Source organism: Clytia hemisphaerica, unplaced genomic scaffold (genome assembly GCF_902728285.1).
Source record: "Clytia hemisphaerica strain Z4C2 unplaced genomic scaffold, Clytia hemisphaerica genome assembly, whole genome shotgun sequence".
Classification (NCBI taxonomy): Eukaryota; Metazoa; Cnidaria; class Hydrozoa; order Leptothecata; family Clytiidae; genus Clytia; species Clytia hemisphaerica.
In genome coordinates, this window is record NW_027103537.1 from 263,187 (window position 1) to 374,646 (window position 111,460).

Genomic DNA, 111,460 nt, shown 5'->3' on the forward strand with positions numbered 1-111,460 from the left:
GGAGATTCCCATACTCCGCAACAAAAAAATCATTTTTCCTCTCTATTAGACCTTTTCGCCTTTGCGTCCGCCATATTGAATTGTATGCAAAAATACAGGAACGAAAATGCCGTGGTTGGATTTAGTTGGAATGTATGCAAAACATATGCAAGTTTACACAAAGATTAAAAAGACAACAAAGCATCTTATAAATAAATATTATAATCATTAGAACAATAAAAGATGGAATTTCTTAATCCAAAAGGAAATATTTACAGAACAACAAAAGCCTTTTAGGAATTTGTTCTTAAAGACATTGCATATTCTGTTTTCATGCCATTAAGAAATTCCACGAAGACGGAGTACACACATCAAACTTTCAAAACACGCAAACTGCGAAAGCAGTAATTATGACGTCACACTTTATCAATGTTTTGATTTGATCATTTGGCGGCTCTATTCCCAGGAGAATAATTTGCCGTCAGCCGAATAAGGATTGTTTTTTACCTTCGCGGGTGATTTTTCAGTTTGAGATTCTGTCTAATGTTATGGTCTTTTGAAGTGCTTGTTCTAAGAGATGAGTGAATATAATTGTTTTTAGTTTTCAAGAGAAGCAAATTTAATCTTTCTTCTACAAGATTACACTTTAATATAATGCCAATTATGCATGTAAGTTTTTATTTAATACTTTCTTTTTGCATATGTTTTGCATACTTTCTAAGGGAATTTCACCACGGCAATTCGGCAACCATAATTTTTGCATACAATTCAATATGGCGGACGCAAAGGCGAAAAGGTCTATGTAATCTATCTAAAAGATGAGATAGCAATTAAGTCGTTGCATTTCTTACTCCCCATATCAACTTAGTACTAAAGTCTGTCTCGAAATAATTTGCAGCTGGAGAATAAAATGGCTGTAACTTTTGATAGAATTCGAATCAAGTTGCGGTTTTGTGCTCGTTCAAAAGATATTCCTGAGTGGAATATTATCAAGTAAAAAAATTGAGAAAAAAAAGGAAAATGAAAATGAAAAATGAAGAAGAAAAAAATCAACTTCTTGTAGAAATGTGGTATAATTATCATTTTCACAGGAGTGATTTTTCAATCTTAGATCATTATCACTGTCAAAAAATTTTTCAAAAATATTCATTCAATCAAAAGATATCAAACAAAATTTATTGCTGGTTGACTCTATAAAGTAGTAAAAAACGAAAAAAAAAACGAAAAAAACTGCCTTTTGTCGATCAACCAGCAATACACTTTGTGTATGCCTAAACTTAACTGTTTCAAAGGGTTGACTTTTCAAAAAAAGAATAAAAGAATGAATAAAAGAAAAATTGGAAAAATCCAATTGACAATTTCTATCATTTTATTCTTAATCGCTTTCTTTCTTTTTAAGACACAAGTATCTACTCAATATCTTATTCAATCGATAACAATATTCGAATAAGCGCCCCTCCCTGGAGGGGGCGCTTATTCAAAGGGGGGGCTCTTATTCGAGCGGGGCGCTTAAAATATTATTTTAACTAAAAGGGGGGGGGGCGCTTATTCGAGGATTTACGGTACATTAAAAAAAACGCCCATCCGGGGGGGGGGCACTCGATTCAAAAACGACCGTACGTGCAGCCCACTTTTGAAATCGGAACTTTACAGTGCAGGGAAAATTTAGGCAAATCTGTGTAAATTTGGTCGAAAATCGACCCTGACAATGCATTTAAAAAATTTGACCATTTTTAGCCAAAATATGGTCAGATTTTCCAAATTCTACACCCTTACAGTGCACCTTTTCTTATTTTTGCTCATTTCGACCTTTACAGTGCACTTTGGAGAGTTTAGAAAAGGGACCCTTAAGGGCCGCACGTACGGTCTGTCGTTTACCTTTTACCACCCGTTTAACCCCCCCCCTTCCACGAGTGCCCATCAATGCAACGTTTATCTCGCGCCCATGGCATGTACAGTGTGTCCCAAAAAAAAACGGACAAAAACTTTATCTATATTGTGCTTAGAATAATTGAAGTAAGATTAAAATTCGCTGTTCAATATCAATAAATATTATATTCTCAAGTTGAATAGGCTTTTGAGATTGAAATCCGAGTAAACAATGAAATTTGGCATAAAGGATGTTGTTGGCAAGACGGAGATGTGGACTGATTTCTGTCTACAGATAGAAATATTGTAACACTAATCGAAGAAGAAACGACACTGGTTCATATAACGGATCATGGCAAATAAATCAGTTAGTATCTATTTTTCATTTTTGAAGAAAGATGTCAGCTACACGTTTTTTATAAGAACAAACTATTTAAGAACATAAGGCACTTCGCTTGCCAAAATGTTAAGAGCAAGTTAAGAACATTTTAAGGCTTCATGGACTTTAAAACACCCGTTTTCTTAGGAAAATTGGCAAAAACACTCACAAAAAGGTTAAATTAAGAACATGTTAAGAAATTTTTAGGCTTAAAACTCAAAAACTTAAGAACATCCGAGAGCTTCAAAAAATTTGGATGTTCTTATAAAAAATACGTGTATACCCTCATGATGACAATGTTTATATAATATAACAAGAACTTATGCAAATACTATACTCGAATTCACCTCAGCTCGTGTTCGTCAACTGTCTCAAATGCAAAGGATAAACATGCAAAAAGTTGTTGTTGTTTTGAACAAACTCGTTAAGGTACACAATATAGGGTCTCACTTAACTAAAAGACGGAGAGATGAGTATTATATGGGACAAATTGAAAGTTACTTACTGGAAAGAAATTGTAGAAATGAGTGGATTTATTGATTGGAACAAAATTATGCTTTTTTTAATAGAATTACTTGGATCTAATATGCCCGAACGATAAGAGCGAATTACATCGGGGATATGAAAATAAAACAAGAACAATTTGCTAGGATGATATCCTCATCTTATGAAATATACACAACTGTGTTTTTAATGTTCACCTCACGAGATAGATAGGACTTATTAGGTTTTTTAACATTGAATTTTATTTACAGATAGAAAAATCTAATTTATCACAGAAACAACTCCCCCAAACGAATAGATATATTGAAAGATCTGAAATCTGAGAACACTAGACGACCAAGGAATCAAACAAGACGACACAACAAGCTGACACATCCTCAAATTAAAGATGGCAATGAACGGCACCTCGTCAACAGAAACGGAGCAAATCATTATTGGAATCTCATCCTCTATCTCCATCGTCTGTTCATTTCTCATTCTGACCACATTCGCATGTCTACGGGAAGTACAAACACTGACACGTCAAATCATCATTTGCATGACCATAGCTGACTTACTGACAGCTCTGGCAAACCTGATTGGTGCAATGGTCATCCATGGTCAGTTCCACACTGTCTCAAGTAAAACCGTGATTGAAGACGATGGGTTTCTTTCCTGGTGCACTATCCAGAGCTTTGTATCTTCTACGTCTTCACTCTGGTCCTTTTTATGGACAATGGTGTTATCTATAGCACTACATTACGTCATAGTGAAAGAGAAAGTGGATCGAATAATAAAAGTCTTACCGTGGTTGCACGTGCTTTGTTGGTTGTTGCCATTGGTGGTCAATGTGGTGGCACTATGGAAAGGCAAACTTGGTTATTCAAAAGATGCAGTTACTGGTGGATGGTGCTGGATATGTAGGTTTGATTTCCCTTTTTCATTCGTTACCTTAAACCTGGGAATAAACAAAAATGAGTGGAATTTGATTGAACCTGAGAAGAAGTATAAATCCGGGGGGGGGGGACTCGCTTTAAAAACGAACATACGCGCGGCCGAAAATAAGGCCTTTGAAAACGGACCCTTAGAATGCAATTTTTCTCATCTTTGCTGAGAAACCTTACAGTGCACTTTGAGAAGAGCTTGGAAAATATGCCCTTAAGGGCCACATGTATGGTAGGTCATTTAACTTGCGGTATAAATTGACCTTATGAAAAGGAAGTATTCTGGTTAAATATGACACACTTTGCCTATACTTTATTTACATTTTTTCAAGGGTAGATCCATTTAGAGGTTATTCTGCAAGAATTAAGGCGTAAAACCATAAACCATCAAAACAAGGGGAAGATAATTTCATGAATTTTTATCGTTTTGGAATCTATTTTTTCGAACGACAAATTCAACTATCCTTTTTATTTGGACATCTTTGATTCATTGACATCATTGTGTTAATGGATTAATTTCTATCCACACATTAACTCATTAAGCTTGAGGAGACTGGGTTGAAGTCTACCAGGAAAGAATCGCGTCAAAATGTGTCAAAACTCAAAATATCTGAAGTTTTGTGACCTATATATATTATGATAATTATTTTAACTAAACACAAAAGAAGATAGATATATACAATTAAATTTTCCTGGGTCGTTACCCAAACTGTTTTGTTCTATTAATAATTTTATCTTACTATACTAATTGAGTTATTAGTAGCTTACTATTATTATTTAAATTTCATCTTGAGGGAGTCGCACTCTACCTCTTGATCCACGAATGCATCTCACCGTCGATCTTAAAAGTGAGAAATATCTGAAGTTTTTGCGTGTTGCTGATTCTCTCATAGCGAAAAGTTTTGACGTCAATTTTTCTTGGGAAAACTCGAACCCGGACTCTTCACGTCTCAAGGGCTGATTGACGTATTCTTTCTCTCCTTCAGCGACGGACGTACACAATGAAGCCGTTATTTGGATGACATTAGACGGAAAATTTATCGAAATTTTGACTTATTTTGTCATCTTCTACTATTTCGTACTTATCAAAAAACATCTCAAGAAAAAGGTAAAAGAAGTATTGTCAATTTAAAACTTTAAGAAATATTTTTGTTAAATCCCTGGAAACGTTATACAGTTTCCATCGAGAAAAGTAACATAATCAAGCCCGGGTTACGCTTAAACGCTTGTTAGAATGTTTTTAGAAATTGACCTTTCCCTTAGAATCAGGCCAAAAATATTAGTTTCAATATTCTTTTTCGACGCATTTATTTAGTGTATACTTTTCATCATTTCTAGCTTCGTAAGATTTCGCGATCTTCAGCTTCATCGCTCACAAAGAACAGTAACAGCATTGTTGATGCAATTAGATTATTGGAGAAGAAACTCATCTTTCTACCCATATTGTTGATTCTGTTGAGAATCTGGGGCACAATTAGATATTTATTCGTTGTATTCAAACTGAACACAGCTAACCATAAAGGAGTCGAAACAGCTGACAGAGTACTCAGCTATCTGCAGGTATCATGTTTTGAGAATTCCTCACTTTTTTTCTATGTTAAAGAGTTCTCTATAGACGCCCTAATCTCCAAGCAGGTTCTGATACTCAGTGCATGGCCGTCTTCACTCTAAAGGCCATTACTCCGTCATATTCACCATATCTCTCTAGAGCAGAGCGTGTTATAGGCAGAATTGAATACAAATTTGTTCGCACTAAGGAAATTTCGAGATATGGAGTAAGGTTTATAAAGCATTGTTAACTGAATGGACCATAAAACCTGTTCGAGTTAAGGAATTTCTAGTTATGGAGTAAGGTTTATAAGGCATTGTTAACTGAAGGGACCATAAAACCTGTTCGAGTTAAGGAATTTCTAGTAATGGAGTAAGGTTGATAAGGAATTGTAAACTGAAGGGACCATAAAACCTGTTCGAGTTAAGGAGACATTCGAGTAATAGATGTTCGATTTATGGAGACTCCACTGTATCATACACACGACCTTACTTCTTATGATACTGGATTGTATATGTTGTATGTATACCCAAGTCGGGTATGTCAAACATAACATTAATACTGATCATAAAGTGATTCTTTAAAAAAATCACGTCGAAATTAAGACCAAGTTTAACTTGATTCTTAAAATCAAATCAGAGAAACACAAATATTTACATATCTCTTCATTGAATTCAGGGCGTTGGAGATTCATCACAGGCAACTCTCAACTTCATCATATTCTGCGCATGCACACCCAAAATTCGTAAGCAGATATTCAATTGGATTCATTCAGGAAAATGTCATCAAAACTCAGCAGCAAAGACAGACAGTGAAGAAGGGGAGAGGAAAACACTCATCACTAAACCATGAGAAAATCATGTCCAGCTGACACACAGCATTGTTTTATCGTTCATCTAACATTATATGGACGTTGTCTATATTAGATAAACGTTGAAACAACATTTTCTTGTGCCAACTGGAATGCGAGACTTGAAAACATTCATCACCAAACCATATGAGAAAAACATGGGAAACTTGAAAATCAGGAGGTCTCGTAGACATGGTTTTGGGCCTGTTAAACCGAAACGCCTATGTCTCGTGATTTGGGACAGAAGAAGGCTTTAATAAGTATTTAACGATCTAAATCTATCATTGAACCGATGGGATGAGATATTATTTGTTTCAAACGCAATTCTTCTGCCGACATTTTACACCCTACTACTATTAGATTAGGGGCCCGAATACCTTGAGTATCACAGCCTATACACTGTAACGACAAATCCCGATTCTATTCCTGCGCACTCAGCGAAAATAAAAGTAACGATTGCAATCATCAAGGATCCTAAATAATCATCCAGCATCTTGGATAAAGCCGTAGAAAAGAAACGTAGAAAACATTCAATGGCAGAGAACCAACTCAAAGCATAAGTTACAAAATATTATACTCCAGTTTTTGTCCCCACCGAAAATAATCAAATAAACCAATCCTCACTGCAAAATATTATGCTATTTTTCCTATTCCCATTGAATTTTCTGACTTGTTGAAAACAAAATAATTTAAATCCCCGGTCATAAAAAATATAGGAATACCAATCCCCATCGAGTTTCAGTCCTTTTTTTACCCCCAATCACTGAAAAATTCAACCGGGCTGTGAGAAGGGGGTGTAGAAAGCTAAATTGTGGTGCCCACGGTACGACAACGAGACGGTGATACACGAATGTAGTTTAAACATGCATTAACATAATTGATTTCAAAGCCTCGAAGGAGCTAGATCCGAGACTCCTGGATGGGAAATGAAACCACTTATTACCTACCCATCCAGAACACATGACCCGTGTGTATTTTCAAACAAAATTTCTAAATGCGGTGCGAACTTAAGGTTTCACTTTTTCTTTCTTGAGAAAGGTTGAAGGTTCCTCTCTAGCTCCTTCGGGGCTTTAAACTCAATGATCAACTTTTTCCATTACCCCAAATTGAAGTATTGAATTTAAGATAGGGAACTGTATATTAAGATTAATAGTACAATTAAGTAGTAGAAATTTTATCATACTTGTAAATTCTGATAATACTGAATATATCTATCTATGACTAAAGTAGCGTTGTCATTGAAGGTCTCAAAAGTTCTACTTCATTCTCCATGAACTATCCTCAGCCATGAAGACTTTCTGTAAGTGCCGATGACTTGGTACACTCGCTTTGGCCAATTTCCATAATGGCGGAGGTCTGGTTCGAAAATATTCGATCATACGTAGTGAATCTTCAATCTGATTGGTTGATTGTTGGGTCAAATTACGCATGCATGAAAAATTAATCACTTTATGATAAACAATTGATTTTGAAATATATTCACAGTTAGAAGGTTTGTTATAGAACCAAAATTGATAACGGTGCGCCGGTTCGTACAAAATGATATTTCTCACTTTGGCGCGCTGTATGAGCATTCCAACATAAACATCATCAATTTTGTACGGATTGGCCCAGTCATAATACGGTATCATCTTTTCAACGATAGTACGGGATAAAGCAAACCCACCGCCACTGCAATACGGGGGATACGTCTCAACGGGCCATTCGTCATACGTCACCACGTATTTACTACGCGAATCACGGTTGACTTCCGCGTTCTTGTTCATGTCACCGGCGTACAGACCGAAGGAATCTTTAAATGTGTTATTCGATAAGAAAGAAAACAGGTTTGGAATATTGACGAAGATGTCATCATCTATCTTAAAGAGATATTGAAATTGACAATTGGTGACAGACCATTCAAAAGCAATCATCAACCTTCGTGTCAAATCATAAAAGTCTTCTTGACGATCGACAATGAGTAAATCACCGAACACACGTGACTCGTTCTTAGTCCTCTCAATGGATTCACGGTCCTTCCCAGTTCCTACATTAAAGTAAACGTCATAAGTCAGGTTGTAGCGTTTGTTAAATTTTTGAAAAAATTTGTCTTGATTGCCCCAGTTTTGTCGTATCATTTTCCGTCGGTCATAATTGGATAAGTGAGACGTGACAAGAAACAATATGAACGGGTCCTTGCATTGACGCACATCCTGTAAATTTGTGATGTGAGCTTTTTCTTCGCGTCCTTTTAAAGATGTTTTCATTTGTTTTGAAAGAAGATCCACTTTAGAAGACAAATTTTGAACCATTTTAACCAGACCTTGTACATCATCAGTTTTAGCACTCTTAATTTTTCTGTCTTTCATCTTCGTCATTTCAAGTTCTCTTTTCAACTGTTTCTCCTTTTCTTTCAACAAAACAACTTGCTTTCTTGATTCCATAAAATCAGCGATTGCCTCTTGGCTACCACTGCCCTCGAATTCCGCCAATAAAGTTTTCACATCTTTATACAAGTATCTCTCACGCCTTTTAGTGTTATCCTGGTAACGGTACCGCCCATCACCGCCATCAGAATGCAACTGACGGGGTGCCAAAATGAACATAAATGTGGTAAATAGTAGCCCAACGGCAAAAACGAGTAAATATTTTCTCATGACATGAGTTGAAGCCAAAGGGCGTTTTGTCAACATTTCCTCTTGAGAACGCAATAAAACCTTTTTGTATAGTGACAACACTTTCCTCCTATGCCAAAATACCATTAAGCTCTGCGATCAAAATCAACATTCAAATTGGCGAAACCTCTCCGATACTAGCAGCTTTCTCCTTCTGACTTTCAGATTAGCAGATTCACCAATGAACTTAGATTTCAAAACCTTGGCATCATTGAGTCAGTTTGTTTCTTAATTTTTTTTAAAGTAATTGCTAATTTCCGTTTTATGTAATACATCGTTTCCAGCTAATAACATTCATGATGATGATACACACTTACTTATACTGTAGAAATCAGAACGATATATTCTTGTACGAAACACTATGCATCACAGCGAAGATTTTTACCGGTGACGCGTACGGGAGGAGAAAAAACAGGGCACGGAGACATAAGTTCGATTAACATTCACATTGTTAAACATCGTCAACCTTTTTGGATATTTGAATCATACAAAAGAACCTTCCGAGTTTACATAGCTTGTATCTTTACGATTCTTATAATCGTGCTAATGATTCTTATAATTATAGATAAAAAGTTTGAGGTAGTCGAAGAAGAAGTTTTCGAGAGTAAAGTACTTCCTTCTGATCTGGAAAATAAGAGAGGGAGGGAGAAACGCAATGTGATGGAGAACACCTCGAATCCTTATTTGGGCATAATTCCTGATGAATTAAAACCCTCCTACGTTGATATTATAATAATTCTAATAACCATAATTGGAAAAGGCGACGGTGTAGATTTAATTCCGCCTGAGAACCTTATTGCCACGAATCGAAACTTTCATTTAGTAAATCGACCGGGATGTGTTCTATCAATTAAATCCTCTCTAATTCGATCTTTAGGGGACAGAAGATTTTTATCGCATTATAGAAGGATTCGAATTAAGGAAAGTATTCTACGGCTTTCCAGCTGAGGGAACAAACGTTGTTGTTCGAATTACATAAAGATTCAAAGGATAGAAGTTCAATTAGAGAGAGTTGAAATGAGAGAGTTCAGAGACAGAGAGTTCACGTGAAAAAAGGAAAGGGGTAGGGGTCATTGCCCTATCTTATGTCACCGCAAAATTGGTGTTAAAAGCGATGCAAAATATCCGTGGTGATTTAAAAAAAAATTCAAATTAACCAAACTTGCATTGCTATTAGAATTTTCGTTTCTTCATTTTACTTTGAGACTGTCAAAGTCATATTGAAAATGTCATTGAATTCTTAAGGAGGCTAAGGTAACATTGAAGAACTTGGAGGTCTTGAATGGACTTTTTTAGGAAAAATGTAAAGCCGACGTTAATTGTTGATCTCTTTTCAATCTTTTGATTGACTTTTTTGGTTATTCTTCTCACTTTTCTCTCATTTGGGGTAAGATATCAATTACGTGTACGTAATGGGGTATATCTAAACTCCACTGTTTTTTTTGACTGAAAAAATCCAAAAGGATGGTTTAAAGGGACTAATTTTTAAGACTTTTCGTGCGAAAAGGGGACAGGTCACACCGGGGCTTTGACATAGACCTGTCTCGATACATGGAAAGGGGTTTTCAACAAGAAAAGATTTCTACAGCATATTACACTGCCAGGCCGAGGTTTTCATGCGGAATATTATAACAATTAAACCACTGTTAACTGATAGTAATGCCCGGGAAGGGGGTACTAGGGTTGGCGGATGAGGGGCATGTTCGGATGGGGGCTCAAAAAACCGACCCTTAGAGAGACTGATTTTTGATGAAAAGGCGACCCTTAGAGAGAATTCTTTTTGCAAATTCTTCACAGAAAGATTTCCTAAAAACCGTGAATTTTCCGACCCTTAGAGAGACTAATTTAAATTTTTCTGATTTTGCGACCCTTAGAGAAACTTTGAAAGGTGGAAAAACCCTTATCATCCGCACATACCCAGCACCCATTTTTGCCTAAGTACCCCTCGGGTATTAATGAGATGATTCCCCGGGTAGTAATGAGACGATTTTTAAAGCAGTTTCGTGATTTTCTTATCAAAAAAAATATACGTTATCATTGTGTTATTTACAAATAAAATTTCGAGTATCAGTTTTCTTTAATCAACAAGGACCTTGGCTGATGATGGTCACTCCATTGCCAACGTTAGCTTCGAAGAAGTAACAGATATTTTGGTAGGTTTTCCCATCTGATCCGCAAATCTCTGAAATACCATGAACACTGCAGTCTGACGCTGAAAACGAGAAAAAAACTTTTGAAATAAAGAATTTTGAAGGGCTATTATTTTTTAATTCTTTATCTGAGTTAAAATCACCTGTTAAAAATTTCAAACAGTCACAGTTTCTGAAGCCTCAAGTTTGCAAAAAAAATAATTTCTTTCAAATGCAGTTGACGCACTCTTATTCGACGCTTTTCATTATTCATAATTGACCTCAAACTTCCTTAAGAAACTTCATAAGCAAAATTAAAAATTAAAAATTTTAAGAACAACGAGGTTCATTTTGGTTTAGGTAATTCTTGTCAATCTCGTAATTCAATCCAACCACGATAAAAAAATTGCACCGTGTCTCAGTGGAACCCCCTACCCGCAGGAAAATGTGGCTAAAATTTTGTCCCCGGTAGGAAAAATACCCAACAATTTCAGTCCCACTGGAAAACTTTTCCTCCTCATTTGAAATTCAATTAAAAAAAAAACACTCCAAAATCATCCTCACTGGATTTTTTGACCTTGAAACAATAGAATTTCTATTCCCATTGGGATTTCAAAAGAAATGTTCACCCCCCCACTGTGGGAAAAGTTCCACCGAGACTGTGACACAGGGGTGTAAAATTGGTTAAAAAAATTTGTACCCAATTCCCAAAAGATGGGCTAAATGTACAAGAAAAAAAATTCCTACAGACAAATACACTGGACCTACCATAAGCCAGCGAGAGTACTGCCAAGAAAAAAGCTGCAATCAAAATTATGGCGTGTCCTTTCATTTTGGAGATATTTTTTCTCCTCTCAGTCTTGATTCAAAGAAGAGTTTCTTCGCGTGATAATATCGTCTTTGAAGAATATGTTTCATTATGGAAAGCACACATATTTATATACTCTCACAAATATCAAATGTCCAGGAAAACGAAACTCCTTGGGGAAGAGCAACGTTCAGATTCGACGTTCGGTAAAAAATATAGAGAACGCCAAAGACTTCAAAAAAACTCTGTATTCATTGCCATAATTCAGAAGTCTTGTAGCGTATTAAACGATGGAAGTCTTTTCCTGAACCTTTCTATCATTCCATTTAAGTTCACTATGCGTAACTACGCTTTGCCATGATAAGGATAGATGTATTTTAAGTTAAATGAAAAAAAACTTGCCGTCAAAAAAGTACATGTTCTTAAAAGGAGTAGGATTACGTAATCTCTCCACCTTAGGGGATTGTATGCCAAAGGGATGATAATTATAGAAAATATGAAAAGCTGGTTCAACATTCAACGTGTAGGTCTTTTTTATATTTACATTGTAACGTCACTTCTTTGGCAAGACCCCTTAATGAAATTGCACGTTTTAGCAAACTTTCACTGTAAGAATATTCAATCCTGAGAAGGATTTTTTTAAGAGCCACAAAGCGGTGTAAATTGGGTGTAAAGTATAAAATTTATCAGGAGGGATCATTTTTCACTGCAAAGTCTTGAAAGTATACTCTAAAGTATTCGAATGGGGAAAATACTTCAAACTCAATGAATGAAGTTTTCCAAGGATATTTCTTGATCCTCAAGTTCATTTCGGTTGTTCTAATAACTAATTCAACATCTTAAAAATCGATTAAGAAATCTTTAGCCTGGAAGCAAAAAGGACCCGGTAACCTTTAACTTTCATTAGGAAGTCTGGCGGTGCTTCTTATCCAAACTTTAAGCTAAATCGCACAGTTGTATGTTGTTCTGATTATTTTTGCGTTTCAATGAAAATTACATGGCGATGAGTACTAGAATTTTTCAATCTATTTCAAATATTTGCACAATTGATGACGTCATTAAAGACATCAAAACGCCTCAAAAATCCGATCCAAATTACTTAAGTACTCATAAAAATTTAAATATGACAGCGCTGTGATTGAAGAATGGTAATACTACTTTAATTATCTACAAGGGGGAACGGTTCATGTGTGAATTGTAGACTTTACAAAACCAAAGATCTTATTAGGAGTAGTGGATTTCATCGGTTTTTCCAAAAAGAATGTGTTATGCTTTCCATTTAATCATACCATGGAGCTTATTACTAACCAGGTCTGTATTAACCTAGTCTCAAAATCGAGGGGTACTCTTCGGTGGCTAATAAACGGCCTTTCCGCTAGTTATTTAAAAAAAAAATTTCCCACGCCCAGGACCTTATCAGTACCCCATGTTTATTAAACTTTGAAAATATTTTCAGCTGTCAAGAGAAGATTCCTTATTTTGCTCTAAATAGTCAGTTTTTTTTTTTTTGGGGGGGGGGGTATTTAGAGGTATAATTTCCAACCCCCTGGTAATTAGGTCCCCCTCTCGTTTATTAAGGACTTCAGAGTAAATCACTCAAAATTTGATGTACAAGATTTTTTTGATATTTTCTTGATTATGAAGCAAAAGTGTACGAGATTTATTTTTCGTTATTTACCCTTCGCTTCAAATGGTCAAAATTTACTGAACCTAACTCAAGAAGTTACGAGCCAAAATGACGAGGTTATCATACCAACAATTCCGTAATATATGACCAATAACCATCACATTGAAAAAGTCAAACCTTCAGACGTGAAACTACGAATTCACATATCCCATGAGTTGCCCAAAAAGCATATCATCCCATTGTCCCATGGCTGTTGACACTCACTAACGAATTCGTGTTCCTATATCCTTCTATATGCTTTTGTAAAGGTCTGTGATTTGACAACATGGTCCCTTGAAAGAAATCGATTCCCTTTGTATTACCTCGAAAAAAGTTCTCAATTCAGTAAATACTCTCTTACCAATCTTTTAGTTTCTTAAAAATTGACTCAAACGAATTTTCTTATCCCTTTCTTAGCAAAATGTAACGTTCTATATTCAATATTATAGGGGGGGGCGTACGGGTTTGACGGTGTGACGGTATCAACCCTTATTTCTATCGGTGTTTCGGTGTTTGAAGAAAAAAGTGACGGTATTTCGGTGTCAAACATGCCATGCGGTGACAAAATTAAGGATTTTACCAAATTTTACTGTCGGTGTTGACGGTAATCCAAGAAATATGCGTCGGTATTTCGGTGTCTGCGACCCCCGTACGCCCCCTCTATTATAGAATCTACATGCACTTTGAACCCTCCCATCTTTTGAATTAAAGGCGGTCCTGATATTAACGCTTAGACCACGAGGGACGCGTATATGCGTCCAAAACAAGCCAAAATATCGAGTCTCAGACTTGAGGCCAGAGCTCCTGACCCCCGGGGGGGGGGGGGCACTCATATGATCTGGTCTACGTCATGTGCCGCGCTTAAGGATGGGGTTTTTCAGCATCCCAAAATGCACTGTAAGGGTGTGTTTCTGTGAGATTGAACAGCAAGGGTCGAATTTTAAAACAAATTCAAAATAATTGTTAAAAAGAAAGGTTTTTACTTCTCGTTTGTTTAAAAAAGTTTCTATTGCCTGATAATTACAGCTGACAAGAATAATTTTCTCAGTTTTTCTTTGAAACAGAAAATTTCCCAAGCTTCTTCGTTCACGCAGATTTACAGCTGAGAAATATAGTGCACTGTAAGGGTTTGGTAAATCAAGAGAAAATGTACTGAAAGGGTACCTTTTCAGCCATACTGAACTGCACTGTAAGGGTACGATTTTGAAAAACACATTTTGCGCGGCACATACCGTCGTTTCGAAATCGAGTGCCCCCCGGGTCCTGACCAATTGATTTAATAGGGGCATGACCCGAATGCTTTTAGAAAGAGTATAAAAATAGCTTTCCAACCAAAACTTCTAAATGAAAAGCTACAAGCTTTTATATGGCGCGCCAAAAGGCTTTTTAATACTAACTTTTTTTTATAATATCAACTTTCTTTTATAATACTAAATTTTTTTTATAATACCAACTTTCACTTTTATAATACCAACTTTCATTTTTATAGTATCAACTTTTTTTTATAATACCAACTTTTTATTATAATACAAACTTTCATTTTTATAATATCAGATTTTTTTTTTAAATAGCAACTTTTTTTTATAATACCAACTTTTTTTATAATATCAACTTTTTTTTATAACACTAATTTTCATTTTTATAATATCAATTTTTTTGGTCTCGCTTAGTCAATTTTCTTTTTTCACCATGTAGACGGGCCTTTACAGTTCTTCACTGGAAAATCTACATGAGGCACATGGTCATGGATGTCCTGTCCTTGACTTGGCTGTTGGCTGCTTGGGTAAAGGTCCAAAGACTGCTGGTAGTTCAGCGTTAGACTCTCGTCTAACATTTCGATGGCTGGCTGGCGTATTGGCGGCCGCCCACGAGCTTCATCGAGCCTAGTGTAATCTAGACTAGTCTACTTTCGTACTTTTGGCTTAACTTTGCATTTTGTTGATTTCAATGACGCTGAATCTTTAAATTTTTTCAAAACTTTGGACCAATAATAAGTCGTCATCAGCGTGCAGTGGCCCTGATTACCCATTACGCTTTGCGACTGTGAAATGGCATCATCCAGTCTATCAAAAAACCTTAAGTGGTCTCCAGGCTAGGTGTAATCGCGCTAAGACTCTTTCTACACTTGATCGATTATACACGCATAGTAAGCGAGACAAAAATTGGTGTTATGAAAACTAAAAAAAAAGTTGGTATTATAATAAAAAAAGTTGGTAATATAAAAAAAAGTTGGTATTATAAAAAAAAAGTTGGTATTATAAAAAAAAGTTGGTATTATAAAAAAAAGTTGGTATTATAAAAAAAAGTTAGTATTAAAAAGCCTTTTGGCGCGCCATACTTTTATGGCACTTGTCTTGAGTTTAAAAAAAATTAGAATTTTTTTAACTTTTTCAAAAAAAAAGAAGAAGCGTACACAAAGTGCTAAGATCCGGTGTCTCACTCTACAGTACCAGTAGCTTGGTGTTGAGATAGTTTGAGTTTCGGCAAGTGTAAGGCTTATGTTTTGCATTATTTTGATTCACAAGACGCAAAACTAAAATCTAATTTTCGACTGGAAATCACGATACGGTGGTTAAAGCAAAGTCTTTTGTCTTAAGGCCAAAATGGATTTTCAACATCAGATTAGGCAAAATTCTTCCAATTTGTAGAATTTTATTGAATTTTGAGACTGAAAGGCCTCTTTTTGAACCTCGCCTGTTAGAAAATTGTTGGGGCCAATCGCCTTCCATCTCAGGTGATAGGCCTCGAAAAGTGTCTAACAGGGGAAATAACTTTTCTCCCTCCCTATGAGAAATCACGTGAAAATATTTTTAGATTGGTAAGAAAAACAAAATTATTAATAATCAATCATTGAACGCTGATCCATGAGAAAGTCTTTGATGTTTTGATTCTACCAGGCGCCGAAAAGGTTATTCAAATAGTTTTGATAGAAATGGCATGTCGTTGCGACAAAACAGTTCAACATTTCACGATTATCTTATAATGAAGGGTCGAAAATTCCATATAAAAAAGGTTACAAGTTGTAGATAAATCTTTTGGAATTGAAATACATTTGTCGCGCGAGAACTAATTCTCTCAATTGCTCAAAGAATCCCACGCGGTATCGCGTCACAAAGATAAAATACAAATTAAGTACAAATTTCAATATTTCTTCATAACGCAAAAACAAGACAAATTCATTATTTTTCATTTTTGGTGACAAGTTAACTAGTAGACTGGGTAGAATTACAATTCATTTAGCAATGAAATGATTTTGAATGTAAAATTTTTGTTTTGTTTTCGCAGACAAGCAAACAAACCGATACGTCACTTCAACGATAAGGAGAGTCAAAAGAATGCTTCGAGAATTCCATAAATGGATGATAAAGCTCTCCATCAAAGAGATGAACACCTTTAAACAAAATGGTCTATAAAAAGGTAGAAATCTAAGTATGGGACTTAAAAAAATAGTGTAACTTAGAAACAACAATACTCAAATCAAAGATGAAGTTTTCATTAGCAATAATCGCTATCTGTTTTCTCGCCAGCCAATATTCAACCGTCGTGCAAGGTTAGTTGTCCTCGCTTGTACCTAACTTTTTGAGTTTCAAGCCTAATAATTTTCTTTACAATATTCGTAAATTGACCATTTTGATAGTATTTTTTCTTAAGAAATCGAGTGAAAAGAGTCCACAAAGCCTTACAATGTTCTTGACTTGTTCTTAATATTTTGACCATCAAAGCCTTGTTCTTATGTAGTTTTTTTTCCTTAAAAAGACGTGTACTGAACAAAACAACACCCGGGGGGAGGGGAACTTGAGCAAAAAGGGGAACGGGGATGTACCACTGATCAGAGTACGGGTCACTTTTTGAAAAAACGAGTGCCACATAGGGTTTATTTTTCGAACTTCAGCCGCACATCCCCGTCGGTCGGCAAGAATAGTACCCCCACCGGGAAAAAATGGCCACTAACAAAATAAACTGTCCCATTAATTCAATTTTCAATTTCAAGGTAAGCCAGTGGATTGCAGTCAAATGGCAACGTTCGTGGTATGTGATTCAAATGGCAACAAACATCTAAACTTTTGTTATTTTGATCAAGTACTGAAAACCGCTGGTAACGAAAAACTAACTATCGTGCATTTGGGTGATTGTGTATCGTAAAAGATTGATTCGAATCCTGCAGACGGAGTTACTTTGATTTTCAGTTAACATTATCTCAATTATTGAAAGCTGAAAGCTGAAACTGTCTAAATTTCAAGACATTGTATTGAGTTATATCTTTTTTTTTCAAGATATTATATTGAGCTATATCTTTTTACCTCTAACTTTTCGAAAACTTACCCTCTTTAACGCTAAGATGAAGGTTATAAGGACAGCAGGTTCTCTCTAATTCGATGTTCTTCTATTCATACGCTCTGTTCATTACTTAATAATATTCAAAGTCACCGTCAACAAGAAACTCTACTAACCGACGCTCTACGATTCGATATGCCTCCCTTATTCGACGAAAACAACTGTAGTATTTTCTCAACTGAAGAAAACCAGCAATAATTTTCTTTCGTAGAAAAATACACTTTTCTTTGCATTCCCAAGCCGTGAAACATTACACCAAAATATGGGACCTTTGAGAGAAATTCCTTCGAACAAAGCTCAACGAAATTATATTGTTTAGTACCCCTTCAAGCTTCATTTGTATTGATAATTTATAAATATTTACGTTAAGAAACATAAATTGTGATTTCGTACTTAACCCTGTGTCTTAAAACCAGCAGGATCAGGGGGAGAGAGCTGGCAGTTTAAATTTTATTTATTGTTTTTAGGTCACCCCGGGACGATTGCGGCCGGCCGTATATATGACCCTTAAGGACGCAATAAGGCTTTTATAGCTTTTAAAAAACTCATTGTTCAGACGTCACCGAAACCATAGCACCTAGTAACCTATCTTGGTTAACTCAAACATCATCTCATGTACCTTTGGGTGGTATATTCTCACCTCTTTACATTTATAAATACTCAAGTTATTACCCCAGATTTAATTGGGGTAAAAAAATATATTATGGGGGTTGGAGGATGTAACATTTTTTGAAAATTTAGCCCCGGACATTGTGAATTTTGCCCCCCGGACAACAGATCTCCCCCCTGACAAGCATCAGTTTACCCCCCGGACATTCAAAATCATCCCTAATCAGAGCAAGTTTGCCCCCAAAACAAGGCAAATTTTGTACAAAAATTTTTCAAAGGGCCCATTGGTCACCCTCGGGTTATTTACTCACAGGTGCCTAATAAACGGAGTGATCGGAATATACGGGGGTTGGAAAAATAGTCAAGTCAAATTTTAATAAACTGCGGGGCCTAATTACCGGACGGGTGCTGAAAATCTCTAAATATCTCAAAAATAAGGCAATTAAACACTAAAACCCGACTATTTAAGAGCAAAATAAGGAAATTTTCTTTGGACAGCTGAAGGGCGTTGGTTGGTTATGGTCTCTGGGCCTGAGAAAATGTTGTTCATCAGATGCCATCTTTTACACGAGCTAGCAAGCCCCTAGTATGAATAGCAACATTGCTAATTATAATGACTTAAGGTTGTCATAGGTTGTCATAGCAGAGAAATGTTATTACAGAAAACCTCGTGATGTCATTTTTGAGGTTTTGGAGCAAAGGTAGAGAAGAGATAATTATAATCCGAAACTTGATCTCTGCTACTTATGCTTATGCTTTAAACACAAAATACATCTTATTTACTTACATTGTTCTTACACTGTAAATGCTAGTTAAACAAGTGCAGTGCAAAATTTTCTTATCGATGTTGTTATAATGTAGAGATTTTGTTTGGAAAATCAACCCCGGAGATTCGAGTTGTTATACTAGAGATAACTCTATTTATTGATAAACTGGATGGTTGAACGTGTAGGCATGGCTTCGAATGCAGATCTTATCATTGCGAGATGATATATTAACATGAGATAATTATAACAAAATGTAACACCAAAACAAAAGTCTTATCTTATTATGTTAAAAATTTGAGTCAAGACTTTCTGATAAAATGATACTGTAATTCAAAACGAATGAACTCTTTTGTCTGTTGAAATTTTTTGTTGAAACTGGCATTACAAAATAAGAGCAAGGAGTGGGTTGTGCAGTATGTATTTGTTGAAATATAGAGATGGAAAATCATCACTTACAAGTTTGGTCGCTTTTTCATCTTTTGGTTAAACTTTGGTAATATTCAATCTTGTTTGGTCTGCCAGTTATGTTCGTCTAGGAAGATAAAAAAAATTTAACATTTTTCCTCAATCGAATCTTAGAATTTTGCGAATAATGAAAATAGACTACACATTCTTTACAGTAGAACCTTTAATTAGCAGACACTGTCGGGGGATAAGGGTGCTTGTCCGCTAATTAGAAGTGTCTGCCTTTTAGAGTGTTAATTGGACGTTCCGTTGTATTAATGAAAATAGTCAACAGGATTTTCCTGGGTACTACCCATTTAGATAGAATAACACCTAACATCGACCGGAGAAAAAGTGGCAAAAGCTTTTGAAAACTCGTCGCCTGGTTAGAAAGAAGGTTTTTTATTCAGACAGTGATTCTACAAGGCGCAGGTCTATATTCTGAGACAGGGGTGTAAAATGGAATATATAATAATAACACCCCTTTCTCCAGGGGGGGGTAGGTACTAAAATCCAAGACATATATGAGTACTAAAAGGATTTTCGCTAATTTTTGACATACCCCCACCTATTTTTTGAAAATGTTATTTTAGTACACATGTACTAAAATTATTTTGAGCAATTTAACATAGATACCACCCATTTTTTGCCCTTTTACGGGTTTAAATTTACCAAAATGGGGTCATTGTTACAAACCTAGTCGAATTTAGCGCATCAATCTGCAAAATAATATAATTTTATTACTAAACTGTGCTAAACTGTACATAAAAGTATTTTTTTTTAATATTTAAAAAATTGAAAAAAATTTGGAAAGATTTCTGAAGATTTTTTCGAAAATTCCCGAAAAAAAAATCAAATTTTTTCCAAAATTGTTAAAAAAATGCTCCATTTTGGCTGATTTTAGAACAAAATACTAAGATTTTTCAAATATTTCTTTAAGGGACCACCCTTTTTGGTATTTTAGTACACATGGTACTAAAATCATTTTTGAGCTTTTTTGCAGTACCACCACGTCACTAAATGTCATGATGTCTGAGATTTTAGTACCGACCCCCCCTGCTTTCTCACAACCCCGGTGGAACCTTTTTCCTCAGTGGGGATAAAAATTTCTATTGAAATCCCAATGGGGATAGAAATTCTATTGTTCCAAGGTTAAAAAACCCAGTAGGGATGGTTTTGGAGTGCAATTTTAAACATGGAATTTCGAGTGGGGATGAATTCAAAGTCAATTTCCCAGTGGGACTGAAATTCAAGGGTATTTTCCCATCAGGGACAAAGTTTTTGCTCAATTCTCCAGTGGGGCTGGGGCCCCAACGGGTCTGTGACACAGGAGTGTATAATATAATTTGTTTTGCATTCAAAAGTCTAAATAAAAACGATAGTATAGATAAATAACAAAATAATGACATGTGACGAAGGAGAGCCATCATGGTAAAAGACAGTTATCAGAACATAGCAAACGGTCTAACCAATGATGTACTTTTGGCGATATCAGCAGGACTTTCCATCCTAGGATGTACACTAATACTCACCACGTACATGTGCTACAAAGAAATCAGAACTGTGTCCAGACATATAGTGGTTTGTATAAGCATCTCAGATATCATCACAACTGCATCCAATTTGTCAGCAATCTTCATTTCACCAGAAATAGATTCTGAAACAGATGAAATTGACAATATATCCTGTACTGTACAAAGCTTTGTAGGAACCTCAGCTGTTTTATGGTCTTTTCTATGGACTATGGTACTGGCTATGTATTTGTATCTTGATTTGGTGAAAGAGAATAAGACTCTTGGGAAACGTTTAATTTGGCCCTGGTCTCATTTAATTTGCTGGATCGCACCGTTAGGGATCAACATGGTAGCTTTGTTTTTACATAAACTTGGGAATTCAGGTGATCGTAATACTGCTGGTTGGTGCTGGATCAGCGTCTTTGGTAAAACAACATTTCTTTTTGTTTTTATTCAAGAATGTGACGAATATAATTCTAGTTGAGGAGCTATTTTTAAAATGCAAGATCAAGCGTGCCTATCCACCCTTAATCTTAAAAACTAGACCAACAGACATTTCTGTCATAGAGATTTAGGCTCTATACAGAGTCTTTCTCATAGTTTAAATCAGATCAATAAATCTTATTTTTCCCTAGTGTTTACTTTATAGAACGTCCCTGGTTTAAAGCTATCTTCTGAAGTCGGTTTTGACTAACATAAATATCATTATAACAATGTTGTGGCGATTATTCCCGCTAAGTTTGTTTCTCGACTATGGTGTTATGATCGTACAGGAAAAAGAGGGCAACGTCTATGTAGAAAAATGGAAAGAAAAATTTAGGCAGAAAAGATCTGTAGAGCTCATTGTAAGAGTGCTGGCCCAAGCTTGTAGGTTTTGTTTCCGGTAAAAGCTAGAACAAGGTGCGAACTCAAATTGTGTCAAGACTTAATTTTTTGTAACGACAATAGAGGAAAAATCTATCAATATTTTTGACAGCTCAGATTTTTTTTATTGCTTCTACAAACACTGAAATGCTAAAAAGGTCATAAGATGACAATAGGGAAAGCTTGTGTGTGTGAGGTTGAATTACAGGATTTGTTTTTCATTTGCATGGTCTTTGAATCTCTTGAGAGGCTAAGAGGAAAACAAGCAAAGGATAAGATATGGTATGGCTGTGATAAACGGTTCTGCAGATAAGAAGTGGGCTTTGTGCAGGCAGTGTAGATGAACTTGTATAGGATAGAACAGCCAGAACTTCAAAATAGGTTTATATATATATGTGAAGAAATAAGAATTTCTGTCCAACTATATTCACTCAGGAGATTTGGGTGGCAGAGCAGCATATATATTAACTTGGAAACGGTTGGTTAAATATCAATTTTAAGATCAGCAGCTTTTGAAAAAAATTACATTTTGATATAATTTACGAAAATACAATAAGGCGAGGGCTGAGAAAATACCGTCACATTTTCTTATTCTAGTGGACAACTATGGCGACGCCAAGCTGTGGATGTTGGTGGATGGTAAAGGAATCGAACTGTTGACCTACGTTGTGATCGTCATTTTGTACTCACGGATGAAATTATGGTCCATCAGACAGATTAAGGTATGACAAGATTTAATCAGAGTTTATCCAAGTCAAACCGAGTTAGGTCAAGTAGATCATAATGCCATAACTCGTTTACTTTGTTAATTTGATATGAATTACACTAATTTTTTTTTATCTTTTTATTGTGAATTCAAACTGATTATGTCGAGTTGATCCGAGTTAACCCTAAACATAATATCCACGCATCTAACAATAGATACCAAAACAAAATGAAGGTTCGCACTTATTACAACGTAATTCACTGGATGCTGCAAGATACACGGATAAGAAGATTATATTGATTCCAATCTTGTTCGTTTTATTGAGGATATGGGGAACGATCAGGTTCTTCATGTTGTTGAGGACTGAAACATTAGCCTTCAAAGGGGATATCACAGTATTTGAGACTGCATTGCTCTACTTACAGGTAAGTTATAATCATTGATAGAACAATTTTCATTGCTGTAATGTTTGCTCCTACTATAGTACTATTTTAATTTTCTGATTTATAAGCTTTCTTGCTCTTCTATTACAATTCATAATAGCATACCGCAGTGAATCTAAAAATAGACATTGATTTTTCTGTTTGACCGAAATTCAATCCCATCACCCTTCGCGTTAACTACGCCTGCATGCAAATTACACTCAACTACAAAGAAAAAGTAATGACTTTCACGACTTTTTAATTAAGACGAAAAGGATTGTGGGATTGATTTTCGGTCAAGTGTTAAAAGTAATAATTATGACGTTTGCATAACGGTGTGCTATTCACATCAGAATATTTTGAGACTCATTTGGATTTTTCAATTCCTAAATGCTGAGTATACTATCAAGGTAACAGCTTTGAAATTGTAGCAAAGGTACCATTGTCTAGGCTGCGCGCATCCCCAGAATTTATTTTGATATATTATATCAAATCATATCAGAGTGGATATATGCAGCCTAACCATTGTCCAGAAAGTAAAGACACAAAGCAATGGACAAACTTAGTTGCGTCGAACATGAAAAAATCTTACTAAAATCTTTCTGGCCACTGATTAGAACAAGCCAAAACCGTATTCCTTTCTGCATTTCCTTTTTTTACGGGCAGAAGTTTCCCATTTTATTTCAGACAATTGGTGATAATTTACAAGGAGCCATCAATTGTATTTTATTTTGTTGCATGACACCGGTTGTCCGAAAACGAATCAACAAATCAGTCACGAGCATGCGCAGACAGAGATTTCATTTGTATGATCATTTGGACAGTACCTCGGATACTTCTTCCAGAATATATCAACCAATTGATTGAGGAACGGGTAAATCACCGATAATCTGTAATTTCAGCTTCATACAATTTTCTAGGTTCCCAAATTACAAAAGCAGTGAGTTTATGCATTTCCCATTTTAACAACTTCTGTCTCTAAAATTTGAGACAGTAAAAGTGCCGATTAACAGTTTTTTTTTCCCGGACTGGATGTAAATTAATCAAAAACTAACAGTCGTTAGTAATCATGGGACTAATATAGGTAAGGCTGTTGGTAGCTGTCGGTGTAAATGAGAATCATTGTAATGTCTTTCAAATATACACTACAGTAGACTCCCGGTTATTCGAAGCTCCAAGGGGGACCGGAAGCTCGAATAGCTGAAAAAATTGTTTCCTGCCTGATTTTTAACTTAACCTTAAATGGGATGGCATTTTCTGAATTAAGGCATTTTGGGTTCAGGAAAGTTTGCCAAGATGACTTTTTACTTTCTGAAAAGTTTCGGTGTTTGAAGAAAAAAAGTAATGGTATTTCGGTATCAAACATGCCTTGGATCTTAAGCATTTTTCCTGTCGATGTTGAATGTGATCCATGAAAAATGCATCGGTATTTTCGGTGCTCGCAGCCCCCTTTACGTATGTCCATATTTAGGTTTATCTATTTTCAGATGATCGTAAGCGATTATTAGTTAACAATTATGCGGATTTAGTAATAACGAGTAGAATTTTAAGCATGTATTATCAGTAATTTATTATTTCCAAGTAATTATTAAGGAATAAGTGTAAAGAGATTTTAATGAGAATTTAATAAGAATCATTTGTAAATTTTGAAATAGACATTTTTTAGAAGAATAAAGATGCCATATATGATAAAGTTATGATTTCTTGAATAGGGTTTCCAATGATAAAAGGTTTTGTTTCTAAATAAGAGTGATATCGTTTGCTTACTCATCAATTTTAATTCACAAGCTTTTTCAGCTTCTTTTTTTTTTGGATTGACACGCATGTGGAGCAAGATTGGTCAGAAAGGGGAAAAGAAAATTTCTTTCGCTTATATCAGCATAATATAACAATAGCAAGACACTGCCCTGATTTGAAATATGTGTCTGATAAGAAACGGGAACATGTATAAAAATATGTAAAAATAAAACTTTTAAGTATAATTCAAAGTTAAACACAGTAATCCAACAACCAGCTCCGTATGTTTTTTATATCATCCTGATACAAATTCATTTCTTTCAGTAAAACGAAAAAGAAAAAAAGAAAGAAAAACGAAAATGGACATTCCTGCCAACCATAACACCACAACAAATGACATATTCACAGACACCGCAAACAATGCAATCAACACTATTTTGCTGATGTCAGCATCTTTACTCTCCACTCTTGGTACATTGGTCACTATAACAACGTATTTCTTTATCAAGGACATCAAGACAATGTCCCGTCATATTATTGTGTGTATCAGTGTGGCAGACCTTTTGACTTGTTTAGCCAACTTAAGTGGATTATTGATGTCACCAACAAAACACAATACTTCTCCAGTCGGATGTCAGGTAATATTTCAATTACGATTTCCAAGGCGCAAATTTTTTTGAAAAATGCGGAAATTTTCACCTTTTCGACTGTAGACGCCAATTGCCGCGCAGGCATTTTTTTGTCCCTTTTACCACCCTAAAACCGTCTCAGTCTTTTTTCGCACCTACAGACAATAGAAAAAGGTTTAAAGAGGTTTAAAGAGAGGATTTGATCAAGTTTAGGGGGATAATTAAATAATAAAGTGGCACGCGCCTGACCGCGCAACTACGGTCGAAAAGGTGTATTGCATGGAATAGTTTTTTTTCAAGCTGGCAGAAAAGCTGGAGAGTTAGACAAAGGTTTTTGATACAATGAGAAAGGTATTTTTATACTTTTTCAAACAGTGTTCTGTTTATGCACTTTTAGATAAGGTGGTCAGGAGTTACAGCCTTAAGTCAGGACTCGGTATATTGTCAAGTTTTAAAACGCGTCACTCGGGTTTGAAGGGTTAAGTCTCTATTCGAAACAGTTCTAGTGAAACACGGTAACACAAACAACCAACTACTGATAGAACCTATAAAGGGATAGAATATGACAAAAAAGTGTAAACAATACAAAACTTCTGAAAGGGTTCTGAAAATAACGTACATGATTGTTAGACCAAAACTTGCGTAGAAATCCACTTCAGCACAACTGATGAAAAGGTAAAAGGTTTTTCACATGATGATCGTAAACACAAGAAATAAGAGATTCTTGCTGCGACACTTTTCATTATTCAAACATTTACAGGTGCAGAGTTTCTTGGGTACAACAGCTATCCTTTCCTCATTTCTTTGGACACTGATGTTAGCTGTCTACCTCCATATGATCATTGTAGAGGAGAGAATTGATCAAGCAAAACGATTGATCATTCCTTGGTCACACGTAATATGTTGGCCCGTTCCGCTAATTATCAATGTGGTTGCCTTGACAACCGGTGCACTTGGTAACGATGGTGATCAAACGTCAGCTGGATGGTGTTGGATTAAAGTCACTGGTGCAGGTAAATTAATTTGTTTTTCCCCGAAACAGAAAAAAAAAGAAAATTCTACACCAAGTACATCTGCCAAACTCAAATGTTTGAATTATCATGGCTGAAAAATGTATGAAATTGAAAACTGTAGATATGGACCTACCTTGTACCATAACGTAACTCACTGTTATCGTTTTGTAGTACACTCTGTGCGTCTTGTCTGTTTGATAAAAAAAATTCCCATATACAAAAACCTCTGCGATGAAGTATGATTTATAAATAGTCACACTTCTCTCGTCGTCTCCCGTCATCTCCCGTCTCTCTCCCGCACTCCGCATCTCAAATCAAAAAAGACATGAAAACAGACCCTCTACGGCAATGAATTTTGAAATTAGCCGTAGATATCGGGTCGGGTGTACAGAATAATGTGGACCGAACAACGAATTAACAAACATTCAAAATGAGAATATTCAATATTCTTTGTTACATAGCTTATATACGGGTCCATATACGGGTCCATATATAAGCTCTGTTTGCTACTTTGAAGTGTTAAGGATCAAGTTAACTCAGAAAAAACTTTCACTTTCTTTTCATCACGATAGAACATTCGACAGTTGTTCTTTGGATGTTGGTGGATGGCAAAGGCCTGGAAATTCTGACCTACATTGTGATTGTCACTCTTGTCATCAAAATGAAATTACATTTGAAAATAAAGGTAAGCGTTTGGTGTTTTTAATAAGAAATTAATATACCATGTTTTCGTTCCAATAAGTTTTTTTCCTATTTTCTTATTATGGAAGCAAACGTTCGATATGCGTAAGGGATCGCCTCTACAGATTCGAAAGTTTACTTCTATAAAAATGGAAATTACGTAAACAAAACATGATATAGCTCTTTTGAAGATTATATACATCACTAAAGAGGGGCTAGGTTTACGAGGAACACTAGGTATGCTAATGGATGGATATGCCTGGGAAAAAATCGCAAATCAAAACAAAAAATTTTTGTCTCGTTTAAATCTGCAAATCGTTGTGTTGCTGTAGAAAACATTACGTCATGAAAATCAGGAATAATCAAATTTCATCCAAAGCATGGCTAAACTTTAAAGAAATCGTGACTTTTTTGAGGGGCAGAAGATTAATGATTACGAAAATACTTCTTGCTTTTGCCCGACATGAATAATTTTTTCTAGATTCGAAATTATTCAAGAACGGAGAGTCCATATGGAACATTTCTCACTCGCAAAACAATGATGGTAGCAAAACAAGCGGATCGAAAGTTGATTTTTATCCCCATCATATTAATCATACTGAGGATATGGGGAACCATCAGATTTTTCATTTATCTCTTTAATACTGGCTGTACGAAAGATCGGTTGTGGCTGTGTCAAGGTCTACTTTATCTGCATGTAAGTATAGAACAGTAGAACAGTTGTGACTGAAAAAAATATTTATTCTCAGTTTTTATATATCAGGGTTTAAAGGTTTTATTTTTACATGAGTCTGTTCCCGTTTCATATCGCCTATTGTTATATTATGCTGATATAAACAAAAAAAAATATTTTCCTTTTTCTGACCAATCTTGCTCCACACCCGTGTCAATTCAATAGGAAAAAGCTTGCAAAGTAAAATTGACCAGAAAGCAAACGAAATCAGTCTTATTTAAAAACAAAACCTTTATTATTACAGTGATAAAGACACTTTTTTATAGTTTAGTTTTTTTTTCTAACGCCTAGTTGGGAAGATTATCCGTAGTGGAAATGGGCCATTCCATTTTATATCTATGCAGGGGGGTGGACGAACATTTCCAGGTAGTAATCCGAGAAAAGTTTCCAGGGGGTGTTTTTTCATTTTTCCAAGGGGGTAAAAAGTCATTGTTACAGGGTATTTTTGCAAATTTTGCCATTTTCCAAGGGCTATTCACACATTTTCAATAATCTTTTTTGACTTGAAAAGGTTATTCGTCCACCCCCCCCTGTATGGTTTTTTAATGGAACAGCCCAATGCATTGATAGTACTGTATTTAACAAATATTGGCAACATTAGCAGACCCAAGTCCTTTATAGAGCAGACTTAAAGGCGGTGCCTTAGCTCTAACCACGTCCTTTTATGCAGGCAGTGAACTTAGTTTTCTTTCTCACTTTACAGACACTTGGCGACAACCTTCAGGGTGCAATGAACTGTATACTGTACTGTTTCTTCACACCTAAAGTTTACAACAGTATCGTTCAGTTATTATGCAACGTTTGTTGTCGCAACACGTGTTGTAAATGTTGCACGATTGGATCACGTGGCGGGACGTACGAAAGCTTCGAGACGTATACGGATGACGATGAAGAAGATCGGAATCTTTTAACGTAATACGACTTTTCTTCGTAACACGTGTGTTGGAAATGTGTAGCGATCGGGTCACGGTTGACGTATTACGTCTCTTTTGGTAATGTGTTTTGTTGTTAATGTGTTGCAATGGGATCACGGATGACATATCATGATAGCGAAGGATAAATAGTTCCCAAAATCAATGCGTCTTAGAGGAAAAACGACACCATCAATGTACACTTTACATATTCTACACGGACATAATGTCGGTTTCCAATACTAAAATCTACGAAGTGGTCTAAATAATATTCCCATATACACTTATGAAGTAAACATTTAATTATACCCATGCATTTGCTTGGTACATTTTTCTCCTTTCTGTTGGACCTGTTTTGTTGAAATATAAAACGACCACTTTTTTCAGTGAACAATTATCTGAACTTCTTAACATACTAGTAGGGTCTCAGGTCCCGTGGCAATTTTTATAGGACTAAACGAAACCTGTTCCATTTCAAAATTTAGTATATAATTAGAATTTTTTGAGAAGAGTCAAATTTTTAAGGCCCGGGAAAATCTTTTGTGACCAAAATAGTGACGCCATAGGCAAAACTGCAAGGGAAAATAAGGGGTAGAGAAATAGCTTAAAAGTCAAAACAAACGATAATGATTGGTACCATCTGATAGAGTATGAAGTTCTGAGCAAAAAATTGTATTACAACAACTCTCTGACTAAAACACACAAAGAAATAGAACTGCTTTAAGACCAACTAACTGTCAGCTCTACTGTGATTTTGACGTCAAATCTTGTCTTGATTGTACTGGCGTCGGTATGTTTTTGAACTTCAAGCGGCTCCCCCCTACTGCCCCCTAACTATACGCTTCTTGATTCAGAGGCTTTCACTCAATTGGAATTAAGCATTAAACAGCGTAGACGAAAAATTTAAGTTCCATATTCTCTCCAACTCTGGTAAAAAGTTTTTTCTGAAATTGTTAGCATTCTGTAAATAGTTTATTTTTAACATTCTTAAAAACTGACATGCAAACACTTCTTTCAAAATACTGAAATTCGAGAAAACCGTTTTGAATAGGGGTAGACATGAATATATATTAATTTCGATGATTTAATAAATGCCCTGGATATTAAACTACTGCAGGTTAGTCGTGATGTTTCGAAACGAAGATTCTAAATATTTTAAAAAAGATTCAAGCGAAATAAAAAATAAATTTCATTGGCTACTCCAAAATTATTTCTTACAATATATTTTAAAGGTAAAGGTTTTTAAAAATAAAACATGATATAAGCTTAACCCTCTAAATAGAATTAGGGAACCCATATGCTAAAAATTTGACGGGCAAAAATAAAAATATCAATTTTAAATTAGTTTTTACAAGCTGTGTATTAGGACGAATTGGTCCCTTTGATCCTTGTTATTTCTTTACATCAGGAAGCTTCGTTAAGATGGCCCAAAAATGTAGAGGAAGATATAAAATTAGATCTCTGGTTTTCTGAATCCTTTACTAGGAAACTGAATCATCACAAAAAGTCTATTGTGCTCAAGATGGCATTTTCAAGAAAACACAAAAAAAATTTTTACGAGGAATAACTACGAGTGAGACACAAGATGATTGAAAACAAGAAAGTTCCAAAATAATGAAGAGAAGAAGAGAAGATTTGATGGGAGTTGATGATTGTTGACGGTTGAATCAAATAAACACAAATCACAAATCACTATGTTCCAACATTGCAACCACGTAAAAATCCTTATTTTCATCATTTTTATTACTTCTACATTTGGTGAGCAGTGGCAAGAACCTACTACAAAAGCACCAGTTCCCAAGGCGCAAGAACATGTCGGCCATCCTGGACACGAAATCCCACGTGACCCTACTACAAAAGCACCGATCATTTCAACGACACCAAAAGTTGATGATCCAGTTATCACAAATCTAGCAGTTATGGAAGCTAAAACCACAACAGCACAAGTAACAACCCAAAGCCGTGCACTAAAAGAGAGCACGAAGACACAAGGGCCATCAGTTTCTACAAGTATTAAAATCAACCCAGACCCAACAGGAACAAAACTACTCCCAGAGGACTTAAATCATGGCGGTAGGAGACACATTCATACAGAGTACGGGACTGTATACGCTACTGCTGGACCCATACCAACCAAAACCCTTCCCACGACAAAAGAACAAGCGTCCCCTACAACAGTCTCACCAAAGGTGTCAACTGCAGATTTCTTTCAGACTTTACCGACTTCAACAACAACTGTTAAAACAAAACGCCCCATCAAATTTGCAAAGCAAGAACATGTTCGGATGAGCAAGGCAGATGTGAAGCAGTTTATGAGACGAAGTAATCGAGAGAAGGAACAAGAATTAATTCTATGTGGTATTAACGATCGAAAGTATCTTGAAGCAATCAAAGAACACATAGGGAAAGAGGAAGTTGTCAAATACAACAGTCTTTGTGGGGCTAATATCACAGTAGCATTTTCCGAACTCCCTCCTCTTGTTTACACCAATGAAACTGATCGAACAGTCCATGGTATTTTACCAGGTGAGTGTATTTTCTCGTACATAAAATCCTTGATTTTCCCGACCTCGCTTAGCAGGGGGACTTGGCAGGGCGTTAGAACATACTTGAATAGGGTTATTTTTTGTGTTGAAATGTTAATGATAATGACCGAAAATCGATCATTTAAACTATAATACAGGTTTCCAAATAGATCATTCGTATAAAAAGACACGAAAATCTAAAGAATTAAGATCAACTGTGATTGACTAAAACTTGCATACAAAGTAGACTAACAGAGCTGGATGGCTGGATGTCGATTTTTAACTTCTCTTCTCCAGAAACTAACTCACTTAAAGTTCTTTACACCTTTTTAGAACTGTTAAAAGAGGGTCTGATTGATCGCTGTTGCCTGGGTTACAACAATCTACACTTCATCAGAAAGACATATAGTGATAAATTTGTGGATCAATTTCGCCCATTGAATGAATCACAAATTGTCCTCCCTGTGGAAAATAACAAAGACGAAGGGCTTATTCTGGGCTTCAAATACAGCCCTCTGATTCATTTCAAGTCAATCAAATTCTTTTCAAAGAAACAAGAGAAAGGCCACGTGGAGATTTTGAGGAATTTGGCGCAAAGCACCCTGGAAACATGGCCGTTGTTTGTGGTTGCTATGGCATTGACATTGTTAGCTGGTACCATTATTTGGATTATGGTGAGTCGGAGGATGGGGATGAAAAAGTTAGGATAAAATAGTTTTAACTTTTTATCATGATAGGTCTATGCAGATTCAGCTGATTATTTCCAGTACTGAAGGAATGGGCACATTCTGAAGCTCTACCTTTTCAATTTGTTAGCTAAAAATGAAGAATATGAAACTGTATCTTAATTCAAAAATTTACGCGTAATAAACATTGGAACCATCGTATTGTAACCTCCACCTTCTCCTTATTCGCAGGAAAATATGACAAACAGTAAAGAATTTCCAAAGCGATTTCCACATGGTATTTTCGACGGTTTTTGGTGGGCTTTCATCTCAATGACAACTGTTGGGTAAGTGCGCTTTATTGAAACTTGTTCCCAAGAGAGCTTTTTATCAAGAGTTACCCTCTAAAGTAGATTTTTAGGGGAAATAGTGATTCTTCGTGATGAGACATAACTGGCTTTTCCAGAAAAAGAAGTTTGCAGCCTTAAATATTCTTCTTTAATGCGCATGGTTGACAGAGAACCATTTTATTGTCTGTGATAGGCCTACACCCTTCTGGGAAACACAACTGGATTTCAAATTATTGTACCTTCCTCTTTTTAAATATAGCATGACGAACTCTTGTAAAGTATGGCGGATTTACAATTGAAATAGACCTATTGCGTTAATTCCCAAATATAACATAAAAATTAACCACATTTCGATCGCACATCAAAGATTGGTCAGAGTATTAAGTTATCGCGATTCCGATCACAAGTACCATACTAATAAAGAAATCAACTCTTTATTATCTTATTTCAGCTATGGAGACAAATCACCGTTGACGTTCTTAGGCCGAACATTTGCTGTGTTTTGGATAGTGATCGGTATCACCATCACCAGCCTCTATGTGGCCACATTGACGTCAGTACTAACCATGGAATTATCCGGAGAACGACCTCTCATCATTAGTGGCAAAAATGTACGTTACATCGTTATGCAAATGTGTTGTTTTATGACCCTTTTTGTACCAGTATTTTTTTGACGAGGCTTGACTGCTCTTATCTTTTTTGAGCTTTCAGTTTAAAATTGTTCTTACTCTAAGGACCCGAATAGTAGGGTATCCACCCTAATAAAAACGGGGGGGGGGGGGCAAAAATTTTCGAAAATAAATAACCGAGTGGGAACATTTATTTGGAACCTTGGAGTATACTGCTCTGAATTTTAGGCAAAATTGAAGTTTTTTTAGGGCTTACAATTTTTGTTTATAACTTTGACCCTCGATTTTCTTAATATTTAGTGATCGCTGATCAACATTGATATAACAAATGTAAATTTCGTATTTCTAGCGTTTTTGAGCTTTATCAACATTCTTAAGCTAAGGCTACACTGATAGTTTTTTCAGGCGGCTGCAATGCAATTGTTGCATTGCAGCCGCCTGAAAATTGTTGCTGTCTAGCCATCTAAAAAAAGGAACCAGGAAAAACGTCAAAAAAACATTCGAATTACAAAACATTCGAATTATAAAACATTCGATTTTATCAAAAACATTCGATTTTATCAAAAACATTCGATTTTATCAAAAACATTCGATTTTATCAAAAACATTCGATTTTCGAAGGTCCAACGTTCGAATGACGTAATAAGATTGGAATGTCAGATACAACGTCAAAAAAATTGCAGACACTTGCAATTTGTTCTGCAATATTTTTATTGCGTTGCAGAGCAATTGCAGAAAAAATTGACGTGCTACATTTTACAATTTCTTGCGCGCTTGCAACGCAACGCTAATTGCATTGCAGCCGCTTGAAAAAACTATCAGTGTAGCCTTAGCTTTATATAAACTGTTGTTTAAAAAATCCGGATTGTAAAAAACACGATAAGGAAAATCTTCATACCTTTTTTTACCACAATGATAGGTTGGAGTTTTGTCAAATCCCGTACACACCATGAGAGCAGTCAAATTGCATCGTGGAATACCTATTCGTAAGTAAATAAGATTTCTAAAGTACATTTGTTTTAAGTGTGCACTCTTCTTTGCTACTATGTGGAAAACGCTATTTGTTTTATAAGAATACTCTTTATTAGAATGTCCATGATGAAAATGGCCTAAAAATTAAGAATAATGCTAAGAATATCACCATCATGAAATTTTTCTACTCGGGTTAAGAATGTCATTTTTAGAGCATTAATTACAATTACCCCCAAGTAAGGCTTATCCTTTCACAAAAATGCCATTTTATGCTTGAGACGTATGTACTAAATGTTAAATCTAGTCTGAATTAGGATCCTAACCTAAGAATGCTGTAAGAATATTTTAGGACGATTTTCCCAAAAAAATTAAGAATATCCATGATGAAATGGAATTACACTATTCTTATAAAAAAACGTGTACTAATTCCATATGGTAGCAGAAGAGAAGGGAAAGGACTCTTTAATCGTCTAAAGATAGATAGATTCTTTTACTAATACAACCAAGTTAAACAGTATCGAAAAAGAATAGTTTTCAAGATTCATTGATGAACTGGTAATTGGGCTTTTCCAGAAATAATTTGAATATGGGGGATGAGGATAACCATTTTCAATGATTTACCCCCCGGACAAAGTGACTTTTGGCCCCCCCGGACAACGGGTTTTTAATTCCCGGACAGGCATCAGTTACGCCCCCCCCCCCCCGGACAGGGCAAATTTTGATGATTTTTCGCTACTCCCCGGACAATATATCCTCTACCCCCATGTACTGACATTTTCTGGAAGAGCCCATTGATGAATTCGAATCATCAAGGGTAGAAAAGATTTCTCTATTCCACAAGAAAATAGGATTTTTTCCTCTATCTACCAGAAGAGATAAAATTCTGAATATTGATCATGCCAATGCAAGTTTTTAATTTTGGTTATCAAATAATACACGTTTTTTTTATAAGAACAAACTATATAAGAACATATAAAGGCTTCGAGGGCCAAAATGTTAAGAACAAGTTAAGAACATTTTAAGGCTTTGTAGACACTAAAACACCTATTTTCTTAGGAAAATGACAAATATACTCACAAAATAGTGAAAATAAAAACAGGCTTGGGACATGTTAAGCTTAAAACTCAAAAAGTTAAGAACATCTAAAAGCTTCAAAATTTTGGATGTTCTTATAACAAAATGTGTATGCATAGTAAAGTACCTCCGAGAAGACATCTGTCATCCTTGTTGATTAACGATCTATTCTTTCATCTCTTTTGATTTAAGGATACGCCTCGTTTGAAGATATGATGAGAGCCCTGAAAAAAGGAAATATTGAAGGTAAATAATTATTCTACTCAAAAAGCCCTAACCAAAGAAAATACTTAAATACTCTGTTTTATAAGAACAATGAGGCTCAAAGTAAGGTAACAATTTTATGAACAATGCTGAGCCTAAAATTCCTCAATTTTTAGCAATTAAGAGGTCGAAGTAGTAAAAATTAGGTATAAAACCTAAAATACCTCTATTTCACCTTGTAATAAGAACATAATAAGAAGAATTTGAGGCTCAAAGTGCAAAAAAATAAGAACAGTAGAGTCTGATAAAAAATCTATTGGTTTTTATGAAACAAAGAGAGTATACTACCTTCAAAGTGAGGTAATTAGAAAGAGCTCCAATTACAGAACCGTATTTCCTCAGATAAGTTCCACAGCGATCTTTAAGTTTTCAACATTCAGCACTCGTTGAAGATAGGTTGATTGATTGATCAACATCTATTTTCAAAATGATACTTATCTTAAAATTGGACTTTACATCTTCATTGCAGGGATAAGTAAGTGTGTCCTTATAGTCTATTTTGAGAGAACTAATTTTAGCGGGAACTAATTTTCGCGGTTTTTGACAAAAGCGCGAAAATTAGATCCTCGAATCATAAAATTTGGCTATTTTTCATTTAAAAAATTGAAAGATCCCTAGGTAGGGACCGCGAAAGACGGGGGTAAAATGGTTGGAATCGACCAAAATGTTGTTTTTAGGTTTTAGACCACCTATAACCATGGGATAAGTTTTAGAAGCATTCTTATCATTAAATAAATGTCCTGTAAAAGTTTGGTGACCATAACTTTATTTTTTATGAAAATATGAGCAATTTTGTAAAATTTTGAATGGCAGACGACCTACCAACAGAAAATTGGATTTAGACAGGTGAGCGCGTCCTCAAACCTGCATGATGTTATACATTTTTGGAACTGGAAGAGATCAGCGCTGTTTGTTTTTTTTGTCTCATTGACCCAATCAAATCCTACAAAAAATTATTCAGTTTTTTCTGGGAAAAAGCCACTTTTGAGGGCTTTAGCTGTCCTCCCCGGCATTAAGATAAAGATAATATGAAATTTCAACCTTTTTTACATATTCTTTGTTAATAAAAATTAACATTTTCAACCGTCAACCGCGCTCTGCTGTCTTTTTTGGCTCAAAGTTTATTGGTATTCGAGAAATTCTACAAAATTGTCGAGCGCGTGTTTGTTTACAATTCGAAAGTTCAAAGTCCACGGAGAGTGACAATCTGCCAGCTCTCCGGCATACAGGATATTTTCGATTCATTCGTACGGCAAACGAGAATTTTGAAAAAAAAAATTGATAAAAAATTAAAACTTTGTCTTGAGAACCTTCGTGCCAAGTTTCAATGTTATAGCATTAATAGAAGTAAAGTTATTGCAAAAAATGTATTTTTCGACATAACCCCCGGATTTTCACTTTTAAACCTATTTAACTATGATTTTTACAAAAATCCTCGAAAATCGTTCCATAAAAAGGGTCATTTTCAGGAGATAGAAAATTTCATATCTCGAGAACGGCTTGGCCGATTTTGATGAATGACCCCTCATTTTTTTTCTTTTTTGATGCTCTTTCCAATGAGCATGGTTTCAATGCGCTAAAAACAATTTGAAAAAATCATTGCGGTCCCTACCCTAGGAAAAGGAAAGAAATGTGTCCAAAATAAGGCAAAACCTCGAAAATTAATTCCGGAGAAATGCGATTTTTTGGAATTTTTTTTCGATCGCGAAAACTAGTTCCCGCTAAAATTAGTTTCCTTAAGGTATAACTTACGATTAATGTATTTCAGCTTTTGCGATTGATGATATGACGTATAAAATCAAAGCAGATGATATCAGTCGGTTAGGAAATGACGTCAAAGTTGGTATCGAGCATAAATTTGATTCCCAATCGATTGGGTTTACAGCCATCAATGAAACTTTGATTATGATGAATAAGGCTTTCTTGGAGGCTTACATGGATGCTCCAAATATTGAAATTGTGAGTTCGGGATCGAAATTTCTGATTTTGCTTATGCTTCCTTTTTTTCTCAAAAACTTATTTATTTCTTCATTTTTAATTGAGCTGAAAAACTAGAACGTATGAAAAGAAAATTGAAGAAGAATGAAGACTTTTGTGAAAAAGAAGATTTTGAAAACTTTATTTTCAGCGAAAAAAAAGTTATCGCCTTTAATTTAAGTTACATATCCTTCGACAGAGCCTTCAAAAATGAGAACAAGCCGAATATAATCCAAAATTCTAATAAAAAAGGTTTCTTTTGCTTCCTTAGAACAAAGAACTTATCGACAGTGGAATGCTAGAGAAAAAGCCAGTGCAACTGTTCAGTGCTAATGACAAAAGATTTATCAAAATCATCATTGTTGCTTTCCCTGCAATCTTTTTGTTCGGTATAGTTGGTTTGCTTCTTATTAAAATCAAAGATTGCACTTTTGGATCAGGTACAAGTCATCTTGAACGTATTATAATGGAGAGCAAAGAACCAGGAGAGAAATTAAAATATAGATAAGAAAACCATGGGATATTTTCATCACGGACAAAGGACTTGCGTGGACTTTCAAGAATGATGAAAACTTCAGAAGACGAAACGAGGCTGCCAAGACTTTCGGATAACCAGAATGGGTTTTATGGAAATGATACCGTCGTCCACATGACTAAAGGTTCAATCTCAAAATCAGTGTCTTGGAAAATTGGAAATCTTGCAATTTTTTTCTGCTTTTGAGATTGGCCTTTTTGTCATATGAAAACGATTGACTATTCCTCTACATGAAAAAGGGCAATCTCAATCTCAAAGATGACCACCACAGTAAAACTTTAAATTTTGTGAGGTACTAATTTTGAGATTTAACCTTTAGTCATGTGAACAACGAATGGAAATTACGGACCTGAGTTTCGGCTATTTTTAACTGGCGATAACAGCTGGTTACTAGAGGACAAAGGCAGTTTAACTATGGTAGTAGTCGTACTTCAAAAATAGTCAAAAATATTTTTTAAATAAATACCTAGGATTGTAAAATAAAAGAATTTCACGAATTCTCTAGTAAAATTATCAATAAAGAATAATTATAACTGATTATAAAACTGTTGTTAAAAAAACCCTAAATAAATTGCAACAAATGTATTGACTAAAGCTCATCCTTTGCTAGGAGACTATCTGACACTTTCATGATGATTTTACCGCTATTGAGGTTGGCATCCATTCTTCTATGGGCATCGGCAACTCCATCGAGTGTCGTGATACTGTCGATGATGGGCTTATATTCACCAGAAACGAATTTTTCCAATGCATGATTTTCAAATGAGTCCACCAAATCTTTTTTGTACTTAAAAGGTGAAGTTCGGATGAAGGATTATTATCTCATATTCTCAGTAAGCCAGTTGGAGATTTTTCAAGGGGGGGGGGAGGGGGAGAGATAAAATAAAGAAAATAAATTTGTCATTCCATATAATATCCATCCCCCCGAGTAAACATTTCACAGGGGGGGGGGAGGAAACATTTCACAGGGGGGGGGGGTGTGGTGGGGGGTAATCCGACAATCCCCCCCAATTTCCAGGATTTCAAGAATTTTTGAAAGAAGGTTCGTCCACTCCCCAAATACCTATGAGTATTAAATGGAATAGCCAGATGCTATTTAGAATGGAAAATACCATGTTTAGTGAATGTGATTATGAAAAGCTACTATTTTAGAATAGTAAGTAAATGAATTGCGAGGAATTCACAAAGCATCATAGTCAAACAGTTCAAAAGTTAAGCTTAAGGTGATGTATTATTTGATTTTAAAAAAAACAACAGCTCACTTTTTGCTCATTTTCGCACAAAATTGTATACCGACCTTTATGATAAAAGATACAGTGGTCAAAGCAGTTTTTTTCTGTGAGACGGAAAATTTGTTGATAGAGATATTTCGGTATACAGTGACACCCACAGGCCCCACCATGGTTGAGGCCGAAGGACAGAAAATTTTCTGACTTTTTACCCCCTAGATTGGCTAGAAAGGCACTAAAATTTGTTAATTAAAGCAACTCTAAATGTAAAATCAGCCATAAACACAGTTTTAATACGAGATTTCTTTCTGATGGAATTATTCTAGTGAATAAAATTACTTTTTCTTGCTAAATAACCATTTCTAACTGAGACGGAAAACTTTGAAAAAAATTCTGTGAGGAAGAACTTTGATCACTGAAGATATACTCACATCGAGCGACCTCGCTCTTAAAGTAGAACTAAGTAACTGGACACGTTTGCGGAGCATCAGAGCAAAAAATTTGTCATTCGATGCTTTAGGACCACCCATCAGTCCATACAAAACCCAACGACCATCCATAGCAATGCTGGCAAGGTTCTGATCAACGTTTGAACCTCCAACAGGGTCAAGAATGATGTCAACACCTTGCTCTACAAGAAAAGATATAAATATCAAATATAATTCTAATTTTGACAAGTTTACCTCACCACAAAAGTCACATTGACACCATTTTCGATGTTTGGAAGAGATTTGACTGCTAAATTCTATCTCCCTAAATTAACAACAGGAGAAAACAAGTTGGAGTAAGATATTTCATTTTTAGTCGTTTAGAAAAAATATAAATTAGAATTGGAACCTAAAATTCTTGCAAGGATATTTCCAACATTTGAAATGTACGTAAAATCAGAGAAAAAAGGATCATAATAAGTTACTGTTTGTTGCATCCATGACTCTTTCAGAGAATTTCTCTTCTTTGTAATTCACTAAGACATCTGCTCCCAACGATTTCGCTTTCTCCAGTTTTGCTGCACTACCTGAAATGCATTGTGAAGAACGTTTTACAATTCTATTTATGACGAACACTTTAAGAAGCAGTGTGAGAGAATGGCAAAATCAAATATGGGTAAACCCAGCTGGCACACAACGTTCTTTTAACGTTTATCTAACGTTTACAACGTCCATATAACGTTATTTGAACGTTAAAACAACGTTATGTGACAGCTGGGTAAAGTAACAGTGGTCGAAGCAAGGCTTTTTGAAATGTTCATTATTTTGCTGAATTTTGAGACGGAGAAGCAGGCTGGAAGTAAATTTGTACATCTTCATCGAGGTAAGTATATTCATCTGATGGCTGTCTTAGGAGCCAGGAGTGAGAGAAAATAGCACTTTTCTATTCGCGCTATACCTGAATGATCGAATGAATACTGAGATGTGACACACCTACTATAAGCTCCCAGTTACTTACATAATCTTAAGCTTCGTACTCATTCGCTGAGTTGGCGTTAGCCGGGGATCGAATTCACAAGCCTTGGATTACTAGGTAAATGCTCTACAGTCGGTAGCTACCCGGTCACGTAATTGCGATAAGTTATTGAAAGTAATTACCTTATTGGAACTAATTTTCGCGGAAACTTATTCGCGGTCGAAAAAAAAAAATCGGAAATATTGCATTTCACGGGTTTTAATTTTCGCGGTTTTGTACTTTTTTGGACAAATTTCATAAATTTTTTTAGAGATTTTTCAAATTTCTCGATAAATTTGGAAAAAAAATATATTTCGCGGGTTCAGAAAACGCTGAAATAAATTCCCATGAAAATTAGTTCCAATAAGGTAAATCAATATTTTCCTACTTAAAAATAATAATCCTTAATCTAAAGAAATTAGCTGTTGACAGAAACGAAATGCGAAGTTTATCGCTACCTGCTGTAGCAATGACTTGAGTTCCTGGTAATCCTTTAATAAGCTGTATAGCAGCCGTTCCCACTCCACTTCCTGCTGCGTGCACCAAAACCCGCTCATTGGGTTGAATAGCACTGACTTTGTGAAGGAGTTGATATGCGGTTAGCCAGACTTCCGGTATGGCAGCAGCACTGATGTAATCCATTCCTTTGGGAATATGGATGAGTTGTTGATAGGGTACGGATACATATTCGGCATAGCCACCACCAGATCGTGAAAAAAGGTTAGTAAATAAATATTTTAAAGGTTTATGCATTTGCTACCAGTAGACGTAAAAGATTGAATAAAATGGACTTCTATGTTCTAGTAGAAGAAAATAAACGAATACAGACAAACTGAGAGACATAAGCAAATGCATAAACCTTTACAGATATGTCACAAAGATCACAGCACAAAAAATTTGGAAACGACATTTTTAAAAGTATAAAAAGGGCTATTTTATGGGCGAAAATACCTGCTAATAAAGCCATTACACGATCACCTTCCCTACAAAAGAGAAATCAGAAGATGATAAGGAAAAACTATTTCTTCTGAGAATTGTCCAAGAGTTTTAAGGTTTTGTTTTAAGAATGAAAGGTCTGATGATGCTGATGTAGTAAAAACAAGTGCGACAAGATTAGAAAAAGGTTTAAAAAAATGAAAATACATTGAGCAAAAAAACATTCCTCAAATAAAGGGACCTTTACTGATACTCTTTCGAATGTTTTTTATGTTTATAACAAGTAGAACGTTTTCCATCTTATGATCAAAATATTCGATTGTAAATTTGCTCGAAATCAACTTTGCTATTTTTTTGTTTACAAAAATAATAGAATGTGAGGTCACATCTCGAAACAACTTTCGATCTTTCACTTGTTTGCAGGATATTGTTGCGTAAAAAAGTAGCTTTACTTTATCTGACTCAGCATGAAGACACTGCCTAAAACAAGCTCCCTTTATTCCCGTAGAAAGCATTTAAAGAAATTTCGAGTTATGGATATTGGTTTATAAGGCATTGTTACCAAAAGGGACAAAAAACATTTTCGAGTTAAAGAGTCTCATTCGAGTTATAGAGGCTCGAATTACGGAGACTTCGCTGTACATATCTTAAAACTACGTGTTTATGAACGAGGGCAATGTTTATTTATTCTCACTTGAATCCTTGGACATTAGATCCAATCTTCTCAATAACACCACTAGCTTCCAAGCCAAGAATATCTGAAGCACCCTTTGGAGGATTATATCCGCCTTTTCGTTGAAGGGTGTCCGCCCTGTTGAGAGCAGTGGCGGCTACATGTAGCAAAACATCATGATTTGAAGCCAACTGTGGTATCGGTTCTTGATCTTCAATGTAGAGTTGTGATGGATCGCCAAAAGATTTGATGCGGACCGCTCTCATGTGTGCAGCCATGGCCGTGGTGGAGGTGGAATAAGCGAGATTGCGTACAACCAATGTACCGTATAACTGTAAGAATGTTTTTAGCATGATTTTTTACATTTTTATGTTTACCTGAAAATGGGAAGATTTAAAGAGTTGTGATTTGAATGGAATTGATCGGAAACACAATCGTTGATGTATCAAAATACTTTGTAATTCATTAAAAAGAGACTAGCCAGTCAGCAATTAAATAGTCTGCTGTCACGATGTAAATCTCTACAACAATAGAAGATTAACATACATAGTGCGGAAAGGGGTCCAATCCCCCCCCCTTCTTAAATGATTCTCCCTTCTTTACATATCTACAACCTTTAAAAATGCCTATCCCCCAAGGGGTTTGGACAAAAATAGCTAACAAATATATGGTGAAATATCTTTAGAGAGAGAAAGCGAAATAATAAACTTCTTTCATCTTTTTGACTCAGACTACTTTAACAGAAAACTTCCTTTCATGAAGACCAAATTTCATAATAGTGCTTGAAAATAATCTACAATATATATGTAAGCCCCCCTTCTTAAACTATCCCCCCTTCCTTGCTACTGCTCCCTTTTTCATGAAAATTTCTGATTCCCCCTTCTTCATTTCTTCGGAAGACGTGTCATCCCCTCCCCTTAAGAAAAGGGGGGGAGGTCGAACTATTAATATAAGGTAAAATTAATACATAAAAATAAATTTCATTGTTCAATTTGGATAAAAAAAGTACAAAAAGCCTACGAAAATTTCTTAAAATGAAGGTGTAATGTATCCACGCAGCGTCTTTGAATTCATACTCTACCATACCTCGTTTTAAAACTTCTCAAAAATTCATCATTTTTGGAGCACAAAAATTGTTAGTACTGTGTGTGGTAGTGATGGTTCTTTAATCTTGTGCCAAAGGTATAAAAAGAATCAATACCGTTTTCAACTCCATTTTCCATCTCTTTTTTTATACATCCGAAAAAAACCGATCTTTTCCGAAAAAATCTTCACTAAAATCCAACGGTTCTATCAAAACGTGTTAAAGTTGTTACAGGGAAAGAACTACCTTGGAAATCCCATTCTTGAGTTGGTTGTAATAAAGCGAGGCTCAATATAATGTTTACATCAAAACCCAACATATTGGTCGTTCCAAACTAGCCCTTACAGCATCAATCAAATGAGGATAAAAGGACCACTCCAGAAAATAGAAATCTCAAGTGATAGCAAGGACTAATAAGTCATCTTGTTCACGAAGCTCAGTACCAAACGGATGACACGCTTTTCTCATTCGTTGGACAATGACCTCAAAATCTTCATCTTCTTGACTGAGCCTTATGAAAGAAACAATAGCGAGATTATGTATCTGGAATTCTCTACGGCTACGGTTAAAGTGGCGAGTAAGGCAAGTAATGGCGGGTGAAAGCAAGTTCGATATTTGACGTTAATAACAAATGATAGTTGTACATATCCATTTATAAGCGAGGTTAAATATCGATAGATAAATCATGACGACGGACAAATGTTCTTTAGCCTTCGTCGTTCACACTACGTAACTTTTCTACAGACTAACCTAAAAGCAAGGCAGACTTTCCTCTCAAAAAAATCAACTATGCTTCCAGAAAAATTTTCCAATCGATTTTTCGTTCTAGAAGCAAAGCGGGTAAACTACGCGGAATAAGTCTAGCTTGCTTTCCGCTTAGCATGTAGGAAAGTTCCGTTAATAAGTGAGATCGGAAAAGTATTCAGATTTACAACATTGATAGGCTGAAATTATGACCAGTGTGCCTCGAATTTCATTGCTAACACTAATATCAACAGATGGTATTGATGAACATACCTGGTGACTGCGCAATGTTCAATCTTTATTGGAAGTAAATCAAGTCTTTTCAAATAAGCAGCAGTCTGGTTCGAGACATTTTTCTCGATATGAAGTTTATAAGCAAATGATAAGTCGCTTCGAAATCGGCGAAAATTCCTTCCAAGGCTTGCCTGATGAAAAGGAGACAAAATTATTCTAGTAAATGGCAATTACTATTAAAAAATAATAGACAAAGAAATTATAGCCTTACACCATCAACTCAAGTCAGCCTCGTTCCAAGTGTTTTTTCGATCATGCGAAGAACGTATTGCAAGGAAATCCTCCCCATCCTCCTTTATTTCTCAGAGGGCAAACCCGCTCCCGACAACACCAGGATGTTTATTGAGTGACCTAATATAAATTGATATACGCAGGTATGGATGCAACTGTTAATGATACTATATCTCGGGGAAATATTTAGAACTCTGTACAAGGTACACCGAAACTGTGGAGAGTCTACTAGGGTTGCCGGAAATTTCTCTTACAAAGAAGTGATCGTGTCTACTTACGTTGACAGATTGCAATAAGTCTTCATAAACGTCATAATCGTTTATAAATTCACCACAGCCATACAAAATCAATTTACCATTGTAAATTTCTATACCTTGCTATAAAATAAAGAAATATGCCATGTACTTTACAGAAGAAGCTCCATAAACTCGAACACACAAAGAGTCATTGAACTCGTTCAAGTAATGGAAATTTTGAGTTATAAAGTCTCTCTTAGAATGGTCACTTGTAAGGACCAAGAACTTGAGTTAACAAGAGAGATTCGAGCTTGAGTTGACTCGAGTTAATTAGAAATTGATAAAAAATTTGATTTAATATAAAACGAAATCCAGAAGGAGAGTTAATCCCAAATGCTATGGTATGGCCACAATGTGTTAGTGTCAGAGGTTCATAAATGATTAAAAACAAATTTTATGTTTACAAGTCTCATACGATAAAATCTCCGAGCAGATTCTGATTACTCCACGCTGGCACGTATTCATTCTAAAGGCATCGGCTTCGTCAGAGAATCTGCCCAGGTTGGTGCAACGCTTTCATCTTTTTCATCCAGTTTTGGGATGAATATCAAATGATCTTTTAAGCGCAGTGTTCAAGGTATTGCAACACATATATCTTAAATATAAAACACTAGAAAGGGCTATTGTCTTTGCCAAGCTTTCCCAAGCCAAGCCATGGCGGTTGAAGCGAAATCTGTCATCATTCAATTGAATTACAAATTTAAGAACTCTTTTCCATTGTAATTTTACTTTTGAAAAACTTTTAATGGGGTTTTCCAGAAAAAAAATGAATATGGGGGGGGGGTGGAGGATTTTGAAATTTACTCCCCGGACAGTAGGTTTAGCCCCCGGACAAGTATTAGTTGACCCCATGGACAATCAAAATCACCCTTATACAGAGCAAAATTACCCCCAAACAAAGCAAGTTTACCCCCGGCAAATTTTGTACAATTTTCACTACCCCCGGACACTATATCCTCCACCTCCCATGTACGGATATTTTCTGGAATGAACCCAATCTTAATTCGCAGAAGAGTGCTCAACAATAAAAAATTGATTACTTATAAAAACACGAATCCTATTTTATGGGCTAATTATACTTCCTTAAAGCTACTGTTTCAAACAAACGTCTCTCGTTTATTCGAAGAGGGGAGTTCATTTGAGAAGGGGGGCGTTTTGAAAGATTTTCCTCAAAGGAGGTGCGTTTATTCGAAAGGTCGCTTATTCGAAGTAATACGATATATGCCACCCGGAAAGTTTTGATTCCTGCGTAGAGCTGAGACCCTATGTATTGCCCGGATTTCTTGTAACTAGTAGTTTCATAAAGGCTTTTCAGGAGAATGCTAACACTGCATGCAAAGGAATACGAAGAGTGTTGAGTAAACTTTATGATAGGCATACGTTTCTTAAAGAGTTTGGTGCTGACTCAAAAGCATTTATTGTATGTTAGGAGAGACAAATTTTATTTATTGTTTTACGGGAAGACCTTCAGAAAAATATGGATCGGCTGGTCGGTGTAAGAAATATAAATTTTTTTAAATCTAAGGTCAAAGTCTAAAAAGAATTTGTGAGGTTTTGAAGCAGTAAAACTTTTTCTTCTTTATTGATGAGTAACTTTCGTGCCATTTCCATTGTGATATTCTAAATTCATCTAAAAGTTTTGGGATAAATTTATTCTTTTCAACTTGATCAGTTATAAATATCTGCAAAAAACTTATCATCAAGTCCACACAGGTCCACCAAAGTGGTCATCAGCAGCAATTGACCTTGCTTTCTTCTTGTTAAATAAATCAGTCTACAAAAAGTGTCGAAACTGAGCGACTGATCCTTACAATATTGGTATCGGATTTGCCATTGTATTGGATTTGCCTTTTATACTTTGTATGTCGGATAGAAATTAATTTATTTAGGTGCGTGGCCATCATTTGATTGGTAAACTATTGGTTTTCTCGTCTTCTTTTTTGGTTGGATTGTTTTTGCTCATGACGTTCTAAATCTAGATTTTTTGCTAGTTTTTTGGGCCGAGTTGTCCTTTGGAAAAGTGGAGTTTGGTCTTCATCAACAGATTTGTATTATGCTTTTTCCATATCTATTTGGTTCGGGGTAGTTTATTACGGTGTACAGTAGAGGTTCTGTGAATAATTGCAATGTACAACCAAAGGTAATTAGGGAATTTTAATTACTTTTAGAAAAGAAGAAAACAAAAACTGTAGACTTTTATTACTTCATCGAGCCGCAAAAGTTTTTCTGTCGAACACAATAAAATTTCCCTCCATTTCTCAAAGTAACTTAACCCTATTCGGACCAAGCATTTTTTGAGATTTTAAATATTTCGGGGGGGGGGGGGGCAAAACAAAACATTCCCTTTTCTATAAATTCTTTAAAAATTGGCAGGATTTTCCTGTCCATGTAAGTGTAAGTATGTGTTTCTACAAAAAAAGGATTGATACTCTTCATATTTTGATGACGTCAGCACTTTTTAAAAGAAATTCATGGAAAATAGCAAAAATCATTTTGAAATGACTGTTTTTGCTTTTGATCTAAATAAGATTTTTTAAATTCTGTTATAATTAAATTCTCTTTCGACGATTATATCAAATCAGAATTTCGAAACTCAGGTTAGTTAAATGTCCAAAATTTATTAGGCGTGACACCCACCGAATCCCATCGTTTTTAGAAAGTCGTGTATAGCTGAGAAGAAGCGTTTTGGAAAATGAATGTAAATGAAAGTTATGAAAATTTATGAAAATACAATTCAATAGATCTATACTGAAAAGGGGAAGAACAAAGTTTTTGTCATGAGGGCGGGTCCAAATAGGGTTAAGCGAATAGAGCAAAGGTTAAATCCAATTGAGTCGTAATATATTGAACATTTTCAGGGAGTTTCTAAACGTCGACCAGAAATGACGACCACGACCGGCGACCACGACCAGTGACCAGATAAATTTGGGTTATCGAGTTTTTTCTCTTTCTCCAACGTAGAGTGTCTCTCCTAATCATTTGAATATATTTAATATTGAAGAGTAAGCTCACCCCTGTCTCATCTAATTAAAGCTACGTGTCAAATACGTAAAACAACCATTTCGACCCTCTTGGAGCTTGATTATGGTGTCAATTTCTATCCTTTTGTATTATCAGCATCACAATAATTAGTGGCACAAAATTTTTTGAAAATGGTTTGAGAAGCTTTGTATTTCTGTCGAAATTAGTCATTTTGTCAGCATAAAGACAATAGAATAAATTGATTAGATCCATATCTCTAAAACTGGCCTTCCCAATTTTTTCGTACTGACAAGTTCTAGCTATTCATACTAAAGGCATCTTATTCAGCATAATTAAAATATTTAGTTTAACAAAGCTTACTAACATCATACTTAATGACCCTGTCAATATTTTTGTCAAATAGTGTCACTTTGTCAAGAAAATGACTGGTTACTTCAAAGGCCACTTTTTAGTATTCTGAGGACTTGATTTAATCATTCTCTACGGTGGAGAGAGCAGATAAACTTGATAATCCAAATTTATCTTGTCGCCGGTCGTGGTCGCTGGTCGTGGTCGCCATTTCTAGTCGATGTTAAGAAACTCACACATTTTCAGCTGTGTTCAATTTTTTTTTTACCAAAATAAATGAAAGCCTGTACCATAATACTTTTTGTTTATTTGAACAAAGATCCGATCAAGTAATTATCGGCCATGTTTCCTAACCTAAAACCATTACAAAAAAATAATAAATTTACAAAAGATTTTTTAAGTAATTTTATAAATCAAACGATAAGGCAATTCATGATATTCATGATGTAATGTTTTCTACGGAAAAAACCCCGATTTTAGCCAGTAGTGCCAAATTTAAATTAGACAAAAGTTGTATGAAATTTGCCACTACTGGCAAAAAACCGGGATCTTTCCGTAGAAAGCATAACGTCTTGAATATCATGAATACAAAAGAGTGTCATTATAATTGTTACTCTATTTCTATTCATTACATTTCAAATAATGTATTTGTGTTTACAGCTCTCCTTTGTATGATATTTTTTTTAAATTTGAAAGAAAAAAGAAAATGAAAACATTAGTACTGTACATCGTGTTATCAGAGTGAATGAAATCATAAAAAATTAAGACCCCAAACCCCCCCCGGCAATTAGGTCCCCCCTGTTTATTAAAATTTTCCAACCCCCCCCATTTATGCGACCCCCCCCCCGTTTATTTAGAGCCTAAGAGTACGGGAAACGAAAAAATGCACATCAATAAAAGGGTCGATTCTTCTTCGATGTTGTAATAAAAAAGGGTTTGACCACCTTCTAATTGTCTGTCAGCGAAAATCAAACGTTGTTGATCTGGTGGGATTCCTTCTTTATCTTGAATTTTGGCTTTGACGTTGTCGATAGTATCATTTGGTTCGACTTCTAAAGTAATAGTTTTACCAGATGAGGTTTTGACAAAGATTGTCATTGACCGAATGGGAACGGAACGCAAGACCAATCGAAGGGTAGATTCTTTTTGGATGTTGTAGTCGGAAAGGGTTCGGCCATCCTCTAATTGTCTGCCAGAGAAGATCAAACGTTGTTGATCTGGAGGGATTCCTTCTTTATCTTGAATTTTGGTTTTGACGTTGTCGATAGTATCATTTGGTTCGACTTCTAAAGTAATGGTTTTACCAGATATAGATAAGGTTTTGACAAAGATTGTCATTGACCGAATGGGAACGGAACGCAAGAGCAAGTGAAGGGTTGATTCTTTTTGAATGTTGTGGTCGGAAAGGGTTCGGCCATCCTCTAATTTTCTGCCAGAGAAGATCAAACGTTGTTGATCTGGAGGGATTCCTTCTTTATCTTGAATTTTGGCTTTGACGTTGTCGATAGTATCATTTGGTTCGACTTCTAAAGTAATGGTTTTACCAGATAAGGTTTTGACAAAGATTGTCATTGACCGAATGGGAACGGAAGGCAATAGCAAGTGAAGGGTTGATTCTTTTTGGATGTTGTAGTCGGAAAGGGTTCGGCCATCCTCTAATTTTCTGCCAGAGAAGATCAAACGTTGTTGATCTGGAGGGATTCCTTCTTTATTTTGAATTTTGGCTTTGACGTTGTCGATAGTATCATTTGGTTCGACTTCTAAAGTAATGGTTTTACCAGATAAGGTTTTGACAAAGATTGTCATTGACCAAATGCGAACGGAAGGTAAGACCAAGTGAAGGGTTGATTCTTTTTGGATGTTGTAGTCGGAAAGGGTTCGGCCATCCTCTAATTTTCTGCCAGAGAAGATCAAACGTTGTTGATCTGGAGGGATTCCTTCTTTATCTTGAATTTTGGCTTTGAAGTTGTTGATAGTATCATTTGGTTCGACTTTTAAAGTAATGGTTTTACCAGATAAAGTTTTGACAAAGATTGTCAGTGACCGAATGGGAACGGAAGGCAAGACCAAGTTAAGGGTGGATTCCTTTTGGATGTTGTAGTCGGAAAGGGTTCGGCCATCCTCTAATTCTTTGCCAGCGAAGATCAAACGTTGTTGATCTGGTGGGATTCCTTCTTTATCTTGAATTTTGGCTTTGACGTTGTCGATAGTATCATTTGGTTCGACTTCCAAAGTGATGGCTTTCATTTTGAATTTGACGAAGATTGAAAAAGATCGTTTTCGCAAAACTAAACGAAAATTCGATTCAATTAGTATTTGTTCTAACAATATATCTTTGTATTTTAACTCCTTGTCTTGGTAGGTCAAATAGTACTGAGCCGAGGAAAGTCCAAGGTCTTCCTCTATTATCTCTAGAGGTATTTTACTTGAGCTTACGACAAAAGATGAGTGCTTTCCATCAAAGGTTCATCTTGAGGCTGAATTACACAATCAGATGAACAGGTGGCACCATTCAAGCTCGAAGCCGTAAGTTGCTGCGTAGCTGGTTTTGAATTATAACTTATTTTTTTTAGATTTGGTGCCAAGGCTTGCTTTGAACTGGAAATCGACTGCGAGGTAGCACCAGAGTTTTGCACTGTTAAAGAAAAAAAAGGAGTATATGATATCAAACAATATAAATATAGCCGACGAAGTTCACATAAAGCTTGAAAGGGGGCCTGGAATTCCCGAGTTAATTTGCGAGTTAATAAATGGCGTCAAGTTAAAGGCACGAAAAAAACCTTATTACTTAAATAACACCAAATAATTCGAAAAGTTAAAAGCTCGAAAAAAGTTATGATTTTTGAGATTACGTCATAATGACGTCACAAAAATAAAATTATGACGTCATGCGCAAAATAACTCAGAAAAGAATAACTCGGAAATTCCACGCCCCGCTTGAAAGTCAATCGTAAAACTCAAAGAGACCATTGTAACAAAATAGCAAAGCAAATAATATTGTCGTACAAAAACACATACCTTGATTATTTGGGAAGATACCCTTGACATCCAAATTATTTGTAAGAAGTTTGAGTTGTTTAGACAGGTAAGAGGGGTCTCAATATCGCCTGACATGTCAATATACATAAACTTCTTCAGTGTTAAACCAATGTTTCCTTTCCACTCTCCAGGGTTTCTCATCGAGGCATCAAGAACTACAGCCACCATGGGAACCGTCGAGCTAGCGTAATCGAACTCTGTTCGACAATTATCGGTATCCGAACCTAAGACTACTTTATCATGATATCTCTTCGTCAGAAATGCGATAAAACATTTGGTATTATCAATTCCTTTTGCCATTTGTTCTCTCATGTTGCCGACCATTCGCTCATTGTCAAACCACGTGATATAACCCAACTCTTTGATGGCTTCGTTGATTTTTTTCACTCGATCATGGTTCGTTTTTCCATCTTCACCCCAATCATGGGATAGAAACAGATCAGTTTCTTCAGACATTTTTCGCAGCAACGATAAAACCAACACATAAAATATCTCACAAGAAAGATCTTTATCTCCTTATATCAGTGGTAATTAGCAAAATAATTCTGCTTTCCCTGGTCAGCTTTCTCAGATCTTTTAAATAGGGTTTTATTCACTTGTTTATTATATAGTGAGTGAAACCACTTTAAGCACCAAATGTGACCTTTACTGGAAAAAAACGATTTTTTTTTCTATAAAAACGGAAAAAAACTGTAAAAAACGCGTAGCATTTAAATATGTTTCTTATTTTCAGGGGGTTCTATTTAAAAAAAAAACAAGCAACATGCTGAATGGACCTACCTGATGATGAAACTTAGATAGCAATAAGGAGAAAAACAATCATTAAGAAAATATAGCGCTTAGCGAAAATGCATTAAATGTCATCATTGATTGTTGATGGGGGGGGAGGGGTTTAGGGAAAAAAGAAATAGAAAGTTTTATTGACAATTGAATCATGCTTGATGGTGGCATTGTTATCAATAATTTTTTTAAGTGAAAAAACAAAGAAATGTATGGAAAAAGCCCAATTCAAATCTGCAAAAACGGCGATTTCCGGCATATTTCCGGCATTTTCGGCCGGAAAAATCTTTTTCTCAAAAATCGGACTCGACAATGATTTGGGCATTGTTAATACGCATCTTTGAACAAAAAATCAGCAAAAACTAATGATAAAATCTCGAGAAAATGCCAAAAAAACAGTTTTTCCGGCACATTTTGCATCAGTGTGCAAAATTTCATAAAAAAATATAAAGTACAGCTCGAGAAAATCAAGAAATACCGTTTTTCCGGCGAAAATGGGCTGCACCGGCGATTTTTAGAAAGTTCCGGCTTCAAAACTCAGTTCTATTGACGATTGAACCATGCTTCATGGTGGGCATTGCTATTAATAATGTTTTTGTGTGAAAAAACAACGAAATATAAGGAAAAAGTCCGATGAAAATCTGCAAAAATGGCGATTTCCGGCATATTTCCGGCATTTTCGACCAGAAAAAATTTTTTCTCAAAAATCGGACTCGGCCAAGTTTTGGGCATTGCTAATACGCATCTTTGTGCAAAAAATCAGAAAAAACTAATGATGAAATCTTGAGAAAATGCCAAAAAACCGGGTTTTCCGGCATATTTCCGGCATTTTCGGCCGGAAATAAATTTTTTTCGAAAATCGGGCTCCGTCACATTTTGGGCATTACCATTTTGCATCATTGTGCCAAAAATCAAAAAAAACTAATGAGCCAATCCTGAGAAAAGCTGGTAACAGACGGACGGACGAACGAACGAACGGACGAACGGACGAACGAACGGACGGACATCGGTTAATTTATAGGACCTCCGAGGTAGGTCCAAAAATCCTTCAAACTAGAAAAACGGAAAAAAACTGAAAAAAAAACGCTTGCAAAAGCAGGCAAATTTAAAGCACTTTTACATACCTTTCCTTGTTTTTTAAGAAGTCTTTACATACTAAAAAAAAAGTCTTTATAAATGAAACAAGACGACTTGAAGTCGAAAATTTCGCCAAATATTTGCAAAAAGTATGCTAAAATGCTGGCTCTGAAAAAGTTGTTAAGAAAAATACGAGGTGGATTAGAAAAAAAAGGTTTAGGTCGAGTCATGAGAAATAATTTGGACACGCTCATATTTGATGATAAATAAGCCAGGCTGAGCCATATTAAAACTACTGCAACCAGTAGTCCCCTGTCTACTTTGTAAGAACTAATAACCTAAAAGTAGATGCTTATAAGAAAAATAAATGTGCTCATATTGTGCACCGTACCTTTTTTTCTCTTTATAAGAACTATTTACCGAAATGTATATCCCCGCCTTTCAAGAGTTTTTGATTTGATTCTTATCTAAAGTTGCCTATATGATGATTAAGATGTTCCCGCATATTATGTCATCCTTTGTTTACTCTGTAGGAACTAATAACTGAAAGGTATATTACCTATCAACCAAATCCCCTTTATTTTGAACGCATAATAACCACTCTCTGTTTTTCATGTACGCATGTCAAGAAGAGAAAGATAAATATTAAAAATAATAAAAGAATAAATATTTGTTTAAAGTACAATGAAGATGAGCAAATAATATTAATGATATGAATTGTTTCATATATTTTGTTTTTGAAAAAAAAAACGACCCAGTGGAAAGGTAGAAAAACAAATTAAATTTAGTGAGTTTGTCCACCGTATCGATTACTTTCGTTTTCTAATTTTTTAGAAATGAAAAACAAGAGCCGCAAAGATGCGGATAAATATTTCCTTTACAAATGATAAAATAATTGATGTACTCAAAAGATTTCAAAGTGCTTTAAATCTCAGAAAACATCAAGCAACACAAACCCCTAAGAATTTCAAAAATCTATTTATGTAATTGCCAGTATTTAGAAGATTATTCATAAGATGACTGTAGGTTCAAACCTACAGATCAAGGAACATCAAAGCTAAACCTGACTGAGAACAACAATGCGGTAACCAAATTGACTGGACAACTTTAATTTTCGTTAGGTGGACTTTAGTTGGATTTTAGTACATATTATACTAGCCGTCACCCGGCGTCGCACCCGCTAAGTAGAGTGTTGTTGAACACATCAAAAGCCCTTGGGATAGTGCATAATGATTATATCATTATTATTTTAAGCACTGCATGATGCAATGATGACCCACCCTCTGCATTTATTCCAATTGATATTTCGAGTTATATATAATGAGTTTCATAATTGCTACAAACAGATTTACCCTAAAGAATTAGATCTCAAAGTTGAGCACCGTGGAAACCATGCATCGTTTTTAGATTTAGATATCACCGTTGAAAACAATATTTTTAGATATAAACTTTTTGATAAGAGAGATGCCTTTATCTTCTTCATTGTAAGGATGCCACATGCCGACAGTAACATCCCATTGTGCATTTTTTATGGATCCGCCTTTTCAGAAATTTTACCGATAGCACGTAGCACACTCATGTTTGAAGATCTGACTCCTAGAGTCACTGAGCTTTTCATTCGAATGTGAAACCAGGGTGCTTAAAACGCTTTCTTGAAGAAGCAAGTTGTCAAATGTTTTTCCAGGTTTCCGGACTGTTTTAGAAAGTATGGGAAAACCGTCGAAGAATTTTTACATATTTTCAAATTGTGAAATTGTTTTTTTTTTTTTTTTTTTTTTCTGTCTAATAAATTAGCATTATAGCATCGGAGGTATTCATTTCCTACTTTTCTTTTCCCTGTGCAGTCCTCCCGTCGCGGCACGCCGAACCGGGTTCGCGTCCAACTTACGATTCTGTTCTTTTAAGTTTTTGTATGATTTTTTCTATTTTTTTTGTGAGATTGTGTTTGTTACAAATGTTTGTTTCACCTGTACTGTATGTGGGATAGTTGGTACAGTGTGTCTTTTTGCCCTTTTGTACTGTATTTTGTTGTAGTGTCTGTTTGTTGTCTGTTATTTGTTTGGAAGCTGCTGGTCAGTTCCTTTTTCTGTTATGTTTTCCGAAGGCGACTGAGTGTGGGCCCTTAAACACGTGGAAAGTCACTATGCCAGTCACAAGTCTGGGACTTCGGGTTTTGTTTTGTGTTTGTATCTTTTTTTTATGTATTTGATGTGTTTGCTTTTGTATTTGTCTCCATTTTGTATGTATTTTGATGAACTTGTGTAAATGATTGTACGGAAGTGTGTTTATCAATAAAAAAGTTTTTTGCAATTCATTGTCTCTCCACTATTACTTTTCTTCTATCTTCATTTGGATTAGGTTGTTCTTTCACATACCACTATTTAAATTCCCTTTAACTTTTTGCTAAATTACCCTCTGTTCCGGAATGATTAAAAAATTAAAAATACCAAAAAAATCGTAAATATACACAATTAACAAAAATATTCTTAACTTTTTTTCGTTTTTATCAGTTTGAGTTATTTATATACCTTTTTTTTTTCTAAAATGACAGATATTACATATCTTCACTATATATATATATAGTCTAGAAGTATAAAACCTTCAACTACTCAAAATGGAAACAATAAAGACAAAAACCCACAAAACAAAAAGACAATACAAATACAACAAAAATCTAGAATGAACATTCACAGAAAATCAATCAGGTTGGAGTAGAAAAGGAAAATATGATGACATAGAAATCCGTCAATGCAAAACTAGTGATCTAAAGTGACTACAAGGAAGAAAGAGACTCAATATGAGTTAAGATGGAAAGAAGTAACTCAATATGAGTCAAAAATTATTTCAAGAAAACACATTATCTGTTCCACAGTTTTCGACGTACACAGGATTTCGGCCATTTGTGAAAATATCCTCCTATATGATGGAAATAGGGTTGTGTAGGTAGGCCAAGCAGTGTTAGCTAGACACCGCTACAGATAAAAAGATGTAAAAAGATGTGTTTAGTGAAATTATATATATAATTATATATATAATTAATATATATAATTTTCAATTTGCAAAAATATACGTACAACCAAAATGTTTATTTGCTCGATTGAGATCAAAATTAATGATTGAAGCTTAGATAAAATTGTACAACTGCCCTATCTGGGCAAGGTTGAAAACAGAGCTATATATCTCTTCGGTGAGGCCTATTCACTTCTGAAAGAGATATCTCTGCAGGTTAAGTCTTTAAAACTCGAAGAAATTCAAAATGGTGGAGACTAGGTATAGTAGACAGCATTGATCAGAATTAGATTGAGAGATATGAAATAAATCAAAAATCAATAAAATAAAAATTTATCTTAAACAATATTGTCGGAACAAAAGAAAAGCAATAAGTAATAATATAATAAAATAATATAAGAGTGCTAACTAAGGTAGCAAGAAGGCGATAAAGCTAATAAAGATGAAGAAAGTTTTGTATACTTATTTATTTTCAGAAGTATATGCACGCCAAAATTAAAAACCTTAGCCCTGGTTGTTTATTCTTAATGAGTGATTTGTTGAAAACTCGAAGCCTCTCGATCTTATCGATTGTATACTAACTGATAACATCACTCACAGCAGTTTCTTGTTATTGAAGTAGGCAGTTGTTCTTGAACTCAGAAATTAGCAGCTGTGTTGAGATCAGGAGCGTTATGGATCAGATCACTTTGATATTTGCTGTTTTGATTTACTTTCCGCAATCAATTTTGTCACAAACTTTGAGACCGGGAAAAGAAAGGATGATTTTGGTTGGACTGTACCATCAATGTGATGAGATTGAAAGAAAGAGTTTGTGTCTAGCTTCGGTCGATTTAGCTTATGATCAAAAGAAGTCCGACTGGATTGACTTTTTAAAGCAGAGAAACTATGATCATATTAATGGCTTACTAACTATGGATGATTTCGATTATAAAGTGTTCAATTTTTGTGGAGTTCACCAAGCGGTTTCTTTAGCTATGGATTTGAAATTGAATGCAAGTTACTTTGTTTCGAATAAACATCAACGTATTCCTTTGTGGAATGGACACCGAATCAGAAGGTGGAGATACACTTCCAAAATCATGTCCATGGTCATAGACGCACCTCCACATGTGTCTAGAGTCTTACAAGAAATCTTTACGGGCGAAGACTTCGTTGTTTGGTTTGTTAACGGTAAATTTGAGATCCCAGATACTTTCAAAAATCGAAACCTTCGCTCGGGAAGTAAAAGCTACCTCAAAAGTGCTCAAAATTTACTCAACTTGATCAACAATCAATCTTACCCAATCAATTTCATAAAAGTGAGTCCTAAAACAAATAATCAATTTCGATTCCGAAGTGGGAACAGAGTCAAGCGATTCACTATAATATACATTGATAGCGGTTCCTCATTCTATGAGCTGGAGCTTGAGCTTTTTCTCAAAGTTTTGAGTGAAAAGACAATTGATATGAAATTATGTTATGATTTCATAAAACTTAACTTGACGAACAGTGAGAAAGTTGATTCAGTTATAAACACCACACTCTTTGACACAAAACCCCGTCTTTCCATCATCATCGGACATCCAGATCAAAGCTGGCGATTCCTGGCCATGTATTATAATGTCTTAGAAACTTCAGGTATTCACTGCAGAAAGAATCCAATAGCAGAAAAAATATTTTTTCTTTTAGACATGAGAAGACCATCCAAGGTTCCTGTATCATTTTATCTTGACCAACCAGGACATTATGTTTATACGTTCAGTCGATTTGAATTCGATTTTTCTTTGGACGAGCTATTGATTCCACACCTTGTAAAGCAATTTAATCAAACAGACTTCACTTACTCAAAAGAAACCACAGCTCATAAATGCGTAGAAGCTTTCAATGCTCCACTACTTAATATGGTACAAATTATACAGGTCCTAAACCATAAACTCGACTATTTCCAATACATATCTTATCAGACATACCGAAAGAAAGTTGTTGGGCGAGCTCAATTTAAATCCGATCTTCGCCGTGTGTATCACATAGAAATATCTCACAGACCTAAAAAATCTTCTTACGATATTCTTTTTCACCCAATATTACTATCTGAAAAGATGTTCAAATCAAACGAACTTGAACAATGTCCTATACCATCCTGCCACGCTGGAAAAGAAAACATCTTTGGAAAAATATCTCTCAAAATTCATAGCATTTCGGATAACCAAAGTTATGGCTGGTATTGCCAGAAATGCAAGCAAAATTATTTCCAGCCAAAAAATAATTCCACTCTGCATAACACTTGCACTCCTTGTCCAAAATTTACACTGTCAACTCGAAATCGTGATTCTTGTTATGATCCTTATAGTGACAAGTTCATTCAATTTTATAATCAAAATGGTTTGAAACTTGCGATGGGTTTGAGTATAATTGGTTTTATCTTTTGCTTTTTCACATTGTTGGTTTTCGTGAGATTTAGAAAAACACCTGTCGTGCGTGGATCGAATTTTCCCATTACAGTCATGCATATTATTTGCATGATATGTTTATTCACCACAATGCTTCTACCATTTATGGTGTCAAAAACATCCACCAGTACATGTCTGGTGGAGCTACTTATAATTTCCCTGCTGGTCTTTTGCCCACATACGTTAATCTTAATCAAATGTCAAAACTTACTGCTGGCGTTCCATTCTAAAGTACGTCTTTCGAAACGAACAAAACGAAGAATGTTGGGAAGTCAGATTTCATTGGTCACTCTCTTGATTTTCATAGACATGGGTTTTCTACTGTTAAGTTTACACTCAAAACCCATCAAGTTAACAGTGGATACTGACAACTCAAAGTACATGAGGAGCTACAGATGTGATACACAAGTACATACGACTATTCAAATCGGCTTCATTATCATTCTCTATCTTATGACAACCATCCAAGCATATCGTGGTCGGGATCTCCCAGGACCTTTCAATGAAGCAATGCCCATAGTTTATTCATCGTTTACATGCATAGTCACATACATCACTTATTTTCCCTTTGTTTATCTTCAAAAGGACAAGGACATCAAAATCGTAGCCCGAGTGTTGATTTTGATCGTCTCAAACTTACTGTTTTTGATGATATTCTATAGCAGTAAACTTTACATTATCTTATTTGTACCAAAGAAAAACACTGCCAATTATCTTCAGCAAGAAATGTTGAAAATTTCGAAAGACCGAGTTGATGCGAAGCTTAAATCCCATTTTGCTAGTACTGAAGCTTATAATCATTACCAAGACGAACTAAAGTGTCAATAGTTTGTAACATTTGTATATTTCTTGCAATAGTTTGATTGTTGGTTATTCTGCTCAAAATTATCCTAATTACACGCTTTTTATAAAAGAATACAAGACGACTTGAAGTCGAAAATTTCGCCTAGAATTTAAACTACATAGGAAAACCAAGAAGTAGAGATTGAAGCCAATTTGAAATCTACTTTACATCGAGCCTTGATGAAACAATTTTACAAGAACAACGAGGCTTAAAATCGCTAAAAAAAGAGACCAATTTAAGAACAATTGTTGTTTAATTTTTAAGAACTAATAAACAAAGGTAATATCAGAAGCAGCCAACGAGCTCATTTCCCCGAAATATCTGTTTCCCTTTTCCAGGAGAGAGCTTTTTTTGAAAAAGGGGGAAACAGATCCGATTTTCTAGGAGAGACCTTTTCCTTAAAGCTATCTGTTTCCCCGCTCCAGCTGATGACGTCATCAGAGAGAAACAGATCAATATTTCTAGGAGATGACATAATAAATTGGGAAACAGATATCTGTTTTCCAAAAAAAGATGATATTGCATTGGAAACAGATTGAACTTTATGGGGGAAACAGATATCAATAACGAAAAGAAAGGGAAACAGATGAAAATTTCCAGGAGAGGGAAACAGATATCCTATTTGGGAAAACAGATCAAAATTTTAATTCTGAAAATTGTGGAAACAGATCAAATTTTCTAGGAAAGATACTTTGAGATTAAAAATTTAGGTTTTGCGGAGAAACAGATCTTCATTTCTAGGAATAAGATTTTTGAAATATTCGGCCAACAGATCAAATTTTCCAGGAAGGCTATGTCTAGGAAACAGATATTTAAAAAAAGGTCCTCGTTGGATGCTTTCGTAATATCACCGTCTATCAAAAGTTATTGAATTGATTCTTATAAAGTAAATGCTTATGAGAAAAATAAATATGCTCATATTGTGCGCCATCCCTTGTTTACTATGTAGCCCTTTGCTAAGAACTAATTACCGAAAGGTATATCACCGTCTATAAAAGAGTTTTTGATTTGATTCTTATAAAGTATATGCTTATAAGAAAAATAAATATGCTTATATTGTGCCTCATCCTTTGTTTACTTTGTAAGAACTAATTACGGAAAGGTATAGCACCGTCTATCAAGAGTTATTGATTTGATTTCTTATAAAGTATATGCTTATAAGAAAAACAAGTAAGCTCATATTGTGCGTCATCCCTTGTTTACTTTGAAGGAACTTATTACCGAAAGGTATATTACCGTCTATCAAGAGTCATTGATTTGATTCTTATAAAGTATATGCTTATAAGAAAATAAAGAAAAAATCAAAACTGTGGAGCTAAAGACACAAAGATATATGACGTAATCCAAAGAAAACCCGCGAAAATCGTCCGTGGTTATACGAGCGTGTAATTTGTAAATTAAATTTAGTGAGTTCGTCCACCGTATCAAGCACTTTCGTTTTCTAATTTTTTTTCCGATGACACCGCCGCCGCGAAAGGCTATCGTAATACTTTCGCTATGCGAAATTAACAAATAACTTTTTGAACTCAAAAACTAAATTAAAACTGGATAGACAATCTTCAATTTCTTTAAAATTTAAATTTGATCGAAGTTCTGAGTAAAATGAAAATCAACAAACTGATTTTCTGCTGTTATTATTGTTTGGAATTGTTTGCAAATCCGAATGTTTTCATTTTGTTTAATCGAATGCTTTTAAGCTCTGTCTACATCTTAAGCGATGCCACCCATTATAATTTTCAAAATCTTTATTTAATTTTTCTCTTAAAATTTGTTCCTCCTTATATACACAATAAACCTTCAGGGACGGGGACATGCCGCTGGTCAGGGTTTTTTAGACTTTGAAGATATCTGACAGGGTCCCAAATTTACTTATTTTCAAAATATGCATATGGTAGGGTTGATTTTTGGTTATTTTGGACAATTGTCAGGGTGGAAATTAGAAAATTTTCCGCTTTTTCCTCAGATTTTTGGTCATTTTCGCCGCTTTTAATTTTAGTACTGACAGGGTCCCAATTTTACTAAACATTCATATATGACAGGGTCCACATTTCAAACTCCAGCGGCACGTCTCCGTCGGCCGTCGACCGTCAAAGCCAGTGCCCCCCCCCCCGGGGGAAGCTCACATTTACCTCAAAAGCCCTACCAAACCCCCTGAAAATCTTTGATAAAAAACCCTAAAAAACGGAAAAACGGTTAAAACGGAAAAAAACGAAAAACGGGAAATATAAGAGAAAAAAACACGCTAAGTTTGCTTTTTTTTCCGTTTTCATTACAGAAATACAGCCGCGACCAACTAACTGTCAGCCAGGGGGGGGGTATCGAGTCAGTGTACTGGCCCATAGCTGGTGGGGTGGTGTATTTTTTAGGTTGAATTGAGTTAGTACAGTGTACTAAAAGGGTGGTCCTCTGAGAAAAATACAATGAAAAAGTTAGTACAGTGTACTAAAAGGGTGGTCCTCTGAGAAAAATACAATGAAAAAGTTAGTACAGTGTACTAAAAGGGTGGTCCTCTGAGAAAAATACAATGAAAAAGTTAGTATACTGTACTAGAAAGGTTGGTGTTCTGAATTGATACACACTGAGAAGTTAGTACATTGTACTAATTTCATGGTAAAAACACACAAACCCAGTGAATTCCCATGTATATTTGCCCTAATTTGCCAGGTCCAAGCTGGTCCGAGACCTTCAAGTCAAGGCTGGTTAAGCTATACAAATTGGTACACTGATTTTCTCCCAATGTTTCCTGTTTACTTGATTGGATTTGTTTCAGATTCGCAGCATGCGCAAGTGGAGACCGGCCTTAAGTTCAATCTTGTTTACGTTTTCTTTAAGGCCCTATCTACATTATGGCAACAACAAGAATTTGTGTAAACGTTCGAATCGAAGCTTTCAAGTTTTAGTAAAGAAAATCCGCTCTATTGTTTTATGTTTTTAGTAACCATGTTGGATTGATGTTAATTGAAAAAAATCTGTATATAAGTGAAATCACCAGGGGGAGGGGGTGAAAACGACCGTACGTTCGGCCAAAAATCAGGTCTCTAAAATTGGTCCCTTACAGTGCAGGAAAAATTTGGCTGAAAAGCGACCCTTATAGTGTAATTTTTTGAATTTTTTTGCCCTTTCAGGGCAAAATCTTTTGAAATTTCTCAAATTTTACCTCAAAATTTGATATTTCATAAAATTTTATAGGGAAAGCACCTTTTTATATATTTTGTATAATATTACATTTGATAAAAGATTTTCCGTTTCAGCTTGTGTACAATGTTATTAAGTCTTTTATTTCTATTTTTCAAAAAAGAAAAACTGCTACAGCTTGCCAGACAATCAGAAATCAAGATACAAGAAGGGAAATAACTCAAAGTTGGTTTTGAGTGTTTTGACGTGACTAATTTCAGCTAATTTCACTGTATTTGATTGACTTTGCTTTGTCTGTTTCATTGTTTCAGTGTTTGTACTATATAAGGATTCAAGTATTTTAATATTCAAATCTTTCCTTTTTTATTTTGGTGCCTTTCTTAGCAAAATGCTTCAAAACCCTTGTATATGCTGGCAATTAAACTTATTTGGACAAGAAGAAATTAGAACAGTGCACTATAAGGGATGGTTTCTAAACTTATCTGATCGAAAAAACAGCTAGTACAGTGTACTGAAAGGGTGGTGTCAAAGCCCCGGCCGTGAAAAAAAGTTAGTACAGTGTACTGAAAGGGTGGTGTCAAAGCCCCGGCCGTGAAAAAAAGTTAGTACAGTGTACTGAAAGGGTGGTGTCAAAGCCCCGACCGTGAAAAAAAGTTAGTACAGTGTACTGAAAGGGTGGTGTCAAAGCCCTGACCGTGAAAAAAAGTTAGTACAGTGTACTAAAAAGGGTGGTGGTCTAATTTTTTGGAAAAAAATCCAAAAATCAAGTTAGTACCCTATGGTCCAGTACACTGACTTGGTACCCCCCCCTGTGTCAGCTCTACTGCGATTTGACGTCAAATCTTGTCTTGCCTGACGTCGGTATGCTTTTTGAACTTCAAGCGGCTTCTTTCTTTTTGTGTTTTAGTCATAGAGCTGTTGTAATACATATTTTGCTCAGAATTTCATGCTCTTTCACCAGATGGTACCAATTTAATCAGCTATTTTCCTACACCTTATTTTCCCTTGCAGTTTTGCCTATGGCGTCACTATTTTAGTCATAAAAAGTTTTCCCGGGCCTAATCCGCCTCCTCCCTCTCAAAAATATCTTGTAATATACTGTTCTCTGGAATAAACTAAAAATGGTTAGGTCGTAGAAAAGATGTCACGGAACCCCAGGCTTGACCCCCTACTATGACAAGGAATATAGTAGCTTTCTCAAGATTTCCAAATCATTTCAAATACGAGTGATATCTACGAATTCCCTCGAGGAATTCCTAAGAGATTTCTATTGTATTACCTCGAAACAATCCAATAATGCATCGCTTTTTTAGAAAAATTAAAAACTCCGATAAGGTCTATTCAACCAAATATTGAAAACAACCTTACCACATGATGAGTAGAATGGCCATGAACAACATCCACACCAATATCAATCAAGGCATGCGCAAAGTCTCTCCTGCTCCTCGAGACATTATTTTGAAAATTCTCTCCCCAGTGTACACTGAACGTCACCAAATCTACTTGTGAGCGAACTAAAAGAGAAATCTGAAGTTGAAGGACGATTTTTTTAATTGGTCGAGGTAAAGGACAGAATTACATGCTTAATGAATCTCAGCCAACATGGTTCTTACTTAGTAAAGTAACGGGCACTAATTATCCAAATAAAAACAAGTCTAGTTTATACAAAGTTTTAGGAATTCATCGCTCATAAAAGAATCGTTAAAAACAGGGTCGATTCGGAGCTTGTTATGGTGTTTACAAAGGGTAATATTCACAAATAAGGTGTAAAATTTCGTCACTGCACACTGACTTCAACGACCTAAAGTAAGAATGGCTTGTGTTTTGATCGTTTACTTTGTCTAGAGCGGTTCATTTCGTTTTAGTCTAATGCATTAAAGAGATCAGTAAATCCATAATACACTTTGTATGAAAGTATGAAAGTTACTTCTTTCGATAAGTAAGTAAGTAAGTAAGTAAGTAAGTAAATGATTTATTTGTCCTAATAAGCGAGACGAGCGACCACACTCATAGACAAAAAAGCTAAACTAAGGAGGTGGCCGCACGATATAGTTACAAGATTGAATAATTTTAAAGGTCTTATTTTAATATAGATAGAATCACCAAGGAATGAGAGAATAAAAGAGTACCTTTTTTGACTTCATCTTGAATGTATTCTATCTCCTGCCATCGAGCTCTATTAAAATTCTGTTCAGTATTCTGGAAATTATTGATGTCAAAATAATTGATTCCAGGCCCCGTATCTGCCTTCCATTCTACGAAATGATCTGCTATTCCAAAAATAGCCATTTTGAGGTCACATCCAGCTGGTGATTTCAATTTAACAATCCTTGGTTTCCAGGCTATTTCCCAGTTTTTCCCGAAGCCGAACCACTTAATTTTAAGTTCGTTGAGGTATTGGATTGTTTCTTTAACGCCTTCAAATCCATAGTCAAGTATATGGTTATTCGCTAAATTACAACATCCAATGTTTAGTAACCTGTGAGTAAAATAAACATTTTTTTCTAAAATGTCCCGGGAACTTCAAAAATAAGTTTTTTCATGCCAGCGAATAACGCCCCGCAAGGCTGGATTTCAACGCGTACGCTCAACGCCCTTGACTTCATATTTTGTTTGAAATTAACATTCTTATTTAATACGCGGGTATAGCAAAAACATCAATTTTTATCAGTCTTGGGTCTAAGAATACTGGTAGAAAACTTTGACTTTAAAACAGCCTAAGCTCCACCGCACCACAAATCAAGGAGTATTCGGGCTAATAAACAGGAGAGGAATAAGACGCCGTAATAAAATGTCCATGCTAATTTTGCAGCTTTTCTTAAAATGACATAAGACCTCCTGATTAAGAAATGTGGCGTACCTCAAGAGATCAGCTTGCTTTGTCGTGCCGCCATGTTTACACATAAATTCTTTTGGTTTTCGTTGAAGTTGCTGCAAACCGGTAGCATTGCCAGTGATGACACATTCCAAGTTCGCAATGTTCAACGTTGAGTCTTTTAAGTACTGAATGATTTGTTCATCAACTCGAGGTTTATTAGGATTCAATCGGCCAAGCATGACATCTCCGAGCAAGGTGACTGAGAACATTTTTGTCGACAATAGATAACTTTGTAGTGAATTTATATCAACAAGTTCATTTTGATAATAGACGTACCTGAGATATCCATAATCCCATATAATAATTAATAAGTTTTGATTTTGAACTGAAACAACAAGTTTTAAAATGTTCAAAGATTTAGTACTTCTGGGTACTCCAGCCTTTAGTGCCATATTTGTCATTGTATAAAGACTATAGACTATTGCATGGGGGGTCTAGCTTTCGAAAAAAGGGGAAAAAAGAACGTGGTTTGCAATCCTGGCTTTAAACTACTTAATCGTAAACAATGTCGTGAAAATAGAAAAGTCACTTTTTTGAAAAGATGCGAATCCCAGTCTAATAGTGTAATTCTCACAGCAATGATATTGGATGATGGAAAGATTAGGTAGCTTAGGCCACGACAAATAGAGAGGAGATTGTGAAAGCAGTATACAGACAAAGGAAAAGGATAATTTATTGTAGGTGAGTTAAGTATCATCTGAAGAAGAAGATTGGTGAACGTGTGCTTCTTTTGGATTTCGATAATCTGGGAATGTGGGCATCAAGTTCTGATCAATTGGCAGTGGTTTCTCACGCAAGTATGAGCTAGACATTGCCACATCTGCAGACATCCTTTTGGTAGGATCAAACATGAATAAATTGTTCAGTAAGCGAATACCAGAGGCGGACAACCATGTGAATTTCTGGTTCAAGTTATTGTATGGTTGGTGTTTGAATGAAAAGTTTTTAGCAGCTGGTAAACTTTCGTATCCAGGCCATATTTTTTCGTTAGGTGATCCAAGTAAATCGATAATGAGTTGCATCTGATTGATTTCCGAGGTGCCTTGAAAAAAATGAGCGTTTGATCAAAGTGTGACTAAATTTTTAAGTTAGTAATGCAATTTTCTGGATTCTTGATCATTAGTTAATTCATGTCTTGCAGATAAGTAAGGGGGTCCTTTTCTGAAAACAAGAGTTTAAAAATAAAAAAAATCATCTAGAACTTCAACACCGACACTAAGAGTTATTAAAGAAAGGTATCTATTTAATTTCAAAGTCGTATTTCGAAATTATTGTGCGGTTTCCATGGCCCCGACTGGGGTTCTAGGTCCCCCCGCCAAATTTAGGTCCCCCCTGAGAACAAGGTCCCCCCAGCCAGCCTGATAAAATTTTAGGTCCCAGTATAGGGGAAAAATTTTATGGCACTCACAAAGCTCTTTTTACATGTGTGTGCACTTTTAGAGAATGCAATAGAATGTCTTCATTTTTGCATTTTAAGGATCAGATCACACTTTGCATGAAAAAATAAAGGTTTAGAGAAATTAAAAACCACCAGTAAAGAAAAAGATTTAGGAAGTGTTATTTAGCCCCCAGAGTTACATAAACTAATGCAGGTCCCCCCAAGATAGAGCTCCCCCGCTTGTCGGGAAAAACAATTGCAGCTCCCACCTCTTATATGGCAAATTTTAGGTGTAGCGAGGGGGTGCGAGCCATGGGTTTCTGGTATCAGAAAAGTCCATCCGAACTACTCTACTTAATAAAAAATATGAAGATTTTTTTCTTACTTACCAGGAAGTAATGGTCTACACAGTAACAATTCACCAATAACACAGCCGACAGCCCACATATCGATGGCTGGTGTATGTGTACGTGAGCCAAGCAACAACTCTGGACTTCTGTACCAAAGTGTCACTACTACTGGTGTCATTGGTTTACCAAGATCACTTGCAGATGTTCTGGCCAGACCAAAGTCAGCTGAAAAACGGAATAAGGTTAAGCCTTATGATATCAATATAAATGTTGAGTAAGCTTCAGCTTGGGTAGGCTGTTTAAATGAATATTGTAATAAATAACTATAGGATATTCCATGCTTTTACAGACGAAAAGGCGAAATTCAAAAAAGGACTTAGGAGAACTAAATTTTTTAATTGAGAAAAGTTGAGGGAGAGTGACAATTTTTTTTAAATAGTGACTGAATTCCCCAAAACAAAAATCCCAAAGATCAATTTCAGCAAAGACACCTCAAGTGTATTAATTTTTGGCGATTTTTGGCGATTTTAGGCGGGTATTTCATTTGGCACTTGTAAATCAAAAATTATTTGGTATTTTAATAGTTTTTCTCTAAAAATGCTAAAAAGGGTTTTTGTTTTTTTAAATGGGTGAGCATTTAATTAGGCGAACAGAGGCGGATGGTCAATATTCAGAATTTTGCGGGTATTAATTTAGCAGATTTTTTTTATTTTCGTTGATTGTTCTCCTTCGTTGATCTGTAATTGCCAATCAATAAAATTTTGCTTAGGAATAAGTATTATATGGATGCCAAGATGGAATAAAAAAGTCTTACCGATCTTAAGTGTTCCATCGTGTTTGAGAAGCAGATTTGATACTTTAATGTCTCTATGAATGATGTAAAGTTTATGTAAATATCCGACACCATCCAACAGTTGCAACAATAAGCATTTAATTTGAGCCTCTGTGAAAGGTGTCTTCATTTTATCTATTAAACTAGCCAAATCCTGTTCACAATACTCCATGACCAAAAAAACAAACTGAAGAGGACGACCAACAACAACTTCTTTCAGGCGGACAATATTTTTATGATTCAATTTCAACAGTAAATTAATTTCTCGCAAACTACTCAACGGAAGTCCCTCCTTGTCTTCGATTCGTACTCTTTTCAAAGCAACAATGTCATTAGAAAATGTATCTTTTGCACGGTATACCACTCCATAAGTTCCTTCGCCTACTCGATTCAATTTTTCAAAATCTGCAACACTTCTTGAAGAGCCAAGAAATGGCTGTTTGGGACAAGGACTTTTCTTTGACGGATCTTGAAAGGAGTACAAGGTTCTTTTTTCTGTGAATTCTGTCATTCTTATTCAGTCTTATTGTTTATTTTATCTAAGAATTAAAGGTAATGAAGAGAGAAATGGATTGAACTAGTGGAATTCTTGAAGTACGACACAAATGACAAATTAAACAAAGCTCAGGAGTGTCAGTCAAGTATAATGTATATGAAAGTTAATACAACAAGTAGAATTTTAAAAAATTACTTTATAGATCCAACCGTCTCACGGTAGAGTGTCACTCAAGTCCAAGGTAGCATAATCTTTCAGTTCAGTTATCTAAATCTTAATGGTTTTGTGCGTCTAGACACTAGGAGAGAAGTTAGCCATATGCAAGATACCCAAACAGGGTATCTTTGTTGCATAAAACTGTTAAGACTCTCAATACACATTAAATTCAAAAAATAAAATCTTGTACAGAATGAAAACTGAGTGAAATTTTTAATAATTTAAAAAATATAAATTGAGGTCTGTTTGCACGTTGTAAAAGCAATTTTCAAATTTAACAACATTTTCATTGAGAGAATATAATACATTATTTTGAAACTCTACATTCCACTAAAAATTGTTCTATTTAAGTTTTGAAAATACACCCTTGGAAGCGCAATGGTCTTGACAATGAAAATAGTCTAATATTTCTTGAGTACAGTTTTCCTCAGTTTGTGATTTAGAATTAACACGTTCTTCACATTGTTCAAAGAGTGTCATAAGATCTCGACATTCTTTGGTTTCAGCACATCTGGTACGGCTGGTTTCATATGGATCTTCCGGATCTTCTTCATCTTCGTCGTCCTCATCATCATCGTCCTCGTCATCCTCGTCGTCTCCATCCTCATCATCACCACCTTCGTCACCACCTTCCTCGGCTGCAGGTTCTTCCTCGGCTGCAGGTTCTTCCTCTTCTACCTCAGCTTCCACTGAAACTAAAGGAAAGAAAAATAAAATGAAATGAATTTTGATTTAGTGAAGAGTTAATTTAAAGGCAAAAGTAAGGAAAAATGGCATTTTTAGGCAATGCAAAGCATGCAATTATTTCAAAATAGCTTTTTTCATCATTTTTTCACTATCATTTTACAGCATGGAGTGCGCACTTGCACTTCTAAAGGGGGTCTTTTACCATCGCAGAGCTGTAAAAAGAGAAAACTTTTGGCTGAATAATTCAGCAAATGAAAAAGGTTTTTCAATGATTCTTTTTTTATGGAAAACATTTTTTACCCTCAGGGCAGTCCCCAGAGTACGTACGCACTAAAATGTTCATTCCCCCTTGGTTGAAGAAAATTTCGAATTCAAATCGTTTGGTTCGGACCTTTATTTAATGCATGAAACTTGATGCGTATAACAAGCGTAAAAGTTGACAAAAAAACAGAAAAGCAAAAAAGGGCTATGAAAAAATTCCCCTCCATCCCCCTGTACGCAAGTATATGCTCTTGAGAAGACCCCCCTCCCCCTTGTGTGTACATACTATGTGGACGGCCCCCTGTCGAAGGTGCTAACATGCACTGGGCTCAATTTCAGTGTTTTAAAATTATTCATAGGCCCTATAGTAAAATTGATAAAAAAATTACCAATTTCAACCAAATCAGACCATTTTTGAGGTTTCCAGACTGACAGCCTCACACTGCAGAGCCGTTCTTTACTTTCCTTGTAATCTGTAATTTTTCATGTATAAAATTACATAATATAGCATATCATGTGCAAAAAACCACATGCAAAAAGCATGATCAAATGTAAAGTTATTGTTTCAAAGTGAAGTTCAAGCACAGAAGCGTTTTCATTTTATTTGAATAAAATGTTTATTATTCATTATTATTCAAATAAAATGAAAATGCTTCCGTGCTTGAACTTCACGTTGAAAATATTCAGGAGGATTAATCAATTTAATAATAAAGTTATGCTTAAGTACAGTACACAAAGATTCATCAAAAATTTCTACAGGCAAAAACTGTTTAATATTAATACTTTCTTTTTGAATAGGTTTAGCATATTTTTCAATGAGATCTCACCAAGGTAATTCTGCCACCATAACTTTTGCATAAAATTCAACATGGCAGATGAAAAGGGGTTCTGTATGGCAGATGGAAAGGGGAAAAGGTCTATTCAAGAATTAGTCTAAATCGTCCCATAAAGTGCAAAGATTTGTTTCTTTTGCGGTGTGAAAGCCTACCTGGTGAGATTAGTGTATTCACATTATTTGCTATCTATGATTTGCGGTTATGTTAATTAATGACTTTGGAGGTTCGGTGAAATGGTGGCAGTCCCATATGTTTTGATTTGTCGATAGTCCCAAGTTACGATATCAGGCTGTTCTAGGTGCACCAGAATCTATAATTTTAGAACTTTGTATGTTGAGGTAATTTTTGTATTTTTAAAATTTTGAGTCTGGATACCCAGGCTAATTGACTCTAAAATGATTGATACAATCATCAATAGCCAATCCATGATTCAATCGATAAAGCCTGACAGTGTCAATCGAACAAGTTCAAACAAAAATCGCAATCGAACTAATTGAATGTAATCAAATGCAATCGAATAATTGCGATTTGATTGTCGAACTCACTGGAACTCAAGTAAATCTCAATCAAATGGCCGATTCCTGGGTAATCTAATATTCGATTGTGTTCGACTGCGTTTGAATTACGTTTGATTGAGAACAATATCAGATAAGAGCAAGCACAAAAGTACAGCACAATGCGAGGGCGATTAAAGGGACATTAAAGTAGTAAAATGTAAACATTGCGCGAACCACGTGTCATTAAAGAGAACAATTAAAATCACGTGTCCAAAACAAACTTGTAAAACAATTAAACAATCAAAATTAGCCATATTTGGTTTGATTTTTTTATTTTGAAATGTGATATTTGTTTTGATTTTGTATCTGCTGCATACAGTTTGTTTACAAATTTCGCAAGTACTGTTATGTCCCTTTAATGCTAGCAAATGCAATCAAATCAATTGAACTTAATTGAACATAATCGTATAGAATAAAAAACGTAATTGAAGCAATTGAACGGCAAATCCTGGGTGATATGATATTTGACTACATTCAATTGTGTTCAATATTGATTTGGTGTTCTATTCGTTGGATTGACATCCTAAGGGATACAGTGCTCAAGATTTTAGAATAGGTTCGATTATTGGAATCAATCAATTGAATATCCGATCAATCAACTGACTGGTTATGAATTAGTCATCATTTTGAAAAAGTTATCAATTGTATTGAGTGGGAGAGTCTGGTCTTAAACAACTACCGTGAAGTCGGGTAACTTGAATCAGTGGAGGGAAACTTGCTCAAATGAATGACCTGTCTGGTCATTAAAATACAAAGTTAAATTAAAACAAAATGGTAGAGAAGAGCTGCGGGCAAATTTCGCTTAATGCTCAGAGCGCGATGAGCGATTTTTTTCCTTGATAATTTTTCCCATCCGTCATTCAGTGATTCAGGGGATATAGACCTTTTTGCAAAAACGAGGGTTTTAATATTTTCTTGTACGGAAAAGAATGTGTAACGTCATCAGGGCTCGAAATAACGATATTTAGGTGGTCGGACACATTGTCCGATCAAAAATTGATTTGGGTCGGACATGTCCTAAGGCTTTTAAAGTAAAATGAGTCGGACATGTCCGATTGATTTTTATGTGAGGTATATTTCAAGTATAATACAAGCTTCTGATAGAATTTTACATTGATCACGAAGAAGCTAAACAAATGCCAATTAATGGTCAGAAGCCCATGATTTTTACTTGAAGCATGCTTTCATTTGTTGAGAAAAATCACACACAAAATTAATATCTAACACTAATGATCGCAACTTTGAGAGTTTTTGTGTGTAAATAAAGAAGTTACTAATTCTATGTAAATTATAATTTCTTTTGGAAATTTCACAACGCATCTGACAAATTTTTTGAAGGCACCGAAAGTAATTGGGTCGGACATGATGTCCGACTAGAATCGATTTGGGTCGGACATTTCAGCAATTGGGTCGGACAATGTCCGATGTCCGACCGTTATTTTGAGCCCTGGTCATAATTACTGCTTTCATTTTGTGTGTTTTGAAAGTTGATGTGTGTACTCCAACTTTGTGGAATTTTTTACTGGCACGAAAACAGAACATGCTTTGTCTTTAAGAACCAATTTCTAAAAGACTTTTATTGTTCTGTAAATATTTCTTTTTAGATTAAGAAATTCCATCTTTTGTTGTTCTAATGTTTATAATATTTCTTTTTAAGATGCTTTGTTTTTTTTTAATGTTTTGCATATTTTCCAACTAAATCCAACCACGGCTTTTTCGTTCCTGTATTTTTTCATACAATTCAAGATAGCGGATGGAAAGGCGAAAAGGTCTATTGGGTCCGTCAAGACCAGTTAGGGTTGTAGCTGGTTGGAGCTAGAGAGTCATAACATAGTGCTCTTAGGGGCACCCGTACCTAGTGACTAAACCTAGGGCTGCATAGCAGCTTTTTTAGGGGCAGTAAGTAAGTAAGTATTCATTTACCATCTAACACTACAAAAAGGATACAAGTGATGATAATGCATAAAAAATATATGGAAGGAGACCGCCTTAGTCTAGCTAATCAAAAAGATGCGGCCACCTAAGTACAGATTGCGTTTATAACACTTTGTAAATTATTTAAAAATGTTTTTATTTTTAAGAATTTTTTTACCTAATGAAAAAGAAATTAAAAGAAAGTTTGCTAACTTTCTTAGTTGGGAAAAGAAATTAAAAGAAAGTTTGCTAACCTTTCTTAGTTGGGAAGCCCAACTCAGTATCTCCAAAGACAGTGAGTAAGGGCAGAGACCTAACAAAACTGAAATCAGATGAGCTCAGGGTAATATTTGGGTAAGATCACTGGATGCTGTGTTATGCAAAACTTAAAGAAAGATTTGTTCCCAAAGGTAATGGTGTTGTAGGAGGGAACAATAAGTAGTTTCAAACGTGCTTTGAGTGTTTTCGTCTTCATTGTCGAGCTGAATGAAGTTTTAAAAAACTCCAGAAGGTGGAAGGGTAATTTGTTATTTAGGAATCTGTGGACAAAAGATATATTTTAAGGCATTTGACAAGGTCAAAAATTTGAGAACTTTGAGGTCAGAAAAGAGGGGAGAAGAAGGGCATCGAGAGTTGTTAAAAGTAATAAGACGTAAGGCTAAATATAGGCTTCTTGGAGGTGGTATTGTCAGTAAGACCCCAGAATTGGCAACCATATTGAAGATGAGAATGAAAAAGAGCATAATAAATGTTAACTAAGGTTTTTGTCGAAACGTAGTGACTAAGCTTAGATATAATACCATTTGCTCTGGCAAGTTTAGCTGATAAAGATGGCACGAGTAGGGTTGGAAGCTTCACCTACATATAAAGATTTGTCAGTTACGTTTATTTGTTACGAATTGCGGATTTTGCTGTGCAATAATGGCTGAACGGTTAAAACCTTGGTTTCCAAATACGATGACATTTCTTTGGCGTTGGTTCGAATCCCACTCGGTGCCATAATAAGATTGGGTGAAATTGATCAAACACAGTCGGACAAGTGATTGATAGGTATGAAGTCTCAGTCAGAAATGAGAAACTATTACTAAGTCTCAGAAAGCCAAAAGAAAGAAGGTAAAGGTAAAGAAGGTAAAGTGAAGCCTAACAGTTTTCATTCAAAATGACCAGACACCGATTGGAGAATTTAAAGACCCGTCTTCTTCGTTCCAGACATTCGCGTATGTTCCACTATGGATTTTTTTCATATTACAATTTAAAAGCCTACTACAGTAGGTGCGAAAGAGAAATTGTGTATTTTTTAAAACGCCGTTCATTTACTCAAATCAAATGACTTTGGAGGTTCGGTGAAATTGTGGTCAAATTGGCATCCCATGTTTTGTCCAATCATCCCAAGTTAGAGCAGTTGACGGTAGATAGGAAAGGGAAAATACCTTAAAGGAAGAAATTTTGACGGGAATTTAATTTGGCGGATGGACGAAAAAACTAAATTTGGCCGGAATTTAATTTGGCAGTCGCTTAAAAATTTAACCTTAAGATGGCGTCAAAACAGCGAAAAAATAGCAAAAACACCTTAAAAGAGATCTTATTTTCAAATGGTTTAATTTGGCGGGAATTTAATTTGGCGGATGGCGGAAAAAAGAACTTTTGGCGGGAACTTAATTTGGCGGATTTCAGTCAAATCCGCCAAATCCGCCAAATTTTCTTTCCGCCAAAATTTCTTCCTTTATAAGGTAGGATGTTGCGCTCTGAGCATTCAGCGAAATGTCTGCGTTATTTGTTTAGTTTATTTGTTTTGAAATTTTGCTGCTTTGATTGGTCAGTCATTTGATGGCTATGCAAGTTTCCCTCCACTGATGCAAGCTACCCGACTTCACGGTATTGATGGGGCCACCAGCGGTTTGAATTTGGTTTACGTGAATGGATGAGGGCTTTTCACTTGCATGAATGCGTGAAAATTTAAAAAAAATTGCATGAATGTGTGAATTAAAATGCATTGTGTGAACAACAATTGCATGAATTGCAAAAAAACATTGCGTGAATGCGTGAATTTGAGGAAAAAATTAGCATATGATTGCGTGAATTGATTGACAAGTACCGTGAAACAAAATGAACTACGCAGCTCAGCTTGCAGCTCTACTCTACCATTTTTGTTTTAATTTAACTTTGTCTTTTAATGACCAGCCAGGCCATTCATTTGAGGGCTATGCATGTTAGCCTCCACTGATGCAAGTTACCCTATCTCACGGTAGTACAATATTCCACAGAATTTTTCTGTCAGACTGTATAGAAATACCTTACCTTCATCTTCAACTGGAACTTCATCTTCAATAACTTCTACTGATTCGATTTCAGCTTGTTCTCCCATTTTTCTGACGAGTTCCTTTGGTATAAAGGTAAAATGGAGAGATCAAACTTACTTTCAAGATGGCTGTGTAACTTCACGCGTCCGAATGGGTAACGCACTCTAACCATCTTGTACATAGCGAATCGGGGAATAAGTAACCACGGCTTTCAAGCCGAATTTATGTGCAGGCCTCTCTGTACTCAAGAATCGGAATAAAATTCATTTTCGGATCGAAGCGAAGCGGGAGCAGCCGGGACTAATTTTCTAGTGATAAAAATAAAAGAGGAAATAAATAAGCTAATATTAGCAATATCAATTCATAGTTTTGTTATTAAGGAAATGTTCATAAATGGTAAGCAAATTTGATCTATTTGAAGCTGGGGAAGCAATCATTTTATTTTATTTTACAACATTTAGATGGCTTCTTAGGTCCTTCTTTATTTTGATTATCTAGTTTTGTTTTGGTAAAAACAATGTTTGACTTTAGAGCAAAGTTCTCAATGGTGATAATGACGGTGTAAACAGAGCAATACAATTTCGAACACAAAATTGTTAAAAAACTTTTTAAATGGATCGAACGAAAGATAAAACTGTTGTTTCAAAACAAAGTAGAGTAATGTACGCATGTTTCAAAAACTTTTTTTGGCTTGACAATAGAGCAAAAGAATGGTTTCTTCCTGCTTTTATATGACGTAATGACGTATTCTTTTGAGCGCCCTCCCTTTTATCTTTTTGTTTTGTTTTGCCCTTTTTGATTTCTGAAAAAATCTTTCTTTGTTCCAAATGTACTTGAAAATGTAAGTAAATTGAAAAACAAAGCTAAGGGCCGATGTTAGGGGCTAAAAACTTACTGTGTGGCCGCTTCACTGTGGTCGCTTTTAATAAGCGGCCTCACATCGGCCTTCTTCAATATCAAAGCAGCCCAAATGGTAAAAAGACTGGTCGCGTAGAGGCCAAAGAAGAACGGTCTTTTTACCGATCAGACTTTTATGTACTTCAAATCGCTTGGGAAGTCACATATATGGCTTCCAGCCTGAAACATTTGGGGGTCCCTTTTGGGGGCTCAACCAGGTTCAACTTTTGTCGTCGCCCCAGTCAGGCTCCTATCAGCACAGGCCATCATGATGCCAGTCCTCAGGGGGCTGTTCATGCACCTCATGCTCAGAAAATTGGTTATCCCCACTGCCGTCTGACTTTTTTTGTGAAAAAATATGGGATTTGTGATCTGACAAGGTTCTACAAGGCAACTTGCCTGCCAGCGTCAGATATCATGAATATAACTCTTTTGACAGGGGAGTTGATCTAAGGAGGGGGACTAATATTCATGTAATAAGGTATATACTTCAGTTTTAAAGATATATATTTCGGATAAAAATAATTTCATTCAACAGGTAGGCCAATAGCGTATAGAGTATTAGATTGTTTCCATTGGCATTAAGCCAGTCCTTTACACTGCTATTCCTACACACTGTACACAATATTCCTATATACCAACATCTTTTAATGAATATTTGGATGTTTATGGTGACGTTTTCAAAAAGTGCAAAAAGGGTGATTAAAATTTGCTCTATTTGTTTTTTCTTTCTTTCTTTTCTTTTGTTTCAATCAAATAGACAGGCATTTTTACAATGTAATTAACTAAGGGAGGGGACTTAGAAAAAGAAAATTAGAAAGAATTTAGTGGCATATGTATAAAAGCTGCCAAATTATATAAAAAGAAGAAAAAAATCAAAAATTTTGACTGGAGACCCTTTTCAGGGTCCCCCCGGGCCCCATTTCTGGGGCTTTTTTTTAACCTATTTGCTGTATTTCTCAAATTTGGGCCAGTAATCTGGTTTCTTTTAAGTTTTAAGTTTTTTTTTCAATAATTCATATTTATTTGATACTTTCCAATAGTTCTTTAAATAAACATTGCAAGAAATCCATTGCAATACAACACCCTTTTCAACAGTTTTTTCAAAATTCTTAGTCTTTCCTGTATTGACCATCTTAGTGGTGAATAGATATTCCAACGCTTTCTTGGCATTTGGTAGAACATCCAAAGATTATCTTTCCAACATCTCAAACTTAACACAGGTATTACAATCTTTACATTCATCTGTCCACTCATGTGGCAGTTTGTTGCTCTTTGCAATTGAAAAACTTTTTATTCCTCTGTGTTTGTTTTGATTTTTTACTTGGCAATTTCTGGCTTGATGAAATATATTTTGCTCTTGTTCGAAGTACCTCAGCTTCACCATCCTTGTCTACATTCATAATCCTTCTGCTCTAAAGAAAACTTAAATAAACCAGAAAAGGTCTTCATATCATGAAAATAGTTACATTCAATTAACCAGAATTATGGCAAAGTTTAACTACTCACTACATGAAATGTTAGTCATAATCAAGATTCTATTCGAATTTCTTGCGAATTATGCAATTTACTCAAAATCCGATCCAAGATATGGTCATAACTTCTTTTAGCTTTATTTCTGACCCCTACTACTAATGTTTTTTGGAATCAGCATAAAATTTCTGATAATTTGACATGCCACATGACTATGTTTCAAGAAAGTTGGTGCTATTTTTGGTCGGGGGTCGCGCTGAGTACCCCGCAGAAATGGGGCCGGGGGGGTCCCCGGTCAAAATTTTTTATTTTTTTTTATTTTTTTATATATAATTTGGCAGCTTTTGTGCATATGCTACTAATTGTTTTTTTCTAACTCCCCTCCCTATAACTATTCTTTTGGTTATTAAACAATACCAGAAGGTATTGCATGTTAATTAAACAATTAACATTATTACCTGATACAACTTTATTGAAGGGAAATGTTATTAGAAATGGTCATGTCTGTAAAAATCTCTTCATCAAAATGCCTCGCCGTACGAAAAACCAGAGCGAGTGAGTTTGCTATGACTAGGCTGAAGTTAATAATGCTTTTCCCGTTATTGTTCATAGCCTTCAATTAGGAAGATTTGGTGAGTTCATGTAAGCGGCCGCAATCAAAAAAACTTATATTCATGTCATAAAAAAAATTATTTGGCTGTAAAAAATATTTGCAACAGTCTAGAAATTTCTCCAATTTTCGACAATGATAGAACAAACCTATATAAACATAAAAACTATTCAATTTTTATCTTTCTCCTTCTTCATCTTTAATGAAGCACTATAGAATTAAGTGCATAAGATATTCTTCTAAACATGAAATGCCGTTAGCGCTTTCTCTACGGTGGAGTGTATGACGTAACTTGCGAGGCAACTAACTCGTCTTCTGTTGGCTGATCATATTTGGCATTTTGGCGTTACCACACCCGAAGCAGCAGCATCTTTCCGCAACTCTGCTATCCACCATTTTAAATGAGTTAGCAATAGATCCAAAAGGGCGCCCACATCATGGAAGATAATTTGTTTTGGTCTCCGGTTTTAGGAAGTATTGATGTTTTCAGTTGTTTTCGATGGAAAATAGTAAGAAACTTTAAGTTTACAATCAGTTACAATGTCATTCAGTTTTTGCTGGCTGATAGAATGGCAGGATCCTGGATGGCTTCCCTAACTGGACTTAGCACTTAGGTTCAGTTGCCAAATTCCATGATGGTGATATTCTTAGCATTTATTCTAAATTTTTTTTGCAAATTTCATCATAGAAATTCTTATAAAGGATATTCTTATAAAAAAACTGTGTATTTTAGTTTCCCCATTGGTAAAAGTTGAATAATACTGGTAAGTATCCCTGAGTACCCAGGGATCAGAATTAGTACCTTAAGTGGCCAACTACTCCAGGTTAAAAGTTTCCTTTAAAAAGTCACAAGGACCATCAGCAGGCAGCACAAAGTGCTTCCAAACTCAGATTAAACAAAGTTTGAAGCCCTCTAAGCCAAAGGAGGAGCTAAAGATTTTTTTGGGGAAAATTTTGGAGACCCAATTTTATTCTTCCCGATTCCATACAAAAAGTTAACTCCACTGTAATGTAAATCACCTTCTTAATGAACTTGAATAAAATTTATTGGCTTTCAAAATCTGCTTCTCACAGAGTCTACCAATTTTAGAGAATCAATTTTTGCTTTAAGATTATCATTAAGACGCAGTAAAATGACTATAATAACCTAAAAGAACCTAAGAAATTTTATATTATATTCAATAATAATATGTATGAATTATTTTGAATATATGAGATTAGTGTTCTTCCTTCAAATGACAATTTACCCTTTCAGGAATATTTCTCAAAAAGAAATCGGCAAAAAATGACATCAAGCATGCTTGTAGAAGTTCACAAATGCCTCAATAACATATCCAATTTACTGAAAGAAGTTATTTTGTTCACTTATGGACAGGAGCCTCGATCAAAACAAAAAAAGTTTTTTCTAGTTGGATATGAGCATCGCAAAGGGTTCTCCAAGAAAATATTTGGTGACCCAAAAAATTGTGATGAAGGAGTTGACTTAAAATGGCAATTGCGTAACATCCGATGGCATTTAGCAAAGTATGCAGAACTTATGAATATGTATGAAGATGTTTTGGATGATTTGACTGGTTTTTTATTGGATACAACATTCCAATGTTATCTTGGATCAGCTCGTCTTCACAAAATGTTGGCTGACCCTAACCTGCTCAATGATTGTGTAGAGGTTTGTTTGGAAATTGTTGGTGCTATTGAGGATGCAGGTTTCTATCAAGGTATTCATACCATTGCAAGTGAATTGAGAAAGAAATTAGAGCATCAAGAATTAAATCAAACACCTGGTAGTTCTACCAAAGCTTCTAAAGATACTGAAGAAACACTTGTCAAAAACGATTTTATTGGAGCACAGAAATCTACTGATAAAAAACCAATAAGTAACTCAATTCACACACAATTCGGTAAAAAAATTGATGAAGATAGTGGCATATTTGGAGATGTGTCTGGCATATCTGGTCATGTGCAAACCAGTGTCACAAGCACGCTTGTACAGGATAACAAGAAAAGCACTCGTCAAAAACCAACAACTAGTCCCCATACCCCAATGCAGACAGCTACACCTGGCAAACACCAATCTTTCTCATCTCAAAGGTTGCAACAAAAGAAGTTAGACACCAGTATGAATTCCAGTATGGTCATTATTGATACACCAACGATCAAAAATAAACCAATTGACATTTTGAAGCAAACTTCAAACTCATCACAAAAGAAGAAAACGCCACTTTCATCTTTAAAGAAAAGATCCAGCAAAGATGATGAAATGGATGGTTCTTTCGTCTTGATTTGAAACTAACTCTTTATAAAAAGAACAGAATAATAAGAATTCTTATGAATAAAATTCTGCGTTTCTTCAGATGTATTTTCGTTTTTTTACTGTATGAAGAACAATTTCAGATAATAACGAACTGGTTGAAAGAACCAGTTGCAAAGGCACTAAACCCTAAATTGCAAAATGTTGTACTTTTTACACTATTTTTAACCAGCTTAGATAGAAAAAAATAAAATATTTTTATTTTTTAGGAATCACACTCTTCACAGAAACTATTTTATTATTTAAGTTAGCATTTTTTGTAGAAAATATTTTACTTTTTTGTAACGTTTTTATTTAAAAAAAACAAGTTTTCCAGTTCTATGTACATTTGAAGGTCATTGGTAAACGTAGATTTTAAAGGGTTGTTTACTGTATTATTTTCAGTGTTGAAGATATCTGCCCAGGTCAATTTTCTAATGTGGATTTCTGTCCCAATAAACAGGCCTAGCAAAAGGGATTTAAAAGTTTAGGTTTGACTTTGAAAATGTAGACTAACAAAGCTGGTTTCTTTTGTTGTAACGTTTGAATTATTCAGCTTCTTTTTTTCATGGGAATTAGTTGTCGTCGGCTGCATTAAGAAATTATTAAAATGCAAAATAGAGTATTTTGTAAATTTGGCACTTTATTTTATGTGACATTATGAGACTTAGTGTTTTGTTGGTAGAGCTTTTATTAGGAGATTATATTATAAACTGTATTTGAAGGATAAAATTGGTCTGGAAAAAATTACTTCATCTTATTGGTGACTTTTTTTTAGCAATAGAAAATGATCAATTTCGATTTGACTCATTTGAGTGATTTCTACCAGTTAAATTTTTTGGGGCATTTCCATCTTTTAACAGCAGCGCTTTACGAATTCCCTTACCTTTTGATCACATATCATGACTTTGCTTAGATATATGTTATTCTACATTTTTTTTAGAACAAAATTCACTGAATCATATAAAAATAACATAATACAATAAATGGCAGCAGCAAGGTTCCTACTTGCAGTAGAGAGGGGTCTTCCTCGAAGACTGGTGCCATTATGGAATCATCCAGCAGGTTTGAAGTCATTTTATTTGTGATTTTCCTTTTTGTTTTACTATTTTTAGTTGAACTGTATCAAGTCAACGTATACGTTAGTAGGTTGTACGTAGTGCGTTATCCAAGAACAATGTCAATTTAATGTCCATAACAACTGAATAATGTTTATTGATGTTGTGTCGACGTTTAAACAACGTCATGTTAGAGCTGTATTCAGTGCATGCTAACAGTGTCTTCAAAATTTCATTTTCTTGTTCGTTCCAGACGACTTACTGCCACATTACTTCAGATGTAATCTGCTTTCTTGTTTGATTTGAACTTTTCTATAAATACAAAATTCTCATCTCTCTTTTTTGTTTCTTTACAGGCCTACAAACAATCCATTTCTGGGCTCCAGCTTTTAAGTGGGTAAGTGGGTAAGCTTAAATTTTGGGTTCATTGAAGTGGGATTATTCCATGGGGATTTGACCAGATTTGACAAGTTTTTACTAAGTTATACGAAAAATTCATTTTTCGTGCTCGTGGTATTTTATCAATCTGATCAACACTTAACCTTTTCATAATTTAAATTACAACTATATATTTTAGCGTGTATTTAATTCCGCGAGGTTTTAGGCAAAATCTCGAAAAATTTAGTTCTGTTTGAATTTTTCAAAAACGCAAAATCACGAAATTTTTGAAAGGTAGAAGAAAAATGATTTTTTAAGGGATCAGTGATATTTTGTTACAGTTTCGATACTATTTTCTGCACCTAATACGTTTTATTTAAGCAAAACCAGTCTTTTTTGTTTTACTTTAATCGTAGAAATTTTAACGAGACTAATTTTAGCGTTTTAGCGAGTTTTCCCTATTTTCGCTAAAATAAATCTCGCTAAAACACGCCGAATCGCCAGATCGCTAAAATTTATCCGCGTGAAATTTCTGGTTATATTGCCTTGATACATTTTCATCAATAGGAAGGGTTTTAGTGCAAAGAAATGCTAGAAAACGAATTCAATCAATAATGTAATACGAGTATTTGCTAGAATTTATCCACGCAAAATTTTTGAAATCGTGATTCGCTAAAATAAATCCAAAAAAAATCAAGATTTTCCTGACTCGCTAATATACGCTAAAATTAGTCTCGCTAAAATTTCTACGATGAAAGTAACCTTTTTCTTGAAAAATATCCAACTTGGTGAATTTAATACACATGAAAAATTCCAGAAATTGGCGATTGCGAAATTTAGTACCTGCGAAAATATATACACTTAAGGTACACTCTTCTTTTACAGGCGTTGGTGATTGCTGGTATTTCAGATATTGCCCGGCCACCAGAGAAATTGAGTTTCTCACAATCTTCTTCCTTAGCTGCCACTGGTATGGAATGGTTTTCATTTTGATGCGTATTTCTAAGAATTCAATATTTTAGAGTGAAAAATAAGTGTTTACATGTTCTTAAATGCATTAAAAACCTTATTTAACAGGCAAATTTTGAATTAGTTTTTGTTAAAACACTAGTAAATTTGAGTTTGATAATCCTGAGTGGTCCAGAAATCATACTTTCTCGTCAATTAACACCTATGTATTTTCTCATTTCTTCACAGGGTTGATCTGGAGTCGTTATTCTACAGTAATCATCCCAAAGAATTGGAATTTGTTCAGCGTCAATGTCTTCTTGTGTGGTGTGGGTGTCATGCAATGTTCCCGCATTCTTATGTAAGCGTCCTTCTTCTTCATTCTCTGCTTAAGAAGTTATTTGTTTTCAAAGCATTTGCATCATGTTTTGTAGCAGTGCTGTGTTTTTATGATTTCTTGATCCATTCAAATTTATCCGATGAAAATTGGATGTACTTCTGGTGAAAAAAGATCTGTTAAAACAGTTAAAAGAAGCGACAAAGTTTTGTGTACTTTTTTGACTTTCGTTAGACTCTCATTTTTTGTACTTTTCGATTCGTTTTTCGAAAGTTTGCTTGTCCACTATGTGACATTAATGGGGACACTATTCGAATCAATTTTGCGCCATTGTCCCAGGGACATAATCAGCGTGTCTTTTGGGTATTTCCCTCACGTTTTGTCCCATGAAACAAAAAAAGAAACAATTAGCATTAGACATGCACTTTTTTTCTTGTGTTGGTGGGATGGAGCATGTTGCGTTGCACCAACGTGAAAAAACTTCTGGTGTCCCCAAGCCTTAAGACACAGCGTATTTCTTTTCTTTCTTAGGCATCGAAAGAAGATGGAAGAGGAAGGCCAAGAACTACCTCCATTGTTCTAAATGGAACATGATCAACAATATTTGTTCAGTTCTGCATTTCTAGAGTAACGAAACAGTACATCAAGTTGTAGGTTTATTTTTTTCCATAATGGCCAGCTTTTATTTTGCATTGAGAAAGAATTTGTGTAATGGGAGACTACAGGAATTTGATTTTTGAAAATCAATGTTGAGATGCTGCAACTTAATTGTTTCTAATTTATTTGGAAGAGAATTTGAAATAACTTTTACAAAACTTTATATATTATTATACCTTCAAGCTGGCTACTGCTGTTTGTTTACCTTAATAAACAGGGGGGGGGGGCACGCAGTTACTACAAGACATGATGTGTAGTAAGTGCTTTTTCAACACTTTTTTTCAGGACCACCACCCTTTGCAGTTACTACACCTTGGTAGTAACTGTTTTCAGAAAAGATTTCCAGGTACCACCCCTGTTTTTGAGTGATATCATCAAAAACATCCTCGAAATTACCCTAAATTCCGATTATTTTTCAACCTAAAGCCATTTTTGTGCTAGATTTTCTTTTAATTTACTTGGTTAACAGCTGTTGAGAACATTTTAATGATAATTAGGGAAAGCATAATTTCAAAGTTGGGTCTGAGAAAAATTTCAAAAAAAAATTTTTTTCGTCCATTTATAACAAAAATATTTTTTTTAACAAAGAATTTTTTCACAAAAAATTCATTTTTTGTGAAAAATTTTGAAACTTCTTTAAAAAGAATTAAAATATAAGCACTTACTACACCAAAAGTGCTAGCTTTAGTGTTATGCACCACCCCCAACAGCAGTTACTACACTGTGTAGTAACTGTTTTCATAACTTCTGAATACAGTACCACCACGGTAGTAAGTGTCATACTGTCTTGTAGTAACTGCGTGCCCCCCCCCCCTGTAATAAAGGATAATCAGATGTTTTGAAATTTTTGACCTAAATAAACATTCTGTGGTCCTCCAAATATTTTGGCTTTACTTCTTTCTAACGGCGGCACTATTACAATTTGAAATCTCTAAATACGGTTCTTACGTTGAAATTTTATAGTTTGCTTGCTTGTTTGTCATAAACTTGTACCATGATGATTTTGAATTTATAAAATATTTTGACAAAATAGTTGAATTTTTTGCTCAGGACCATAAAAAATCTGCAGCCCAAATATATGAAACCATTTTATGATACATTTTAATGAAAGTAATTTTTTCATGAGAAAATTCTTCATTTTCGTGCTCTTTCAGAACCTTGGACATAATGTCTGCCTCAGCGATTTTTGAGCGGTAATCCATTTGAACTATTTTTAAAATCTCGTATAATTCAATTCAGCGTAATCTAAAGCTGTTGGGGGTAACCCTACCCTCCACCGTTTCAATGGGGGTTTTACTTATTTTCCTATTAAATAGTAAAATTAATTTGAGTGTTTTTAAAATATTTAGTTTATATTTATACACGCAGCAAGAATTAGACATTCATGCCTTTTGTTTAGGTATGATCTTAGAGAAATAAATTTTATACTTTAGTATGTGGATAATTGCAACAAATTATTTTCCCATCCTTTTTCTTTTATTTATTCTTAAGAGATTTCGGTTATGTGGTATGTTTTTAAATTAAATTTTAAGCCTTCTAATGAAATTAAACGAATCATTCTTTCCAGTGTTTTTAAGAAATTTTTTCCATTCTCTTTCAGAAGAATAGGTATTAAATGCAGTGTGTTTCAAAAGTGAATTTTTGAATACTGTCTTTTTATCTGATTTACTCATTTTATGCATTGATTCTGTTAGTGTAGCGAATTTCAAATTTGATAAATTTGTTTTCTTCTTTGTTTACTTCTTTTTAGATGCTTCATGAATCTAATGAAGCTCAAAAGAAAACAACACGGATGAGTTATAATCACAAGACACAAAACACTATGGAATACTGCAATTTACTAATAATATGGTTTATCCAAGTTTTTACATTCGTTTCTGGTTTACGCGCGGAAAATAATGGTGGAATATTTCGAAACGAGAAACCTGTGATCGGCATCCCAGCTATGTTTATTACAGATCCAACCTACCATGAAAAATTTCCTCGTTTTGTCAATAGAAGTTATATTGCTGCATCGTATGTCAAATATCTTGAGTCAGGTGGTACTCGAGTTGTCTCCATACCCCCTGGATTAAATGTTGAAGAAGAGAAAAAGATATTTGATAACATTAATGGTTTGCTGTTTCCAGGGGGTGAAGTAAATTTAGTTGATTCTGAGTATTACTACTTGACAAAACGACTTTTCAATCTTGCGAAGAAATCAAATGATCAAGGAAAACATTTTCCCATTTTGGGGATTTGCCGTGGAATGCAAGCTATGATAGTTCACACTGTTGGTAACTTGACACCACTTTCTTTAACTGATGCTCGGAATCTTCCTGCGTCGCTCGAATTCACCCAAGCCGCTATTCGGAGTGTCTTATTAAATGAAATACCTGAAAAATTATTAGAAGAACATAGGACTCGAAATTTAACAGCACATTTTCATAAATATGGTATTGAACCAAAGACTTTTCAATCGATGAGAAAAATAAAAGATGATTTTCAAATCGTAGCAACGAGCTCTGATCGAAAGGGAATCGAATTTGTTTCTATTTATGAAGGTTAGTAGTTCTTTATTTGAATAATGTGTGATGGAAATTGTTTGTCTGACTGTCCGTCTACACGTTTTGTATAAGAACATCCACAATTTTGAAGCTTTCGGATGTTCTTAACTTTTTTGGTGTCTCAGGCCCAAAAGTACTTGAGGCGTACAAAGTTTTGCGAGCAGAAACTTTCGCGAGGATGAAAAATCGCGACTTTCACGACATTTACTTTCGCGAATTAACGGAAAATATTTTTCGCGAATCAAGATGTAAAATTGAGAATTTTCACATGGCAAAATGGCTTAAAGGGACAAATACTTCTTGGACTGGCTTGAAACATTTGTCCTTTGACTTATTAGTCTTTTAAGCAGGCTAAAAAGTGCCATAAAAGTTACATTTTATATTTTCTATTTTGTCAAGAATTTTTCGCGGGCATAAACCTTCGCGAATGGCCCTTCGTAGAATTTTTAAAGACATTTACTTTCGCGAAAAAGGCTTAAATTCGCGAAAATTGCGAAATTTCTGCTTGCGATAAAATCTGTACACCTAAAGTATTCTCAACATATTCTTATTTCCACCATTTTGTTAGTACTTTTGTCAATAAGAAATCCCGTGTTTTAGAATCTGCAAGGTCTGGGTATGGTCTTTACTCAACAACCTTGCACAAAATTTTGGGAAACCTCTTTTAATTGAAAAGGTATTGTCGGGTCTTACACACGTTTCTTCATGTCTTTTTTTTGGAGTCTAACAAAAAAAGTTTTTTATAACTTTACCTGTCATAATTCCCAAGTTCCATTTCATTTCACTTTTTTTTAGGCAAGAAGTATCCTTTTTACGGACTGCAATTTCACCCGGAGAAGATCATGTATGAGTGGGCTGAAAAATTGAACGTCCCACGTAGCTTAGATGCCATCAAATTCTCTCAACTTATGGTGGACAATTTTATCGAGGAAGCTAGGAAGAATACTCACCAAATAAACTCTGAAATCAAAGAGAAATATCTGATGACTAAACAGCAACCGATAGACACGGTGTTTATGGAGCATAGTCATTCTCCGTTTCAACAAATTTATGTTTACTAGTTGGTGATGGTTCTATAAATGTTGATCTTTCTTTTCACTTTTGTATCTTCTGCTAATAAAAATTGCTCATCGGATTTGGTGAAGGCTACGTGTTTTTTCTTATAAAGAACATTTTTTAATACCTTAAGGGAAGAAAGTTTTGCGGGAAGTTAATTTGGTGGAATTGGCGGATTTGGTCAAAATCCGCCAAACTAAGTCCCCGCCAAATTAAATTTTTTCCGTCATCCGCCAAATTAAATTCCCACCAAATTTAAATTGCTCTATTTATTACCCCAAATGTGTACTATATCAGGCCTTAAAACAGGTTTTTCCTTTTTTAATGGCGTTGTTTGGACAAAAAATATCCTTCATCCGCGCCAAATTAAATTCCTACCAAATTTAATTTTTCAAGTTAACCGCCAAATTAAATTCCCTCTGAATGAAATGACTTTTTCGACCATCCGCCAAATAAAATTCCCACCAAAATTTCTTCCTTTAAGGTACTTCGGTCGATGTTCTTAAGTTTTTGAGTTTTAAAACTAAAAATTTTCTTAAAATGTATTAATTTCACTATTTTGTGTGTGGGATTTCCTTAGAAAATGGGTGTCTGTGAAGCTTTAAAATTTTCTTAATATTTTTGTAATCGAAGCCTTATGTTCTCATATAGTTTGTTTTGTTGAAAACGTGTAGAGCAAGAATTAATTTTGACGAGGTAAAACGGTTTTTGAGCAAGTTCTGACAATACTTTGCCAAGATTAAAGTCTATTCGTTTTTAATTGTACACTGACTTTTGCACAAATAATCCCGTCACCGGCATGTTTCATGAGCTACCACGCCATATCGCCAATTCTTTCCTCTAATCACGTGATCATGCCAAATGTTTCATCTCATTCCGCATCACGCGAAAAAATTTGTGTCGTTTTTGAAAAGAGGTACTAATTGACGTATTTAAAGATTGTGCCCGGCTTGAGGGCTGAAGTGAGGGGGCCAAATATCGGATTAAATTGACGTTGCCCACCATGGTTGGGCAACGGAGAAGATTTTTGAATTTTGAGGGGTTGAAAATGCTATTTCAGGACCCATTTCAATTCAATTTGAAACGAATTTGTGGAAGAATAACTGAAAATTTTCAAAATAGCTTTTCTTGGCAAATAAGTGAGGGAGCCATGCGGGTCATGTTGAAGGCAAGAAGGCGGAAGAAAATGTGCGCCGCAGGCGAAACTTCTGTAAATTTTTTCTTTGGAAAGGCATTTTTGCCATTGTGTTTCACTAAGACCAACTCGACCAACCTTGTGATTCCATGAGGGTGCGATGATTTTTGTTAGAAAAGTATTTCAATTTATGAAACTTTACACTTTATTGCGCAGTATAATTCCGATTTTTAGTGGTTGATATCGCACCTAAACGAGAATTCTGGGTTAAAAGGATGTAGTGTGGTGGCTTGAGCCAGAATTGGAATCTCGAACCCAGAGCAAATTTTTTACTTTACTGGTAGTAGTAATATGAGGGCTATCAGAATCGAAGGGATTGGGTTCAAGCAAATTGACAAAAATTTCAAAGTGACGCTCTCTGCTGCAAAAATGTTGTTGTAAGGTAATGCGCGCGTGAAAGTCTTTCGACAACCTTTCTCCGTTTATGGCAAAAACGCTTATTGCGAAGTAAAATAAGGAGGAGAGATGGGCGTCAAAATCGGTAATCTGAGGCACAATCTTCGGTGCAATCTAAATCTGCCCCCCCCCTAACATCATTTGGGTACTGAATAGACATTATTCGAAAGTTTATACATGGGATTGTTCTTTTCTTTGCCTGAGAACTAATCAGATTTGGTCAGAGCGAGGAGGCGGAGGCGCAACCATGATTTGCGCCGACGAAGACATTTTTCATATGTCGGGTCCTCGTTATATGGTTAAAATCGCTTCCCCCCCCCCCACAAATTCGCCAATCAAATGTCAATGGTTCTGAAGCTATTCCCAGTCACGTTATCTAAAAAAGGAAATCTATTTGCGCCGCAGGGGAAAATTTTTAGTTTGAATATACTATATAGTGTGCAAGAGATTAGTAAAATAAAAGGTTTTTGATTGTGAAATGTGACTGTCCAACTTTTCCCATCACCGGAACACCGGTTTTTAGAGCTTGAATTACCGGAATACCGACAAAAAATTAGGCTAATCACCGTCACCGTCTGATTTCAAAATACCGTTTTCCCGTCTTTTTCGTCAAATCCCGTAATACCGTACTAAAAAAGGGCCAATCCCGTTACACCGTAAAAGTACAACCCCCCCCCCTAGTGGGGGTGACGTGATAAAGTGGTTTTGGGCGGGCTATAATGGCTGGTTTGCCTTATACACAAATAATACTTTAATATCTGAGGCGCCTCTCGAGCATTGCACAGGAACAGAATGTAGAGTCTAATGCGCATGCTTATTTCGCACTGTATAAACGTAAAGGGGGTTTTTGTACTTTGAGTAATTTGGTAGTGGGAAAAAAATGGTATCGAAAAAAAGTGATGGTGTCAAAATCTTGTTGTCGGGAAAAAAAAGTTGGTGTTGAACAAAAAGAAGTTGGTGTCGGAGAAGAAAGTGTTAATAGTAAAAAAAAATTAATTAAGTAATTTGGCGCCCCATATTATTTGAGAATATATACATGCAAGAGGATTCTGATGTCAGGGAATTTAGTTAGTAATTTGGCGAATTTTGCCTATAAATCGCCGAAATTGGTTCTTGTTGAGACTAACAAAAAATCGTTGCTTCGCAAAATTATATTTTTTCATTACCTTATTACACGAATATTACTAGGCAAGTATTCAACGGACTTGAAATTAACACGCAAAAAATTAACACGAATTCTACCGGGTGCGCCACAAAAAAGTTTCTCTCTTTAAAAGTGATTTTCTCGAAATCTAAAAATGATTAAAGAACCATTCCTATTTCATTGGAAAGAAGAAAGATGGACTTAATATTGATGGGTTATTAAATTCGATTCATTAGATCAAAATTTATGCTCAATTGAATAAAAAAGTTACTTTCGGAAAGTGCTCAAAAACGTTAAAAATCGACCTATCAAATTAAACAGAAGCATAATTACATGATACATCAGTATTTTCGTTTCAGTCATTAAAAATGATAATTAGTATATGTAATCACATGATAACGAGTGCAATTCGAATATAATTGCACGAGTGATTTTTTTGTTATTAATTTTCCGAGTCCGAAAGGACGAGGAAAATTCGAAACAAAAAAATCACGAGTGCAATTTTCGAATTGTACGAGTTATTATGTGATTACGAGCTAATATTATGTGATTACGAGCTAATCGCACAATGGCTTTCACTACTTTTTCCCAGTTAGAAAAGTAAATTACAGAAAATATTACACTGAGAGTTTTTGTTTTTCTCTTCTCTTTATGTCTTTCTTTTATTGTTGTTTATGATTTTCTTTCTCACAAAATAAATTTCGAATGCAATTAAAACGTTCGATGCAAAATAAAATGTAAGAAAAAACATTAAAATCGATTTTGTAAACATTGGCACGGCATTGGAAAGTGTGATTAACGATTAATTGCTCTCTACAGGATGCAATTAACGATTAATTGCTCTCTTTGAGGGCGTGCCAAATAAGAAAAAATAACCCATCGTGCGATTAGCTGTCTAAATGACCTTATGTAAATGACGTTATATAAAGGAAGGTTCAATTTCAATGAAAGGAAGAAAATTCGTCGAAAAAGGCCAAAAAGTCTGGTAAAATTCATTAAAATACATGAATTATGGGTTTCGAGGTAGATCAAGCCTTACATAGACTTTATCCAGTCTTGAACCAAAAATCTGAGGAAAATTTCGGTAAAAGGAAATCAAATTGATTTTTATGAAGATTTTAAACCCTTTCGACCCTTCAGTTTTAAAACTTATGTGTTTAGTTACTGGAAAATGCTCTTAATCATGTAAAAGCTATTGCGATTGCCAAATTTGAAATAGAAATTTGATAGGTTGATTTTTCACGTTTTCGAGCACTGTCTGAAAGTAACTTTTTTATTCAATTGAGCATAACTTTTGATCTAATGAATCGAATTTGATAAATGATCCATCAAAATTTAAGTCTATCTTTCTTCTTTCCAATGAAATAAGAATGGATCTTTTAAAATTTTTAGATTCTGAGAAAATTAGTTTCAAAGAGAGAAACTTATTTGTGGCGCACCCGGTATTTGTTTTTTCAAGGACACCACGGCTGGTTTTAGTTAAGGGGGTTTTTATCAACACGAGATTGTTCTAACAAAATGACTAGTAGTATTCGTGTAATTAGGTATTTACCAAAATAAGCCTTTCTGAACTTTAATTACGCCGATTTTCTCACCTTCTAATTTATCCTAAGCAAAACAGATCTCTGTGGTCTATAGACTGATAGCTGAATTTAGAAGTCGTCATATTTCATTTATACAAACTAGGAACGCACTATGTACAATATTTGCATGGAAAATATATATGGAAAGATCAATAAATAAAGTCTTATATTACAAAATCGCGCTATAAGATGCCTATCTGGTTACAGGAACGCTATGAAATGTATGAAAAGTCGGAAAATAAATAATAAAGTGACAGAAAATAAATATATTAGTAGTTCGGTAAAGTTTGTACTAGTTAATCCTAGCAAGAAAATATACTTTAATAGGATAAATTTTCGCTAATGGGAGACAATGTTTTTCACAATTATTTGCCTTTTACCCCGGGGGGGGGGGGGGGGGGGGGCCGGGGGGGGGGGGTACGGGGGGGGGGGGTAATAGGACAAAATGGGTTATGGGGATGCGCCGCTGGTCAGGGTACCTTTTTTAACCACCACGAGTCCCAGGTAGGGTCACAAACACACCAAAATAGAAAAATCAGTCTCTCGTAGGGTGCCTTTTTTGGAAAATTTGGGGAAAAAGTACAAAATTTGAGAAAATTTTGGAATTTCAGTCCCATTCAGGGTCACTTTTTTCGCAAATTTCGGCAAAATTTTTGAAAAAACGAGTCCCACGTAGGGTCCATTTTTCGAACCTCAGCGGAGCACCCCCGTCGGTCGGCAAGGATACCCTGGGCCTTTTACTGTCAAACTATGCATGTTGATAGTTGAAATACGCATTATTAGAACTTTTTTGATGCCAGAAAACATTTAAAAGTAGTTTATTTATAATTTTTTGATTTTGTTTGAGAAGATTTTGCAATTTACATTAGGACTTAAATTTCGCGGCTGACACCTAAATCCGCGAATTATTCAATCCCTGCGAAATTCAATCCCCGCGAAATTTTATCCCGTTGAAGTAGGCTATAGAAATGATCCTAATATACATAAAGGCTAATTTACTTGCGCTGTCAATTTTCTCATGAATATATAGATATTGTTTGCTGTATAGTGTATGGAAAATAAGCCTGATTTGCCATCAAAAAGATGGGTTGGGTTTTGCATTTAAAATATATTTGTAACAAATGCGCTTAATTGTAGGGGGGTCATGATTAAGTTCTATTGACCTAATTTTGCTAAAATTCCCTAGGAAAATGAAGGTTTTGGCCAAACTTTGGCAATTCGTAGCATAAAGGTCATAAAATGGGGGGTCATTATAAAGTGATATGGGGGTGATTTTTTCCAAAAATTGCAAAATGACCCCACTCCACAATTAATCACACAAGAGTAAGTCCTTTAGATTATGCCCTGACTTTCCCTTCAAAACAGGGAATCCGAAAATCACATGGAAAATGTCAAGCCTTTAGTTTAGGTGACGACGTTTACTACTCTATTCTGATCTTTTGAAAAGAGTTTTTGACAAACGCCAATCGCGTTGTTTTGATTTGCGATGCTTATACTAAAATATCACGATATTATTTGAGTCAATCAGATAACCTGGTTCATTTCATTGGTTACTCAAAAAAATGGAACAATTGAACTTCCCCGCTCCCCTTGTACGTACTCTTACAAGAAAGAAGTTTTATGTCGTTTGAAAGGCTTGAATCTTTTGAAGGTATCATATTTACCACAGCTTCCACAGTTCAATCGTTTCAGCTCATCTTGCATGGGAACATACCAACATTCAGTGCAACGATAGCGGTACTTTCTCCACCGGATTCCACAAGCGTTACAGAGCGGGATGCCATCTTCTGTATCCCGCCACATCAAGGTTTCACTCGTACAACATGATTTACACTCTTTGCTGCTGGGTAATGGCTGCACTCCAAGCTCTGCGTCACCATAGCAACGCATCTCTGTCATAGGTTTGAAAAGTGGTAAGCGTTGTACGGGAGGAGGTAATGAGGTGGGTGAAGTATTGATCGCTTTGCGTGCCTTTTTGGATGAGCTCGGTTCATCATACTTGTCGATTTCATCGAACAAATCACGAGGGTTGACTTTACGTTTGTTTCTCGGTTCCGTTCGACTGAACCGCTCCTGTGCTTTACGGAAGCTTGGAGTAGACGTTCTGGTAACAATTTCAATCATAGAACTGTAACGTCGAAATCGACAGCTGATAGGTTTTAAAATTCTCCTGGAATTGAATAACGGTAAAGTTTTAATAAATTTGGTCGGCTTCTCTTGGTCTTCAAGCTCGGATGGTAGTTTTAAAGGACTTCGATCACGTGGGCACGATGAAGATCGCGTATTGGATTGAACTGGTGTTTCAGTTTTCGATACGGAAAACGAGGTCGAAGATTTCTTTTTAGGGCTGACATCAGTTGATTTGGTATCCTTACTTTTATGTTTCTTTTGAACGGACCCTTCACTATAATCTTTATCCCATTTTTTACGATTAGCTTCTGCAGATTTGTTCAATAACTCGATTTCCATGTCACTCAAACAATCATCTAAAAATGACGACTCGGCACATGGATTTTCAATATCCATTACGTCATTTAAGCTAATCTCATGTTTTTCTGCATCGAAAGGAATTGGACTCGCATCCATGGGTAAAACATCTGACTTGTGATTGGAATAAGTGATAACTTTCACTTTAGCATTGTCTTTAAAATAACATCGAATATCTTTTTGTCGTTTTTTCTTCTTATCAGAGCGCGGTGTTTTTCCGATTCGGTCACTCTTCGATGCGTTTTTGTTGTGTCTGTATTTCTCCTTCTTTGATGACGGAGACGCAACATCTTTTTCTAGCTTCTTGAGCGGAGAAGGATGTTTGTCTCGTGAATGAAAAATCTCGAAAAGACAGGAGTCGAGACTACTACTTTCAGGATATGAAATATTCTCTTTGGCAGATTTTTTAGGGCTTGGACTTGACCATCTTGTATGTCTAAGAAAGAAAGAAATTGAAAAAATATATAATACGCATATCGTTTATCGATAACAATTCCCATTTCGTAAAAGGATTTTGATAAATCTGGGGACTAGAAATTGACAAAAACTACACCCCAGTTTCACTTTCCCGGTCACATCTAACAAGTACCTTCCCACAAGCCAATCTTTTTAATTTGTTTTATGGTCATTTACACTTTGAAGGAGGTCCGGAAAACCGGAGTTAAAAAACCCGAGTTAACCTTTTGTGACGTCATAATTTAATGATGACTCGGATTTTTATGCGGTGCATCATCGAGTTAAAGTTAACACGATTTTCTTAATGTTACCCTAAACTGTCTAAGTAGTTAGTTAACTCGGATCTTTAAGGTGCACGTAAAATTTTCGACTTAATTAACTCGGATTTTTAAGGTGTGTCTGAATTTTTTGAGTTAATTAACTCGAATTTTTAAGGTGCACGTAACATTTATTTTCGAGTTATCTTGAAGCGCAATCAAAAAATTGCAAAACGTGCTTCCTTTCGTTCAGTTATCTGATTTCAGGCTCATTCGTGATTTTTACATCCACACGAAATTTTTGAACTCAAAAAAATTAATCCGATTACATACTGTAAAGTAACTATTTTTCTTATCAAAGCCGGAAAGTCATACTGCTAAAACATAGAAAAGTAAAAATTACAAAAGTGCGCAGGAATTACAAAAGTGCACAGAAATTACAAAAGTGCACAGAAATTACAAAAGTGCACAGAAATTACAAAAGTGCACAGAAAAAATACAAAAGTGCGCAGAAATTACAAAAGTGCACAGATTTTACAAAAGTGCGCAGAAATTACAAAAGTGCACAGAAATTACAAAAGTGCGCACAGAAATTACAAAAGTGCACAGAAAAAATACAAAAGTGCGCAGAAATTACAAAAGTGCACAGAAATTACAAAAGTGCGCAGAGAAATTACAAAAGTGCGCAGAGAAATTACAAAAGTGCGCAAAGCAATTACAAAACTGCGCACAACAACGACAAATTCTATGACCTTAAAAGCCTGTTTCCATCGATCACGCGAGCGTGCACGCTAGGGCAAAATTTCCTAAAATAGCCTGTTGACGTCACGAATTAAATTTTCTTGTACACAAAAAGTGTACGCTCTTGTACGCTTTTGTGCTCTTTTCTACGCTGAAAATTTTCAACTTTTTTGAGCGTACAGGAGCGCACATCTCAATTGACAATTTTTTAACCAATCAAGAAAGCGAAAAACTGCTGAGTAAACAAAAAAATGTAAACATACAGATTGTGTATGTTTTTTATGGAAATCAAACATTGATCGCGCGGAGTGTGCGGCCAAATCTATTTTAAGAATTTTGGCCTAGCGTGCACGCTCGCGCGATCGATGGAAACAGGCCTTGGTTAACGTGTTCACAATTTTTGGCCCAGCGTTAGCGAACGGGCCTTTCAAAAGCAACTGTCTGTTTGTCCGTCCCACTTTCGTTTTCGTTTTCACAAAAACCGCGCTCCTTCTAAATTGTAGACTAGCAAGTATCCGTATTGCGTATTGTATTCAGTGAAGGGAGTGAGTCTGTTGCAAGCGGAGCTGCAGAGTGAAATACAACGATTAGTTACTAGTCTATCTAAGTTGTTGTTGTTGTAGATCTCGCGCTCTTTGCATTTTATAGCTCAAAATGGCGGATTAAGTGGAGACAAAGTTTTTTTCTCCTCCTGAAATATCAGACCAACTCTGACATTTTCAGTATCAGACGCTGTTGTTTCATTGATTGTTGCTGTTTATTGAATTGAATTGAATTGAATTGAATATATTTTCGCTGCAACACAGCAGGATAACCCCTTACAAAAAAAAATAGATTTCTCTAATACAATGGGGAACCTAGACCTAGAAGTAGAAGAAACTGAAAAATTATTACAGAACTAAAGAACAAATGAATAAACGATTATCATAATATTAATAGTGACACAAAATAAGATTTACAGATTTATTGATATACAATCGTTATTTTTCGTGATTATTCATCCTTTTACTGTGTTGTTTGCTGCTTGCTCATTTGTAAAACAAGAGGTATGTATTTTTTTTGGAATAAAATTTTTCAGATCGAGTAGAATAGGCCACAAAACGTCTAATCCTGACCACCCCTTTCTAATCCCGACCTACCTCTAAAATAAACAATTTTTCCAAATTTAGATGGTATAGGGGACAACGCTTAATAGAGGGCGGTGCTTGATAGAGGGAATTCTGTGGTCGCGGCCTTGTCTGATCAAACGCAATCGAACATGAATCGAACGAATCAAACGTAATTGACAGTCAATCAAACCAATCATTAACGCACGTCCCTGGCAACCCCCAGAAATTTCCAGGGCGATATGGGGGTAGACATTAATTGCCCGGTTTTCCTCTTGCCTTTTCTTCTTATTACGATATGCATGATACAGTAATTATGCATGGCTTTATCATTGTTTTTATGACTGGACTACATAATTATTCAACAGGACGTCCTCTTTGAAAAAAGGTCTATTCTCTTTTACATCTTTGGGGTCTTTGACGAAAGATTTTCGAATATTTTATCGGCATTTGGCCGATTAGGGGGGGGAGGAGTTCCAACTACATGCCGATAAAAAAGCAAGTATTGTGACGAAAATCTTTTTAGCCAATTTCTTTCTGATTTCGTCCACTTCACTTGCTTTCACCTTTGCGCACAAATTCGCAACTTTAAAAGTACAGTTTTGAATTAGCTTTGATAAAAAAACTCTTTTTTCATTGGCCAGCGCACTGCCTTTTCTTACAAAATGTTGGGAATTCATTGCGTCTTTTTTAAAACTTTTGGGACTAATTTTCACGGTTTTTCTCAAAAATTATTATTGTAATTTTTATGTGTTACACCAGGATAAACTGTAAAAATTTTAGAATTGAACTAACCGCAAAAATTAATTCCCGCAAAATGCAATTTTTCTGATTTTTTCACGGACCGTTTTTTCACGTAACTGTTTTCATGGAAAAAAGATTCCCAGTAAGTAAATAGTCAAGAGCTTTCTCGTAAATGAAATTTATTTTTATCAGCATGTGCCATGAATTTGACTGGCTTTTTGTGATTTTTCTTGAATAACTTTGCATGTAAATAATTTTCTTTTGACTTATTAATTTCCAATTGAAATGATGATGAATAGTATACATCTTTCTAAATTCCTTTTTTATTTCTTTTTACAGATTTCAAGACCAAAGGGTTACTAAACCCCTACTGAAGGATTAAACCCTTCAACCAACCTACCTCAGATTACTTGGCATCACCAGATTACCTGGAACAACCGCAGATTACTCGGCATTACTAGATTACTCGGCATTACTAGATTACTTGGAATTACTAGATTGCATGGAATTACTAGATTACTCGGAATTACTAGATTACTCGGCTAATCAAAACTTGCGACATTATCAGATTACTCAGCTTACGAAATCGACTCAGCTTACTTAACTTACTCTTCATATTCAGCTCACTTAATATTTATCTAGTAGTATCGAAATTTAAAGAAATTTGAATTAAAAACCAAACTTTATTTTATATATAATAGGAAAAACAAACTCTATTTTGCATAGGAAAAACTAAACTTTATTTTACATAGGAAAAACAAACTGTATTTGATCTGGGGTTATTAGAGACAATGGAGTGTTTGAAATTTTTTCTTTGTTTATGAAATGTTGAATAACTTTGCATGTAAATAATTTTCTTTTGACTTATTAATTTCCAATTGAAATGATGATGAATCAGGGGGGGGGGTCGGTACTAAAATCTCAGACATACATGAGTACTAAAAGGATTTTCGCTAATTTTTGACATACCCCCACCTATTTTTCGCAAATGTTATTTTAGTACACATGTACTAAAATTATTTTGAACAATTCAACATAGATACCACCCATTTTTTGCCCTTTTACGGCTTTAAATTTACCAAAATGGGGTCATTGTTACAAACCTAGTCGAATTTAGTGCATCAATCTGCAAAATAATATAATTTTATTACTAAACTGTGCTGAACTGTACATAAAAATATTTTCAAAAAATATTTAAAAAATTGGAAAAGTTCTGAAAGATTTCTGCAGATCTTTTTGAAAATTCCTGAAAAAAAAAACTCCATTTTGGCTGATTTTAGAACAAAATACTAAGATTTTTCAAAAATTTCTTTAAGAGACCACCCTTTTTGGTATTTTAGTACACATGGTACTAAAATTATTTTTGAGCTTTTTTGCATACCACCGCGTCACTAAATGTCATGATGTCTGAGATTTTAGTACCGACCCCCCCCCCCCTGGATGAATAGTATACATCTTTCTAAATTCCTTTTTTATTTCTTTTTACAGATTTCAAGACCAAAGGGTTACTAAACCCCTACTGAAGGATTAAACCCTTCAACCAACCTACCTCAGATTACTTGGCATCACCAGATTACCTGGAACAACCGCAGATTACTCGGCATTACTAGATTACTCGGCATTACTAGATTACTTGGAATTACTAGATTGCATGGAATTACTAGATTACTCGGAATTACTAGATTACTCGGCTAATCAAAACTTGCGACATTATCAGATTACTCAGCTTACGAAATCGACTCAGCTTACTTAACTTACTCTTCATATTCAGCTCACTTAATATTTATCTACTAGTATCGAAATTTAAATAAAGAAATTTGAATTAAAAACCAAACTTTATTTTATATATAATAGGAAAAACAAACTGTATTTGATCTGGGGTTATTAGAGACAATGGAGTGTTTGAAATTTTTTCTTTGTTTATGAAATGTTATTTCTTAATTACATGCATTTTTGTTGAAAACAATTTTTAACTTGAGAATCAACCTTTAGACCTTTTATTACATGTGTCATAAAAAGCTAAAATAGTTAATTTTTTTGTAAATTAATGTCCCAAGAGAATTTAATTGGCTTTCTTTTGCAGATGACAATAAGAATTTTGCACTTCACTTAGAGGCTTTTTGAAAACACGCTTCACACAAAATCTCTCTAAACGTAACAAATACTACTATCGTCAGCTACATAAAGAAGTAGGGTTTGGTACAGGCTAAGGAAAAACCAAACTTTATTTTACATTGGAAAAACCATATACACAAAAAACCGTTATATTTAAAGGTTATATACTATAGGTTATATACTAACATAAGTATTCCCGTTTCATGTTGAGCACATATTTCGTATCAGACCAGATATCGGCTTATTGTTCTTTTTTGCTGAGATAAACAAATATTTTGGATTTCTCTCTGTTTTCTATCAAAAATTGCTTCACATTTGTATCTATTCAATACGAAAGAGCTTGTAATCTAAAAAAGCTGAGTTAGCAAACGAAATCATTATACCTAACTTTATACTTTGCATAGGAAAAACTAAACTTTATTTTACAAAAACCAAACGTTATTTTTTAAAAGAAAAACTATTGAACAAAAAATTATACTCTGTTGTTGCATTTGATATATAGGTGATGCGCATCGTCTCGTTTATTGTTGCCTCAGCTAACCCCCGTCTTTGTATTTTTCTTTTTTGATTATGCAACATTGTAGAGCATTGTACGATGACCCCTAACACGTTTTTACTACTTTTCGCTTTTGCTGGGCCTTCACGCCCAACGGGCTACTTGTTTTTCTCTTTGCTTTGACGGACTTTTTTTTCAAACACAGTTGATCTATTATCAAATATAGTAGACAATTGAAAGATGGTATGCAATAAACCTGAATAAACTATAAAATGACTGCAAAAAAAGCGACAAGAATGACAGATGAAACAGGAAAACCAAACAAAACCAAACAAAAACGACCCAGGGACTACAGCACGACCTTGTGGTATGCCGGGCTTAAAGAAACACACGGAATACTCGTACGTAGACAGGATTGTAATAAGGAAAAGCTTAACTTTGCGCGGATAGAGTTCACAGCAATGTTACGTTTCTCTGAGAATCGGCTTTTTTAATAAAATTGTATGTAAACCCAAAAGAAATGTGAACCCAAAAACCCAAAAGCATTACCCTGAGTATCAGAGGTTAAGTTTTCAAAGAAAATAGTAACCACTGAAGACAAATAATAGAAATTTTATCGCGCATGTGTCAATCTAATCACTGTAGAAAAAATCAAAGATGAAGAGCAAATATTACCATATTTATGTCTAGCAGACTGTATCAGTATGCAGTTTACTATTTGCGAATTCCCCAGAAACCTCCAAGTGTAGTTGAAATGAGTTTATTTCGAAAGAAATCTTTTACATGATCCCCAAATGTATAACAGTAATTACTAAACTTTTAATTATGGAAATGTCACTTTAATTGAATCGAAATAATAGACAGACTTTATGTTATGATTCTCTATCACTGACTCTTTTTACAAAGCATTGATGACTTTTTGTAAGTTGTGTTTTCAACGACGGGAATAAAAATATCGACTATAACGCTCATCCAAGATCTTGGATGGTCGTCATGGTTACTTTTGTCTTCGCTGATTGCGCGATGAATAGAATCTCGATTCGTCGGCACAGCGTAAATATATGATTTTGAGCTGTGCTTTTCACGGTACAAAAGCATTGTTGTAATTTAAAGAAGTTGAAAATAAAATTAAATACTGGTGTTCATGCAGGTTCATGGCATCCATTAGTGCTCTCTGCTCTGTCGGATACTTTAGCCTGCAGGGTTTTCCCGTGGGTTTTGTGAAATTCTTAATTGTCTTTCTTGAGCAATCAGGTCGGCATCAACATATTCGTCACCATTCATTTGAAACATGTTATGCACTATACACCCTTGTGTCACAGACTTACTGGGACCCCAGCCCCACTGGGAAATTGACTTTGATTTCATCCCCACTCGAAATTCCATGCTTAAAAAGTGCACTCCAAAACCATCCCCACTGGGTTTTTTAACCTTGGAACAATGTCATTTTTATCCCCACTGTGGGAAAAAGTTCCACCGGGGCTGTGAGACAGGGGTGTCAATATATACAGTACGCAATAATAACTTTGCTTGCATTTTCTGTGTAATTGTCTAGTCTTTTTAGAAGACATCTCCAGCGGTTTTTTAAAACACCAAAAGCGGGCTAAAAGCTTTTTCAAACAGAAGAACAAACTTTACTGAACTCAGAATTGAACTTTCTTTCAATTATTCCAGGGTTAGAGAAAGTACTACTACTGCAACAAATCTTTATATGAACTTTATTATTCTGCCGTAATTAGCATGATGCATACTTTATAGAGAGTTTTGATTTAAAAAAAAAGATAGATTTAGATACACAAAGTTTGATACTAAATATCTGACGAAGGAATTAATATTTCACAATTCTGTAAACGCAGTTTTTTGCTTGTTCCTAAAAGGAACCTTCAGCCAAAATATAGAAATCGAGCACACTGACTCGGGCGCTATCCACAGTAATTTCATATCACAGATACATGCTCAGATGCGATCCGCACATTCTCAAACATTCACACACTGGCTCAGACGCTACCCACAGTAATTTAGATAAAACACACCGGTTTGGACGCTATCCACAGTGATTTAGGTTACTCACACATGTAACTTATTTTCTGTTTTGATATTCTATGGCAACTAAGGGTGTTGGCTTACCTTCGGTAACCTTAGGGCCTCCTACATTCCTAGTGTCACTGTCCTCGCTGCTCAGCCCATACACCCATACAGTGCACATGATATTATGCTACACTTGTTTGGTTAGAGTTAAGATACACAGCACATCCGCAATGTTACCCCAAAGCAACCCATCGATTTTCATGTTATTTCGTTTAATAAATTTCGACTCCATTCAATTATCTTGTCTCTATTTATTGTAGATCCATGCTAGGCAAAACAGGATCTTCATTTCGGACAACAAACTAAGTGAACTTAATTCAACCTTATCCTTGATCCCCATTAGGTAAAATAGGATCACTATTTTGGAATACTACTCATGATACTTTTACTGTGTTCATTTCGAGCAATTTTATCAGTCATTTCCCACAGGTCAAGTCAGTTTCTTACATGTTTATAAACTTTTTGACATAATCAGTCTATTTTTCATACAAAGAAAAAAACATTTGTTTTGATATTGAAAAGTTAAAAAAAAACGAATCAAAAAGTTATTTTCTCACTCTCAGCCTCATTATGTTTCTTAGACGTTTCTTAGTTTATTGGCATTCTGAGCCTCATGTTTCTTAAAAGTGTGTTTCTTAAAAAAAACGTGTATAAACTTTGAAACGTGTTATTCTATTAAAACAATCAGAAAAGACATATTGTCTCTGTGGTTGTGAGAGAAAATACTAGAATCTGATTGGATGTAATAAAACGAGCCGCAACGAGATTTGTTTTGCAATCAGGCATTTGTATAAGTGTAGTGAAAAAACTTGTTGAACGGAGGTAAGACATTACGTCTTATACTCTGGCTATAGATATGATTGCATCGATTTTGTTAGCAATACCTGCTTTAGTTTTGTTATGGATGTTCATCACTTATACTGTGCATTTGATCAGTCTGAGGAAATATCCGAAAGGACCATTCCCTTTACCTTTGCTTGGAAATATTCTCTCGTTAAGTGAAAGACCTTATTTGGATTTTATTGAGCTTGCTAAAGTGTATGGTGATGTTTTTAGTATAAGTTTTGGTAAGTCGGTCACAATTACCTTTTAAATGAATTTTTGTGTAGACTTTTGAAATTTTTCAAATTTTTGTCTGGACAAGATTTCGCGAATCAGCCTCTGTTGCTAATCACAATTCAATTTTGACTCCAAAGGTTGCAGTTAAAAAAATTATGTTACGTAATGACTCCAAAAGATTACATAGTTTTAGCGAAAAGAGGATACGAGGATAACCTTATAGTCTTTTGGCTTAAAACTCGTGGCTTGGCTTAAAATTTAGCTCACTTGAACACTGTGTGTGATTTTTTTTGTAGGTATGGAACGTGCAGTCATTCTAAATTCATATGACGTCATCAAAGAGGCTTTAATGGCCAGAGGTACTGACTTTGCGGGTAGACCCACAACCGACATACCAAACAAAATAATCAGTAGAAATTTCACCAATATTGCTCACCGGGATTATTCAAAAACATGGGCGTTTTTGAGAAAAGTTGCGTATAAAAGTTTACATGTCTATGGATCAGGAATGAAGAGGCTTGAAGATTTGATCACAGAAGAAGTGGACAAAATGTGTTCGGTGTTGTCACGTGATGTTGGGAAACCAGTCTTGATCGACTATTATATCGGTAAGTATATATAATTTTTGTATTTCATATTTTTTCTTTTATAACAACAATTTTATAGGAACAATGAGAAAAAAATAAGAATAATTTAATAACAATCTCAAACCTGGAATTGCTCAATTTCAAGTAATTTAGGGGTCTATAGTAGTGAAAAATGGATTTAAATCCTAAAATACTTTAATTCCACCCTAGATAAGAACAGAATCACGAAAAATTCTGCCTTGATTTTAGTATTAACCCCCTGTTTGAAGTAGTCATTTCATATAATAATCTCTCTTTCAATGATATTGGAAATACGTTTCGTGATTTTCTCTTCATAGTACAGTATACAGCACTAATTGGATTTATGAAAAATGTCTGTAACGCTAGCCCAGTAACATATTAAGGTTTCTAAAATTTGAACGCCGCGGCTGGAAAACCTATCCACCTTCGATACAAAAAGTCTCGCGCTAAGTTTGACAAGCGTAGAAAACTCGGATTAGAGAAGACTAGCCGTCACCCGGCGTCGCACCCGCCGAGGAGTAGATAAGCACTCACTCTACGCAACGGCAAAGATGGCGGACGCAAAACCGTCAATCTGTAACTTACGGTACTGATTTTCCAGAAATTTTAACTCTTTGCTTAGTGAACAGTGCTTAAAAGCAGAAGAAAGTTTACACCAAAGATGGAAGAATTGATGCGGAAACTTTTTCCTGAAAATTACAGTTCAACCGGTGCTGTACAATCAGAATCTTTGGTGGCGAATGTACCCGTTCCTGACCTAGCTACCGTGCCCGTGTACCGTGACTCTCAACCTCCGAAAGAACCACCTAAAGAACCACCGAAAGAACTTCAATACGAATGTAAATGGGGTTGCAAAAGGTCATTTTCAAAGCCATCGGGAAGGTCAAATCACGAAAGAAAATGTCCGCTTAAAAGTCACACTAAAGAATTCGAAGATCCTGTATCGAAAAAAAACTGTCAACCTTAAAGTGACATCACTTAGCCTAAATAAAGAATCGTCGTCAGAACCGATAAATCCGAAAGATTTCCAGCCAAAAGTATGGGGCAATCACACAGTGAATGACATCGATCAGATCCTTTCTGCCGCGTTCAATGAAACCAGTCAATGGCGGAAGAATATCTTCAACGTCCCAAGTGGTGCAGTCGGTAAAAGCTTTGTTGAGGAAATCACTCGCTTGATAAATTTATGGAACAATCTGTCACCTTTGTCGAATGTCGCCTTGAAAGCCCTGTCCGTGTTACCATCGCTCCTTTTACAGAAACCATCAAAGACATCGAAATCGAGAGAACATACGAAACATCTACAGCGACGTCTGGATCTTTGGAGAGAAGGCGATTTTGACTCGTTGATCCGCGAAAGCCGAATGCTACAATCAAAATTTTCAAAGTCTGCTGCTGATCGAGTTACATCAATATCGAAACGATTTAGTGATTTGATGTTTCAAGGCAAAGTAAACGCAGCAATCAAACTCTTATCTAACTCAACGAATTCACACGGAATTGTACCAATCAACGATACCACGTTGCAAATTCTTCAGCAAAAGCATCCTAGAGGTCAACCAAAGATTGACGAGCTGATTGTTCAGGGACCATTCAACAAAATCGACCCCACGCTTTTTGAAGCCATCGATGAAGAACTCATAAAAAGTATGGCAGCTAAAACAAAAGGTTCTTCCGGCCCCTCCAAGATCGATGCACAAATGTGGCAACGTATCCTTTTGTCAAAAAACTTCGGTGATCGTTCTAGTGATTTATGCAAGGCGATTGCAAGGATGACGAGAATCATGTGCACTGAACAATGCAACAAAGAATCCGGTAGGGACATGGAGGCGTTCTTATCGTGCACCCTGATACCTTTGGATAAGAACCCCGGCATTCGACCGATCGGCATCGGGGAAGTTCTTAGACGCATCGTTGGAAAGACTGTTACAACATTCCTGAGGAATGAAATACAAGAAGCAGCTGGCAATCTCCAACTGTGCGCTGGTCAGCTGGGTGGATGTGAGGCTGCAGTGCACGCGATGGCAGACATCTACAACGACGAGAACACAGACGGTGTTCTACTGGTCGACGCTTCAAATGCATTTAACAGCATAAATCGTGAAGTTATGATGCACAACATTAACATCCTTTGTCCAACCCTTGGCGATGTTTGCTACCAACTGCTATTCGAACCACGTCCGTCTGTTTGCGATTGGAGGAGCAGAGCTGTCGTCTTCTGAAGGTACAACACACAGGAGATCCGATCGCTATGGCTCTCTACGGCATATGTTTGCTTCCCTTGACCGACACCCTCCGAAACGTACCAGATACCAAACAAGTCGCGTACGCTGACGACATCACTGGTGCTGGTAAACTTGTTGCACTACGCAAGTGGTGGGATGACCTAACGCAACTCGGTCCAACTATCGGCTACTACCCAGAACCTTCTAAGTCATGGTTGATAGTAAAACCCGAAATGTATCAAACGGCACTCGACACATTCGAAGGTACGTCTATAAAGATCACAGCAAAGGGGCATAAACATCTCGGTGCTTCTGTTGGGGAAAAAAGCTACAAGAAGGAATTCGTTTCAAATAAAGTCGAAACCTGGGTTAAAGAAATCAAAACTTTGTCAGACATTGCAATAACTCAACCCCAAGCTGCGTATGTCGCCTTCGTTATTGGCTACCGGCAAAAATTCAACTATATCATCCGAACTCTAGACGATATATCAGAATTGCTTCGACCCATCGAAAATGTCATCCGTTTTCACCTCATACCAGCCATATGTGATGGCAGACAGTGCTCCGATATTGAAAGGAAGATCCTCTCGTTTCCGATCAAGATGGGAGGCCTTGGAATCATCAACATCGAGGATGAGGCTAAATTTCAAAACGAAACAAGTCGTTTGGCAACTAAAGTGCTAGTCGAGCGCATCATAACACAATCAAATGAATCAATTGATCCAAGTCAATCGAAAAAGATGTTGAAATCACTAGCCGCTAAACGAATTGGAGAACAAAAACGATCACTCGATCAAATCGTTCAACAACTCCCATCAATCAACCAAAAAGCTTTGGAAATCGCTTCATCTCAAGGTGCTTCCTCGTGGCTGACCACTCTTCCACTGAAAGAAGAGAATTTTGTATTGAATAAACGTGAATTCGCTGACGCACTCCACATGAGGTATGGCTGGGAAATGAAGCGACTGCCCATCAAATGTGCCTGCTCAGCCAACTTCACAATCGACCATGCGCTATCTTGCCATCTTGGCGGCTACGTTATCCATCGACATAACAACGTTCGCGATACTCTGGCAACCATGATGAATGAAGTCTGTCACGACGTGTCGATCGAGCCCCAGCTTATGGATTTGTCTCGTGAACAGGTCGATTTACCACGCTCATCTGTTACTGGGAATGAAGCTAGGGCGGATGTTAGTGCTAATGGATTTTGGCAGCGGTATCAAAGAGCATTTTTTGACGTGAAGGTTTGCAACCTTTTAGCTCCGAGCTATCGCATAAAATCTATTGGCACTACATTCACTTCCCTTGAAAAGCAAAAGAAGAGAGCATATAACGAACGGATTCTTCAAGTTGAGAAAGGGACTTTCACCCCATTAGTATTTGGTGCTACAGGTGGTGTAGCCCGAGAATGCTCAATTTTTATGAGCAGGTTAGCTGATAAAATCTCGGCAAAACAAAAATGCTCGAAAAGTGAGGTTGTGAATGGCATACGACGCAAAATTTCCTTCGTTTTGATCCGATCAGTGGTTGCTTGCCTGAGAGGTGAACGATCGAGTCGTTCGTTTACCCCAGAACAAGCGGCACTGAAGGACTCCAAACTGACGGAAATTTTGACGTCCTTGCATGTTTGAGTGTTGTGGGTTAGACGATTACATAGGCTACTTTTTCGAGGGTTTCTTTTCAGTTTTTCATCATTTTGGTCTTTTCAGGTGTTTCATTGTTCTCTTTTTTTACAATTTATACAAAAGTATGTTTGTTAATNACTAGCGATTTTTAAAAAAAAACTTAGAAAAAAAGACCCTGGCACTCAAAGGGTTAATATATTTGACTCATGTTGTATATCATTTTGAAAAAAGTTTTGTTTTGTTAAAAAAAAAAAAAAATTATTCCTTTAAAAAATGATATTTTACAGAACGATGTTAAATATCCCGATAAACCGGCATTGGATACCGGTGGTCTGGCTCGACGCTTCCATCCGACCGTTCGATATTACGACCCGACCTTTTGACATCACGACCTGACCCTTTTATATTACGACCCGACCCTTTGACATTACGACCCGACCCTTCAATATTACGACCCGACCCTTTGACATTACGACCCGACCCTTTGACATTACGACCCGACGGTTCGACCCGACGACCTGACCTTTTGACATTACGGCCCGACGGTACGACCCGACGATCTGACAGTTTGACATTACGGCCCGACGTTTTGATTTTGACACCGATCTGACTTTATAATGCTCATAATCAAATATCGTGCATTTTTGATGAGCTCTTTTATCCATAGGTGAAACCTTATTGGCTCATCTGAGCCCTAGAAATTAGATCAGACGAGATTCTGACCAGTGGCGTTGTGGCAGGGGGGGGGCCAGCGGAGCTTTTTTAAAGGGTAGCCGAAGAGCAAGGGGCGCCAAAAGATATTTTTTTAAACGCCCCAATCTCAAAAATCATACTTTATGCACCTTAAATTGCGCCCAGGACCAATTTTACTGAGATAATTTTAAAATATATGCAATTTTTTTCGCTCGCCTCGCTCGCAATACAGTTAACTGGTAACTTCTTTGCAATCTAGCTAATTTACAAGTTTTTTTGTGTACAATATAGCATTATTAAATGAAAATCTAACAGCACCTCAAGACGAATTTACTGACAACAATATTGTAATCATAAAACATCAAATTTTTCGCTCGCATTAAAATTTTTTTCTTTAAGTTTCTTTTCACTCTAGCAAGTGTCAAGTTTGTCTATTTTTATTTAGTGAGGTATCTTGGCAGTCGATTTTTAAATATTTTCTAGTCGGCCCCTACCATGTTGGGGCCTGTTTTTCCCTTTTCCATTCATCAAAGATATAACTACTCTTCTCCACTAAATATTTCCTTCCTCGTTATGCCTAGGCAAATGAATTAGTAAAAAGTTTAGAAACTAGTGGGTGGGGGCACCACTTTGGAAAATTGGGGGGGGGGCGCCATTTAAAAAATATTGATTTTGGCCCCTCCAGAAAAATTTTCCCACAACGCCACTGATTCTGACATCAGTGTAAGAAAATATAAAATATTTGGACTAAAAAAGGCCTGTAAACTTGGCAACCCTTCATCAGATGATTAGATTTTTCGATCAATGTTTTCTTTAAGGTATACTCTATTGCTTGATACTTTCCTCGAAAATTCTCCAGCGACTTTATGTCTACAAATTGAGTCTGAAATCGTGTGACTTTTCATTTTCTGGCTTGAGAAAATATCTTTTCAAAACAAAATTTTACGGATAACGAAATTGAACTTGTTTCGTGGACGATCATTTTCGTACATTAGAAGGCTAAAATCTACAATTCACGATATTCATGACATAATCTTTTATACGGAAGCACCCGAGATAACCCGGAACTAGTGGCAAAATAACAAAAGACTAGTGGCAAATTTTGCCACTAGTTCCGGATTATTTTGTGTGCTTCCGTATAAAAGATTACATCATGAATATCATGAATACTGATAGTAGGAATGTTCGGAGCAATCTTGAGTTCTACTAAAAAATCTTATTTCATCGGGCGAGCTTAGAATTTCTTTTGATATATTTCATAAATAAAGAAATCAAAAAACTTTAAAGAACAATTACCGACTTAAATTCAACTCCTGTTTTTCTTTTTATCTCCATGTTAAAAGTTTGGAGATTTGATGTTTCACCAAAGATTACACTGGATAAACGACTCATAAAACGGTGGAGAGCGATCATTGTATTTCCATTGTTTCAGAAAACAATTTATGATCTAGCTTTGTCCGCAAAGGACAACTGTCATGGCGGCTCGAACATATCTGAATTTTAAAAATGTTTATCAGTCTTAGTTTTAAAAAGTTCTCTAGCTCTTTCTTTTTGTACATTTGCAGAAAAAAAAGTTTGAAACAAAGGCTAGCATACCAAGCCGGTTACATTTTTGAAATCTAGTGTGAGAAAATCATCATTAGACAAGAAATTCAGACAAAATGCTTATAGTGACACGAAATTTTCAATTGGAAATATCTTTCCAAAACTGTTTCCGGAAGAGCTGAAATTAACAAACATAAGACTTGAGTGTCTTGGCTCCACTGTGGTATGAAAATCTTTTGGTGGCACGTGGTGGCAAGGTTGTTTTTTTTATGTTGAAGTTTGAAAATTTCCGGTGTCAACATTCAATTTCTTATACACAACACAACACGTCTTTTGCATCTTTCTCACAGCTTGAAACGTCATAAGAACTTATAATTAGCTAAGTAGAAGAATCGACTCTCACAGGAAGGTTTGAAGTCTCTTTTGGGAATTGGATGAGTGATTTTCGATAAGAAATATATAAAACGCAATTAAAATGCTTCGAAAAATCATTTAATGAGGGAAGAAGAGTGAACAATAATATCATTACTGGGGGTGGGGCGTACCAGTTTGTCGGTGTGTCGGTATTGACCTTTTTTTGCGTCGATATATCGGTGATTAACAAAAAATGTGTCGGTATTTCGGTGTTTGAGATGCTTTTCGGTGACGGAAAATGTTAAATTTTCAATCGGTGATACGGTCATTTTTCTCAAAACGTCGAAGAAATTGTGCTAAAATCAAGGGTTATTTCTCAGAAATCCCTCCTATGTGATATGTCATATTATAATTTTGAAAAAAAAATAAGCAAAATGTTATATAACATTTTTTATCTACTTGGAAATACTATTCATCTTTTGTCGACAGCTTTAAAAAAATGTCGGTGTCGGTATTTCGTAAAAAATGTGTCGGTATTGCGGTGATTTTGTGAAAAACTGTCGGATTTCGGTGTCCAGGACCCTCGTACGCCCACCACTTACTGCGGACATAGCTAGAACATGGGAAATCGGCAAAAATCTGTTACTTGTATAACCAGTGTATAATAAATCCTTGGTTTCACAGAAAAGTGCCAGCAAGGGGTATTTCGGTTCCCGTATCTTCCGAAGTACTAATTTTTTGTTTGCCTTGAAATTTCACAACCTTCTTAACCTAAGGTTGAACTACCACTGGTGTAAAAATAAACGTTGTAGCATTTAAGTAGAATAAAAGCTCAATTTTACAATCGCAAAGTTAACCGCTAAAAATCGCGAATTTTTCAACCAAAAATACATTCAAATATAGCGCTTTTGATTCTTTAAAAGAACAAGCAAAAAGAAATTTAGCAATTGTATTTGACTATCAAAAGTTACATGCAATCTTGTTTCCACTGCCAATTATATTTGGATAGACTTTAATTCAAGACATCTATATAAAAATGTACAGCTTTACATTTGCATACAACTCCACACACATCTACAAAAATAGTTTAAATTTCCTCTTTCATCAATTTAGTCAATGTAATGTTGATCAAATTACATTATATACGTCTTTTTCTATAAGAGCAACAACAATTTTTGAAGCCTTAGATGTTCTTAACTTTTTGAGTTTTTTAAGCCCAAAAACGAATGTTCTGAACACGTTCTTATTTTCACAGTTTTGTGAGTACTTTTGTTATTTTTTCTAACAACGGGTGTTTTTAAGTGTTCTCAACTTGTTCTTGATATTTTGGCCATCGAAGCCTT

At 35.5% G+C, this 111,460-nt stretch overlaps 14 protein-coding genes and 2 long non-coding RNA genes across 17 annotated transcripts; 7 read left to right on the top strand and 9 right to left on the bottom strand.

The window, feature by feature from the left end:
• Positions 1-2,980: 2,980 nt before the first annotated feature.
• Positions 2,981-6,680, top strand: LOC136799971 (G-protein coupled receptor 157-like). Its single transcript, XM_067056597.1, has 5 exons — positions 2,981-3,630; positions 4,641-4,762; positions 4,993-5,214; positions 5,882-6,435; positions 6,564-6,680. The coding sequence occupies exons 1-4, from the start codon at positions 3,120-3,122 to the stop codon at positions 6,053-6,055; spliced, it is 1,029 nt and encodes a 342-aa protein (XP_066912698.1). The 5' UTR covers positions 2,981-3,119; the 3' UTR covers positions 6,056-6,435; positions 6,564-6,680.
• Positions 6,681-7,159: 479 nt separating this feature from the next.
• On the bottom strand, positions 7,160-8,853 carry LOC136799951 (uncharacterized). The gene has a single exon (XM_067056571.1). It carries the CDS (start codon positions 8,792-8,794, stop codon positions 7,310-7,312), a length of 1,485 nt encoding a protein of 494 aa, XP_066912672.1. The 5' UTR covers positions 8,795-8,853; the 3' UTR covers positions 7,160-7,309.
• Positions 8,854-10,694: 1,841 nt separating this feature from the next.
• On the bottom strand, positions 10,695-12,007 carry LOC136799952 (uncharacterized). Its single transcript, XR_010845650.1, has 2 exons — positions 11,605-12,007; positions 10,695-10,919 (listed from the first exon to the last, which is right to left on the bottom strand). It is a non-coding gene; the product is annotated as an uncharacterized lncRNA (long non-coding RNA).
• An 8,834-nt stretch (positions 12,008-20,841) lies between these two features.
• Positions 20,842-24,664, top strand: LOC136799974 (G-protein coupled receptor 157-like). The gene is made up of 4 exons (XM_067056600.1): positions 20,842-21,404; positions 22,441-22,565; positions 22,765-22,974; positions 23,659-24,664. Exons 1-4 carry the CDS (start codon positions 20,894-20,896, stop codon positions 23,836-23,838), a joined length of 1,026 nt encoding a protein of 341 aa, XP_066912701.1. The 5' UTR covers positions 20,842-20,893; the 3' UTR covers positions 23,839-24,664.
• LOC136799975 (uncharacterized) lies at positions 21,047-36,989 on the bottom strand. Of its 2 annotated transcripts, none has more exons than XR_010845653.1 (4): positions 36,907-36,989; positions 35,018-35,114; positions 33,743-33,824; positions 21,047-21,122 (listed from the first exon to the last, which is right to left on the bottom strand). It is a non-coding gene; the product is annotated as an uncharacterized lncRNA (long non-coding RNA). The 2 variants fall into 2 exon arrangements; XR_010845654.1 differs by lacking the exon at positions 36,907-36,989 and adding an exon at positions 35,443-35,544.
• LOC136799970 (G-protein coupled receptor 157-like) lies at positions 25,037-29,064 on the top strand. The gene is made up of 5 exons (XM_067056596.1): positions 25,037-25,346; positions 26,098-26,350; positions 26,923-27,035; positions 27,513-27,728; positions 28,468-29,064. The coding sequence occupies exons 1-5, from the start codon at positions 25,068-25,070 to the stop codon at positions 28,678-28,680; spliced, it is 1,074 nt and encodes a 357-aa protein (XP_066912697.1). The 5' UTR covers positions 25,037-25,067; the 3' UTR covers positions 28,681-29,064.
• Positions 30,261-37,823, top strand: LOC136799972 (uncharacterized). The gene is made up of 8 exons (XM_067056598.1): positions 30,261-31,201; positions 31,534-31,874; positions 32,118-32,212; positions 32,667-32,826; positions 33,764-33,830; positions 35,083-35,136; positions 36,923-37,113; positions 37,403-37,823. The coding sequence occupies exons 1-8, from the start codon at positions 30,370-30,372 to the stop codon at positions 37,637-37,639; spliced, it is 1,977 nt and encodes a 658-aa protein (XP_066912699.1). The 5' UTR covers positions 30,261-30,369; the 3' UTR covers positions 37,640-37,823.
• Positions 37,824-38,096: 273 nt separating this feature from the next.
• LOC136799973 (quinone oxidoreductase PIG3-like) lies at positions 38,097-42,324 on the bottom strand. The gene is made up of 6 exons (XM_067056599.1): positions 41,969-42,324; positions 41,288-41,321; positions 40,797-41,040; positions 39,809-39,910; positions 39,327-39,526; positions 38,097-38,453 (listed from the first exon to the last, which is right to left on the bottom strand). Exons 1-6 carry the CDS (start codon positions 42,298-42,300, stop codon positions 38,256-38,258), a joined length of 1,110 nt encoding a protein of 369 aa, XP_066912700.1. The 5' UTR covers positions 42,301-42,324; the 3' UTR covers positions 38,097-38,255.
• Positions 42,325-42,827: 503 nt separating this feature from the next.
• LOC136799976 (probable polyglutamine synthesis accessory protein MT0602) lies at positions 42,828-65,745 on the bottom strand. The gene is made up of 6 exons (XM_067056601.1): positions 65,103-65,745; positions 64,372-64,721; positions 63,611-63,756; positions 44,579-44,677; positions 44,049-44,200; positions 42,828-43,542 (listed from the first exon to the last, which is right to left on the bottom strand). The coding sequence occupies exons 1-6, from the start codon at positions 65,519-65,521 to the stop codon at positions 43,425-43,427; spliced, it is 1,284 nt and encodes a 427-aa protein (XP_066912702.1). The 5' UTR covers positions 65,522-65,745; the 3' UTR covers positions 42,828-43,424.
• On the bottom strand, positions 48,776-50,206 carry LOC136799955 (uncharacterized). Its single transcript, XM_067056573.1, has one exon. The coding sequence runs from the start codon at positions 50,171-50,173 to the stop codon at positions 48,776-48,778; it is 1,398 nt and encodes a 465-aa protein (XP_066912674.1). The 5' UTR covers positions 50,174-50,206.
• Positions 65,746-65,769: 24 nt separating the features above from the next.
• Positions 65,770-68,470, bottom strand: LOC136799978 (cyclin-dependent kinase 10-like). The gene is made up of 3 exons (XM_067056602.1): positions 67,663-68,470; positions 66,888-67,073; positions 65,770-66,162 (listed from the first exon to the last, which is right to left on the bottom strand). Exons 1-3 carry the CDS (start codon positions 68,189-68,191, stop codon positions 65,807-65,809), a joined length of 1,071 nt encoding a protein of 356 aa, XP_066912703.1. The 5' UTR covers positions 68,192-68,470; the 3' UTR covers positions 65,770-65,806.
• An 85-nt stretch (positions 68,471-68,555) lies between these two features.
• Positions 68,556-75,125, bottom strand: LOC136799979 (cytochrome b-c1 complex subunit 6, mitochondrial-like). Its single transcript, XM_067056603.1, has 2 exons — positions 74,946-75,125; positions 68,556-69,087 (listed from the first exon to the last, which is right to left on the bottom strand). Exons 1-2 carry the CDS (start codon positions 75,010-75,012, stop codon positions 68,735-68,737), a joined length of 420 nt encoding a protein of 139 aa, XP_066912704.1. The 5' UTR covers positions 75,013-75,125; the 3' UTR covers positions 68,556-68,734.
• A 6,019-nt stretch (positions 75,126-81,144) lies between these two features.
• On the top strand, positions 81,145-85,030 carry LOC136799980 (uncharacterized). Its single transcript, XM_067056604.1, has 5 exons — positions 81,145-81,282; positions 81,632-81,672; positions 82,539-82,623; positions 82,851-82,962; positions 83,470-85,030. Exons 1-5 carry the CDS (start codon positions 81,204-81,206, stop codon positions 83,519-83,521), a joined length of 369 nt encoding a protein of 122 aa, XP_066912705.1. The 5' UTR covers positions 81,145-81,203; the 3' UTR covers positions 83,522-85,030.
• A 319-nt stretch (positions 85,031-85,349) lies between these two features.
• On the top strand, positions 85,350-87,477 carry LOC136799981 (gamma-glutamyl hydrolase-like). Its single transcript, XM_067056606.1, has 2 exons — positions 85,350-86,138; positions 86,937-87,477. Exons 1-2 carry the CDS (start codon positions 85,388-85,390, stop codon positions 87,200-87,202), a joined length of 1,017 nt encoding a protein of 338 aa, XP_066912707.1. The 5' UTR covers positions 85,350-85,387; the 3' UTR covers positions 87,203-87,477.
• A 4,884-nt stretch (positions 87,478-92,361) lies between these two features.
• LOC136799993 (uncharacterized) lies at positions 92,362-97,723 on the bottom strand. Its single transcript, XM_067056618.1, has 2 exons — positions 97,707-97,723; positions 92,362-94,438 (listed from the first exon to the last, which is right to left on the bottom strand). Exons 1-2 carry the CDS (start codon positions 97,721-97,723, stop codon positions 93,118-93,120), a joined length of 1,338 nt encoding a protein of 445 aa, XP_066912719.1. The 3' UTR covers positions 92,362-93,117.
• A 5,007-nt stretch (positions 97,724-102,730) lies between these two features.
• Positions 102,731-103,734, top strand: LOC136799954 (steroid 17-alpha-hydroxylase/17,20 lyase-like). The gene is made up of 2 exons (XM_067056572.1): positions 102,731-103,072; positions 103,361-103,734. Exons 1-2 carry the CDS (start codon positions 102,862-102,864, stop codon positions 103,684-103,686), a joined length of 537 nt encoding a protein of 178 aa, XP_066912673.1. The 5' UTR covers positions 102,731-102,861; the 3' UTR covers positions 103,687-103,734.
• The last annotated feature ends 7,726 nt before the right edge of the window (positions 103,735-111,460 follow it).

Coding starts and splice junctions, on each gene's coding strand:
- LOC136799971 (XM_067056597.1), top strand. CDS start 3,120: ATGGCAATGAACGGCACCTCGTCAACAGAAACGGAGCAAATCATTATT. Junction 3,631..4,640: donor TGGTGGATGGTGCTGGATAT/GTAGGTTTGATT, acceptor TCTCTCCTTCAG/CGACGGACGTACACAATGAA. Junction 5,215..5,881: donor GAGTACTCAGCTATCTGCAG/GTATCATGTTTT, acceptor CATTGAATTCAG/GGCGTTGGAGATTCATCACA.
- LOC136799951 (XM_067056571.1), bottom strand. CDS start 8,794: ATGGTATTTTGGCATAGGAGGAAAGTGTTGTCACTATACAAAAAGGTT.
- LOC136799974 (XM_067056600.1), top strand. CDS start 20,894: ATGGTAAAAGACAGTTATCAGAACATAGCAAACGGTCTAACCAATGAT. Junction 21,405..22,440: donor GTGCTGGATCAGCGTCTTTG/GTAAAACAACAT, acceptor TTCTTATTCTAG/TGGACAACTATGGCGACGCC. Junction 22,975..23,658: donor CTGCATTGCTCTACTTACAG/GTAAGTTATAAT, acceptor ATTTTATTTCAG/ACAATTGGTGATAATTTACA.
- LOC136799970 (XM_067056596.1), top strand. CDS start 25,068: ATGGACATTCCTGCCAACCATAACACCACAACAAATGACATATTCACA. Junction 25,347..26,097: donor CTTCTCCAGTCGGATGTCAG/GTAATATTTCAA, acceptor AAACATTTACAG/GTGCAGAGTTTCTTGGGTAC. Junction 27,036..27,512: donor AATTACATTTGAAAATAAAG/GTAAGCGTTTGG, acceptor AATTTTTTCTAG/ATTCGAAATTATTCAAGAAC.
- LOC136799972 (XM_067056598.1), top strand. CDS start 30,370: ATGTTCCAACATTGCAACCACGTAAAAATCCTTATTTTCATCATTTTT. Junction 31,875..32,117: donor GTACCATTATTTGGATTATG/GTGAGTCGGAGG, acceptor CCTTATTCGCAG/GAAAATATGACAAACAGTAA. Junction 37,114..37,402: donor ATGCTCCAAATATTGAAATT/GTGAGTTCGGGA, acceptor TTGCTTCCTTAG/AACAAAGAACTTATCGACAG.
- LOC136799973 (XM_067056599.1), bottom strand. CDS start 42,300: ATGCTAAAAACATTCTTACAGTTATACGGTACATTGGTTGTACGCAAT. Junction 39,911..40,796: donor TCAAGTCATTGCTACAGCAG/GTAGCGATAAAC, acceptor AATGCATTTCAG/GTAGTGCAGCAAAACTGGAG. Junction 38,454..39,326: donor TAAGAGCGAGGTCGCTCGAT/GTGAGTATATCT, acceptor TCACCTTTTAAG/TACAAAAAAGATTTGGTGGA.
- LOC136799955 (XM_067056573.1), bottom strand. CDS start 50,173: ATGAAAGCCATCACTTTGGAAGTCGAACCAAATGATACTATCGACAAC.
- LOC136799976 (XM_067056601.1), bottom strand. CDS start 65,521: ATGACAAATATGGCACTAAAGGCTGGAGTACCCAGAAGTACTAAATCT. Junction 64,722..65,102: donor AAGCAAGCTGATCTCTTGAG/GTACGCCACATT, acceptor TTTTACTCACAG/GTTACTAAACATTGGATGTT. Junction 43,543..44,048: donor GAACATTGCGCAGTCACCAG/GTATGTTCATCA, acceptor TTCTTTCATAAG/GCTCAGTCAAGAAGATGAAG.
- LOC136799978 (XM_067056602.1), bottom strand. CDS start 68,191: ATGACAGAATTCACAGAAAAAAGAACCTTGTACTCCTTTCAAGATCCG. Junction 67,074..67,662: donor CGATGGAACACTTAAGATCG/GTAAGACTTTTT, acceptor TCCGTTTTTCAG/CTGACTTTGGTCTGGCCAGA. Junction 66,163..66,887: donor GTGTAGACCATTACTTCCTG/GTAAGTAAGAAA, acceptor ATTTTTTTCAAG/GCACCTCGGAAATCAATCAG.
- LOC136799979 (XM_067056603.1), bottom strand. CDS start 75,012: ATGGGAGAACAAGCTGAAATCGAATCAGTAGAAGTTATTGAAGATGAA. Junction 69,088..74,945: donor AGTTCCAGTTGAAGATGAAG/GTAAGGTATTTC, acceptor TCTTTCCTTTAG/TTTCAGTGGAAGCTGAGGTA.
- LOC136799980 (XM_067056604.1), top strand. CDS start 81,204: ATGGCAGCAGCAAGGTTCCTACTTGCAGTAGAGAGGGGTCTTCCTCGA. Junction 81,283..81,631: donor ATTATGGAATCATCCAGCAG/GTTTGAAGTCAT, acceptor GTTTCTTTACAG/GCCTACAAACAATCCATTTC. Junction 82,624..82,850: donor TTCTTCCTTAGCTGCCACTG/GTATGGAATGGT, acceptor ATTTCTTCACAG/GGTTGATCTGGAGTCGTTAT.
- LOC136799981 (XM_067056606.1), top strand. CDS start 85,388: ATGAGTTATAATCACAAGACACAAAACACTATGGAATACTGCAATTTA. Junction 86,139..86,936: donor ATTTGTTTCTATTTATGAAG/GTTAGTAGTTCT, acceptor ACTTTTTTTTAG/GCAAGAAGTATCCTTTTTAC.
- LOC136799954 (XM_067056572.1), top strand. CDS start 102,862: ATGATTGCATCGATTTTGTTAGCAATACCTGCTTTAGTTTTGTTATGG. Junction 103,073..103,360: donor TGTTTTTAGTATAAGTTTTG/GTAAGTCGGTCA, acceptor TTTTTTTTGTAG/GTATGGAACGTGCAGTCATT.